This window comes from Pangasianodon hypophthalmus, chromosome 30 (assembly GCF_027358585.1).
Source record: "Pangasianodon hypophthalmus isolate fPanHyp1 chromosome 30, fPanHyp1.pri, whole genome shotgun sequence".
NCBI lineage: Eukaryota > Metazoa > Chordata > Actinopteri > Siluriformes > Pangasiidae > Pangasianodon > Pangasianodon hypophthalmus.
Window position 1 is genome coordinate 11235088 of NC_069739.1, and position 101313 is coordinate 11336400.

The 101313-nt window shown below is 40.8% G+C and overlaps 4 protein-coding genes across 7 annotated transcripts; 2 read left to right on the forward strand and 2 right to left on the reverse strand.

The window, feature by feature from the left end:
- Window positions 1-7862: 7862 nt before the first annotated feature.
- Window positions 7863-24482, forward strand: armc2 (armadillo repeat containing 2). 2 transcript variants are annotated; one of them, XM_026918219.3, is made up of 17 exons: window positions 7863-8218; window positions 8342-8414; window positions 8494-8662; window positions 10665-10815; window positions 13391-13446; window positions 13839-13949; window positions 15335-15525; window positions 15656-15758; window positions 15856-16112; window positions 17078-17223; window positions 17806-17905; window positions 18558-18846; window positions 21500-21622; window positions 21703-21816; window positions 21927-22059; window positions 22172-22311; window positions 23040-24482. In XM_026918219.3, the coding sequence occupies exons 1-17, from the start codon at window positions 7866-7868 to the stop codon at window positions 23189-23191; spliced, it is 2661 nt and encodes an 886-aa protein (XP_026774020.3). In that variant the 5' UTR covers window positions 7863-7865; the 3' UTR covers window positions 23192-24482. The 2 variants fall into 2 exon arrangements, with proteins under 2 accessions (XP_026774020.3, XP_053087613.1); XM_053231638.1 differs by having other exon boundaries at window positions 8494-8661; window positions 10661-10815.
- sesn1 (sestrin 1) lies at window positions 23430-71461 on the reverse strand. Of its 3 annotated transcripts, none has more exons than XM_026917636.3 (11): window positions 71360-71461; window positions 70450-70778; window positions 28692-28757; window positions 28367-28564; window positions 28060-28242; window positions 27436-27666; window positions 27156-27303; window positions 26691-26800; window positions 26389-26579; window positions 26162-26306; window positions 23430-26063 (listed from the first exon to the last, which is right to left on the reverse strand). In XM_026917636.3, exons 2-11 carry the CDS (start codon window positions 70738-70740, stop codon window positions 25977-25979), a joined length of 1650 nt encoding a protein of 549 aa, XP_026773437.3. In that variant the 5' UTR covers window positions 70741-70778; window positions 71360-71461; the 3' UTR covers window positions 23430-25976. The 3 variants fall into 3 exon arrangements, with proteins under 3 accessions (XP_026773437.3, XP_026773436.3, XP_034157803.1); XM_026917635.3 differs by having other exon boundaries at window positions 26691-26803; window positions 71360-71460; XM_034301912.2 differs by lacking the exons at window positions 70450-70778; window positions 71360-71461 and adding an exon at window positions 29412-29616 and having other exon boundaries at window positions 26691-26803.
- Window positions 71462-74044: 2583 nt separating this feature from the next.
- cep57l1 (centrosomal protein 57, like 1) lies at window positions 74045-80923 on the forward strand. Its single transcript, XM_053231815.1, has 11 exons — window positions 74045-74360; window positions 74909-75077; window positions 76024-76200; window positions 76323-76444; window positions 76728-76841; window positions 77835-77912; window positions 78551-78643; window positions 78787-78855; window positions 78943-79172; window positions 79391-79535; window positions 80388-80923. Exons 1-11 carry the CDS (start codon window positions 74340-74342, stop codon window positions 80619-80621), a joined length of 1452 nt encoding a protein of 483 aa, XP_053087790.1. The 5' UTR covers window positions 74045-74339; the 3' UTR covers window positions 80622-80923.
- A 5607-nt stretch (window positions 80924-86530) lies between these two features.
- Window positions 86531-99834, reverse strand: cd164 (CD164 molecule, sialomucin). The gene is made up of 6 exons (XM_026917908.3): window positions 99629-99834; window positions 97160-97240; window positions 91975-92037; window positions 91662-91757; window positions 90132-90176; window positions 86531-90024 (listed from the first exon to the last, which is right to left on the reverse strand). The coding sequence occupies exons 1-6, from the start codon at window positions 99684-99686 to the stop codon at window positions 89864-89866; spliced, it is 504 nt and encodes a 167-aa protein (XP_026773709.3). The 5' UTR covers window positions 99687-99834; the 3' UTR covers window positions 86531-89863.
- Between the last annotated feature and the right edge of the window lie 1479 nt (window positions 99835-101313).

Consider the following 101313-nt stretch of genomic DNA (forward strand, 5'->3'; position numbering starts at 1 on the left):
ATCAAGTGTTTTTTTAAACACATGAAGCCAGCCAACTACATCTTTTTTTCGACCAGTGTAACAGCACGGCATAACACACTCAGAGGAAAGTGCTATTCACCCTCTTCTGCATACATGAGCTCACTAGTGGCTAGTGTCACTGTGATTCAGAGGAGAGAGAGTATGCCGTCCTTCCCATCCTGAAAGCATGGCCAATTTTGCTCTGTCCTGGACTGACAGAGTGGTTATTTGAGTTGCTGTAGACTTCCTGTCTCTTGAACCAGCTCGAGTCAGTCTTCTCCTCTGACTTGCATGAAAATCCCAGGAGATCAGTAGTTTCTGAAATACTCAGTGATATCTCAAAACCTAAAAATGCACAAGCTATATTCTACGCCAAATTCCTGCTCGAAAAAATCATTCGTAGTCCTTATGTAAGATTATGTGAGCAACAGGCCTTACACTGCCTGGAGCTGTCTATATTTCCTATAATAATCTTGATAAGCATTAATTAATGTAGTAAATATAGATGATGTACAAATATACATGATGAGTCATTTAAAACAATTCAGCTAACCTGTGAGATCATCATGACTACTATTGCTGAAACAGATGCTATGAGGAAAAAAGAAGTCTTTGTCACTGTGCTGGGCTCTGTGATCAGCAAGAAAACATTTTAACACAGTTCAGATGTATTAGACAATCAGGAAAATTATTCAGATGAAAGCCCCTAAAGACCCTATGAAAGCCCCTAAAAGCCCTGGTCCCACTGTAGCCAGTCTGTTGCCCCAAGCCTCACCAGGAAAAGCAAAAGTAAAAATGAATAAATAAAAACAAAACTAAATATGGTTGTACTGTTGATCTGCATGATCTGCCATGGAGCATCTGATACCTTTTGTATCATTTTTCTGGCTTCAGGATCTTCATGGTTGCTAATCAAATACACATTTTCACTTATAGACGCTTTCATGTGCCGGAAAACAACTTAGAATGCCATGACACAATGACCCTTTAGTAGAACATGATATAATCAACTGAAAAATATTAAGAGAATCCTGTCTTTAAAAGTTATTAGAGTCGCTTGTGTTCAGTAAACAGGATAAGATCACATGTTTACACAATGGGATATGGTTTAACAAAAAAAAAAAAAAAAAAAGAAAAGAAAAGAAAAAAAAGGTCTGTGGTTGGTTTGGGTATAAATTTGGACCTAAAAAAGATGAAATTCCAACAACTAATTTAAAGGCTTACATTCATTATAAAGCTACATCACTCCAGGCATGTGATGCCAAAGACACACTTTTGGCATCCTGCCAAGTTCAAATGTACTTTCTACCTTATGAAAAGGCAAAGTTATCTAAAGGGAAAATTCTTTGACCAATAGTAAAGTGTTGTTGATTCATTAAACATATATTACATCAGCATCAGAGTTTATGCAAATGAGAACAATTGGCCCTTTTTCTGCTTTTCCAATTTCTGACTCTTCCCTTTCCTCACATGAATAACTGAATACAAGGGGTTAATTACTATCTACAGACATACGCATGAGAAATTAGCACTCTATATTTTCAATTCTTTAATAAAATTAATCAGTTTAACTTTTCCAAATTGATTAAAAGTGTTTAACGCTCATTTCAGTTACCCATCATATACAGATATACAGAGACATAGAGTATGCACTGGTTAGATTACTAGAACAGCAGGCTGATATTATTTGTACTGTAGATTAAAATGCCAGGCCACAACCAATGCAAAGGACTTTTTTTCCCTCCATAAAAATGGCAACAAAGCAGCTTGTGTGCACGTCTTTTTTTGGACAGCATTGTACAAATGAGTCAATCAGTCTGTTGTCATTGCGACATTATCAAATGACGAAGATAAGTGCAGCAGCCCAAACTGTCAGCTGCTTGTTTCTGGTTTTCTCTCTGAACACATTAAGAATAATAAATCTTAATTAAATGCAACATTTATTTATAACCTTATTATCATTTTAAGAAATCATAAATCCTCCTACTTATTCAGATCAGAATACGAACATGATTAATGTCATGGATTCATCCCTTACATATTTTCATTTCCTCTTGATGCAGATTAAAGCAAGGGCTTGAATTCATCTTCAGAAGAATGTAAAGCGCTGAAAGAATGAACAACAAGTGGTACATTATTTAACACAGCCCTAACACTCCCTAAGGTGGTCTTAGTACGTTTCTGAGCAAATCTGTCATTGGTGTTTTTGTCAACTCTGTTTTTTTTAACATGCAGTGAGGGAGTATGTGTCCAGAGACAGCAGAATGAGGAACTGGTTACCTAGGAGACACACCACCAAGAAGGACCACGGTCCTTGCAAAGCAAACCAATTTACCTCGGTGACGTCAAAGGGCTCCCAAAGTGTGTGTGTGTGTGTGTGTAATATCAAGATGACCTATACATTCACCCTAGTAGTGTAGATATATATCAAATGCCTCTGACAAATGAGTTCATTTCCCAGTCTCCCGTCCAATTACGTGTTCTCTTATAAACTGAACATTTATATATATATTTTATGGAGCTTGCCTTATTGGCATGGTGGTTGTCAGATTACCAGCCTGGCTAGCCTGGCACACTACGCTCCCCCTCCCCAGTGACAATGAAATAGCTCTGAGCAGCTATTGGCTGATCAGCACCATGGTAATGACTCCTGATTGGTCAAGCCCTCCAGTTACTCTCAACCAATGAAACATCCTGTATCCATGAGAATGAAGCTTGCAGAGCTATTTAAAAACCAACCAGATAGATGTAAGATTGCTCGTATGGACATCTTACTTTGTGAGGAAAGAGAGGAGATGAGAGGAGAAACAGAAATAAAAAAAAAAAAAACCCAGAGGTTTGTGTACGGTCTACTAAACAAATCCAGCAAGTTTTACGGGCTATAAAGCAGTTCCAGGGTGATCAAGCGATCTGGTGCAAAGACAGATAGTGAATTGACTTGTGCATGCTTTACGTTGATCCCTATGTGAATTTGTTTAAGAAAACTGATAAATCTGTTGTGTGCAGTAAGACACGTCCAGTTTAGCTCGTTCCACCTTTTATAGTGGGCAATTAAAAGAATTGGGCACGAGGGCACAGGGCAAAGATCTGTGAGAAAATTTTCCAGGAAATTCTTTTAATAGGACATGGGACTACACAATATGAGGAACACAGACGTCATTTTGTGATAAGCTGTCCCGTTTTAAAACTACATCACTTTTTTTTTTTTTTTTTTGGTGAAGGTGAAAAGATTTCCCTAGTGTACGTATAAATATGTACATAGTATAAATGTGTTGATTAAATATAAAGGGTAAATACTACGCAACATTAAACTGCCTTATTCCTGTGTTGTGACTTAACACATTTTGGTTAGAGGTCAAACCACAATGAATCTGCATGCAAGAGAGATGTTGTTCATAAAATATTCAAACAGCAAGTGAGTAAATGAACTACGCTCACTTTGGCACACAAGTTTCAACACAGTGGTATGGAAGATTATACATTATAGCTTAGATTGTGAATGTGACTGCATCTTTAAGTACTAGTTGAACATTTGCATATCAGGAATATGCACAGTAACTTCATTTAAATACATTAACGTCATATTCCCACATTGCTTTTCCAGAGAAAGCTGTTTGTACTACCTTGAGTCTTAATGTCTATGAATAATGAATTGAGTTTTTGCAGAGGTTAAGAATTAAGTTTAAAGTTTAAAATTAAGTTTAAGCTTGAAGAAGTAGAATTATACATGTTTATACACACGTGTAATTTTAATGTGCAGTTTCATTCTGCAAGAGTGATCGCAAAGGCTCCGATATTTGGAAGCATGGTTGATTTTCTCAGTGAGGAATGATGTAGTGTGAACCCCTCTGCAACGAGCAGCAAGTACAGCACTGAGAAACAGCCAATGACATCCAGGAGGAAATCAAATTCATTTGTTCTCATGCGCAGCAGATCCCTGAATACAGTTTATCTTCCATTATTTTGTTTGGGCAAAACGTAAACACAAAAAATTCTTCTATAAGACATTATTTCTTGTTATTCTCAAATAGTTGTTAGGAACAGCAAAAATAAAAACAAACATGACTTGATTCCTGGAGGCGCACAGTGTAAAATAGCTATGTTCTATGCACGATGCCTCCAGTTCTCTTTGCAGAACAGACCATTCTCAGTTCCCGCATCTCCCTAAGCAATATTTCCTCCATATTTTCTCTTATTTCTTGTTTTTTTTTCTGTACAGAATTGTGCCACAAAGTCACATGATAGACAGCTCACATGTGTGCACCTCATCTGTGAACACTCCTGTGGTCAGCATCAAACAGGAAGTTGGCCATAATAATCTTGAAGCATGAAAATTTCATATATAAGGTTATAATATATGACTAATATCTGATACATATTATGCACATATGCATAGGCTATACCACTGTAACATAAACATAATAAGTAGAAGGTTAGTTCAAATCATGTACACAGAAGCTTAGAATTTAATAATTTTGAAAATATTTATTTATTTATTATCTTCAATATATTATATTATTATTAATCAGTACAGTCTTAAAATACAATAAGTGAAAGGGTATAACAGAAGCATGAGTGGTTGAGTAAAATATCCCAAAACTATGATCAAATAAAATATTGTTGGATTGTTTATGTACATTAAATTGTTTTTATGTTTTTATGCATCTTAAGAAGCACCTGAAGAGGCAGGGGGTATAAGATAGACTTAAGCCTACTACTTAGTATGGAAAGATTTTTACTTAGTGTACTGTTTTTCGAGATGGATGTTTACGCTGCTACGGCAAGAAATAGATTTTAAAGTGTTACGTACCTTTTAGTGATGCTTTAACTGTGAATATTACTTTTAACTTTTCATATGGCATTTTACTTTTATCTGTTTATACTGCATTTTATTGTTATTGTTGTTATCACTTTGAGAAATGAATCACAGACTTTTTAAATATGCAGTCATTTTTACTTAGACTACTGAAAACTTTACTGAAACTATGTGATTTATTGATACCTTGAAGAAAATGAATAATTTAATTAAATTCTGTTTTATTTATATAGCGCTTTTAACAGTGGACATTGTCACAGAACATCTTTGCAGTAAAACAGATACGGATTTAGATTTGGATCTGTAATGAGCAAGCCAGAGGAGACGATGGCAAGGAAAAACTCCCTGAGAGCTCATGAGGAAGAAGCCTTGAGAGGAACCAGACTCAAAGGGGAACTCATCCTCTTCTCAGTAACACCCGATTGTGTGATTATGAGTTTTTACTCTTCCACAGCTCTATACTATACAGTCAAGCAGTGCTAAGCGTTTTAAAAGCAGGGACATTTTTGATTTTATTAGAGTTTTAAACCTACCCCTGAGGATGAAGGCCTAAACCAATGAAATGACCAAACATGCCACTCCAAATGAACAAATACATCATTAAAGAATATGATATAAACATTTTTCCTTCACACAGTCAACTCTTGAGGATTTCAGAAATGTATCATGTGTTTGGGTGTTTGTTTTATTAACGCCAAGAAAGTCTAGACAAGGTCGAAATTCAATAATATCCCCAAGTCACCTTAATTAGCTCCTTGCTAGCTAGCACGACCAAAAATTAGCCTCCTGCCCTCCGCGTGCACGCGCGGCACTACGTCATCACCAGCGCCTACTGGCGCGTGCACAGTTGCTAGGTAGTTTCTGAAGACAGAGTAAAGACAACAAAACGAGGACAGGAACCGCTTACTGATTAAAAAAGAAGGTAAACTTGTTTCTTTAAAACACTTCTGAATATTATTAGACAGAAAGAAAGCGTTGTTTTGGTGCAGTTAAAATCATTTCCTGTGGAAACAGTGTTAGTAGTTAAGCGGTAGAGTAACAGGGTTTGTTTGTAGCTCAGTAAACGACATGTTTATCTCAAAGAAAGCGTTTCAGAGAATGTCGTGAAAGAGCTTCTTCTTCTTCTTCGTTTTTTTTTTTTTTTTTTTAACGATGCTCCCTCACTGTTTTTGTTGTCGAGCTTGAATTGCTGCAACCGCTGCACGCGTTGCCATAGCGACGCCGCGTGCACGCGCAGGGCTGCTCACGCGCCGAGCAGTCTTCTTTTCAAATGGATAGCAGTTATTTATTTATTTATTTATTTATTTATTAAAGTTCACTTCAAAATAATGCCATTTAAAGCGAATCATGGAAACCTGGTTCATTGTAATGCTTCACTGCTGATCATTTAAGACTAATAACCAACAACTTAAAAAAAAAATCCTTCACCAATGTGTGTCAGAACTGAACTGATCTGAACTGTATTGGTGCTGCTTTTCACTTCTACAAAAGTTTCACTTCTACAAAAACATATCCATTTCTATAGATGACCTGCATGAGTACCAGATGTTTAATTTGCTGCCTGAAAGAAAAAACAGCCATATACACTATGTGGACGAAACTATGTGCACCCCTGACCATCACACCCATAAGTGGTTCTTCACCACACTGTTGCCACAAAGTTTAAACCACACAATTGTATAGAATGTCTTTGTACGTTCCAGCATGACAATGCCCCTGTGCACAAGCGTTTGGCCATATAGTGTATTACTGATTTATCTTACATAAAAATTCAAAGCAATCCATATGATTTTTAAGCAAACCGTATGATGAGAGTGGTGTATATAAACCATGACATGTTCAGACCAACAGGTTGTTTTCCTTCAGAATTAGTGGAGTTTTCCTGTTTGCTTACTCTTTTGCTAATAAAAGGTTCTTGCTACATCATTGTCGTCAAACCGATCATCCTGCAAGCATGGCCTGTTCATAAAAGTCTCAACCTCCCTCTTTGGCAATGAAGTACCTTAGAGAAAGCACAGGTACTGGAGTTCCCAGGTAACAGATGAACACTGAAATGATCTGAGGTGCAGCATTCCCAGTTTTACCACTTGGCTTGCTGCCGTCAGCATCCCTGCAGGAAGTAGGAAGTGTATGGGCGATGCGTGACTGCTCGTAATAGTGAAGTTCTCAGGCAACAAACGTTAAGGCTGAATTTGTTCATTTAAGTTAACTTTAATTCATTTAATAACATTAGGCACCTTTTATAGAATGAGTTTACTCAAGAGGAAGAGGCTTGAGTGTTTACTCAAGGCTCTGTGTATAATTTGTTCAATTCCTATTGTTTGTTAAGAAAACATGATTCTAAACAAAGATAGATAACAACACAAGCGTGACAAAAGCATAATGCATACTTGCATAACACATATTACACATATTGCGTTGGCTCACTGTAGATTAGGGTTAGAAAAAAAAAACTCCATTTTACACCATGCCCACCTCATCTTTAAATTTGAACAGATGTAAATAGATACAGACACAGATAGCGTTATTGCATTACACTAAAACATCTTCGTTGTTAAAATCCCAAACAGTTTGGCCATCATCCAGTTTCACTGGGGCTTGGCAAAACAAACTGTTCTCCGTCCTGCCCTGAAACTCAGAGAGGTTGGGACTGGGTTTAAGTAAACAGACTGATTTTATAATAGAAAGATAAAGGGCTTAGAGGTACTTGCTTTTGCACAGGACTTCAAAAGTGTTCATTAGATATTCCATAAATAAATCCATTTTTCTGACCACTTTACCAAACTGGTGTCCCTATTATCTTATTATGTCTTCATAATCCTATCAGAGTGCTTTTACTCTAAATAGATGGCAACGTTTTCTCATTGAATATTCAACTTACCACCAGTTTGAGGCACTCTCTTTAATTCATGCTATATTTCTAAAAATTAAAGTACAATATTTTACTAAACGAAAAGTGAAACTATTTTACGGAAGATTGCAATCCGTCTGAGTCGCAGAAATCAAGGTCACTATCCAGTTCGTAATACAGTAGGTCCCGTTACTCACAATGCCCTACAGTAGGTATAACAAAACCAAGTGTTCTTCCAAACATAAGCAAGTTAGTCTATTTTTGTTTGTCTTTATGTTCTCAGGTTCATGTGGTCTAGCGTTATCGTCACATCGTCAGATTGTTCTGTACAGTCCTCACATGGCCTCGGTGGAGCGTAAGCAGGAAAAGCAGGGACCCTTCTACCTTGGCTATGGCAGTAGGAGACAGACGAGTGCAGAGATAGTGACAGAAGCCCGGCATTCTCTCAGGACTCTTCGGACGCAGCGGCCCTTCACCCCACGAGAGGAGCACCGGCAGCTTTTTGGAGGATCAGCCCGCACACGTGACGGAAGACCGCCATCTTCATTCAGGTTTTGAAAAAAAAAAAAAAAAAAAACTTGAAATTTGCTTTGGATCTGTTATTAAACATAATACAGCAATGCAGATTTTGTATATTCCAAGATCAAAAAATTTTTTTTAATATTCTCCTACAGCCTCCATGCTAAGAATTTCGAGGCTCCTGATTCCAGGCCGAGTTCAGGGACCCGCCTCTCGCCTTTGGATCACGTAAGGCAGTTTTTCAAAACTCTTCTGAAACTTTGTCTGATTAGGGGAAGCGAATGTTAACGAACTTATTATAAAACAGAAGCCCAGGTTGCCACTTTCACTGGATGAAGACTACAGTGAAGTTGAAAAAGCTGTGCCCAAACCTCCAGGTGAACGTTTGGATAAAGCAGGTTCAGGAGGCACTCGGACAAGACTCGTCAGGGCAAGATCGCTTACGCTGGTTCCCTCGATGACTCAACACTCAAACGGTATGTGGACGCATGAATAAATATACTCTCTGTCGTGAACCGGATGACCTACTGGCCAATATTAGCTCACAGTCTGGATTGAGGTGCAATTATTTGAGATGAACAAAGTCCGTTTTTAGGACTAACACAGCAAAAAAATGACCATGTGGAGACATTGTAAAGAATGAAGAAGTATGAAAAATAAATAAGGAAACAGAAAGGGAAAAGAGCACACTCGTGCCTACATTTTACCTGCATCAAGAAAAGCAGATTCTATAAATATGTAAATTAGAAACTCTAGTAAACGAATGCTGCACGTCATGCATACATTTGCATATTGCGACCTGATTGGCTGTTATGTTTTATGACACAATAACACTTTGTCATATGTTCAATGCTAATTTGGACCTTTCAGTAGGGTTTTCAGTGCTCTACTTTTTATGGACAAGAGTTGTTAATACCTCTGCTGGGACTCAAAGGGGTTGCTTTTATTTCTATTATAAAAAGAAAGTTTTATTTAATAAAAAAAAAAAAGACTTTAAGGTTAATGAGTGTGCTAGAGAAGGACCGTCACTGAACTGTGCACTCTGGTTCTCCAGCACTGGAACTGATGACCCTTGCTTTAATCCTTGTTATTTGTAACAACACAGATCGATAGCTAGATGACATACAGTACAGTAAGCATTAGAAATAAGGCAGGATAGAGTTTTACCAATAAGAGAGGGAAGGTGATAGTAACTAAAAGCTTCTAGAAGTTGTGAGTAACAACATACAGAGTTAACAAAGAAAGGACTGAGTGAGATGGGCGGAAAAGGTTAGCGTCCTGCTGAATAAGAGAAAAGATTGCTGGCACAATACTTCTGTCCTCCATTCGTTTCTCGCTATTCATGTGTCAGTCCATTGTAAAGGAAGACTGAAGCGCCTTTTTAGCGTGACCTTGATCCTGTCCCCATCCACCCTCTTTAAAAGACACTCTGATGACTGCACTCCGAAGTGCGTCACTCACGCAGTGGAATGACAGAAAGAATAGACTCTTTTATAATCTCTGTTATAAGCAAATTTATATCCACAGAATGGGACAGTAACACTCAGGCTACATGTGGAGGAGTTTGTGTCTACAGTTTATGATGCTTATAAATCGCTCGTCGTTTACACAGTCTTACCTGCACAGCTAAATCCCCAGTGTTGAGTTAACACCGCGAGTGTTGATTTAACTCGTTCAGAGTTCATTTGTGTCCAGTGGGACTTCATCAGGGACGTTATGATCTACATAATCTAAAAAAATAAACAGATTTTTAAAGACCTTTCCCAGTTGGCGACTAATTTTGGGGCTCAGCGACAAACACGACATGATTCCTGTCGGCACAGTATAAAAATAACTGTTTTTCTTTTCACTATACCTCCAGTTCTCTTTGCAGAACAGACAATCCTCGCTGCCTGCGTCTCCCCAACCAATATTTCCTTCATGTTTTCTTGTTTCTATATGAAATAGCCACAAAGTCACATGATAGACAGCTCTCGTGTTTATTTTTGTGAGAAAGCAGGATTTGGGAATCAGGATCTCTCCAGGTGAAGGTTTGTGTAGTGTGTGTGTGCCTTGTACACCCCCTACGTCCACCAAACAACAGATTGCAAGTGATTAAAGTTGCGTAACGTGAAAGAGACTAGTGACGGAAAAACTGTTTACAGTTGCTTTAACGTACATAAGTGATAACAGGAACTAAATTGTCTCACGGACATTCCATGACATTAAATGTAACTATAAATGGTTAAAAATCATGTTGTCTATTAATAAATTATAAATTGTAGTCGTTGGAAGATCATTGTGGTATAAGAGGAGTAAAAACCTTGTCTTGTTTTATTCTTTACTTTCGTTATCATTGACATTCTTTGTTTTTTCTTTCATTTGTTATAGAAATAATGATTTCTTTTACAATCAGGTTTAATCTAGTGTTTTTTTTTTTCTAGTAATTTTATAACAGAGTGGATATTTGCATGTGATTTTGTACCTATATTTCTGTAGTTCCTCACGCCGAGGGTGTTGACGAGCCTACCTTGAGTGTGAAGCCATCAAAGCAAGTGCACAGAGAGTCTTTTTCCTTGCATTCCGGTTACAAACCAGAAAGGACAGAGAAATCCTCAGAAATTCTCACACGCATACCAATCAAACATAGGTACGCATTTTATTATCATATCTTTATTTAGTTTTCATCCCCTGCTCATGTTTGTCTTGTTATTTATCAGCTGTCAGTATTTCCTCTTGCCCATAACAGCAACCTTGAGAGCTGTTGAAAACCTTTAGTGGCTCACACTCATCCAGAACAGCAATAAAATATTTTATAGTCAGTTGATCCATCTGTAACAGCTACTTATTACAAACCATAGTCAGCAGGAATTTAACAGGAATCTGTTAACATATCAGGCTTTTACAATAGCTGTAAGGATTACAGTAATAAATTCAGTCTCAATGAAATGCTTTATTGCAGCAAGTGGATGAAAGGGAATCAGCGATCGCTGGAAATTACTGACCTGACTCAGGAAGTATTTAAAGTGCCACTTTCATGGCATTATAACGCTGTGAAAAGTCCTAGGTGGATATATCGTCGTCTGTTTTTCCCAAATGTAATGTGGAAAGTACCAGAGAGTCGAAAATACACACAGAGCAAACCAGATGAAAAGTGAAGAAGTGAAATACCATCACTGCCCACATTTAGTACTGCAGAATAGCATAAAATAGAGAAAATGATCTCAAAGCGCAGACTTTCGGCTTTAATGTGAGGGTATTTATGTATAAATCGAGTGAACGGTGTAGGAATTACAGCCTTTTTTTTGTATGTGATCCCTCCTTTGTAATTGGAGAATTCAAGCTGTTCCATATCCAGGTGAAGGTTCTTCCCTCATTATTTCACTTACAAGTAAGGACATAAAAGGTCTAGAGGTGATTTCAAGTTCAGCATTTGGAATCTGTTGACTGTTAACTCTCAGCATAGACTCCAAAAGCGCTGTTACTGCCGGCGAAGCAAGCCATCATCAGGCTAAAAAAAATCAAAACAAACCCGTCAGAGAGACGGAACAGTAAAAATTAGGCTGAAAGCAAAACTGAAGGCAAAACGCCCCAAGAACAAGCAGGAAGTGAAGACAGCTGCAGTAAACGCCTGGCAGAGCATCACCAGGCAAGAAACCCAACGTCTGGTGATGTCTAAGTGTCTTAGTGTCTCAGACTTCAGGCTGACATTGACGGCAAAGGATTAGCAACCACATATTAGAAATGACAATTTTAATCTATGATTATTTTAGTCTGTCCAATTACTTTTGGTCCCTTAAAAAGAATGGGGGACCAGATATAAAAAGCGCCGTAATTCCTACACCGTTCACCTGATTTGGATGTAAATACTCTCCAGTGAAAGCTGAAACGTGCACTTTGAGCTCTTATCCGTCATTTCATTTAAACTCCGATATATTTCTGGAAACAGTTAAAATGACCTGCTGAAAGTCTCTTAGCGCCAAAGCATTGGTTTTACGTTCGTACGGAGCTTTTCCACAATAATCTGAGAAGGCAGTTGGCTTTCTGCTGACTGTCGGGAAGTATCAAGTCGTGTCTCTGCTTGAACGTGTAGCCGTTCCTGAAGTTGCTTTGCGATCGTGGGCAGTGCGAAAACCCTACAAAGACGTGTAGCTGAAAAAAAACAAGTTCAGAGACACTGGAGAAATGTACGTGTATGCTTTCAGACCATTTGTAGCCAGATTTGTAAATGAGTTGCTTTAATATATGAACTTTAAGTAACATTTCCACATATATAAATTTTCAGTTAAGTATCCAGTGCACACACCCCCAACACACACATCTCTCTCTCTCTCTCTCTCTCTCTCTCTCTCTCTCTCTCTGATATCATTGATAATGGAGCAGTATTAGATTATGAGGGCAGGCTGCTCTGTTGGCCACCAGTGTAGTTTCGCTCAAGACTCTGACGATGAGATCACGTCTCAGACTAAAGGAGTCCATCAACAAAGAGACATTATCAAGTCATTAACAGGGCCAAACTAAATCGATGCCCAAAATATGCCCGGCTGTATCGTAAAGAACGTTTGTTCTCCCCACCAGCAGCATGTCATTCTGTACCTCCTGTACGTTTTGAATTTAACGACACTTCTGTGACATTTATTTATAAGACCGCACGAAAGGAGTAAGTTGTTCGTCACCATGTATCAGCCATATTGTAGGATAACACTGTTTTTAAGATAAAGACTCACGATGACATTGCATGAACGACTTGGACGCAGGCACACAATCTTGTGGTTTCCTGTCTGTTGCATGCACATTTTCACTCTGACCAGTTTGCATGCATTCGCATTATGCAAACCTCCAGATGTATCAGAGATTGTTAGTACTGCTGGGAGTAAAGCACATGGGCCGGATCAGACATGAACAGACCTGCTCGGTGCGCCCCGTGCATGCGGGTACGAGAACATTACAACAGGGACACCTTGTGGCAAGCTTTTAAATATGTGGGAAATGTATTTGGAGATTAGATTTAAATACAGATCTACAAAGCACACAGTCGTACAGTATTGTGTTGTAATTGTTTGCTTTAAAATGTGCATGATGGACAGCTGGCAGCTGGCAGTTAAATGTGTAAGAACACCACTTACCTCTCAATGTGCAGATAAGATCTAAGAAAGCAGCGATTCATTAACACAACTTCACCTTTTTTCCATCTTGTGTGTGTGTGTGTGTGTGTGTGTGATTAGTGGAACTCCACGGCCCAGCAGTGCTGACTTATCTCAAGCAAAAAGAACAAAAACAGGTTTGTTTTATCCCCATACGGCTCTGCTCATATGATTTGTTTATCCATTTGAACTACTGACTAACCTCAAAGCCTGATTCGTAGATTGGACACCAGATACACCTTTCATCGCATTGATCCTAAACTCAGTGGCTTGTAGAATATTTCCTACTCGCAGAGACAGCTTCCTGCATGACGCTCTGAATGCAAATGTTCAGTCACCGAGGTGTCTGCACAGAACTCAGGCTAATCAAAGGATGTGTAGGCGCATAGTGTTGACCTTTTCATGCTATGCTGAACATCCTGTATTTATATACAAACGGGTGAAACAGTGAGAACCGCTGATGTGAAGCGAGTAGGTGTGAAGCATCGATGTTTTAACTGGTGTTTTTGGTCCATCTGTTTACTAACAGGTGCTGAGCCTGGCTGCAGAGACACGGCAGGAAGTGATGCCACCGATGAATCTGTCTTCTGGACCTCTGAGGTGCTTCCTATTCTGCAGACGTTTGAGTCTGTTGCTCCAGGTGATTATAAACTACACCATAAGATTTAATGTGTATATAACTAAAGTTTGAACTGAACTGGACCTCACTATTCAAAAACATTGTTACATATGGCAATAAATATGACACTAACCAATCGTGTGTGTGTCTGTGAGCTCATGTATGCAGAAGAGGGTAGATAGCACTATGTGATGCTGCATGAGTAGCAGTTTGAAGAGAGGTGTTTGCTTGGTTTCTAGTTTCACATGTCTCAGAGGAAGCACGTGTTAGACTTCATCCTCCCCGCCTGGTAGCCGTCATGTGATAGGAAAGAAAAAATCGACTAAAATTTTTTAGAAATATGTTAATTAATTAATTCTGTTCTGTCACTGAAAAAAAAATTAATCAATCATTTCTGTGTACTCTATGTACGTATGTATGCATATGTGTCTTCATACGTTCATATTTGGAAGAATATTTAAAATTTCCAATATAAATCTCTGTTAAAAAAAACAGTTAGTCCTCCTCTTTATAAGGAAAGTAATGTAGTTCTCGGTGTGTGTTAAATGTCCTGGTTTTGGGAGTGTGTTCCAGAGTAGACAGGGAGAAATAAAACATGAAATTTGAATCCTAGGGAATAAAAAAAAAAAACAGATGTGTATTGGGTTTGGCAAGGCCTTGAACGTTCTGAAGAGAAGTGCAGGAATGAGAGAAACAACCATGAAATGAAATGTAATTGCAGTACATATTTAAGCACTTTTAATATTGAATGGAAATTCATTTGAAAGATAAATATCAAATATTTATCATGCCCAAGTGCCTCTTGGCTCACGCATAACAAACTACTGAGGGGCACGACGTCACCAGACAGGACAAGACGAAGCAGCCAAGACCAGAATAGTGGAACAACATTTATTTTACCCAAAATAGCTTTCGAAAACCTCATCACAAAACCTACTTTCCACAGTCCTGGTGCTAAACTTGCAAAGTGTGTGCCATGCTTTTTATATTTTTGTACTCAGACAGTCAGCTTAAAGACTCCAATTTGTTAAAAAAAGAATTTGCTTCATTGTCAGGACATACTGCATTAGATCACAGTTGTTTTAAACAAAATGGATATGCATATATGAAAGCTGCAGAAGACTGAGGACACAAGATGAACTCTGTCAGTGGGTGTTAGATAAATGTCAGTGAAATGTCAACAGATCTGTTTTGGCATTCAGTCCAAGTTGAAAAGTGAAATATAGATTGAAAAGTGATATGCAGATCATAAATGGTTTACTGAACCTGTTGACCCATGTAAGAATTGTGTGCTCATGCTGAAATATCAGAAATCCTTTTACCACGGCCAATGCACAGAAAAATTTTAAGCATATCATTCTCTAATCTCTGGACCATCTCTATATCTCTAACTCGTGTATATTTAGGAGGAATTGTGTCAAAGGAGACTATCGAGCGTCTTTGTGATGCCTGTGCCAGTCTCCATAGTGTCCTGGCAGAGAAAGGCATGCTGGGAAGGCGGTTTAAGAAAAGGTCCTCCATTCTCCAGGCACTGTTTCGACTGATCGATTTGGGATCAGACCAGCTAAACCTAACTCTAGCTAAAATCATACTCGCAGTAAGTAGACAACTGACAGCTGCTAAACGTGCTTTAAAAAATAACGACAAAAAATGTACTGGGTTTAAATGAAGAACATTAATGTTTACTGATAATAACATAGATCTTATCTACCACTGTGTAATTTCAGCTTAATGTCAGCGGAAACAACTTGCTAAACATTTGCAAGCTGGTCTTTAAAATAAGCCGGAGTCCCAGAAACGACTTCCTGTTCCAGGACAACCCCATTATAGGTGCGTCTCTGTTCCCATGTAACTCATTCACTCTGATCAGTCATTAACTGTCTTTCACAGTCCGCTTATTCTGTGTGTGTGTGTGTGTGTGTGTCAGATTCCCTCCTCTTACTGATACAGTGTGAGGATTTTAAAAGCAGTGGAGAGACTGTGCTGTACTGCATGGGGTCCCTGAAGCTCCTCTCAGGAAACAGCACCCTCGCCAGGCTGCTCCTAGCTAAAGACTTCATCGCAGTCTCGCTCCAGCTCTCTCAGCAGCTCATTCAGCTGTCAGACCCTAAAGCTTTCCCTAATGATCGTCACATGTTAGCAGGACATGGCCAGCCTGCTATCACAGGACATATACTGGTACAGGTGGGTAGCTTCCGGACACCTACGACGACGGAACATAATCGTTATATTCCGCGATAAACACACAGCGTTTTAAACCTCATGTCATTAGCTCCATCCAGAATCACTGCAACTTTTAAACTCTTCTAGTAGACAGAACAAATATGGATGCTCACACTGAAAGAGAGTTGAACCAAAGTCGTTGTTTATGACCAGAAACGCTTGGATGGTTTGTGTTGTCAACATGCTCTGTTTCTCTCAGAGGTTTTGGCAGTGGAGGAACAGGCTGTCAGTGAACCCCGCCTAGACATTTCTCCGAATCATGTGCTGCAAACTAAACTGGACAAAATGGCAGGGTGGGGTCACTCAGGGTCCTAACACAGGGTGGATTGTTTTATGCTCATTTCCTTGGCTTGTTTTTTTTTTTTTTTTCTTTTTTTCTTTTCTGGCAAAGTTTCCTTTTTTTTAATTTTTTTTTTTTATCTTTTATATCCATATTGAGCTTGTTTGTTCTGGCTGGCTGGTTTAGTCCAAAGGATGCCTTTTTCTATAGGAGTAAGGAACGTAAATGTTTAAATCTTCCTAAACAAATTTCCTGAGCATGGCGCGCTTATTTTGCCAGGCAGCCTGTTTCAGTAACTTGTGATCAGGTGGAAATGAGGGTAGTTTGAGAGTGGACAGCAGCAGGCCAGATAATTATTACTGGGTGACTTTTAATCAGTGGTCCAAACCTTGAACAAAGAGATTAATCAGGGGACTATATATTTTAAAAAACTCTTCTGTTCAATCATCTTGATTGTAGCAAGGGTTTATATACACACTGAGGTATGGCTAATGTCTAAACCAGACTTTAATTAAACACACACACACACACACACACACACACACACACACACACACACTGGGCACTCAGACTTTCATTTGTTTTTATGCTAAAATCTGAGCATCCTTATTTCTCTGATGACTCTGACCTCTTGACCCCCTTGCAGGTGACAGCAGCTCTGCGAAACATGGCCGACTTGTCCGAGTCCCGTTCTTCCTTTTTGTCCAACGATGTCTTCTCCACATTATGTGCAGTTATGGATCATCACCAAGAAGACCAAGACATCTGCCTTAATGTAGCCAGGATATTTAGGTGAGAGACACGTGTTGTAGCCTCATATTCCAAATTACAAACTCTGTCATGACCCTCAGAAAAGAGAACGCTTTTGTAATAACCTTTTGTGCAAACACATTGCTCTGAATACAGCTGAATAACCGAAGAACATAGACTTTTGCATGATTATTGTAACCACACATGAATTCACCACTCGAAACTCCTTTCACTGATAGTCTTCCTGTCTGTGAAGTTTCATACCTACACCACTGAGCTGTTATCTTACCTTTATACCTTTTTAGACATTCTAAAAAGTTCAGAGAGATTAAGGCAAATGATATACTAGTTGCATAGTAGCAGTAGTAATGTTCAGCCTTGTTTCCGTCCATGTACCATCCATTTCGTTTTGATTCTGAAGATGTTACACTACAGTACGAACGTGAAGACAGCAAATCCTCTCACGCCACTTAAAAAGCCTTAGATCTCTCTGTATCTTTCTTCAGTCACCCACTTTTTCCTGATGAGTGTTAACAACATTATCATGTTGTCACAGAACCGTTTTCTCAGCTGAATCACAATCTAACGCGTCGGTTTGCGTGTGTGTTTTTTTTGTGTCTCCAGCAAACTGTCCTCCTATGCTGAGTGCTGCTATGCGCTAGCCGAGACATCGAGCTGCTACAGGCTATTTTTAGCCCTGTTGTGCAAACACAGCAGGAAACAGGTGAGTCCAGCCAAAACATATGTATGCTAAAGCCACATACACACACACATACACACATACACCCATGTATGCACACATTTGCTCTCTTGAATAGAGCAGTGTTAAATGAAGATGCATGAGTACGTGAGTGTGTTTCTATCCCCGAAACATTTAACTGCTCTCCCTCCTCTGAGTGAGTGTAACGAAATCTCTTTTGTTCAAACTTCGCAAAATGATTAGACGTGCATCCAGCGTTGTGAAGACATAAACACACACCCACAGCCCTTCTGTAGGAACACGCTGTCCTTTCTGACTTCCTTATTGCAGAGAACATATTGAGCTCTGTCTCCTTCTAGGTAAACACAAAATGATTTATAGGTTGAAGTCAACACAGGCAACTCTGATCTGAAGTTTTTCATGATCTTAAAGATTTTTTTTTTTCCATTTGTAGAGTAAATACAGACACTGATCCCTGAATTAGTCTCTCTGTTTCTAGTATGTCCAAACCTTTGACTGGTACAGTAAATAATTTATAGCTCAGTACTAATTTATAGTGTATAGTTATTTATTTAGGATCATGACACCTTGTAAAGTCATGTATCCTTCCACCCAGACACACACACACACACACACACACACACACATAAACTATGTTTCTCTGCATCGTTTGTAGGCATTGGTGGTGCGTCTCCTGTTCACATTAGGAAACCTGGCAGCTAGGAGCAATGATGCCAGAGAGAGAGTTTATGAGGTGGAAAGGTCCATAGACGTTCTCTTAGAGCTTTTCCAGAGCTACCTGCGAGTCCCCAAGAATCCTCCGGACTCGGAGAATCATATGCACGAGGAAGAGGACGTCCTGATAAAGCTGATTCGAGTGTTGGCTAACCTGTCCATTCACCCCACTGTAGGCATGGCACTGGCAGCCAATACACTGTGTGTGCAGCTACTACTGAAAGTGATGGGTAAGCAAGAATAATCTCACACGCCCACCCACACACACACACACACACGCACGCACGCATGCACGCACACACACATACACGCACGCATGCACGCACACACACATACACGCACGCATGCACGCATGCACCCTCACATACTGTATATAACTATGCTAGCCCAATTATTTTTATGTTTGTTCCACTGCACAGTGCCCTAATATCTGGTCTTATCTTCATCAGTACACACACTCTCCTGCTCTCTACATATTTTCTGAGATATGAAGATGAAATTTGTCTGTGGTTATTAGGTACAAACCAAATTTCACTTTTGGTCCTACGTGGGAGGTTTTAAGCTGGCACGGAAGGATGAAGAGGCGGTTAACATTTCCTGCACAAAAAGCAAGGAGGACAATTGTCTAATCAGCAGTTTAAAGTTCTCTCTCTCTCTCTCTCTCTCTCGCTCTCTCTCGCTCTCTCTCTTTTTAATGCACACGCACGCACTTATGCAACAACTGTAAACATTTCGTAGCAGATGAATGGCTGTTTGTGCTGCCGCACAATGCACTGATTCCTAGCAACAATTCCCAGCACACAAGCTGCATACAGTGCTGCAGATAACAAGAAGTGGCCAACTGTACTGGTGTCATTTCCCAGAGTCTGTTTTGATAAACACACCTTCCTATTCGTCGTATATTTCCGAGACACAGAAAAGAAGCGTGATGTGGTTTTTAGGTGCAAACCGAAAGCCACTTTCAGTCCTGCATGGGAGTTTTTGCGCAGGCTGGGGAGAGGTGATGGTTATCGTTTCCTGTTAAGAAAAAGAAAGATATAGTTTATCAGCAGTTCCATTTTTTTATCTATTTTCTCTAGTGATTTAAAATCTCAGTCATAAACTGGGGAGAATGCACCGAATTTAGCTTGTGCGTGTGCATGCGTATGTGTGTGTGTGTATGTGTATGTGTGCGTGTGTATGTGTGCATGCGTGTGTATGTGCGTACGAGTGTGTGTGTGCGTGTGTATGTGTGCGTGTGTATGTGTGCGTGTGTATGTGTGCGTGTGTATGTGTGCGTGTGTATGTGTGCATGCGTGTGCGTGCGTGTGTGTGTATGTGCGTACGAGTGTGTGTGCATGTGTATGTGTGCGTGTGTATGTGTGCGTGCGTGTGTGTGTGTGTGCATGTGTATGTGTGCGTGTGTGTGTATGTGCGTGCGTGTGTGCATGCGTGTTTGTGTGTGCATGTGTGCGTGTGTGCATATGTGTGTGTGCGCATGTGTGCGTGTGTAAGTGTGTGTGTATGTGTGCGTGAGCGTACGCGCGTGTGTGTGTATGTGCGTGCGTGTGTGTGTGCGTGCATGTGTAAGTGTGTGTACATATGTGTGTGTGCGTGTGTGCATATGTGTGTGTGCGCATGTGTGTGTGTGTAAGTGTGCATGTGTGTGTATGTGTGCGTGTGCGTACGCGCGTGTGTGTGTATGTGCGTGCGTGTGTGCATGCGTGTGTGTGTGCGCATGTGTGCGTGTGTAAGTGTGTGTGTATGTGTGCGTGAGCGTACGCGCGTGTGTGTGTATGTGCGTGCGTGTGTGTGTGCGTGCATGTGTATGTGTGCGTGAGCGTACGCGTGTGTGTGTGTATGTGCGTGCGTGTGTGTGTGCGTGCATGTGTAAGTGTGTGTACATATGTGTGTGCGTGTGTGCATGCACGTGTGTGTGTGTGTGTGTGTGTGTGTGTGTATGCGTACGTGTGTATGTGTGTGTGCATGTGTATGTGTGCGTGTGTATGTGTGCGTGTGTGTATGTGTGTGCGTGTGTATTTGTGTGTGTGTATGTGTGCGTGCGCACGTGTGTGTGTGCGTGTATGTGTATGTGCGTGCGTGTGTGCGTGCGTGCATGTGTAAGTGTGTGTGCATATGTGTGTGTGTGTGTGTGTGTGTGTGTGTGTGTTAGGGGGGTTGTTGGGGGGATCGCATCAGGAAACATTTCAAGAAACAGGTAAATAACAGCTGATGCATTTGTTGCCACATGCGATTATGTATTATGAGCAACAATATTGTTGTATCAAGTGAAACGTCACAACAATTTAAAGGGCAGAAATAGTTAGAAAGAAAGGTCTAGATTAAGTCACAGTCACAAAATGTACGCACTCGCTAGGAGATAGAGATAGTTCTCACACATCTGGCCTTTGTCTGGTAAATTAAAATAACTTCCTGTTTTTATGATGATAAAAAAAGACCTAAAACCAGATGGAAAAAGAAACCGAGACAAACAGATAGTGAGACATGTTCTCGGCAGCAGACATGCCTCCTGAATGGCTCGCATACTTGCAGGGTGACACCAAAATTGACAATGCAAACCACAAGTCTATTTGAACAGGATGCTGCAGAGCTCTGGCTCGTGTGCTGTAATATTCATTTTCGTTCAATATCAGGATTATGAGTCACAGAAAAACACTTATGAACTGTTTCTAAACCACCTGAGGAAGTTTGGGTTTGAAGCTGTGCATGCAATGGAACAAAACCAACACATGTGATCAGATAAATCTCATATCTATGCAGTGTTTTAGCATACAAGCTGGAATATTCAGCAGTATCATTAAAAATGTGAAACCAGACAGAGACGCTGAGGTTCTTGGTTTGAATGAGCAACATTTCTGACTTTTGCCCCTGTGTGTGTTTCAGAGGTCAGGTCTGTGGAGGAGAGTACCGAGTTAGTAGTAAACGCTTCAACCACTATCAACAACTTGTCATACTACCAAGGAGAGAGCTCCGTCGTCCGCGTCCAGCACGCTCACGTCTCTGAGTGTAAGAAAAGAAAATCTCCATCGTACATTTTATCTGTTAAATCTGATCATCATTCTCTGTGTCACGGTGTTTGTGCGCAGTGCTGCTGAGGCTGTTATTAAGCTCAAATATGGCTGCAGTGTTAGAGGCTACACGTGTGTTCGGTAACCTCTCTCAGATCGAAGAAGTACAGCATTTTATCATCAGAAACCAAGGTGTGTGTTTTTCTTATTTAAGTCATTATGAGTAACAGGATGTGACCCTGAGTGGTGAAAGTTATACGTGTGTGTGTGTGTGTGTGTGTGTGTGTGGGTTTGTGTCTCAGTGCACCAGTTTGTAGTGGCTCTGCTGGACTCCAAGAATCCCGACGTGTGCTTCTCGGCATGTGGAGTCCTCACAAACCTGACCGTGGATCCCAAGAACAGAACCATAATAAATGAGGAAGGAGCCATACACAAGTATCTCATGATAAAATTTTTTTTGTGATTTTGTTGTGTAAATTCCCCGCATCTCCGTCGCTTTCTGTTTTTGTTTGTTTCCTTTCATTCCTCCTTCCCCTTTGCTGTGCAGGTTGATTGATTGCCTGCGGGACTTTGGGCCTCAGGACTGGCTTTTGGCTACACAGGTGTGCCAGACGCTGTGGAACTGCACTGAAGACACACAGCAGGAGTATGCACAAGAGCTGCTGGAGATACTTTCTCTCTATTCAGGTGCACACACACACACACACACACACACACACACACTTACTATCGTTTCAAGAATCTGCCACTAAGATAATGTGAACTAAACCTAACCCTGACCTTAACCTCAGCACTCAGAATGAAACCTTTTGGCTCTTCTAAGTGAAAATGTCAGTTCGTGTAAATAAATATACGAAAGATACACAGAGATAATAAAAATTTCATTACGCACAATGGAGACCCATAAAAAAATTTCAGAAGCTTCTTGAGGCTAAGTGTCAAATCTACTGACTGATGGCAATTTTTTTTTTTTTTTTTTAAGTACCAGGATATTTTCCGCTGGTTGCCTCTGCCAGGAGGTTAAGAATTGGTTGTAGATAGATCTGTCAACAACTCTGTATCAACATCCAGATTAACACAGAAATAGCTTTGCAGCGACCATCTCAGTTATGTTCTGCATGGAGACGTGGTCTCTCCACATGCGTTCTCTAAACTTGTTACAGGAAAAGAAGGTTTCCTCCAAATATTAATTGAGGAAGTGGCGATAATTTGGAAATGACAGTTTTGGGACTGAGCCATTGGCTGGGAACGGCATTTAGCTGTATTTCCAATATGTCAACTACATCTGGCACTAATTTCTCACTACCTGTGTGCAATCTATAATTTGATGAAGCATAAGATGAAGCGTGGTGTTGGTTGCATCCTCGTGCCAGTTAACGGGCTGCGACTTATCGCCTCCACTCTTCCGTTTACAGACCAGAAGGCTTTGCAGTGGCCCTCTAGTGACGATATAAAGGCTTACCAGGAGGCATGCTGGGAGCTGGAGTTTTTACCTGTTGCCGAGAGGCTGAAGAAGCGCATGCAAAGATATGTAAACGTACTGGAACGCATCAGTGAGCCGTCCTGATCAAGCATTCCTGACGTGTGAAGAAGATGATGAAATAATCCAGGGTATATACTGACTGCACTTTCACTTCTATAATGTACTGAACTTGCCTACATACACTGTTTTTAATGATCAGTACAGAGAAACACTGTGAATACAGAGAATGTGAAAAGAATCAATTTAATGTTTTGCATCGACCCTCCATGGCCACAGAAACAATGCAAGAATGTTTCATAAGGAACAACCAGGACCACAGCAATGATCTCAAACTCTTTATTAACGCGACCAGAAGGGACACAGGACAGAGTTAGAATCTCATGTTAAACAGTTACAGCAAAATGATACAAAATGGCACTGGTTCTCCGTCTCTAACATTCCTTTCAGCCTAACAATAACACTTTACTGGTACCATCTGTACAATTACCTAGAACAACACTCATCCTCAGAACTGTCCCACGAAGAGAAGCCAAATTCAGTAATAATTCAATACACATCCAAAGCATAATAGGCATTTATTATGATATCCCAATTAAAACATTAGTAATGTGCTAAATCAAAGAATGATGCAACAGCACGGTGAGAAACGCTACAAACCCAACAAGCTGAGTTACTCTGATCTTCTCCAGAGGACAGATCAATTCCTGTGTTTGTGTGTGTGTGTGTGTGTGCGCGTTATTACTGCATAGCAGAATTACATCCTCTACTAGGCCGAGGTGTGCTTCGACTATTAACATTTCCAGGAACTTGTTAGCTGTAATGGTGTTTCCTACTTGTGATCATTCACAAGCTTTGCAATAGGACAGACACAAACGTGGGCCAGAGAGTACAAAGTTATATAAACATACATTCCATAACGGGTTTTTGTCTCCAATTCACAGGCTAAGAGGTATTTTATCAATATGAATACAGTTGAATACAATTGTTCACACACTTGTCACAACTGGAGGTATTTATCTCTGATATCTCCATGCTCATGTTATATGGGATTGTTTACCAGAGAGAAAAAAAAATACTTATGGAAATTCAGGTAATACAAAGAGATTATATGTTTTATTTTCTTTATTATTTTTTTTTTGTTTGTTAAACATTTTCTTATAAAAGTGTCAGTAACTGACATCAGTCTCTGAAGATTGTTTTTTTTTTGTTTTTTAAAAAAAGAAAGCTCATTGCTTCTTAGCATACATCTCCAAAAAAAAAAAAGTACCATCCCTCTTTCTTTCTCAACACACGTCTACATCCAGCTGTTCCAGCCACCATCAGAATGCAGTACTTGATTGATTTTTTTGATTTTTTTTTTTTTTTTTTAAGTAAACACAGAATCTATACTCCTTAAAACACACACACACGCACACACACGCACACACTCAACAATTAAAAAAAAAGGCTGCTTAGTTATACTTCTTGAAATTCTTGAAAAACAAGCCGTGTGTATGTCATGATCATTTGGGGAGCTGGGCTCTAAGCGTGAAAGCCTGTGCAGGGAAACTACAAACGATAAGATCCTGCTCACCAACGAGATATATAAACAGGAGGTATTTTATTATACTGACAACCCTAAAAACATCAAAACAACAGCTTTTCGAGAGTTAAGATGACCATGTGGTAAAGGGAAGACAGGTGAAGGGTTGGGGAAGGGTTCAGACCAACAGGAAGCACATCACGTCAACAGGAAGACTGGTTTCATCCTTGAAAATCAATCCATCACTCGGCTTGTCACTCAGACAACACAAAGTGAATGTAGGAAATGGTCACTAACCCAAAAACGGCTACATTACAGCTGAAGCATGTTTTGATATTTCAGAAACAAAGTGCTTTGATATTTTTTATGCCTGAAATACCAAAAAAAGGCTATAAGATTTATATATATATATATATATATATATATATATATATATATATATATATATATATATATAAACACACATTGGTAAGTAGAGACAGAGTGGTAACTTACAGTAAACCAAAAACAAGGGCTCAGACTGCGGTTTCTTTTGAATCTCTCTCTACCGCACACACATACACACCCACACACACACCCCTCTCTCTTTTTCTCTCTCACACACACACACACATTTCATTCCTCACTCCCGCTCACATCCTACACGTTAGCTTATGAAATCGGCAATGGTTTGGGTGTTTTGAGGCTCACGCCTCTCAGTTGAGAAAAGCAGCATTAACGAACAGCACCTCTGCTTTCGGCTCCAGTGCTGCACGTGACTAGGCACACATTTACGCAGCTTCACTAATGCTCTTCACCTGCACTACAACAGAACAATATGAAAAACAAACCCAAAAAAAAAAAAAAAAAAAAAAACAGTAAGAGTAGAAAGGCATGATAGTGCACACTGCTTGCACCGATACTGGAGTTGTGGTAATTGGTTCTCCTTTCATCTCAAAAAAAAAAAAAAAAAAAAAAGATTTGAGGAGCATCTTCATCCAGATGCATTCGAAACACTATGCGGAGGGCTCGCCTCCAGAAGCTCGCAGTCTCAGGCTATCCCATTACACGGGTTTGCAAAATGTTGCCCTCTGCTGGTGGGCTTCGGCACTGCAGGCCAAGCGACCACGCGTTTCAGTCAGCAAGTGGGTTCAGACGACTTCTCTCCTGCCTTTTTTTTTTTTTCCTTTCATCTCTTTTTTCCAGCGTCCGCCACAAAGATGATCGGTGTCATCCTCCACTTCTGGCTTTCCTTTAATTTTTTTTGTGTTTTTCCTCTTTTTTTTTGTTGTTTTTACTTTTATTGATGTGTCCCACGAAAGCAACAACAACGACAGTGAAGTTACAAAGAGAAACGGTAATAGCACTTCATGTCATATAGCGAGTGATAGCTCTTAGAGCATAGAGCAGTTCCGCCTGCATGCGCGCTTCCATAAGAAGCAAATTTACATGGACCTAGGAAGAGACAGAGACAAGGACGGCTGTTAAAAATCAAATCTTTCAGCGAAGCAAGAAGATAAAGTGTGTATGAGATATAAATATGTTACGCTTACCTTCTCAGAGTGCTGAAACTGCCTCCAGAAACTCTCATACATCCTCTTGGTGGTCTTCTCTGGGCTACACACCATAGTCTTGATGTAGACTTTAAAGCTGCGGTCCAGCAACTCATTGATCTCGCCGTAATCATAATCATCATACCTGGGGACAAAAATCAAAAATGTTAGCATGCCCTGAAAGTGAAGCAGTCCTAATAAGCACACCGTGACTACTGGAGACTGACCTGATCCCAAACATGCAGTGGATGTAGTTCCAGATGGCTCGGCGGAGCATGGAGGTGTCTACACCCTGGTGTGTGGCCATCGTGTTATAGGTGAGATTGTACGCAATCTGGAATTTCTCGTCGAGCAGCTGGCCGACGTCTGGGTACAGCCGGTTCACCAGGGAGAAGCCGTGGTCCTCCCAGCTGTAGTCCTGACAACCGCATGGAGCGTCACGATCAGTCCACCTTCCATCTCATTAAACTAACACAATCTGACTGAAAGAAGTGTTTGCAGGGTGACATTTTGTCCCTCCTTGATTTACCTGCACTCTGAAGGTGGGCACGTGCTCTCCTCGCCTGGAGAAGTCTTGGTAGCCGTAACTGGGGTCCTCAAAGTGCCTTGAGACGTCCCTGGACGGCACACACTCCTCGTCTTCTGTGGGCAAATCACAAGCACAAACGTAGAGTCATCAAGCCCAGGTCATTTTCACTGAATTTTCCACAGAACCCTTAAGATTGCGTAAGGGGTTGCATCATCGCATTATCGAGTTCATTCATTAGAGCCCAGTGTCCTACTCTCAGCACTTCTCTAGTCGCAGTTCCAGTCGAAATGTCATTATTTTTTATGTTTTTACACTAGTAGCTATAATAAGTAAATAATTACTACGGCATCTGTAATAACCCTGTGATAACCAGTAATTAAATCCACCTGGATGCCCAATTTGAAGAGAGAGAAATAATCCTCCTTCCCACTCGTATGAGCACATATAATAAATGTCAGCACGTACCTGCTGTTACCACGAGCATGCTCTCCGTCTTCTCCCGCTCGAAACGCGTGGCCATCTCCTCCTGACTGGCTTCCTCTTCATCGCGACACTCCTGCAGCTGCTTCATCCTCTCCATCAGCACTTCGACCTCGCCTGACTCCTCCATCTCCTTTCGACACACACACACACAGGGATATTGATCCGTGTTTACACTGACACACGGGCTAAGGACAGAGTTACTGTTACAGCCGCTAAAAAAAAGAGACTTGTGCCAGATTAGGCGTGATCTTCTGGCTCTTACCTGCTGGTTTCCCACCATGTCGTCCAAAGCACCGTTGCCGTTGGCGATGTCGCACATGCAGTATCCGCTGAGCGATGGGGGTCTGAAAGTGTGTCCTCCTTCAGCGTGAATGTCTGGCGTGATCCCACAGCCGAAGGTGAACGAGGCCAAAGAGTGGTAGTGTGTGAGCAGCACGACGGCATGGATCAGCTCGGCTAGAGACCAACTGTGCTCCTCGGCCTTCAGTAGATTCTGTTAAATCAGCAGCAGTGATTAAGGATTAATTCAACAAGTGTTATCTTGTTTATGAAGCATGTTTATGAATGATTTTTTTACTTGTTCGGTGACCTTAACCGAGTAATACCAGGCATATCAGCTTATGATAAAATACTAAACCACTAAAAAGGCTATAGTTTTATGTTTATGATTACAAATGATAACGAAATCAACTGATTTAGTGTTTCTCTCTTTAAACACAGGACTAAATGAATCATTTGAAATCCTATAAAAGTTATCTAAATGAATGTTTTATGCAATCGCTTTATGCAATACGGGATTGTGACATAATATGATGTAACTGCTGATACAATGACCTTCAGTGCACCGAACCGCAGTGACCGAAATCTCACCGCTGTTGCGTCATACCTCGATGTGCGTTTTGGTGAGCAACCACGGCCGGTGAGCCAGGATCTTGTTGAGTTCTCCCAGGGCGCGCAGCTTCTGCGGGGCTCCATCTAGTCCGTTCAGCCACTTGGGGTCCCCCCCAACCTGCAGGAAGTCATTCACATGCAGATTGACCAAGTACGAGCACTGGTGCCTGGCAGCGGCCTGAAAGAGATCAAGACAACAAGCACAAGAAGACTTTTAGAAGATGTTTAACAGCTGCTCTTTTTTTTTTCTCACATCCATCACGCTTCAGGATTAAGAATGCCATGTCTGATGTCCACCTTACCATGATGCCAATGTAGTGCCTGTAGTGGCGAGACAAGGGTCCGTCCATCTGAAGCAGGTAATGCTGCGTCCTCAGGAAGCAGTCCAGATAGTGAGGATGGAAGCCCATCACCAGGCAGATGTTATCAAGCCGGCCGAGCGAAAAGGCGTCCTCGAATATCGACTGCGTTCTGGTGTCCACTTTGCTGACTTGAAGGATCTGGGATGGGGGGAAAAAAATCTGAGATGTCGCACTGTTGCTGGTATGAGAACGGTCTTGAGAATATGATCATTTCGTTAATGAAATCGAATGAAAAGCAAGGTGGTGGCAGCGGAACACGTCTAACCTCTTTCTCTGGGATGAATCTGCTTGGTCCGTTTCCCAGTGGCCTGGGGATTCGCACTCCCATGTCCTGCGCGAAGGAAAAAAAAAAAAAAGAAAAGAGGCAATGAGACATTTTGAAAATGATGAAGTTGTGAAGCTCTAAAGGAAAAGCACGCTCTGTCTGATCTGCCGTAACCTTGAACAGTCCTGAATAACAGCTATTATGAGGAAATAGAAGAGCTGGGAAATAGATGGGCATGATTAAAAAAAAAAAAAAAAAGGGAAAGAAAAGAAAAAAAACATACAGGATATTAAAGAGATCTTTGTGACTCTGTGGTAATGAACAGTGGGTTAAGTAATATCACGTATCACCAAGCAATGTGAATGATGTCCTGAGGCTAGTGAGTTTAAAAAAAAAAAAAAAAAAAAAAAAAAAAAAAAAAAACAATGTCGCTTTTTTTCCTTTTAGTGTTACAGCACTATTCTGGCTGATGTTCTGGCGCGCGGCTGCCTGAATGAATGAATGAATGACCCTTCATTATCATTTATCACATCATAAAGCAGGACGAAGTCCTTTTTCAGTGATTTGCAATAAGGAAGAGAAGAAACAAGGCGAGACAGAGAGAGACAGAGAGAGAGAAGAGCTGCAGTGCAGAGCCCTGTTCGCGAAAAACAACCGGAGCCGCGTAACACAAACAGGACAAAAACTACGCTCACGAGCGAGCTGGCTTCTTTCGCTTACCTTCTTGCTGAGCCTCTCGCAGTGTGTGCAGATTTTAAACAAGGCTGTCACTGTCACACAAGTGTTTTTCACCGCCTCATTATCAGCCGACGCGTGTCTCATCTTCTTTCTGTTCGTGCTTGAGTTTTTAGCTCCGTCTTTTTGTTCCTTGAGGCATTGAATCTTTTTTTTTTTTTTTTTTTTTTTTTTGCCTTGCCTAGCCAGCTGTTGGAGCTCCAGAGCAGAATTAGCCGCTCTCCCCTGGCCCTGTCGAGCTAAATAAGAAGGCGGTGTTTGACTGACGCAGCGCTCAGCCAATCAGCGCACGAAAACAACATCCCCTCATCCAATCACTGGCCGCTGGGCGGGGCTTATAGGGAAGGGAGAGGAGGAGGAGGGAGGGGAGGAAAAAAACACACACACACACACACACGAGCTGACCAAAGAGCCTGACATGATCAAAACGCCATCAATCTTTTGTGCATGCCAGAAAGATTAAGATCTCTTTCTATTTCAGATTAGATTCAGTGTATTATTCTTGGGCAAAGTTCTAGCACGAACCATTGCATTTATTTGTTATCAAGAAGTTATCTGAAACACAGCACATTTAAAAAAAAAAAAAAAAAAAGGAATCTTCTTGTTGTTTTTTTTTTAAATCATCAGTGTGATAGTGATAGTGCAGAGACTAAGTGCAGAAAAAGAATGCACTGTAAATGCTGTAAATGCACTCATTCTTTTTTTTTTTTTTTGGAGCGTTTGTTCAGGCAGCCGGAGGAGAAGAGTAAATAACAGTAAAGGTAGTGCAATGCTGAGCGACGTGATGTCATACCTACAGCACAACAGAACAACAAGCCCAGATCAATTCTTGCCTTCCGCTTTGTAGCACCCCGAGATAAGGTGGATCGATGTTATTGGATTCTTTTCTGGAAAGAATTCACCCCAGGAGGTCAGTTTCTTTGAATGCACCTATTGATACCGATCCATCAACCTTTCCTGAGGGAAAAAAATATGGACTTTATCCTTTACGTCTTCCTCTCCCAAGCTGACAATTTCAATCTTATCTGGAGCACACAAACATCTTTTCCAAGTAGCCAGCTTTGTGAATTGAGGTACTCAGAAGACTTTGTTATAGTCTATACCACCAAATCTCCAATCTGGTGCTGGCGATGCGTCTCGAAAAAACGACAATGTCCTTCGTTAGACAGGAAGATCACGAACTACGACTCAAGGCACGATCTCAAACTGACATGCTGCCATGCATCGCATGAGTTTTCCCCGTTTTTCAATACTTGGGGTAATACGTGGGATTAAGCGGGTGGAGGTGTGGTAGGGGCGGCATGAAAAACAACAACAACAACCAGGTTAAATGCATGAAGCGTGATTGAGATGATAGGCAACACACACTGTCACACTGTCACAGTGCAAGCTCGAGTGATGGAGAGTCTATTCAGCATGTTCATTGTGTCAATCCCCCCCACTCCGCTTCGAGGGTAAGAGAGGGGTGTAAACACACCCGAGCCAGAGTCAGCACTCTTTGACGAGGGGGTGGAGGAGGGAAACAAACCTCGCTGAGCCCTATGGCTCAGCAAACTCACACAAGATACTGGTCAGCGTTTGCCTGAACCGGTCGCAATATCCCAGCCAAAACGATTATGTGTGTGTGTGTGTGTGGATAAACTTTAAACTTTTATTAGGTGAAATCTTTGTTTGGCCTGTGGGGGGAAAGCTTCAATAGACAGCTTCATGGAATTTAAAGGCACTTTCTTCCCCTCTAAATGCAAATGAAGAGATAAATAGCTCGTAGAAAGCTAGAATATAAAGGTCACTGTTTCGGTGATTACATTTTAACCGTATGACGTACTTATCAGACATGCTTAAGTAAATCAAAGCTAGGTGTGAGATCTACTTCGAATAAAAGAAAAGAAAAAACAGAATGATCTCGTCATTCCCCACACGCCTCGTGTCACTACAAGAATGACGCGGTTAGGTTTTATGCATCCTTGATTCACAGCTTAATACAAAATGCTTTCAAGTGTATAGATTATTATTTTTAGTGTATGCACTTCCAATGTGAATCACAGCCTAAGTAAGTGTGTCTTTTTTTTTTTTTTTTTAAACAAGTCTCATACGCGTGTTTGCAGATACGGCGCACTTTTGCAACTCTCGTCTCTGTTTTCTTTCTCATGCTGAACAAGCAGACATGCTTTAAAAACCACAGGCTGTCGGATGTTCAACAAGTGGCTGAAAAAGTTGCCTGGCGCAGCCCTGCTCAGAACCAGTTCCAACCTGACCTATCACAGCGCTGGGTGAAGACGGAGGGAGAGGTTCAAAAAAATAGAAACGCCACAATGACATAAGCCTAGCAACAGGAGTCAGCCAATCACAAGCCAGAACAACAGTTTCAGGGTCCAATCTCTTTTTTTTTGCCTCTCACTCCCCCACTCTAAGTTCCTCTAACAGGAAAAAAAGTCAAACTCCAATCTGCAGCTGTGTGCACAGTCTCCATGAAGGAGTGCTAGGCTTTTAAGAGCAAACGTTCCTGCTGCTTATTCTACAGCTTATTGTGCTTTGAGGGACTGTTGAGATGTCAACACAAGTGCTGATGAACTTTAGACTATATGGTGTGATAATGCTGAATATGAAAAAAGAAATAAAAAGAGGAAGAGGGAAATGACCTTCTAGTCAAATATGTAAAGTCTTCGGTACATTGAATATTGCTCGCTCCTGTGGCTCGAATGTGTGGCTGGAAATTTTTAAAGTAAACCTAAGAAATGTCAATGTATTGTCACATTGAGTGGATCTCTCTCTCTCTCTCTCTCTCTCTCTCTCTCTCTCACACACACACTCTCTTTTATTCTTTTAAGTCCAAAGTGCAAGAATGGCCAATTCAGTGCTTTTTTCCCCTCCGCTCTCTCTCTCTCTCTCATACACACACACACACACACACTTTCGTCTGTAGCCATAATCACTGATAATCACAGTTAGTATTACACAATTTCACTGTCCCAACTGTGGACCTACTTCTATGTGTGTCAGCTAAAACAAAAACAAAGTTTATGAGTTTAACAAAGTATAATTTTAAGCGTTGTTAAACTAAACACATCTCCACAATGAATGTGTTCCACAAAGTGTTAGGTCTGTAGCAATAAACTAATATTTCACTGACCATCACTATTACGCATATCCAGTGATGAAAGGTTTGGTTGTGCTTTGGTTCGCTTCAGAGACCCACACACACACACACACACACACACACACACACACACACTCAGCGCTCATATCCTCAGCAACTCTTTCTAGCACTTTTTGCTTGTCCTCACTCTCCTCCCTTCCTCACTTTCCTCTCCATCCCCGCTTTTTAATCCCTCCGCCCACCCTTTCCAGTGTTACTTGGCTACAGCACTCGAGTTCTGACAACTGGGCTGATTGAAGCAAGCCGTCCTTGCATCTGTCTTCCTGAGAGGTGCGGTCTCACACACACACACACACACACACACACACACACACACACACACACACACACACACACACACAAAGGAAACAACATTCCCAAGACTGTAGAGCATGCTAGCTCACATCATTACAACTGCACAAAAGTTTACAGGTTGAAACTAACGCAGTAAATCTACTAGCTTAATGTAATTACGGGGGATTTATTGTTGTTCTGGTTTGTGCGACCAAGACAAAAATCTAGTTTCACGCAGTTACAGTTCAGATTTCAAAAAAAAAAAAAAAAAAAGGAGAAAGAAATGATGAGAATCTCATGCTGATGAACTCTAATTCAAGAACTGTATACACTGTAAGCCTACGGTGAGATTAACCTGAAGATGGTTTTGGGTTTGTTGTTCTTGGAATGAAGAAAGAGGTTTTTTTTTATCCTGTTACATTTCCAAGTTATATCATTGTTCATTCATTCATTCATTCATTCTCTTTCTCTTCATGCTTTTCGCTTGGCTGCATGGTTGTGTGCGGTTGGAGGAAAACCTGAGAACCCGGAGAAACACACACACACACACACACACACACACACACACACACACGAACACGGGAAGATATGAAACATGAAATTCCACCCAGACTGTAGCCCTGCGGTGGCCTACAGAATGGTTTTTCATTGAAAATGTAAAATATTAAATACATGAAGAGGAAGAAAGTTTTGAAATCTGAAATCTAGTCGTCAAAAAGCAGATGAAACTGGGTTGGCTTTACACGTGTTGCAGTTTAAGATCAGAAACACTTTAGTGCTGGAATGCTTGCTTTTAAAACGCTTCATAGTTTCACCAGAAATGTGTGAAATTTACCATCTTGTCAAAATGAAATGATTTTACGTTTTGGTTTTTTTTTCATCCCTGGTAGAAAGTTGGACGAATCCCGCGAGCCGCATGAATGCCAGTGGAATAGGTGGAGGCGTGCGGAGCGCTCTGCATTTGAGGAAGCCAGAGTTCCCGTGGATGTTATTTTAAAAGGCAGAACTCACAGCTGTCGCAATACATGCCGAGCACAGCACATACACACACACACACACACACACACACAATACAGCATCCAGTAATATGGGAGAAAGCAAAGCAAACGCCTTCCTCTGCTATCTTTAGTATTCAAAACATTAGACAACTAATCACCATCCCAGTGCTAAAATCCTGACAGCATGGGATTATTCAACACACTGTGTAAAGATCTGTCTTATGAGAATAACCTCTCTAACATGCATGTGCAATATGGAATACTAGAACTGTAGAGAATGTGATCAGTACTAGGTGTCGATCATGATCACGATTATCTCAATAGACACTCTGAAACAAAAGGCACAAAGGGCCAAGTGAGCAGGAAAGAAGTCTGAGAAGACGTAAGCACGTGGCTCATTTGGATTGGTACTTTGGTAGCAATAATGTCAGCTTTATAACGTATAGCTCCTGCCAACTCGAAATGGCCAGAAACGACAGGAAAAAAAAAAAAATCAGAGAATTCTTAACTGGGAAAAAAAAACAATACAACGTTTTGCAGTCGGTGGTAAAGACGCTGTAGCTAACATTACGAAGCTATTTATGAAAATGAGTCGATGGAGCCTTTATATATATATTTCACTGAATGAGTAGCTGGGACGAGGCTACACCGTACTCAGAAAAATGAGTTGGTTGGTGTAGTGAAGCTGTTTACACTGAAACAGTGTTCATAAAGGACAAGTTGGAGAAGAGTTCAGCTTCAACAAAGTTCAGAAGCCTCCATTCATACATTCAAATAAATTGTTAGACAGACAGCTAAGATCCTGCTAGTGTTCCAAAAAAACGGTGAAAACTTTAAAAAGTTTGAATCATTCCGCTCCAGGAGCAGTTCTGACAAACTCTTAAGCGGTTCTTTCTCCCTTATCAGTCTGGCTTACTCTTGTCTTTACAATGCTACAGATACGACAACCTGTAACCTGCTGAGCTCTGCAAATCTGCAGCGTGGCACCGGCTCAGCAGACTGAGCAACACTAATTGCTCTTCGTTACTCTGCCCTTTGTGATAAGAATCCAGGAGGATAACAGCCTTTTGCTCCCTTCATGCCTCTAGCAGTCAACAACAAGGCCATAATTACGTACATCTCATGACCAGCCCTAAGTGACTTACTTCTCTAAGAGATTATCCACTTTATTCCCAAAATATTCAAAGCCAAAATATTAATTTATTTCAAAAATATTTGATACTCCTTTTTTTTTTTTTTATTCATGTTGCAGGGGTTTTTGTTTCTGCTTTTGTATGCAGTCTTTATCTAATCATAAAATGTAGGCTAATCATATTACTGTTAACGTAGGTAGCTATGAGGGGAACTATACAGTGTATCGTATCCTTTTATTCGATACGAGACCCTCGATTCGATACGTGTGTGTGTATTTATTAACACATTCAACACACTGCATAATCATGTAGGCTCTTTGTTATAAAATTAACATTAATATTTAATCGTAAGCAAGCCCACACTCCCTCTTCTGGAAAACTACTTCCATTTTACTTCCTCTTCAGAGGTCACAGGGGATGTGTTGTATCTAGACACCACTGTATCGTATCGAAATTGGAATTTGGTGTATCGTAGTAGCTAAATTGTAGCTGCTGGAATCGAGCTGCTGCTGAACACTCAAATCAAATCATTCTGCCATGTTGGACAAAATAGCACAGCTGTTTTCTGGAGAAAAAGACGTTTAAGGTGTACTTTTAAACCCACCTGTCTGTGGAACATGTGTCAAAAGGTGTAAGATTTCCAGAGAAAATCCAAAAGTTGCTCACTAATGCGACTGCTTTTACATTTTGGTATTTATGTTAGCAACAGATCTGGTTTAATACTTGTGGCACAAAATGACCTCCGTACTCATCAGTCTGTGTCAACCCTTGTCAGATTCCGCAAGCTTGTCCAATTATCATGACAAGTCAAAGAGCGCAGGCACGGTGATGTCACTGACCTGCTTTTATAGGAGTTGGAGAGACGCCATCAGTTCGGGTGAATCATCTGGATTCAGAGACGACTGATAGGCTTAACTAGCAGACGTGTGAGAAATAAACAAACATGTCAATTACCTGGCTAAAATAAAGTGTTATCACTAACCTGACATAAAAATTACACTCAAAAATAATCCTCCTTTTAGACTACTAATGTAAGCTGTCGTTCTGGAAAAACTTTACAAAACACACTGTCATGTCCATACACACGTTAAAACACACACTCCAAGGTTTATTATGAGACACACAATGACTCCGTGTGTCTGTGGTGCCTAAGAGAGGACAACATTTCCACGAAAACTGCACCTCTAAGAACCTGCATATCTATATTTACATATGCTAATATTTATGTTACTTGGCTGAACTGTGGTATTACTGTTTACGGCATGTGTTTAAACAAAAAAAAAGTACTTTTAAGCGTGTGCGTTTGACTAAGTGAGTCCCTCAGGACAGCAAAAAGGCGCAGACAAATTTTACGGCACTTGTGTGTCGCAGAGAAACTGTTCCATGCTAGTTACGCTTTAGGAGCCAGACTAGCAGCCCTCCAGATATACTCACCACTGTAAGCGTGTTTGTCTAGCAGTTAATTAATAACAGACCCGTAAAGTGGAAGAGCGGGAAAGTGAGCGAGACAGAAGAAAAGACATACACTATACTTTCCACGTTTCACGTTTCCACGTATCATTTATTTGTTTATATTTCCTTTTTATTTCTCTAGCAGTACCTCTAAAAGTAGATCTGTGAGTAGATTTTACTTTACAGTCCCGCTCTGTACCACATGTCAAGTGTCACCTTTAGCAAAAGATTTATCGCAACTGGATTGAAAATGCAGGGTGGCAGAGTTCATCTGTCTGACGCTGCCGACACGCCGAGTGGGTCAGTCCATCTATGTGGTTATGTGGCGATTTGCGTTTTCCTTCAGAGCCACTCGTGCCAGAGAGACAGCAGCAGTTTAAGCAGAAGAGATACCGAAACTAGGAAAAAAAAAATGAGCTCATGTGATTGAGTTGAGAACATTTTTCTTGACTATTATTATTTTCATTCGTACTATCATTATAATTAATATTAATAATAATAATAAAGTGACATCTTATACTACTTGAAAGTAGGTTAGTAGTGAATTTTACTGTTTTGGTCCATAAACAAGAAAAGCACAGACTCAAATCATTTTCCAGAAAAGTGTAATCGTATCACAATATATATATATTATATTATATATAACAATATTTAATTATATCGTATCATTACTATATTGCAGTACTTTTTTTTTTGCATATTTATACTTGAGTATCGTTGAAATTGAATACTCTTAAATAATTAAAAACGTTTTACTCCTGACATTTTTATTTAGACCTTCAAAATACTCGTTTACAAATCTCAAACATCTCCTGTTCTCTCATCCAGCCAATGACTGTACTCTAAATCGAATTAGCATCCAATCGTTTTAGTTTAGCATCCATCAGCGTCAACCGTTCTGATCTTCTCATACCTGATATTTTACTTAGAGTAGTGTTAGTCGAAGATGTAACCAGCAGTCTTACAGAGATTGAACAAGATAGTGGAAATATTCATTCAAATAATAATGTGATTCCTGGTGTGTGTTAAAATTCTAGAGGCGGCATTCTGAACATCACTTCAAAACTTACCAACGTGATAGTAAGCTGTTAAAGCTGTGTGTCATCAGTGTATAGATGGAAGCATATGGTCTATCTGACCATTATTCTGGCAACTTGGAGCAAATGAAGCCTGAACAACAGCAGGCCCAGAACCGAGCCTTGAGGAACACCAAGTAGAAATAAATAACATGTTAAGGTGTTAGTCTCTAATATAACATAGCATTCTTGGCCAGTTAGATAAGATTTAACCAACCAGCTGTGGTCTGTTTCAGTGCTAATGATGTTGCTGGATACTATATTTTGTTTGTTAACAAAAGCTAATCAACAGGATTTTAACTGAAAGTGCTAACTGGTTTATAGACTTGGTTTGGATATTGGCTCTGCATGTCTGATTGATGAGCCGTGCTTTTCAGACAAAACCACTGAATTTTATCAGACATGAAGGAAGCAAGGTGTGTGCTGGGGTTAATTATAGCAAACAGAGCGACTCATCACACCTATTACATCACACTGATGAAAGTAGTAGCAATTTCTCTGGAGGTCACTGGATGATGTTTTGATAGGCACAAGTCGTGAAATAGCACTTGAAAATTAGGTGTCTCTCATTTGTCTCTAGGTGTTCTGCATTTCTCTCTCGTGTGAACTACAAGGGCGATACACAGAGAGATTGTTTTAATGGAAGCGTGTGCATCAAACTTTCATTTAATGGCTGCCTGTGTACCCAGACACAGCCGAGGGTGCCAATACTTTAAGCTTTGTAATAGAGAGATATTTGGAATTGTGCGATTCTCACCAGACGATGTTAAATAACACCATGTGCATCTGTGACTGAATATTAAATGTCTTTCTCCTAACTATTTGTTGCGTTTACTTAGAATACGGGATAGAAATTCATAATCTAGTTAAACAGAGATAAGAAAATAGCACTGTGGGTAAAAATGTAACACTGAATCTGAAACATTACGCTGTGACCTTGCCTCCTAAACTAGCTATAAAACGACTTTTATAAAGAGGATGAAACTTCAGCAGACAGTCACTGCTAGCTTCCTATGAGAGGATCTATTTTTTTTCCCTGGTAGAGACCTGAGTCGACCCAGAGACGTTAATCAGGACGTCTGTTTGACCGCTTCTTTGACGAGTTAGTTTTGAGTATCTTCAAATTCTTTCACGGCAGTCTCTTTTCAATTGTACAGCAGCAGGAACTGGAATTTCAGTGTAAAGCTCGAGTGCTCGCTAAACGAATCGCAGGCTTTAACAGATCGCAGTGGTTAAGACGTTGGAATACTGATTGGGAGGTCGTGAGTTCAAATCCCAGCACTGCTCAGATACAAGTGTTGGGCCCTTGAGCAACTGCTCAGTTGTGTGAACGAGATAAACGTAAGATGCTCTGGATACGCCAAAACGTAGGGGTGTGCACAATACATGATGATGAGAGAGCTTAATCTAGCTGTGCTATTAACTGTCAATCATTTCGGATTTATATGTCGATTGGCTCATCTGCCGTCGCTCTTTTGACGGATTTTGTATTCTGTTGTTGAAATGCAGAGCTCCTATGTGTAAAGATCTGAAACAGTCATTTAAATATTTATTTTTTTGAATACCTTTGCCCTAGACAGATCCCTGCCAAATTGTGCCTGATCCATTAAATCCGGCTTTCTCATGAAAATATAATACTGTATGACTTTGTAACTTTGCCTGTGGTGATTCTTCTTTTTGCATGATGTTGTATGAAAAAAAAAAAGAAAGATATGAGAGAAAAAAATGAAAGAAGCATTGGTGGGTCGTCTGTTCTGCAAAGAGACCTGGAGGCATAGTGGAAAGAAACATAGCATCATGTTGTGTTTTAATTTTTCCACAAATAGACAGATGATAAACTGGGTTCAGGGATGTGCTGCGCAGGACAGTGGAATAATTTGATTTCTTCACGGACTCTCATTAGCTGTTTCTCAGAGCTGTTCTTCCTACTTGGCGTAGAGGTGTTCACATTAAAAGAGAATATCAAACATGTCTGAAAATATAGGAACATCTGTGACAACTCAGACTGAGAAAATTCAGATTACTAAAAAAGTTACTGAAATCCATCATACTGTATGTTACCAGATTTTATTGTTGCTAGCTTGCATGCTATCAAACGAAATCAAATGCACTCTCAAGGCGTTTGCGTAGAATATGTTTTGGGTCTTTTAATTCACGTATACACAATTTGTTTAAACATATGTGCATGCATCATGCATCGTGCTGGCCTCGGTCCATACCGAGAACCGTGAATTATTTCAACGAGAATTTATTATATGTAACACTGCTTTGTGTTTTTTTTTTAACTTAACTTAATTCTAGTCTCAGCACAGCTCTTGAGGAAAAAAAAAAACAAACAAAAAAAAAAACAAAGCAATATCTATGTTTATAATGATATAAAAGGCACACACTGATTGTGAAACCCCACTTTTAGCATAAATGCGACCGCAGCGAAAAAAAATAACAAACCTGAGCAAGAACACGTGTCATGTTCTCAACTCATGTTTGTGTAATTTATCGCTATAACCAGAACCCTCTTTCATTGTCAAAGGTTTAAAAAACTAACCCCCGGATATCAGTTTGTACTACTGCTAACTCAGCGCAATATCGCACTGCTAAGGTGCTAATGTGTGCGAGTAAAGTAAAAAAAATTTTTTAAAAAACAGAAAAGAATGATAGTTACTAATCAGAGGAGGTAACTAAAGGTTAAGGTTATTTATGAAAACAAAATAAGGAAGCACACCGAATATCCCTCCCTCTCTTTCTCTCCTATCCATCTATCCTTGTCAGTGTAAAAAAGACAAGAAGAGAAACAGGTTCTGCAGGCTTCCCGCTTCCGAACTGAATAACATGTTACAAAACAGGCAGGAGAAAAAAAAATAATGCCTTTAACAGAAAGGCAAACTGTGTTTAGTCATAACGGCATGAGAAGGATGGACAGAATAATATCAGATAGAGATCTCTCTGATGGTTTAAAGTGACACCACACTCTCGTTTGGCATTATTAGAAACGATTAAAACAAAGATGTTTAGAGTTATTTATTACCCTGTGATTATAGACCAACACACACACACACACACACACACACACACGTATTAATATCTGTTGACTTGTGTATTGCTGTAGCTAAACAAGGCAACATCTACACCTTAACACACGTTTTTCAATAGATAGATAGATAGATAGATTATATACTGTATAATAATAACATGTTAAAGATGTTCTTGTAATATTCTTAATATTTTCTCATTTTGTTGGATCATGTGAAAGCCTTTCAGTTTTAAAACATACAGAAACTGTCGAGACGTATACAGCAAACGATAAAACACTGAGCGATTTGTTAGACAGCGACAGTTCAACGGTCCAGATTTGAGGTTAAAGGTAAAATACAGTCTATTGTGCAGTCCTCCTTCTCACTGGATAGCTGTACCTGAACTCACAGTGTGTTTTATAACCTTTGTTTCATGGGTCAAGGTCTTGTACTGTCTAAAGTTGAGACTGTCCTCTGGGACTGGGAGAGGAAACACTCAGACAATGAAGCCCCTGAACTCTCTCTCTCTCTCACACACACACACACACACACACACACACACACACAGAGACACACACAGACACACACACATCCATTTAGCCACAACCTGTCCAGTCACAATGAAGCCCCTGAACTCTCTCTCTCTCATTCTCACACACACAGTCACACACACTCACACACACACAGACACACACACAGACACACACACAGACACACACACACAGACACACACACAGACACACACACAGACACACACACACAGACACACACACAGACACACACACAGACACACACACATCCATTTAGCCACAACCTGTCCAGTCACAATGAAGCCCCTGAAATCTCTCTCTCATTCTCACACACACACACAGACACACACAGACACAGTCTCACACACATACACAGTCTCACACACACACACACACACACACACAGTCTCACACACAGTCTCACACACAGTCTCACACACAGTCTCACACACACACATCCATTTAGCCACAACCTGTCCAGTCACAATGAAACCCCTGAACTCTCTCTCTCTCATTCTCACACACACACACACAGTCACACACACTCACACACACACACAGTCACACACACACACCCATTTAGCCACAACCTGTCCAGTCACAATGAAGCCATGCTCACACATTCACACACCCACAACCCACACAATAAACACACACACTGACCACGAGCTGAAAACACAGTAGAGGGCGGCCATCCAGGCTGGACAACTGGAGCAACAGATGGTCATCTACCCTTCAGCCTAGTCAGACTGTCTCGGGAGGTTTTTGTTGAATAAAGCCTAGTGCACGCTACATGATTTTAGCCCCGAATTCCCAGTCAGCAACAAATTTTGGAGCTCAGTGACTACCCGTGTAGTGTGAAAGGTTCAGAGACCGATTTTATTCCACAGCCTGTGAGATATTTTCAAGCATGTTTCATTTTCTCGGCGAAGAATCTTGAAGAATGAGTACTTCTACGACAAGTACGAAGATCAGCTCTGAGAAACAGCCAATGAGAATCCAAGGGAAATCAATTTCATCTGCTCTTATCGGATCTCTGATCTGCGCAGCAGATCCCTGAATCCAGTTAATAGTGTGGGAGCACGAGGGCAGAATATAAGCACGATAACAATGCTTCAATAAAAAACTGTCAAGTCATACCCAAATGTTTAATAATAAATACAAACACGACATGATTCCTGGTAACGAAGCTACATTTCTTTTCACCACACCTCCAGTTCTCTTTGCAGAACAGACAATCCTCTTTACCTGTGTCTCCCAAATCAATATTTCCTCTTTTTCTATTTTTTTTCTCTATTTTCTTGTTTACAGACAAAATAGTGACAAATTAATTTATTTAGTGACACATTTATTTTCATGAGAAAGCAGGATTTGGGGATCAGGTGCCCTTCAACACGGATCTGTCCAGATAAAACTCCATTACGTCCACCGAACAAGTCGTGCAGTGAGAAAGGGTGAGCAATTCTGAGCCGTTGTATAGTTCGCACTCGTCTTAACTCAGCACGGGTAGGACTTTTTAAAATCACTAACCTAGGATATACTGCAGGCAGGAGAAAATTAACAAGCCTCCTCAAAAACACTCCGTTTGAACTTAATCTAATAAAGTTGCTCATAAAGACATACAACACATCAAAACTGCACTGCTCTAAGCCTTAAGCAAGTGTATTATTAAACTATTTCTGTGAGAACAATAAAGCACAGAGTGCAATGACCCACTGAAGAGAAGGCAGTAAAAGTGAAAAACTAGAAAAGTTTCATTTCCTGTTGACAAGCTGAAGGCTTAAGAGTGTTAAAGTAAGGCTTTGGAGTATGTGTTCTCAACTAAAGTCAGACAAATAGGGTTTATACCTCATACCTCTGTCACACACACACACACACACTCACAAACACACACACACACACCCAAACACACACCCCGTATATGCGACCTCATTTCAGTTAAAGGATTTCTCTAAATGATTACTAGTCTGAGAAGCAGAAATATAACATCACTAAAAACACACGCTTGCATTCACACCCAGAATGAATGGAGGCGTGTGTATCCTTTAATTATGAGCTTCCTCGTGAAAAACATGTTTTTTTTTTGTTTTTTACAGGAAGGTTTCGAAAGGTTTGTGGTGCTTTTTTTTTTTTTTTTTTCCTCCCAAGACAGAATGTAAAAGTTACACACTGTTCCTCCATGTTACTGTAGCAGCCCGGTTTTTTCCCTCTCTACTCTTTTCTCCCTCTTTCTAAGAAAATGGGATAGTGCGCATTTTTTCTCTCTGTCCTTGCTTGCTCTTTCCAGACATGTCTATCCACGGCACATTTTTTCTATTTGTGTGCAGGCAAGAATATTTAGCAGCTTTGAGGTAAACTGTATACATGTTTATATATATATATATATATATAACATGCTAGTATAGCAAACATGTATGGATGTCTGTTATGGAAGTATGTGCATGTGTGTGTGTGTGTGTGTGTGTGTGTGTGTCTGTGGTGTTGTCTAGTTACCACACAATACAATCGCAGAAGGACAAGCACATAAACCCAGCGACTGGTGCATGTCAGTGTCAACCGTCATGTCAGTTTTTTTAAAAAAACAAACTCTCTCACTCAGACTCTCCGTCACACACTGTGTGTGAATAACGCACCAGAAGCTAGGCGCTGGAGGAGGGGAAACTTATAGATACTGCATAGCTTCTTCTTCCCTTTCTCTCTGTTCCTCAAGCACGCGTAAAATCTGATATATTGCAGTACAGCTGAAAGCAGTAGACACAACAGTCCTGCAAATCTATCAGCCTAAAATCTTTCTGAGTGCCAGAGAAGGACAGCACTCTTCTTTCCCTGACTTTCTGTACACCAAATATCATCCACTTTCCTCATATGACACCAGATGATAAAAATATACTGTACTATTTTCCATAAATCATATTTTCCAAGCTTTAAATACAACCACCTTATATACACACACGCATATATGTAGTACTAATACGTATACTGAGAAGTAAACAAGAAGTACATCAAATATTTGGTGCTCATTGCCTTTAAACTTGCACCAGGTTCACCATCGTGTGCTTTAATACAGAAATTAGTTTTAATATTTCACGCTGTCAGAGAACTTACCAAACTTCTTTTGCAGACTTTTGCTTCTCTTTTGCTTCTGTAAAGTTTTTATCTAAAGTTGGTCTACTTAATGTTACCTTCTTTAACAACATACAAAAACTCTGCTCTGTTATTTATACATTATTGAACATCAATTTCATACGACAGCTACCAACCAGGAAGGGTGAAGGCTAACACGTGCTTCCTCCGAGACACGTGAAGCATGGAGCGTTACACACTCAGAGAAAAGCGCTATCCGCCCTCTTCCGCATACATGAACTCGTAGACATCCATGATTATCTAGTTGGCTAGTGTCACTGCGATTGACCGAGGAGAGAGAGCACATGCCATCCCTACCACCCGGGCCAAATTTGCTCTCATGGCTCTCGGCCGTGGATGACTGTGGCATCGCTGGGGTTTGAACTCGTGATGTCCTGGTGATAGGGCGCCACTCAGGAGCCTTAAGATAAAATTTCAGTAATGTAAAGGATAACATGCAAGCGGACAACATTCACCAATCTCAGTCCTGTGAGAGGTTCCGTCTCTGGAAGACACCTGACTCAGCACATTAGTTAATTTCCACTTTTAGTAGGTGTGTTTGAGCAAGGAAACGATCAGACTGTGCTGGACTCTGCCCGTCTGGGACTGGAGTTAATGAGCCCTGTTGTACTCTGCAAGAAACTCATCTAATGCCAGTCTGCCATGAACACACCGCACTGCAAGAAAAATATATTTTTTTAAATATATGCTTATTAAGCCTATTTCTAGATATTTTTACTCATTTTAAGCTTGAAATGGTCTTATTCTATTGGCAATAATAATGATAAAAATGATTTAGTTTATTTCAAAATGTTTATTTCTAAGAAAGAAGTAAAATAGAATAAGACACTTTTAAGCTTGGAGCTTAATGGTCTTATATTTGTTATAATAAGATATCATTTTTTGCAGTGTGCCTGAGATCTGAGTGTGACTCAAACTACTTTCCGAAGTAGTCTTTGTGATCTAATCACATTCCGATATGTGTGTTTACACAATTTTTTTTATTTTTTTAAGTATTCAACCTAACGATCATGTCGCATTCACATGCATACAAGGTCTCAATGATGTCATCTGCAAGCTTTCCTCGATAACCTCATCGCTGACAGGAGGGAAAAAAAGCAAGTGGCGCTGGCTACATCTGGTGCAGGATTTACTTTTCACACAAAGCGAAACCTGCAAACAAACACACACTTGTGCGCGCCAAGTCAGATGGTGAGCTGAATGACATAATCGTGTGTGTGTGTGTGGACAAAGCACTTAACAGGGGGTCCTATTAAGAAGCAAAATCAAGTCTGCAAAATCCTTCAGACACACTGAAGGAAGGAAGAGGTGGATGGCCCTGCAGCATCAGAACAGGAAGTCCAAAGGGAAAGGCAACACACAGCAGCAGCTGGCATCATGACATCATCATGCCAGCTGCCAGGTTTTGGGCTCGGGTGACACCCACAGCACGTCCTGTCCCGTCTCTGCTTTCTTATTTTCCAAGAATCCACATGTGGACTTGACATTTCTCATTCTCACACCCTCTGCGACACAAACACACACTTTGGGAAGCTATATAAACATCCCCGTAGGGCATCAGATCAGCCAGGTACCAGTGAGGCTCTACAGAGCAGAATAGACGAGGAGACGTTTTACATTAGCGTAGTTTCAGAACGCGCATCAGGCATGTAAGTAAAAATCCTCACACACTTGAGTAGAGTGTATACAACAGGCGTAAAGCTGACAGATTCTTCTTGAATAGGAGCGACAAAGACACTTTTTTTTCCCAGTAGCACCTCGTTTAAACAAAAGAACCTCAATCAAGGATAGAAAATTTGGATTGAACAGGAAATAGCATTTGTTTGTTTTTTGTTTTTTTTTGGTTTTTCAAATGTAGTACAATGTAACATACAAGCAACAGACAAATTAAAAAAGAAAATTTGACAAACAGCGTTGATGTGGATGCCTCCGCCACCAACAAGTCTAGTCCTTCTTGTTAGCAGTTTGTATGCCAGAAATACCCTTAAAATATACTTCAGACAGGAAGGAAGCTATTGAAGAAAAATTATTTCAGACATTTGACCTTGCTGTGACATTGACCCTGCTTGGATCAATGCCAAAATCGAATCCGTTCAACTGCTGGTTATGATGATAATTCCATATAAATCTTACAAACATTCAGCCACATGTTGAGATATTTCTCTGTCAAGAATCTCGGATGGAGGGATACAACACCCGAAACGACTGATATGATGATGTATGAAGGGGAAGATGGCGTGCCCATGGTTTGAAGGATAAGCTTACTGAGCGTCTCCTAAGCTTATAGCTCATTGTAAAGTTTATTCATAATTTCATCCCTAGAAAAAAAAAATCAGTCCTTGAGATAAGCAAAGTCTCTGATTAAGATCCTTAAAAAGAGTAGGACATCTTATCAGAATTCATATATCACATCATCAAAGTGTCACACAATGACACTGGACTTAACGCAGCTCCTCAAAAACTGGGCTCGAGTCCAGGGTCAGGTTAGTTTGAGGTCATTAAAATTCAAACGCGATGTTAAGGAAATTTAGCAGCCTTTTAGCAGCACGCATATTTCTCATAGCTGAGAGAAACTGGAGCTGAGAGGAGATTAATAGACTGGCTAAAGCTGGCAGGCCATTTTATTGCAGAGAGTCGAGAACATTCATGCTTGGGAAGACAGGAAGGGATTCCTGCTATTTTGATAAGAGCCTCTATATCGAGACCCACCAAGCGCATTACGCAACGAGAACGTGTGTGTGTGAGGAGGCAGAGGACACTGTGTATCTTTGGAGCTGGTCACAAATGCATCTGTCATCTTAGCAACCAGACCAAACCGTTTCCAAACACACTCTGTCGTCTACACGGCTCAATCAGCTCAACTCAATGTTCAACTCACTCCATGGCAGCCAAAGGTGTACATATGTGTGATTACAATTGTGTGTGTGTGTGTGTGTGTGGGTGGGGGTGTGTGTATGTTTATATCTTGGAGCAAATGTATCAGCAAAGATAGGAATATCTGACTAGTAATAATGCCAACAAGAGGTCCTCAAAAGGATTGTGTGTGTGTGTGTGTGTGTGTGTGTGTGTGTGTGTGTGGTGAACAGGTTGTTTTTTAAGTTGCGAAAGAATGCAAGCAAGCACGTTACATCAAATGTCCGTCATTCCTCAGAACGCTAGCGTTATAGAAGAACAGTCTTTATTTCAATTTTCCTTGAAAAACATCTCCACCCTTTCTTCAGGCAAGGCCTCCAGTTGCAAACTTTCCTCATGTGTGTGTGTGTGTGTGTGTGTGTGTGTGTGTGTGTGTGTGTTCTGTGCTGGTGTGTTTCTTCGAATGCAGCGCCCTTTTCTTCGAAAGCATTGTAATAAAACTAGCACAGCCTCTGAGGGAACCCTTAACAAAATATTAAATCAGGAGCAGGTCAGCCAAACACACATACACACAAACACACACAATGATTATCTATATCAGAAGGGGGAGGGAGAGAGAGAGAGAGAGAGGTTATTGTGGTTGTCTTTTCTGGACTCCACAGCTGTGTCATAGTCCAGACAACAATTTATAGTCTACATCACGCAGAATGTCTCACCTTGGTGTCAGAGGACAAAAAATAGCCCCGGAGAGAGACTGCCAATCACAAACACACCCACATGGTGGCGGTTATAAAAGGCAACGTGGGGGACAAGAAGGGGCATGTAAGATGTGTATGGGGTCACATGACAAAAAGAAATTATCAGCTGTGTGCCATAAGGAGAGGCTGTGTGTAAGGACATGGGTTATGTAACTAACACACACACACACACACACACTCACACACACACAGAGCAACCAGTGGCGCTATTGCTCTGCTATGGACTCAAGGTTTCTTAATCATTTTGTAGCCAAACAATTCTAAAACAGTTCACAAACATAATCCAGTATTTTAACACCATCATATTTATTTCCTGAAGCCATTAGAAATTTTTCTCACGATGCGACTGATTCTGTATCATATGAACAGCAGGTTTTCTAATTTCATTAAAATGTCGGCTCTGACTGACGTCACATACTTGAATTGAAGCCGTAGATCAGGAAGTGAACTGTCTCTATGAAACAAATCAGGCTTGTAACCGTTCAATAGTGTTCCCCACCATCGTAAACTTCAGAGCGAAACTGCAGACCCTCGAGCTATACATCACGGAGAACCCTGCTTCTGCGTCTCGGCGTGTGTTCACTGTATTCAGCACGCTGCGACACTGTGTAAGAATACGAATCGTCATATTCTGAAAGTCTGTATATATAACTCATTTGTGGTGAACTGTGTCTATACTGATCATAACACTGCTGCACAACAAACACCATCTGCAAGGAGCTGAGCGCCAAGTGGGTGTTTATACCGTTCACTGCATTTATCTCAAATGAGCAGTAACTGGGGAGTGTGAGAAAATAAAGAGATAGATAGAGAGAGAGAGAGAGAGAGAGTGTGTGTGTGTGTGTATGTGTGTGTCCATTCTGTGATCAGGAAGTTCTGCTGATGGGGGGCACTGGGTGTCTCTTCCTTTTGTTCTCACACCACCCCCCCCACCCCCCCTCTCTCTCTCTCTCACACACACACACACACACTCTCTCTCTCTCTCTGTCTCACACACACACACACACATCTCTCACGAAAGTCCAGCCCGGCCCGTATCTGTGCCACCTCAGCATTTGTGTGTTTTGACAGGAAAGACCAGAGCAAGCTGCTCTCAGTAACACTGAACTCTGTCTATCTGTGTGTGTGTGTGTGTGTGTGGGTGTGTGATTGTTGTGGTGCAGTGCATTAACCCGTACGAGGATATTTTAGGTCTAATGACTAATGGAGTGCTACCTGGGCTAGCCTGCTACAGCTCATCATGTTTCAAACACACATAATTTCTGCATCCAACCAAAAATTCGGAAATAATTCTGCCAGCCTGTAATATTCTATAGTACTATAGAGGTGTGATATTTTTGACCAAATGGTGTCAAGAGGTCATATTCAGAGTCAGTCAGTCATTCATTCATCTTCAGTAGCTGCTTTTTCCTGATCAGGGTCGCGGTAAACCCGGAGCCTATCCCGGGAACACTGGGTACAAGGCAGAAATTGAGGACTTACTAGGATTTGGACAAAAAAAAAAAAAGATTCTGTCCTTAGACTTAAGACTATTCTTTCTAATACTTTTTCTTTTACTTCTAGTGCCACTAGTTCATTATGCGAAAATTAGGATGCGCTGGATCAAGTGCTATTTTATAAGCTATTTTATAATAATGAGGGTGGAAGCCGGATTGTTATATTTGCAGTAGTGGTCTAGATGCTACCGAACAAAATAAAAAAAAAAACATCCCAGACACTTAAGAATAGAATCTGGCAATGAACTACATGAGGTCATTTTATCAACCTAAAGGATTCGCCCTTGGTAAGCAAATCAACTTAAGTAAAGTAAAGAGAAGTACATGTGCAAGTAAATATCGAAATCATTCAATTTCAGTTCATTTGATCTTAGAGCTGCATCTCTGAATACAGCCTTTAATGCATACGCTGTCATGGAGAAACACTGCATATGTGTTTTGTGTGTGTGTGTGTTTGTGTTTGTTTGTGAGAGTCACCCTGCATGCATTGCATGTGTTTTGGAAAATAATGCATCGAGAAAGTTCTCTGAAACATACACTACATGCATTGTGACCTCTTCACATCCTCCAAAAGAAAGAAAGGAAAAAAAAAATAAAACATTTGTGGGCATGTATGTGTGCATGTGTGTGGTAAGGGACTTTCCCTCCAAGCTCAGACAACTTCTTATGCGCAGCATGACTTCCTGCGAAGGGCAAGACACTGTGCTTTACTTCCTGTTCTGGGTTACACACTTCTCTCATGTTTCAGGCATCAGAGACGTTTTTCGGAGGTGTCAAACACGTACCTTATACGCGCTTTGTCAATGCTTGCGTGTTATATACAATGACATACAAACAAGTGCATTTCATTTGTAGGGCCGAGGATCCATATTGAATGAAAATGTGGAAGAGCAAACACACAAGATGAGTGTCTTAGCAAGTAAAACGGCAGAATACGTCCTACATTTGCAAACGGAGCATATGCTATTAACTCTAGCCTGGTGTTAGGGGCAAAATGGAATATCAGAATTCTCCTATAATAACTACAGCCTACAAGTGAGGTTTTAAAGAAGCGGTATGTAATTTTTCAAGCCCTCTGCTGCTTGCGTGATTAACTGCAATTGCAAAAGAAGCAACAATAAACCGCCTCCTTCCCCCTCATTGACTCCATCCATTCTGTTGAAAAGTTGAGTTGTCTTTTAAAGAAGAGGTGCTAAAGGTGGAGGTAATTTCCGGGCCAGAAAAAAAGTAAACACAAGCCTGAAATGAAAGAGCTGCAGAGATGCACTGCATGGCAATGTTGTCAATCTCAGGGCTTTTATTTGTCTAAGCTATCTTTAAAATGCAACTATTACAGGTGGAGGAAGACTTTTAAAAGATTATGAAGTGCACCTTTAATATTGCGAGTGTGGCTTTCTTGTGAGTCAGTGCTATAAGAAGATGTAGCAGTGGTGTTGTTAAAAACAGAGAAGTGTTTTGCTGTGTTTGCAGAAGCTCAATGAGGAATGCAGAAATCGGTCATCATGTGGGAAATAAAACAGAAAAAGAGAAATTGGGAGAAAACAAGCCAAAGCACTGAGCGAGCGTGACCCTAACATGCCTGCGCTTGCACTATCATCGGTAAACAATCCGATACAGATCGGAAGACTGCTGGGGGAGGGAACACACACATTTATATACATATATATATATATATATATATATATATATATATATATATATATATATATAGACACACACACACACACACACACACACTTGTTCAGCCTTATTCCGCAGCTCAAGCCTCTTAAGAGTAATTAGAGCTAATCAGTGTGTTTACAGCATATAAACGCACACATTTCATCCTCTCTTTCTCTCTCTCTCTCTCTCTGATAAACAGCCTTGCTCTCCAGCTGGCTAACTTCTAGTCCTGTTTGTGTTCCCAGCTACTTAATAGTAGTGAGGCACAGCTATGTCACGGACAAGCATCTGTTGACACAAACTCGTCAGGGGCGGGGTTGGGGGGAGCGAGCGAGCTGAAAGAACACGAGGAACAAACAGAGTGACAAAACGCCATGACGAGTGTGTTTGGTACATGTGGTGGGATAAATCTGGTTACAAGTCCCGTGACCTTTCGTGACACAACAAATATTCGATGCATCCGCACACAGACACACACACAAAATGAGCTAATGACCCCTGTCCGATGACCCTCCCCCCACACCCATCTCCCTGAGCTGGTAAACATGCTGGGAGAGTTCGAGGGACAAGTGCCGCCCGTTTATTTTACAACTCACAAAAAAAAAAAAAAAAAAAAAAAAAAAAAAAAGAAAAACACAAAAGATCTCAGTTATTGCCTTATCAGTTAAGAGAAACGATTCCACAATGAGGACTACAAGGCAGTCCTTAGGTATAATGACAGTGTCAGTTTTGTGGCCCTACATCCATTTATAAGCCTATGTACACTGGCTGCACAATGGACATTTATCCATCTTTCATCCGTCTTTCATCCATCTTTCCATCTAGCTGGGTGTCCTTGCATTTTTACTTCATGCACAAGACAATTCCTGATGAGCACACTGCATCAAGAATACTGTAAAAGGAACAAGGAAATGTCAAATAATAACTCAAACACGACCAGGCACGCCGTTACAGGAAAATAATCAAGGCCCGGGTGGTGTAATGCATCCTGGCACAAAGCAGAGTTACTGTTACCACCCTAAAGTGTTTTATTCCACAGCAATTAAGCAATGATTTCAATTTTAAATTCATTAATGAATGACACATTGTGCTTTTTTAATGTTGTCGAATGTCTGCGGGAGAAGTTAGTTCCTGTCATTGCTTATGTTAGCAAGCTATAAATAGACTTTCCCTCAACAGCCTCTTTTTTCCTCTCTCTTGAGGAAAGAAATGCACCTTGTCATGCTGTAGAGAAACCGTAAAAAGCACAAAGGCCTCTATCCTGACTGTTACAAAGCGCTGACACTGGAGACTCCTTCCATAAATGCTAAATATCTCTTTATAGAAAGCTTTATTACATTTTTGTTTGCACATATTTAACCAAATGCCTCGAAAAACAATGGATGGCATAAGTGAGGAATCTTCAGACAGCACGGTTTTACAAAAATAATGCGCATCGGGGTGGTGTGATGCAGCACAACGCAACGCAGAGTGCCGCTACCTAACCCGACTCACCATAAAGTGGATTATTTTCATATAACCGCGTGATCTGACGTGTGTAACTCTGCTTATACCACAGCAATTTGCCAACGATTACAACATCGCAGATTTTTAACGGTTTACCGTTAGATTTAATGCTGTGATATGACCAAGAGATATGTTAGTTCCTGTTCTCATGTATAAGTTATAGCCACAATAAACAGTCGTTCTCTCACCAGCGCCTCTCTCTCTCTCTCTCTCTCTCTCTCTCTCTCTCTCTCTCTCTCTCAGAAAGTGTAAACTCCTCTGTCCTTATGACTGGGAAAGCACCGTGATTGTTACAAAGCATGTAAAATTGAGACTCCTTCCATGAATGATAAATAAACGTCTCCTAACGAAACAAACCATCACCACATCGACGATTATACTGTGCATTTTACTTTGTTAAACAACAACACATTTTTTATGATTATGAGGAGCGTCGCTGTACAAGTCCCTGTGTATGAGCTGTTATTATACAAACAATAAAGTATTAATCGTATTACACCCGGAACTAATGTCCGAGCTGCGCTGCTATACAAAAACCTCCTGACCAATCAGATACGAGAATTCAACCGTCGTGTAAGGCTCCTGGCTTATTATTCAGTTATTCATAATAAACCATATCATGCAGTAAACTACTACGAATGGTTCAATAATTCAATAACTATAATAAGTTTTATAAACAAAATCACTTGTACTTGTTCACTTTTTACTCAAATTCTTTCTACTGTAATACAACGTATTCAAATCAACGCTCCGAGCTTAAACGTTGCCTACAATTTACAATTCATATAACAATACATCACTTTTTTTTATCCATTTATAGTTACCTTTAACATCTGTGAAACAAGTTAGTTATGCCTCGTGTTATAACAGCTATGAACAGTCGTTCCCTCACCAGCCTCTCTCTCTCTCTCTCTCTCTCGAAGTTAATTAGACAAAAACAACGTAGCATTGCAGAAAAGTTTTAAGGAATAGCTTTACCTCTATTACGTCTCCTTCTGTAAATGTTAATAAACAAACGTCTCCTTATAGAGAGCTTCAACCTCAACGATTAAACACTGTGTACAATTTGAATCTTCAGTTATGTGTCGCATCCACATACGAGTCTGTACCACATTAGAGCTAGCGTGTTCAAATAAATCTGGGATTTGCCTTATAGCTAACGCTACTGCCCGAGCTGCTGTTATACGAAATTAATCAACAACTTCTGAGCCCTCAGATTAGACAGTTCAACACAGCTGTGGTATAAATATTGTGAACATCTGGACATGGCTGCAAGGAGCTGGCGAGGAGCTAAAAGCTGCGACCAGGCATACTTATGTTCGAGCTTTGTTTGTGTTAGCGACCGCATATTGACTAAGATAGTCCTATCTGTTAGATAACCCACATCTCACACACACTTAAGGGCCTGCCTGAAAGAAACTGGTGACACTTATCCGTCGTGGAGAATGATTAAAGACCAAGTGAAATGACCAGCAGGGAAAATACCATCACAATGATCACAATAATGGGGTTGCAAAAGATCTAAAATACCCCAGAACACCTGCATTCTCCTATAACTACAAATTACAGTGTTTTATTACAGTCCTGCCTAGATATAGTGTATGACTAGACTAACTGTCCTGGATCATTCTTCAGTACATCCATTTTTCTTCTCTCTCTCTCTCTCTCTCTCTCCCTCTCTCTCTCTCTCTTCAACCACAAATATAGAAGGCATGCAGAAAATACAGTGGCACAATACCAGTGGCTGCAATTTTTTTCTGAAAAGAGCTCATGCATGCATGACTAGCAGCACTTAAATGCTGTGACAGAGACAGCAGTGACAAGCAAAGGCAGGGCGTCGGGACGCAGCCAACGTATGTAGGCCACCAGCGTAAAGCTGCACTCTTTTCACCCAGCATGTAAACCAGGACCTGGCAGAGAGCCAAGAGGTTTTCATAAACACATCAATCATCTGAACCGAGTGCTTTAGAAGACATTTTACATTCCTGTTCAGAAATTCAGAGAACAGCAACTGGCAAAGCAAAAAAAAAAAAAAAAAACTACCTTCGACTGAAGAGCCTGAAACCCTGCGTGTGTTTCTAAAGGCTGGATGATGCACATGCGTCCTGGAGGTTGTTTGTGTTTGAATGTAAAGTGAAAAAGCACAGGTCTGTTTGGCAGGCTCGGTACATTTGGACCCTGGTTCCAGGAATTTCTGGAGGAAGCACTAAAGACCTGAATGAAAGCTGAAGGAGCAATAAAAGAAATGCAGTATAAATGCCCCCCCACTCACCCCCCACACTTCCCTCCTCCCACATTTGGGGCAAAACCACAAACAAACATCTCTGCGTTTTTCCTAGAAGTTTTTGAATCGACTCCAACATTTGAGGCGTTTTGAATTCTCTAGCCCTCTCTCTCTCTCTCTCTCTTTTTTTTTCTCCTCTCAACTGCTTGAAATTTTTTTTCTTTTCCCCCCTCGCACAAACACATTCTAGAGGTCTGGAGGTGTGTCTGCTCCAAGCCAATCGCAGCACAGTAAAGCTGTGTGCATTAGCCAATGGGAGGTCAGAAGGGGTTGGAGTGATGATGGGCATGAAGAACAAGAACTTGTTTTGCGCTCTACTTTTCTCTCCTGTCTATCCCCTTCCCTCGCTCTCTCTGTCTCTTTCTAATGATGCATTGCGTTAATGAAGGAGCATAAATTCACCCTGGACGCTTGCCTGTATTAAAGGGAGCAAATAAGACACACACACACACACACACACACGTATGCAGTTATTGAGTAAGCCAGTAAGAGGGTGGGGTTAGCCCATAACTCTAGCTGAAAGAACTATTTGTACTGAACAGAAGCAAAAACACCTGGTCATGATGTCCATTAGAGTCAGTACAAGCACGCGCACACACACACACACACACATACACACGTGCGCGCACACACACACAAACAAACCAGTGGGACAGGCGAAAATATATTTCAAAAGGACTCAATTAATTTATAGACAAGCTATAACACAAATACTGCAACACAAAATGAAGTGCTCCATTAATTCTGTTTAATTATTAATATTACTGTTTATGGAGCTGACAAAGCAGAAATCCTTCAGTGGTAAATGCCAATGAATTATTAACCAGTGCGTACAGGTGGAACAAATTAACTCCAGTTTTCACTTCTCACCATTGCATCAATGGAGAAAAAAAAAATCAAAGCTTTTTTTTTTTTTTTTTTTTTTTTTTTTACCTGAACTATAGGTGTTGTTTTGGCTAGAACCAGGTTGTTGAGTGTAAAATGCCTGGACTGAGACAGAACATCACTGAATACTAAGTCGCAAAGTAGGAGTGGACGACGTTACCGAAAATTACAACAATTTGGATAATTTCACACATGGAGAATTTTTTTTTTTTTAATTTTATTATATATAAACTGCGATGAAACAAAATGGTTCCGTATCATCATACGGTCCTGATGAGTGACCAGTTAAAAGGTGCTGTGGCACAAACCAGTGAAAACACAGCCAATGAAAATTTGCATGTATTTGCATTTACTGTAAATAGTAGCGGGTGCTGCGACGGTTGATCCAGCGTACCAGCTTAATTCTTCACGAGGTATAGATTTGGTGTTTACCGTTATAACGATTCAGACAAGGTTCATCCGAGAAACTATATACAGTGAACCTCGCAGAATGCGATCTGACGCAATGAAATGCTGAAGTAAACAATATAAAGTGAGGCACCTTATTGCCTTCCCGAGAGGGTACGGAGAGGTAAGTTTCACTAATCTGCTAACATTAACTGACATTATTTAACTAAGCTGGCATGATTTCTTTGTGAATGCCAGCTTAGACTAGCTAGCATCAATTGGCTATTTAATTATTTAGCAAATTACGCAGCGTTAGTCATGCACACCACCAGCAAAATGGAAGATTTGCTTTAAAAGATATGCAATAAAAGTAATTTTTTATGTTTTTTTTTTTTAAACTTTCACTTGAGTACTTTTCTTCAGTGGATTCCTTCACTTTCTCAGTAAGCTTTCTCTCTTTCACAACTCAGTAAGATTTTGACACATTATCTATACTTTCATTTATGTGTAATTTCTGAGTAATTTTTTTCCTCCCCTGCAAAAGATCGATCACCGGGATGAATGTCTAAATTCTCAAAATAACAGATGGCGTGAGGGGCGTGCAGTCAAAGCGGCATAGCCGAGTCATGACTGGTGTGACGGAGTGGCTGTTTATCACCATCTTATGTGTAGGAAAATGTCTTGAATGACTTTTTGATACTTTGGATTGCAATCTTTCTAAGATTATTCATAAGACATGCAATGGCGAATGCATAACTCAGCGTTAACACCATCACCCATTCCGGGCAAACGCACAGCCATATGTGCAGCGGTTTCGCAAGAAGTTTAATTTTACGGTAAATATATGAGCTGTTTTTCAGGTTTTGCTCAACTGTGGTAGAAATGGGATTTAATACCCTCCAATGTTCAGCAAATTACAATATAACGGTTTCATTTCTACTTCACACTTCAGTATTAAACCAAAACCTAATGCCCTATACACCCTGGACATCACACAATCACATACACACCCAATTCACACACTACAGACAATTTTGGAAATACCGATCAGCCTACAACGCACGCCTTTGGACTGGGGGAAGAAACCGGAGAACCCGGAGGAAACCCCTGAAGCATGGGGAGAACATGCGAGCTCCATGCACGCAGGGTGGAGGTGGGATTCGAACCCCCAACCCCGGAGGTGCGAGGCAACAGTGCTATCCGCTAAGCCGCCATGCCCCCACATAGTAAATCAAATGTGAATTACGTAAGTTTGTAAAATTGCACTTCTTTAAGATGACTTCTTCTGGTGGAACTCATCTTCACACACACTTGCACAGAGAAACCAAGAATTTCACACTGACACTTCAGATCTGAAACTGTCTCTTTTTAGGCCACTGACCTACTTTAAATGAAACTAACCCACAGCTGTGAGCTGTCACCACAGCTTCACATTTCAAGCAACCTGATATCCATGAATGAACCTGAACAGCTGTGAAATAATCTAGTATTTATATTTGTGTAATATGTTTTTTTTTTTTTTTTTAATTGACAAAGATACTACAGAAAGATCATCTTTACATGACCTGATGTGTGAGTGTGTTTGGAAACTCCTTCCTGTCCTCCTGATGCGCCTAATAGTGAACTGGCCAGCTCACTTCTAGTAAACAAGCTCGCATTTGGCACGGGAAGACAGGAATGAGATCTCACTCGTCTCCGATTTAAATGGAAAGAATGACTTTCGCACACAAAGATGACAAATCAGAATCCAGCCAATAGGAGTTAACTGTTTAAAAACCACACCCTTATGTACAGTGGTGATATAAGAAAAAAAAGGAGTTTTATTGTGTAAGCGTGTGCGCAATATATATGGATGGATGGACAGTGCAATTTCTAATCCATCCTGTTGCTCATAATCATTCCTACCTACTTCACCACTGCACTCTGTTCATTACTCAGATCAAAATCTGCTGAAGGAAGGGCAAAAAAAAAAATCACTGAGGGCCAGCTGACAGCTGACCACATCGCTGACTCGGCTCGAGACGATTTCTGCCAAAACGATCACTAAAAATACAGGCTGGACGCAGACGCTCCCATATTCCCGTCTGTCATTTAGACACACCACTGAACTTCAGAATAACACTGTCTGGCACATGTACACAAATTAATAATAACAGGTACAGAAAAAAAATCCCCCGGAGAGCCATTTACGGAATAAAGCCACCAGATTCCCGAAAAAGTGCACACAGTGACTCAGCCTCTCCTTCAGGTGACGCGTGTTGCTAAATGTAGGCTCCGGCCAGGTTAAGGGTTCAAACAAGAGTTTCAGCTTTTCATGCTCTTGCTGAGTTTCCTCAAAGCTTTATCATTTATAAACATAATGCTGGATCATTCCTGCACAGCATTCATGATAATGATAGGCCTTTTGTCTGTTTGTACTGGTGCGTATCCAAAATCGAATACAAAAGCCCTCATACGTGATAAGTTTTTTTTTTTTTTCTGTTTACAGTGGCACATAGCCAAGGAGAAAAGTTGTGCAGTATCATATGTCAGTTCGCTTCTGAAGGGCAAACTGGAGCAAAGCATTAACGCTGGGTGAGGAGTTGGCCGCTCACAGCCATTTTTACAGTCTGTGCAATAAACAGGCATTTAATCAACTGTCTTTCTCAGACAACTTGGTTGGCTGGATTGGATTGGTGTGTGTTCTGTATTAGGGTACTCCATGACCAAGCTATGTTTATGGACTATATATATATACTTATGTACTGCATGAAACACACACTGATTTTATTACCCCGTGAATGAGCATGTAACTGTATCAAATGGCGTTCTCATGGATTTCAAAGAAACCCTCGGTTCGTAACATTTGGCCGACTTGGCTTGTGGCCTAAGTGGTGTGTGTGTGTGTGTGTGTGTGTGTGTGTGTGTGTGTGTGTGCATGTGTGTGCAAGTATGTGCATCACTCAGTAAGAAACAATATGTCAGTTTAGAGGAGAGTGATTAAGTTTGTTTAAACATGAGGTTTTGAAATGACGTCCTGCGGCATCTTTCTGTGTCTCACTGTACTCTCAACAGGTTTTATTCTCCAACTCTCTCTCTCTCTCTCTCTCTCTCTCTCTTTTTCCCTCCAAGCCCAACTTTTTCCTTCCATAATATACTGCACTTCCACAGCCCCCTGCTGTTGTCTTCCTCTCAGGCCACGGCTGTAGCCCACCCCTTTGGCGTTACACAATGTTCTATATTGTTTCAAGAAAAATGCAGATGTTTAGATTAAACACTGATGTTCACTTTGTCCCTCCTGACAGTGAGCAGCAGCAGATGGAATCTTCAACCTTGGTTGCTCACACACACACACACACACACACACACACACATATCCAGACAAAGAAGAAGATAAACATACGCACACACAATTTCTCTCCCTTAGTTGATGTGTTGTTCTTTTCTCCAGCCTGACTCTGACTTCGCCAAGGCATGACATCATCAGCAGGTTTCTATTTGCCATAATCTCGCTCTCAGATAATACTTCTACACTCAGCCTGCCTGAATCAAACACACTGTTGCTTTCCTAATAGGAGTCCATGTAAACTTGCATAGCGAGTGATAGCAGATTGTGTAATAGGCCGGCCCGTACAACACCTGTCATGTGGTAAATCGCTCTGCATGAAACCGCACACCAATAAACTGACACTAATAACCTCTGAGCTAATCACTATATTCCTTTCATCATGTGGTGAGAGTCTGAATTCCCAGAATCAGCTTCCTATCAGCAGGCTTTTCTCAGCAGAGAAGGTTAAAAACATTTCGGCTCTCAAGTGGCGAAACAGAAATGTTTTCATGCGATTGTTGAATCCCGACCATGCCACAGCCACAGGAGTCGGAGAGATAGACAGAAATCGACCCTGCTCTCTGAGCGGATAGGATGGCATTACTCCGTCGCCTGTCAATCAACGAGAGAACGTCCAATCGTAGCCGTTCTTTGCGCTTTACACGGAAAAGGGTTCGGCTAATGTTCATCTATCCTCGAAAAGATGCACTGCCTTTGGCTTCAGGAAGAATGTCCTAGCCTTGGAAATTGGTAAATAATCAAAACAATATTAAAGGTGTAAACCACACTCATTATTCAGGGCGTATATCACATACTCCACTGTAGCATTAAATAAAATATAACGCATTCTGGCAATATTTCTCTTCAAGTGTGTGTGTAACCATAAGGATTAGGTACTTGCAGGTACATCACAGAGCAGGTGATCTCTTTGGCCTTTATCAGCCACTTTACTGTCGCTTAGAAACTACGGCAAAGCAAACGCCGCAGGTCAGCGAGTTCAGGAGACTCTTACAAAAGCGGCCACCTTGCTCACATCTCATGACCGGCTGAGAGAGAGAGAGAGAAAGAGAGAGAGAGAAAGAGAGAGAGAGAAAGAGAGTGTGTGGCTCAGAAAGAGGAGACAGTAAGGGAATCATGGAGAGTTGAGAATGCAATGCTTGAATTTCTAAGAATGCAAGTTCATGGTGAAAACGGAGAAAACATCCCCCAGAGAGGCTAGGCTAATTTAAGCTTTCTGGAATGCAGTTGCTGCCACTTTCTTGCCTGAAGCCAATTAAACAGGCATATGGACAGTAATACGCATTTTTTTCACACACCATTTTAGATATTTCCCTCCTCTGTGGTTTTGGCAGCTTCGCCAAAATGGTGATGCTCAAGATATCATTTTATAAATAGTTCATTTTCACGCCTTGGCTTATTTTTAAAACATTCAGTTTGACATCTTGTTTGTTTCCATTTCACACCCCTCTGTGGCCATTTCCTTTTTAGCTTTCACTTCACCTTTTTTTTTTTTTGTCTTGCATTTTATTGCACACAAAGTATATGATCATGTCTACTTGAGGAACGTTATGGCTTCCTCTTCATTTCTGGGTGCACGTGTGATCTGCGGCACATGTGGCCGTGACTCACACGGCACCTCGTTACAGTTTTTACCCATGTGGCCTGAGACTTCATGGCACCACAATAGCCAAACTCACCACAAATGAGGCACCTGAACCTGAGGGGAGAAAAAAAAAAAAACGGCAGAAAACAAGAAGACTGATTCCACTCTTCCTGAACGACCCAGCTCTCAGAAGATTTGCTACATCAGGTCCTCAGTCATCTGACTCGACTGGTGAACTCCAGCATGACTTAGTGTTCCTCTAGCATGACTTACTGCTTCAGTGGAGCAGGAAAATCAGCGAAATCCAATTTAAAATTCAGACTAAAACTAGTGAGCGGCATTAAAATGCACTGCAGATCAAGATTTTATATATAAATATATATAAATAGCAAATCATCTCGCAAATTGATTTGTACTGTATGTAACTCCAGTGAGGTTGTGTTTATAAGACACGTGATTGGATCTTGGTGTAAATTGTGTAGCCGTAATAGCACTGAGTGTTATTATTATTATTATTATTATTATTCCCCCCATTTTCTTCCCCCACATTTCAGTCTCAGCCAATTTCCACCCACATATCATAGTCGTATTAACACAGATTGTTTTCATACAGCCAACATGATTCTGATCATGTACTTTCAAAGCCCTGGAATAAAACTGAACTCCACGCAGTCACCCGAGCTCAGGATCGAACCCAGGACCCTGCCGCTGTGAGGTGGTGATGTCACTCACTACATCATTGTGCCAACACGAGTTAATACTATAGTCATTTCTTCCTGTCAGTACCAACATCCTCGTAATGTAGCTGGATTACGTTAATACTGCGTGAATTGATCACCCTCAATCTACAGAATTCAATCTAGTACATTAGATACTTGTTTAAATTACACTTAGTACAAGCGATGAGGAAATCTGTATCTAAACTATACATAATATTTTCTTTTAAATCTGACCGATGAGTTTCGAACTGCTGCTCAAGCGCTATCCGCCCTCTTCTGCATTCATGAGCCGAGAGACGCCTACGATTGGCTAGGGTCGCTGTGATTGACAGGCGAGAGAGGGCGTTGCAAACTCCTGGCCACTGATGGCTGCATGATGAGTGTTATTTTAAAGGGAAAAGCTTAATATAATTATTTGTACATTAATACAAGTAAATATTTATTTGATAAATTGACATAAGTAATAAGTTATGCTATAGTGAAAACAATGCAGGACTCCAGAACTAAGAAAAATAAATCATTCATTCTGAACTGTTGTTTAAATTATGATTCCAAGTCATGAACTTGATTTTTTATTTTTTTTTATTTTGAGGTCTGACTTTCCAAATAATCCATTCTTATTATATTAGTTTTGTCTTAAGGCTTACTGCAGCTATATCAAAAATGACAAAGACACAGACACTCAATTCCCTAGAATTCAGCCTAGACTTACAGCAAGACTGGGTTTCAGATGTAGTTACTTGCCCTGGTGTTACACTGATAAGACTAGTGCACATGTTTTTCCATCCCATCCTGAAGCCTTGATCTGACAGCATGTGTAAAATGACCTGAGTGTCAAGAAATAAACCGCTCACCAACACACACATACACAGAACTGTGCAAGCATTCGGGTCAGTCTGTGGAAATTTCCGCTGTAGCCACTGTGGACTGATGCGGCTGGCGTCTCGTTCTACCGCGGAGCAACATCGCCCCCTGCTGTTCACCTCTCCCCACTGTGACGGACAGAAAGTGGACATGGACATGCAGTCTGGACCTGACAACAACAGAATTATCACAAACATCATTTATAAATCTTATTCCAAAATACCAGGCTCTGCTTTATGCCCATTTTAAAAATGTCGGAAAATACATTTTCCTAAAAACAAAACAAAAAAATAATAACTTGTACCAAACAGCACAGATCCTCATAACAATCGTTTCCCAAAATCCTCTCCGGTATGAATTCTGGAAATGATGAGCTCTACACCCATTCAATCAAATGAATCAATAACAGATGGGCTATAATCTGATCCTCACACGCAGCATGGCACTGCACACGGCTCTCAGCGCTCCCCATCTCCCTCTCCTTCTGTCTCCATTTGTTTTCCCACTCTCGTTTCTCTGTCTTCTCTCAATATTTCTTTCACATCATTCTTTTGTCTGCTATAGTCCATTATAGATGTACTGCCTGCACTCCTTTATGCTCTCTCTATTCATTTCATCCGTCTGCCTTTTTCCCCCTGTCTTTCCTTTTCAGGCGGCACGTTTGATCAGACCGACAGGAGTGCGGCTCTTACAAAGGGCTGGACTGGAGCAGCACCAGTACAGTATACAGTGAAAGAAATGACAGCTTAGCAAGAGAAAATATCTTAAGTGTATCTAATATCACCTATTATAAGATATCAGTAAACCAAATATAAGATTATTAACCTTATATCTGCACATTTTTACTTATTTCAAGCCTCTCAGCATAGTCTTACTCTATTGATCAATTTTGCTAATATTAAGCAATTTTTTAAAGAAGAAGAAGCATAACAGAATATAATAAAAATTCAAATGAAAGCTGGAAATTAGTCCAAACGACAAGAAACAGGTTATGTAATCTTCTATTTGGTGTGTTGTAATCTCGTATTTGGTGCGCTGTAATCATATAATTGGAAATATTAAATAAATTTGGCTATATTCGAGATATTTTCACTTGCTGTCATTTTTCGCAGTGATGGCACCCAAATGCTTGGTATCTTTTATCAATAAAATGTTGCTGCATTCATTTCATTTTGTGAGACGAGGAAATACTGTCTATACATCTTTCTAGGAACAGGCAATATGGCGACCATATCAAATCACGATACCTGAAGACCTTTATTACAATGCGACATACGTACAGTATGTATAACAATAACAATTTAATGATATAATTAGTTTTAACAACGTGTCCGAAAAGACATGATGTTTTTCTCTAAGTTTACAATTGAACTATATTAACAGCAAAAAGAAGGAAAAACAAAGTCAGTAAAAGTACTGTGGTGCAATTCATCATGATATCCTTCAGAACTCGCCCCTATTTTGGCCCAAGAGCATTGGCATACAATTCAGAGAGCTTCCTAAGGATGTCTATCTCTATCCCACTTCCCCCCTCCAACGAGCCATCAACATCAAAACAAACACACCGCCTTTAGTGTGTTGCTGCGTTGGATTTCTCTTTCCATGAAGGCTTTCTGTGTGACTCTGGTGAACATGACAAAGCACTTTCCAACTCTTTCTTTCCCTTCTATAGTCAATCTCTATCTTCTTTATTCTAATATCTGTCTCTACTGTCATACTGTCTCTAAAGTGTGTGTGTGTGTGTGTGTGTGTGCCAAGAATGGTGCTTAATGCTTTTTTGGTGGGGCAGCAATGCCAGGCACCCAACACACACACACACACACACACACACTAAAGTGACCCCTACAAGCCCTACAGCTATTTCAAGAACAGAGAAATGGAAACGTCTTCAGCAGCAGTATCAAATGCAGGTCAGAAGTTCAGACTAAGGGACACTTTCACGCCCCGTGTTCAAATACCATCTGACATGATCATCAGGGTGCGGTGGAGAGGTCACCCACAGTAACACACTCCATGTTGTTTACTTGCGGATAGAAGCTACTGTATATAGAGATCTGTATTTCGCTCCTCGACAGACAAAATGGGCGCGTCCATCGATTCCTGGGAGCTGATCCTCGGCTTCATGAGGCCTGCTGTGTTTGCGCCCTGACAAAGCTTAAACTTGTCTCTCTGTCGGTCTTCATTTTCTGTCTGCAGGTGTTTACATGTGAGTCAGTCAAGCACGGAAAAGAAGGTAAAAACTCCCTGAAGAAAATTATGCCACAATATGCTTTTCAGGCAGAACTGCACGAGGCTAAAGATGTCGAAACATTTCCTATGCATCTACGCAAACGCAAATAAAAATATCCATCCAAAATGTCGCTAAAGCACATGTTGTACATAATCAGTGTGTGCTCTTACGTTACTGTGACGGCTATAAAGCAGATTGTTCATGAGAACAACAGAGAGTGTCTTTAAAACTTGAACATTATCAGTTGGACTATGTATTACGAGGTAGTACTGCTCCCAATGTACATTATATGTCCAAAAGTATGTGCACCCCATGACCATGTTCTATACAATTTTATAGAATGGCTATATGCTGTAGCATTACAATTTCCCTTCACTGGAACTAAGAGATCCAAACCTGTGTGTGAAGGTTGGAGTGGAAGAACTCGAGTGTCCTGCACAGAGCCCTGACCTCAACCCCACTCAACACCTTTGGGATGAACTGGAACTGGAGACTCCTTACCCAACATCAGCTCCTGTCCTCACTAATGCTCTTGTAGCTGAATGAACACAAATCCCCACAGCCACGCTCCAACATCTAGTGGAAAGCTTTCCAGAAGAGTGGAGCTTATTATAACAGCAAAAAAGAATAAAGCTAGAATGAGATGTTCAACAAGAATGAATGGGTGTAATTGGTCAGATGTCCACATATTTCTGGCCGTTTATTGGAAATAAAGCGCATGACTGTTTATCAGTTCAGTGTGAATTCTGAGCTGTTGATTTATCTTGTTTGCTATACCGAGTATGACTCTGTCTATTCCTGTCTCTTTGTATTGCCCTCTGGATTTGTTTGCATATCTGATCACCTGTGTTTTGACCCTGCCTGTGTATCTGACTGAATCTGGGATCATTCCTTGGTATTTTTGGTGTTGTTATTCGGAATTGTGTCATTAAACCTCTTGCGTCTGCATCCTAACTGCATGCCTGACACATCGTTTATACATGTATATGAATGAACCAGCTCAGCAAGAAACTGCTCGAACTGCTGGTCTGCCATGACAAGTGATGGGAAGAGACGAGCTTCTGCCCTTAGCTGACTATAGCGCCCCTTGCATTATGAATTTTCCTATGACACCTTCCTGAATGCAATGACGCACAGCGCAAAACATACTGTACGCATTCACGTAGGTGTGTAGGGTATGATTTGACTACATTGTTATTCACAGCAACATGTTAAAGTGTACTTGCTTTACCAGCTGTTTCATGTATCCTTATTTTTAAAGGCTGACTTTTATTTCTCTCTTAGTGTGTCTCTGTATCAGTAGCACAAAAATATCATCAAATATTGTAATATGATATTTTTGCCATATTGCCCACCCCTACCTGAACTAAAGCTCCTTAAAACACCTCACACACACACACCCACACACACACACAAGGGCATGGAGCATGCTGGTGAACACATCATCATTGTTATGAATAGCATTCTTCCAATGTGTATGTTTATTGAAGTGCCCTTCATTCACAGAACATTAAAACCTGCCTTTCTTTAAATCCGAAAACCCAAACCCCTATCTCCTGTCATGAATCAACATGAAATGTGTTTTCTCCTTTCACTTAAAAACACTGGGGTCTGACCTAGATCTGTGTTTACATCCACTGACTGACACACACACACACACACACACACACACACACACACACACACACACACACACTACAGTACAGTGCCTTGCAAAAGTATTCTACCCCCTTAAAAGTAATCAGATTCATGTGGATTACAAATAATTGTTTTTTTGTTGTTTCTGCAAACCATTATGCTCATAGAGTAAATTTTCAAAGTCAAAATGTATTATTTGTTAGCAGATCTTCAAAAAAACCCTCAAAAATGCTGCCTGTATAAGTATTCCACCCCATCAGACTAGTACATGTTAGAACCACCTTTTGCTGCAATAAAAGCTTTAAGTCTTTAGGGGTAAGTACTTAGCTTATCTGCACACTGTTTGAGATTTTTCACCCATTCTTCCTGACAGATTTGCTCCATGTTCATCAAGTTGGATGGGTGTTGTTTGTTGACTGCAATTGTCAAACAGTGCCACAGATTCTTAACGGGGTTCAGATCTGGACTTTGACTTGGCCACTGTAGAACATTCACCTTTTTGTTTTTAAACACTCCTGTGTTGCTTTGGCCTTGTGTTAGGGATGACTGTCCTGCCGAAAGTCCTGCTGAAGTGTAATATCCCCCTGTATTTTGTATTTTGCTCCATTCATTCTCCGTTCAATTTTGACAAAACCCCCAGGTTCTCAGGATGAAAAACAGCTCCAGAGCATGATGCCGCCACCACCATGTTTCACTATAGGGATGGTGGAAAGTTTGTACCAGACAGTGCTTTGAAACTTGCCCAAATACAGGACCTCAATCTTGGCCTCATCACAAAAAAAGAAAAGAAAAAAAAAAACATCTTCACTAGATCACTCTCATGCTTTCCTATGCCTCTTCTTGTGCAACAGTTTCTATCCACTCTCTCATATAGTCCTCAATTATGCAGAGCTTTTGAAATGGTTGTCTGGTGCACCTTCACTCCGCTCTCAGCCACTGTACTCTGTAACTCCTTCAGAGTGACTGTTGGCCTCACTGTGGCTTCCCTCACCTGTCACTGTCTTGCTTTTGAGGGACTTGTTTTTGATGTCCTCACTATGGATCCAACAGTGCTTACTGGGATGTCCAACCTCTTAGATATAACTTTCCACTGTATTCCAAAGTTATGAAATTCTACTACCTTCTTATCTTCAACTTCCTTAGAATGCTCCTTACTCTCTTTATTTTTCACTCCCTTCCTTCAGACTGACTTTCTTCAACAACAGTTCAACTGAGGTGGGTTTTGTTCAGAAAATGGAAGCTGTTCTAATATTTCACAGATGAAGGCCAATTCTAAGTCAAACGTGTAGATATTCATCGCGTTCATCTGGAGCTTCCAGATCCCGGGGGGTTGAATACTTCTGCACGCAGCATTTCTGAGTTTTGGATTTACTGACAGGAAGAATATGTGTATTTAGCATTTATTATTAAGACAAATCTGATCAATTCCTGGGGGGGTAAATACTTTTAGCTGATTGCATACCATATAAAATAACAAACTACCAGCACAGGAATGGAAAACTACTATTTCTTTTTTTTTTTCATTTCACTGGCCATAATCCTACTGTGTCTCTCTGTGCATGTGTGACAACCGTGTGTGTGTGTGTGTGTGTGTGTGTGTGTAAGCTGCAACTGTGGTGCTTAGTAGGCCAAAGTTCATATTCAAATGTTTTTTTTTTTTTTCCAGTAATACTGTGTAAGGCAGTCTGGGTTTGTGTGATCTCATAATCCCTCATATCCCAGGCTTCTCAATGCTTCTACAGTAAGCAGCGCAGGTCAAAGGGTCACAGCAAACAAAAGATCTGGAGCGAACATCCTGTCATCCCGAAAACAACCCGAAATAAAATAGGGAAACAGAAAACACAGACAAGAAAAACAATTAACAGAACAATGCACTTAAGACGACGTTTCTCAAAGCGAAGCAAGCTTTTGAGAGACGTACGCAAGATTAAAAAAAAAAAAAAAAAAAGAAACCTCAGCTAGCACATTTCCGCTGGGCTGATTTGAGAGAACAGAGGCTTGTGTGTTTCTGCGTGTGTGTGTGTGTGTGTGTGTGGATTCTGGATGCAGTGAAGTGAGTGTCAGGGTTAATGAAATTACACGCTGGTGTTAATTACCACAGGAGCTTAGGCGAGGCTAATATAGCGCGACAGGTTAACGTAAATACGCCCACACCAAAACACATGAGGGCCTAGGCAACTCGTTTCCCCCACAACATTACCAAAGACCAGAAAAAAGGAAACTTCTGGAGAAACCCAAGGTCACATCCACAGAATTGCTAAGAACGACGGCACAGGAATTTTCAATGTCACTTTTAAATACACAGCATCAATCATTCTAAAAGAGTGCACAGTTTCTCTGCATTTAGGAATTTTGGACCACGTCGTTGGATCATCTCCGTTGTCGTAAGTAATGGAGCATCCCAAATGATAATGCTGTTTACAATACAAACTTACCTGCAGAATTATTTCATTCTACATCACTTGGAAAGAAGAACTCAGGGGCGTGGCTTACATATTCCTGCTGTTATGACATCACAAGGCTACATTACATTTACATAACATTTCACTTCAACATCAGCTCCTGAAAATGCAAAAAAGTGCTGTAGTGTGTGACAAGGGGGGTTATGCAAGCGGGTACATCCACGCCATAACATTATACTTTTGCGTTCTAACCAACACACACACACACACACACACACACACACACACACACACACACACACGTTGGTTTAATACCAGTGGATATATTAGTATTAGTTGGTGTGTTACTGTAGCTAAATAATAGTATGTTTGAACCTTTTATTTTCAGATAAAAGCTGCATTTTGTTAAGAAAAAAGCCTTTCTTCATGAGGACTAGCCATCTCATGTATTCCTGCCATCATGGGAACATTCTGATGCCTAAAAACTTCCCTCACACCTCGTGGTGCAGAGTTTTACACACACTTCCTGGTTATCCGATGCTGCATCTGTGTACATCTGGTAAAGTAGAGGAGTGCTACTGATCCTCTCTTTCAAGTTGAACCCTGTGACCCTAAGCAAAATGCACTCTGGGAAACAACCCCCCTGCAACCCTGACAGCTCTATTCTGAGCGCTGCCTCACACACACACACACACTCAGCAAAACAAAATCACGACACCAACAAACAATGCATTGCTCCCTGGATTTCGATGTCAGCAGTCAGGTGTTGTGTCAGCTGGACTATTTTAAATACGTAGAGTCTGTAATGCCAATTAAAGTCACAGTCAACTGGATGACTGCTCACCTTCCTGCATGATATAACACGAATCTGAGCTCGAGATTCTACAAGATGCAGAATGAGAGAATCTGTTCTGACGGGTTAACTCGAGCACTTTGTGTAACAACGTGTGACGTTTGCGCTTAAATCCGTGCCGAAGGGATCATACTTATCGGCTACAGCGAATGAGCTCTGACATCACAGACAGAAGCAGAGTTTAATCAACACCAGAAAGCTGTCATGATGTAGAAAAATCTCATCTCTCCATCACACAGACAGGGGTTTTTACCATTTCATTAACACGCCACAATTCACTGCTTTTCGTCAGAATTTTAAAATCTAATTGTCATTGAAAGCATCATAGTTTTCTTTGTATCGTGCATTCATCTTCAGCGAGCACTTTATCCCGGTCAGGGTCGTGGAGATCATAGGCGGAGCCTGTCATTCACCCCTGTGCGAATTTTGCATCACTACGCCGAAATCAGAAGTGGGAGGAAACTGGAAACACGGGGCGAACATGTGAATCTGTGTACAGACAGTAACCCAGGCTCAGGACGGAACCGGGACCCTGGAGCTGTGAGGCGGCAACGTGCACCACCATGCCACGCCTTTTCCTTTTTTTTTTCCCTTATTCTCTTTTTATTCTTATTATTCCGTTTCTTTTTCCTCTTCTCTATACTTACTCTTTCTCCAGTCTTGCTAACTCCTTCGTGACTCTTTCGCTCTCTGTCAATCTCTGACCTTATATCCTCTTACTCTTCTTTCCTCATGCATTTTCGTCTCTTATGCCCATCACTCTTTTTCCTCTTTCCCATCTCCCTCTCTTTTCCACACTCACCTGAACGCTGCGGAGCAGCCAGACGCATCTTTGCCTCACGTCTTCGTAAGGACACCGCTTGGAGAGCATGAGGACGCGTGCCAGGACGCAGTTAAGGTCTTCAGCCGTCCCACGAGACAGTGATGATGATGATGATGATGAGGATGAGGATGATGAGGTCTTCAGGATTGGCCCTATACTCTCCACCTTCCTCTTCACCTCCTGCTCGATGTGCTCCATGGCTGCATCTCGGGAACACGAGTCCCGGCTCGCCAGCGCTTCCCACGCCGCCGCTCCATCTCTCACATCCATCACTGGGGGATTTTCTCAAGCTTCAATTCTGATGGGAGCTGTGCACAAATATAGGAGGAAAAAAAAGGGTGTGTGTGTGTGTGTGTGTGTGTGTGTGTGTGTGTTATGGGAGTTTGAATAGCAAAGCAATGTTAGATCTGCATAATTTTAAAGAAATACCACTCCATAATAGGCTTGTGTGCATATTATTTGCCCAAATGCCCCAACACTCAACATGACACTGATTTGTGTGTTATTTTGTGTTTTTTTTTTTTTTTTGCAAGATCACTGCCACAAATAAAATCTTCACCTTCCATGCAATCGATTGCTGACCAGAGCTCAAGACCAAGCTCAGTCAGATGAACTTTGATATAAGAATAATTTTTGGATAGTGTAAGTTATAAGCTTGAGAAAACATGCATGCATTATGTTTTAGAACTATTAAGTTGTGTGTTAGTCGAGGCTGCTCCATTTACTCACCACACACTGTAGCACAACGATTAAAAAACACACAATCAGACATGAAGGCTTAGTTCATTACAATCCGTCAAATGTCTCTCACACACACACACACACACACACACACACACACACACACAGAGAGAGAGAGAGAGAGAGAGAGAGACATATCCACACTTACAGCATTTACATTGTCTCTTGTCCCGTTCTCCGATTTGCACTCAGGAGGAGTGTGTCTATGTAGGACGAGTTGAGTAAACACATGATTGACAAGCGCCTCCGCCAATCGCGTGTCAGATAAACACGCATAGGCGGAGACGATCCCAGTGTGGACCAATCAGCGACCGTGTAAGGCGTGGCTCGAGGACGGGAAGCAGGACGTGTGGGAATTGTAGTGCACACACTCTTCGGTCCACATCCCAGTGAATGCAGCTTGGGGAAGCATGAAACCGCATGTACCAGCATCCAGGGTGGTGTGTGCAGGCTTCAGGAGCCCCGCCAGCACTTGTTTATCAGAAACCCAATCGCCTCATTTATGTAAAGAGTGCACTACATCCTCACATTACATCCTGATGAACTTCCTCATAGACGTATCTTTCTATTATTATGTATCACTAGGAATATAATAGGAGCACCTCCTAAACAAATCAGACATCATCTATTTATTATCCTATTTGTAAGACTAACAAAATACAGATGAATGATTAATCAAGGTCTGTGCACAACCGCAAGTTAACATATAACCGAACATTCATCAGGTCAGTGCAGCAGCGACGGCTGATAAAGCTGACCCGGGTGGCTACGACGCCTTCCACTGTGCACACCTTCACTAACAACCTCGCAGCTGTAAACCTCAAAGCGTCTTCCTGATTCACAGGAAAAAACACTATATGGTCAAAAGTATCTGGACACCTGACCATCACACCCGTATGTAAGCTTTCCCCAAAACCTAGAAGCACACAACTGTATGCAAGGGTGTCTCAGAAGTCTCCATACACAGGGGAAGATGTACACCAGCAGCACGTCAGCTGCGTCTTCGTCAGTGGATGTTCGTGGACGTCCGCTTCTCCGTTGGTCCTCAACTCTTCCAGTGTTTTTGAATTTGTTAATAAGTTTGGCAGCAGTGTTGTGTGTGTGATGTGCTCACCATGTTTCTTGTTAAAGTCTATCGCAATCTTGCGACAGCTTCCCGATCCAGCCATGAGAATGATTTCAATACGTTCTTCTTTCGTCAAAGGCATTCTTAAAGGTTATCTGAAAAAAATATATATATAAAATATAAACTAAGTATGAAACATTTTGATAAAAAGTGTTAATTTCCCCTATGTATGAAAACATTTAGGACACACTGTAGAATGTCTTTGTGTGCTGTAGCATTACAGTTTCCCTTCACTGGAACTAAGAGGCTTAAACCTGTTCCAGCATGACAATGCCCCTGTGCACAAAGCGAGCTCCATGAAGACATGGTGTGTGAAGGTTGGAGTGGAAGAACTCGAGTGTCCTGCACAGAGCCCTGACCTCAACCCCACTCAACACCTTTGGGATGAACTGGAACTGGAGACTCCTTACCCAACATCAGCGCCTGACCTCACTAATGCTCTTGTAGCGGAATGAACACAAATCCCCACAGCCACGCTCCAACATCTAGTGGAAAGCTTCCCAGAAGAGTGGAGCTTATTATAACAGGAAAGAGGAATAACTCTGGAATGGGATTTTCAACAAGGACATATTGGTGTCCTTGTTGAAACGCACACACACAAACAACAGTGATGTGTCGTTTGTAAATGTGTTGACCCTTTGAGTCGACTCTTTTCTCTTCTAGATAAGCACTGAAAGCCGATTTGTATACATAAGCCGATTTTTCCCTTTTGTAGATGTAGGTAATGTCGTTACTCTTGCACTTTTGTTTAGTTACAGTGCGAGTGTGGAAACCTCTCCATGAGCAAGGAGGAAAGATGTATTGCTGCATTATACTGGAGTTGTAACTCGTAATACCCCAGGAAAATAAAAATTAAAAATCAGAAAACACCCACCCAACTCAGAATTCCTTCTCAGGAGGGTCTCCTCAGCACCGATCTCAGCAAGTGACGTCAAATCAACATGGCTGCTCACAGCACCAGCAGTGGCACTTCTTACCTTTAAATGGGTTATACTGTATACACAGGTATTTGTTTTAGACGAATCGACACATGAACTTGTTAAATCTATAACACTGACTATACAGTTCACTGTTTTGGTGAGAAAATATACATCACTCTTCACAGTTAGCCGGCTAGCTTGTCGCTAACAAAACAGGCGGCCATGTTTTTTCCCCAAGAATGCATGGAGGTAGAAAATGATGTCATTTCGAGCGCTGATTTCTACTTCTGAGGTAAGAAAAAAGTAGCGTGTAGTAGTGTATTAAGGGGTGTTTTAATTTCGGTTACAATTATTTAAATATATTTTGTTAAATAGATTGCCAAGTGATTTTTTTTTAAAGGTAACCTCATTACATGAAACAATTTCAGCCATAACAACAACAATCACTGGTCAAAAAAAAAAAAAAAAATCTTGCCAATTTTATGTGATTTAGTAAAAGTAGGAAAGAGCTCTTATTAATCAAATGAGTCAAATGATCCGACTCACAAAAAGATTCCCATTCCCATTACACACATTGTTCTCAGTGATACATTTTTTGGGAGCTGAAGGAGTCGGCTCTTTTTGTTGAGCTGAGTCAAATCATCCGACTCACAAAAAGATTCGGAATTCCCATTACACACATTGTTCACAATAATACATTTTGGGAGCTGAAGGAGTCGGCTCTTATTGTGGAACTGAGTCAAATGATCCGACTCACAGAAAAGACTCGGAACTCCCATGACATTGTGCGCAAGCGGAACTGCCTTAGAGCGGCAGAGGAAGAGGGAAATTTAAAAGTGTAGGCACTTATTCAGTGTCAACACCAGCTGTTAGGGGAACGATCCTAAATAGGCCACTGCTTCCTGTGCACGTACACTACACAGCCCAAAGAAGCCGTTATGTCCTTCCCTATCTAGTGCACTTACATCAGAAGCAGGACGCCATTTGTAATTCCGCCAGTGTAGTCGCTATGGCAGGAAGCCGTCTCACCCTGGAGTTTACTGCAGTGTAATATAGCTAATACACGGCGTAAATAATCTATAATGGACCATTTCCGAGTTTCGGTAAATAGCCACGATATTTAAAAAAATACAAACTTCAAAATACTTTCTTTTAAACTGCAATGCTTGTGATAGCAACGAAGGAAAGACGGTTAGACTTAGCATAGTGAGTTAGCTAGCGCAGCATTATGCTAGCTTACACAGAACGTAAATAATATATATTTTTTTAATGCTAAATGAAATATTCTGTCTATGATACCTGGATATTAGCATAATTAGCTTTTTGCACTGCCTTGCCATAAGTTCTTCTTGACATATTCACTGTTTAGCTACATAACTAAATTGCTAATTATTAGCCGCTGTTTATAAAAGTCCCCTTGTGATCTGTTTCTTACCCACGTTAGTGCTTCTTTCATAAAAATACTTTCTTAACATGAGTAAATTATTGATCATAACATGACGAGGTAAGGTTACTTAACGTTACATGATGCTGGATTTTATATTAATTTAAACACTTTAGATGAATTACTTGGTAGGACTTTTAAGTTTACTAGAAATGCTGCAACTCTGTCACAAGTGAACACTGTCTTTCTTTCCTCCTCCATTTTCAGTCCTTGTGTCTGGACTCTCCTTCCAAACACAGCTATATTGGGAGCTTTTACGCGCCTCCGGACAGGATTCCCGCGCAGCTGATGGGTCAGCACCAGCACAGGTCCAGCAACAGCCTGATGAAAGCCAGCAGACAGACCCATGACCCAGAGCCTGGCACCGGCAGCAGAGGTGAAGCAGCTGAAGTGACGCTTACAGATTAATAACTGCTGCATCTTCCAGCTGTGTGACTAGAAACACTGCAGTACCTGCTGAAGACCAGGAGAAAGAATCATCTGACCTAACCTCCTTCATATTCCTATCTGTATTACTACATTTACATCTATCTTCCATCCTTTCTTCCTTCCACCCATCCATTCATCCATGTTCTCCACCCATCCATCCTTGCATGCATGCTCTTCATTCATACATCCATCCACCCATCTATTCATCCATCCATCCATCCATGCTCTCCATCCATCCATCCTTCCATCAATCTATGCTCTCCATCCATCCGTCCATCCATCCATCCATCCATCCATCCATCCTTCCTTGCATGCTATCCATCCATCCATTCATCCATCTATGCTCTCCATCCATTCATGTTCTCCATCCATCCATCCTTCCTTGCATGCTCTCCATCCATCCATCCATCCTTCCATGCATGCTCTCCATCCATCCATCCATCCATCCATCCATCAATCTATGCTCTCCATCTATCCATGCTCTCCATCCATCCACCCATGCTCTCCATCCTCTCATTTTTAAGTTCTTCAATCAGTCACAATCAGTCCTTATTAAAGAATTAAAGTGATATAATATCGATATCATTATAAATCATATCGCAGTACACTTTTCTGGGATATCATAGATATCTTCCTACCTTAAAACTTTGTTTAAGCTTTAAGATTTTTAGATTTTGTTTTCTTTTTCCTCCTTTTCAGTGATTTTTATGAATAAAAACTGTTCAAATATATACAGATTTCTGTAGGTGCAATAAAATTCACCAAACAAGTTGGTTTTAAATGCAACACTACGGTTTGATTACTTAATGAGGACACGTCATTTATAGTTCTTATATCTGTGGTAATGACTGGTCGGCGCGTGTGTGTGTGTGTGTGTGTGTGTGTGAGAATAGCAGTGATAGCAGCACTGAAAACCCTGCAGGAGAAGATGAGGAGGCTGGAGCTGGAGCGTATGCAGGCAGAGAAGAACGTGGAGAGGTTTGCTCAGGCTGCACGCCAGGTTGCCAGCTCTGGAAACCAAAGCAGTCAGCAGATGCAGAGCAGAGAGGGAGAATCCTCAAAGAGAAAAGGTGTTGCTCTTTTAATTTTATATATATATATATATACACAACGTGTGACAGTATATTAGCCAGCCCCTTCTCCCAGTGATACACACTCCTTTCCCACTCTCTTTCTTTCTCTGGTGGTAAAGAGCTGGTATCTCAGTTACACTCGGCAGAAGCTCGGTGCTCTCTGTTGGAAAAACAGCTGGAATACATGAGGAAGCTGGTGGAGAGCACACAGAGAGAGAAAACCGCTCCAGTGGACAGAAAGGTGATATGATGAAATGAAAATAATTTTTTTTAAAAAAATAACAATGACATGAACACGTCCAGGAATGAAATGACAAGTAACCGCTGACTAAAACTTTATGCCATCAGTCTGATTTATTAAAATGAACCATTATATGATTTAGAGACTAAAACTATGACTAAAGCCTGGACTTGCTGGACATTTTGGCTAAAATTCATAATAAGTGAATCAGATCTATGCATTACTGTGTGTTTCTCTTAGGCACTGCTTGTTTAATTCAGTGTGTTAATCTTTTTCTCTGTAGGAGTGTGTGCAGCAGCAGCAGCAGAACAAACCCACTGAGCCACAGATCCAGGCTCAGCTGCAGAAACTGGAGGAAGAGTGTATTAAGCTTACCAACACACAGTCTGAGGCAGAGGTATGGACATTCTCCCATACACAAATACACACATTTAAAGGCTGATTTATACGTGCTTGGAACTATCTGGACGCAAGATGGCCGCCACACATCTCACACATTGCTTGAACACGTCCTCGGAAAAGAACGCAATGCACTGTATGGTACTAACTACCATCATGTCTCAAATAGCATATCTACCGTTACTGAGTACTAACACTGACCGGGTTTCCTCTTATTGTTAGTGTTTGAATTTTAAAAACCTCTCATGTAGACTTTAAACCCACCAAAAGGTCTATTTTGAGTACCAGTCTTTCTAGATTATTAAATACTTTTGAATGTACGGTGAGAGTTTTCGTTTGAGACGCAATTCATGACAACGATCACGACGACAGCAGAAAGTTTTAAAGAGAAACGGAGCTCGTCGGTCCGTTTAACGTTGCTGTGCATGAAATCGTTAAACTTGGAAGCCATAAGGAAAAGATGTTTTGGCTAGTGAACATCGCTTTTATTCCTTCAGATGTAATGAGAAAGGCAAGCGAGTATGAGAACAATGCTAGCAAAAAGTGAAGTAGATTTGCACCTTAAGGGTCCAGGTAGAATTTCCTGGCATGTGTTCTTCAAAAGTGTGGCAGAAAGATGAATGCCTAAACACCCACCGGTGATCTAGGCTGAGGTAGAAGTGTATGAAAAGTGAAAATATTAAGATAAGTTGATGACATGCTGAATAGTGCGTGCGAATTCTAAGCAGTTGGTACGACACGCACCCAATCTGGTGATGAGTGTGGACACAAGAAGGCTAAGAAACTGTTCATTGCTTGTCCGAGTAAGAAAGAGGATCTGAGTAGTTTGCTCAGTTTGTTGTTTATCTGAAACGTCCTTGAGACTGAAATGTTCTGCTGGGAGAGGAACTGTGTGCACAATAAAAAGAAAGGAATTGTGGTTTGTAATCCTGATTTATGGATATTTTCTATCACATCACTTATAAGTATTCTGCTAATGTGTTTTCTCAAGAGGAAGATTAAAGTCTTGGAACAGAAGTTACTCGAAGAGGAACACGAGCGCAAACTCGTGCAGGAGAAAGCTGAGGAGGTATGGAACCACTACTGAAATACAGAAATCAAAACTCTCCTTTCTTCAGCAGTCCATCCCACAAACTCCCTTAAAAAAAGCCAAGGAGTGTGTAAAGGAGTAAAAAAAAGTGAATCATGCTTATATTCCAGTGTTATGGTCAAAAAAAAAAAAAGACAGTGTGATGGCTAATGTTTCTAACATGATGGATGATGGATTTTGTGGATTTCACCCAAAATCTTTTCCATAAACATGCATTAAACAATATTAAGTGCCAGTGTAGTTTAAATAAATTCTGCATTTTCAAATTCAAGTTTAAAGTTATATTATCCAAATAACTTCCAGTTTTTTTTTAAGGGAACTGGGGCTAAGTGGATACATATGAACATTTATTTTATTCCCCAAATCATCCTGCTTAATGTGGTAACTGGATCTGTATAACGGTGCATGATATTTTGCGTCACCTCTCAAGGAACACTTTTATTGAACACCTAGAAAACTGTAAGGAGAGCAAGAGAAGAAGGCGTTGTTCTCTAGGTGCCAGACTGTGCTTATTTATCCGTCCTTATTTCCTTTCTTTTTATGAGTTTGGCTCTGAATGGACTGGGTGGAGCTGCTGCTGCTGTTGTAGTTGTTGTAAAGATGCTTTCTGAATTCAGTTACAGAGAGAGCTGGAGGCTAACCTGCTATTTTCAGCTGCTGAGGTGAAACCCAAGAAGAAGAAGAAGACCAAGGAGAAGACCTTGAGTAAGGTAACGTGTTCTGTACTTATAGAAGTACTGTGATGCACTCACCACAAGATGGCGCTGTGTTCCAAGGCATTGGTGGATGCTCTGTGATTTACGGTAACACTTCGAGATTTGTTATAACCTTTAGATGACGATCATGATTTCAGAAATCCGCTAATACGGAGGTTCCTCGATGTGTCCCTAAGACCAAGCGAATGCCGTTCGTCGCTGGAACAGTGAGTAGCGATCCTTACACACGTCACAAGAGGATTCGCTTCCATTGTCGTAATGCTGAACTTCTACTTTTCTTCTCGTTGTGTCAGTCAACAAGCCCTAGTCACTCAGTTAACGCCAACGTTCAGACTGTGCTGCATCTGCTGAAGACCAGGCAGCCTCGGACGTGTGAGAGGATGCAGTCTCTGCGTGACTGCGAGCCTAAAAAACGCAGCGGCTCTCACCGAGCCCCGCAATCCCCCAGCGACGGAGCTGCAGCTATGGGCAGCCTTTCTGAGCTGCTGCTAGCCCTGCAGGACGAACTGGGCCACATGAGCTTGTGGGTAACGAGACTGATGCATGCAAACTGACATCTATAAAAACAGAGACCTGAAAGATAGCGACATGTAGAAAAGAATCATGAGTACATTCTCTTATTTTAAAGTCATGAGTACATTCTCTTATTTTGATGATCTAACTTTGTGTGTGTGTGGGTGTTTATGAAGCATACTTTGAACAAGCGTTTGTTTAGTACCGTTGTGTGTGTGTGTGTCACAGTGAACATCAGGAGCTGGTCAGGCAGATAGATGAGACTGATAAACGCGAGCTGAGGGAGGATCTGGAGAGAGAGCTGGACTGCTTAGTCAGGAGGATGGAAGAGAAGGCGGCCCAAATCACCAAGCTACGCAAGCACCAGCAAACCGTAAGTGTGTTTCTGTCCATAGCTGTTTGATCTTCGACCTAGATTGTATGATTAAGTTTCCTGAATTTCTAGACCTGGAAATTTATAGACTAGTCCCACAGTTAGGAAAACACACCTGAAACATTGAGACGGATTTAAAAAAAAAAAAAAATGTCCTGGAAAGGTGTGAAAAACTAGTTTGTGTATTTTATTTTTTTACGCCAAGAAAGTTGCAGAATGAAGACATCTAATTCATTTTGCATTGCGGACTTAGTCAAGAGGCTAGCATCGTTGACATTTAAACCAGATTTGTGTGTGTTTGTGTGAAAAAAAAAAAAGGTCCTGGAAACTCATTTCCTGAAACGACTGTGATCATCTTGTAGTCTGAGGAAACACACCAGTGAACGCTTTGTCTCTGTGTGACTGGGTCAACAAAAGAACTGCTTAATTGCTAAAATGATGTGTGTTTGGTTAGACCATCCGGAAATGGGAGAAGGTCATCAGGAAACACCTGAGCTCTTGTTTACGTACTACAACGTTTGGTGATTCTGCATAACGTGCACACAGTAATCACACTACGTATGTTGATAGTCAACACTGATATTATCATCCCATCCATCTGGAGTGAGGTTGCCTGGTTACAGTTTTTATATAGCAGCATTTCTGCTCTTAACATCACTCCAGGTGCAGTTACTATACGGAAAGAGAAACCTAATACCCTATTGTTACATTATACACCATGATGTTGATGAAGATCGGGTTCACGTTTGAATCCAGCATCGCATTAACTTTACATTAAGCACCCCAGCTCTTTGTTAGTGTTTAGTGTCTGCATTTAAACAATGATTTGTACATGTACTTCTGTGTGTCCAGGTCCAAAAGCTGTCCCAGGGCAGTCCGAAGCAGAAGCCGAAGCCAAGGCGCGCAGCGAGCGCTGACAGCCGGTGTTTAAACAGAGTCCAGGTAGTGCCTTCGTCTGTAGGTAAAGCCTCGCCCTCCAGACCACAGAGGCATCAGTCGGCCGGTCACGAGCGTCTACAGCTGCTCCGAGACGCCCAGAAAATGCAGTCGAGTCTCCGCCAACAAGACATCAGCTGGGAAACATAAATCCTCAATATCCTGCTCAACTCTGAGCAAGGAGCAGAGGAAAGAAAGTGAGGACAAACACTGAAATGTAAATGTGTTATTACTGTGATCGCTCTAAGGATGTGTATTTTGTGATGTAAAGCTCATAACTGTTGACAGAATGACCGATGTGTGCGTTTGTATATTTTTTTTTATGATGTGTCCATGTTTTCTTGTCAGTCTTGGAGTTTAAGTAGGGTTTTTTTTTTTTTCATGGTTTTTATTATATACATCTTTGCACTGTATAAATATTTAAATATTTTAATAAAATATCATCATGGATATTTTCATTTTATCAGTTGTGTGCTATGACTTTCTCTCTATCTTCATCAGTATTGGCTGAAAATGGGGACATTTGTAGATAAGCAGTCACTTAGATCTTTAAACTGGACAAGGGACAGTCCTTTAAGGACAACAGAGCGCACCGGATCAGCCCTCCACTGCACAATTTACCTACTTATAATGATGTATTCACATTTTTAGCCCAGGGGTTTAGTTTGATCTTGGCCTGGATTTCTTGTCTTACAATCATAGTTAGCGTTCACCCGGTTATATCGCCATGGTAACTGCCCAGATAACCTGCTCCGGGCCAGGTTCAGGATCGCAAACTGTAAACAGCACTCAGACTAATGACGCTTTCTGACGCAGTGAAATAGATCTAGCATTCCTTGGATTTAGGTGCATCAGCAACGTCCCTCAAATTTCCCTGATTATTTTTACAGAGAGAATTTTGACTGTGTGAATATCACAGCTGTTTCTGGTTTTTAGAGCTTCAATAAGCTACATTTATAGAGTAATTATCAATGCAATGAATCAATAGTTGCTTATCATATCCACTGCGACCCTGACCAAGCGGTACATATGTAGGGATAGCTCAGTTCTGCAATAATCTTTCATGTTATCTCTGCAATCATTACACTTCACAATTGAATTGCTTGAAGCTAATCCTTGTACACTTATGAGGTGAAGCCCAACATCCTTGACAACTCAGCTGGGAGAATATCATAATATTAATCATTAATGGAAAAAAAGGTAGACAGTAAAAGAAATTTGTAACGCCAATGTTTAGCAAAAAAAAATCTATATATATTTCAAAAGGTTAAATATGTCAATTTGGAGTAATTTGGAAAGAAGACAACTTGAAACTTGAACTTGTCTTCTTTCCAAATTACTCCAACTTAAAGTTTGTGTCATGGTTCATGGAGGTGTAGAAGATGCGACTCTTCTTAGAAAAGACGTAAAAACACATCCTTGGCAATTCTATTTCCTGTTACAACTCTCTCGGATTATATGATAATGTCTCTGCATTCTTATCTTCCCCCAACAACTGAATATGGTAGAATACGGATAACATTAAAACTGGTATTTCTTGTACACTGTTCACTTTCGATTCCTTCTTCTGCTTGGGCTCCATAACTTTTTTTTTTCTTCTGGTTTTAACAAGCTCTGTCAGCTGTAATTGAGAAATACGACACGACTTAACCACAGTTGCATTTGTTAGGTTTTGTTAAGCGAGAACTGGTTGTGTTCAACCTGTTTCATGAGACAGGCCCCCGTTGATTCATTCATGTGACCTTAATGAGTTTCATGATGTAGGTGTGATTCACACACACTGTTTAAATGCCTCGGTGTTTTCTCACCACTCGGCAATACTGATGCCCCTCAAATGAGTGGTATGAGTCTTATACTAATCTGAGTCAGAAATCATGCTTTATTATAAACTGGACACTTATCCAGGACCATGAGAAGGCAGTTAATTTAGTTCGTGGTCAGCTTATTAAACAGCACAGAGTGGGGTAAAAAAAATTAGGAGTAAATATCATAACCAGGCCATGGATCACTTTTCTGAATACGACAAGTGTGTGTGAGCCAGACAGAAGAAACAGCTGCTCTGTCGACTGCTGGACTGCATATTCCTACCTTTGGAAAATCCCACAGAGTCCAGGAACTTAATAGCAGGACATGGAAACACGATGAGCACTGACTAGCATCATCTTAAGCTCTAAATAACTACATTTAAAAAAAAAAGTTACATGCAGATGCTGCACTGGTTGTCTCTAAGTTGTACTTATCTAACCAATAGGACATGGCTGCGGTGAGAGGGGGAAGGGAAGAATCAAAGCGAATGCTGATGTATAAAGTGCTGCACATTTGGATGGAATACAAACCATTAGACATTTTCTAGTCTTTTTTTTTCCCGTTAAAAAAAAAAAGAGCAAAGAGCGAAAATAAACACACACAAAAAATGAGGACACGAACAAACCACTACATATTTGCACTCAAATGCAAGGACACAAGAGAAAGTGGACTCTGTGTAAGTCAGTGTTATTGGATTAAGTTGTGTCTCTGGATAAACTGAATTATCGTTGCAGGACTACACGGTGGGAGGCAAGACTACAGAGATTCTCAGTGCTTTTTCTACAACCTTCGAAGTTTACATCTTGAATAACGTAGGACTGAAATGGGATTTGAATTCTGTTCTGTGCAAGCTCAGTGATATAATATAATACTTAATATATACTTCAAACATAAAAAAACCCCCACTATTTAAGACATTTGACCTTGCTGTGACCTTGACCCTGTTTGGATCAATTCCCAAATCTTATCAGTTCATCTGCTTTGACATTTTAGCAATAGCAAAGTCGTCACCTTGTGACTGCAACCCCACACGTGTAGCCTATGAAAGCTCTCCGTTACACAACACACGTCCTCTTTTCCATTCTCGCCTCGTCTCGATGAAGAGTTGACAAAATGCATTCAAAGACACGGAGTATGATTTTTGCTAAACCTGATTAAAATCATCTCCTTCAGGCAGTGTGTTGAAGCACACTGTAGGTGAAAGTAATGCTAATATTTGAATGATAACTATTCTGCCTTGATTGACTCTGTTGTTAAACAGGACACACAGCTTGTTTGACTTGGCATGTAGCAGTGTGAGTGCAGCAGAGGCGAAGTAATTAATCTTATAATCTAAACTTGGCTTTTCAGTGTCTTCCTCTGGTGCTGCTCTGTTGGGAAAATTGCCAAATTAAAGTCAGATCCTCCATCCAATATGGCTGGACACAGTGGAGGCCCATCCACAGGGGCGTATACAGTATACCAACCATTCAACCAATGTTTATTTTCATAAAGTCTTCAGATATAAGTCAATGTTCTAGAGTCAAGTGAAGCCTGTGCAAATCGTAGACATGAAGCTCGAGTCTCGATCATCAAGGCAATCAGAAAAACCTTAACCCAGTCGTGCTCTTTGTCCAGTGAGGGATCTCGAGCGCTAAGGGACCAGCTGTTTGTAGACTTTGTACTTTTATTAAATGTCATTTGACCCACGCTATGCCTACCTCCTGGGTGAAGTGTCACTTGTGGACATTTGCGCAGCAGCGACATGGAGTCTACTTTTGCCAGATTTTACAGAACAAATGTTGCTTTATAACAAACCCTATCCTCTTTGAGGAGTTCGAGTCATCCTCACTCTCGAAAGAATATGATATATATCAAGACGCTGAGCAATTCTTATTATCAAAAGAGTATTAACATTTGAAGCGGTTCTCATTCTCAATATAGCATAGTACAGTATTTGCACTATTTATGAGTGCTGTCTTTTACTGTCTGGTGACACTGGTGACGTGACACGTCTTTGCTAGTAACCAACGCTGAAGGTTCAGAAATGAAAGGAAGTAGAACAAAATGTTACGCTACATGTCCAAAAGTGTGTGGACACCTGCCCATCTCTTTCTAAAACCATGGAGAGTAACATGGAGTTGGTCCTCCCTTTGCAGCTATAACACCCTCCACTCTTCTGGGAAGGTTTTCCACTAGATGTTGGAGCGTGGCTGTGGGGATTTGTGTTCATTCAGCTACAAGAGCGTTAGTGAGGTCAGGCACTCATGTTGGGTAAGGAGTCTCCAGTTCCAGTTCATCCCAAAGGTGTTCAGTGGGGTTGAGGTCAGGGCTCTGTGCAGGACACTCGAGTTCTTCCACTCCAACCTTCACACACCATGTCTTCATGGAGCTCGCTTTGTGTACAGGGGCATTGTCATGCTGGAACAGGTTTGTGCCTCTTAGTTGCAGTGAAGGGAAACTGTAAAGCTACAGCACACAGAGACGTTCTATACAACTGTGTTCTTCAAGCTTTGTGGCAACAGTTTGGTGAAGAACCACATATTGGGTGTGATGGTCAGGTGTCCACATACTTTTGGCCATATAGAGTATGTCTGCATGGTTCTACAGCTGACTGGTCGAACGCCAGACCACGTGGCTCACTTGAATTAACACAAAAAATGGCCAGAGGACAAGGCTTTTTGTACCAGGAACCTTTGCGGGCTACCTACGTGTGGTCATGGTCACAAGGTGACAACTTTGACTTGGCTGTCGAACCACAGTTACATACCACCTTCTGAAAAGTTTCCAATGAGACCAACTACTTTGTATTACAAGGTTAAAGAAAGTGCAAATCATGAAGATAAGAAGATAAAACGAATACAAATCTACACACATTTGTGTGTCCACACCACAACAGTAATATTGCATGTTGAATATTGGGATGTATATTGCGTAACTGACTCCTTCACACATCCTGTACAGGCAGTGATTATTTTCTGCTGGTTCATCAAGAATTAGAGTCACATCCTGTTACCAATCAAAAAGGAGTGAACAGGGCAGAATGCTGGCTTTACAGCTCAGGAACATGATAACAAGGATGTTTAATGGCGTGAGTCACAACATATCACTGACGAAAGGTGAGAAAATGCATACGAGAATCGCAAGGGAGGAAAAGTGTTAGGGAAGACAAGACAGGAGTTTACTTCAGTATTGAGCGAAACCAGCGCTAGGCAAAGGAGAACACAAGGCAGATTATTCGATTGTTGTTTCCCTACAGCACCTTGTAGGTACCGCCTAAAAACAACACAAAGTGAAATATAATCATCAAAACACACCCATTAGTCAATGATTAATTCTGCACAGAGCTTAGGAATAATAAAGCCTGTACAAGCTTTCACGCCCTATGTGGGCAAGTGTGAGTGAGAGATAAATATAGAACAAAATGTCATACGGTAAACTGAGATTGCAGGCCTTTAAGTGATATCTGTTTTGTAGAAATGTGCTTCCTTTCTGACTGAGTGTGTATGTGTGGCCCTAGAGGAATGGTTCCCAAACCTGTGACATGGAGTTATTATATCTATCTATCTATCTATCTATCTATAGTTATTATATCTATCTTGAATCTAATGACAATTTTAATAAATGTGTTCTGCTGGTGGAAAATTCAGGAATCAGGAGCTGCAATAAATATCAGCAAAATATTGTACATAATTAAATAATGAGCCGAAGAAATCAATTAAACATGCTGTTAATTCTGTGGAAATGTGTGGGGTTTTTTTTTTTTGTATGTGGGATCATAGCGATGCATCAAAAATGAAATACCAACTCATTCCAAGAACTTTTTTTTTTTTTTTTTTTACTCAACAGCCTACACAATGAACGTCAGACACAAAAACCGCTCATTTACTCGCTCACATTTTCCACCCATCAGAAACCTTTTCACTTTTCAGGTAAAGCAATGGAAAGTGGGGCGTCAGTGTAAGGGTTGGTTTGGTGTGGGCGCTCGGATGTACTGATCGGTTAGGAAAGTGAGGATGAGGGGGTTGTTGTGGGTTTTCCTCTGTATTATTGCGGGTTTTCCTCTGTATTGCCGTGTCGATTGATACAAACTTACAAGTTTTATGATGCTCTATTGCATATTACATTCTTTTAACTTAAGCGTGTCTTACCAAAAAGGGGCTATTTTACCGAATTTAAAACGTTAATTTCAAATATTTTTGTGAAGCCTGGATTTAAACCTGCATATGTAAGTATTGGAGAAAAAAAAAAAAAAAAACACCACAAACCTTGGATGTTGTTTTACATTACTCAGTTTTTAATTAATTATTGAATTTTAACATCTTCAAACCTAATCGCCACTGCAAAACTAAAGCAAATAATGCAAAAACAAAAAATAAACAAAAAAAAGATTACAGAGCTGAAAACATTTTAAGGCAGACCTTGTGGAAACATAAAGCAATTGCAAGTCCTAGAGTGTGTATTGTTCTCTCACTCAGGCAAACTTTAATACATCGAGATCAAAGGTTGTCTACGGTTCGGATACACACTCGTACTAAACAGCAGGGCTAAACCTAAACCGAAAAACTGAGAGAAGGAAATAAGTGCTGGGATTTTTATACAAACCAACAGAGAGAGGACAATGGAGTAAGCATTCCACTCAACTCTCAGGTTTCTACATCATATTGGCATTCAGACATCGTTTTTCACCCAGGCAAGAACATGCAACGTTTCCGTAAGGATCAATGTGTTTTAAAGACGAAACATCTTCATTTTTAAACCTTCTACATCATTAAGGCACTTCGTTTTCAAGAGGTCCAACAAGAAATAAGTAATTACAGCTTAGGAAGAAACAACAAAAATAAAGTGGGTTAATTTATCATGGCTGTTTCTATGGAAATCAACAGTGCTCCTGATTCGGCATGGGTCTAATCCGAACACTACCGAGCCACACAGACGAGCTCTGGGTCTCTGTGAAACAGACATGGAGGATACCACAGGAGCATGTGAATCGAGAGAGAGAGAGAGAGAGAGAGAGAGAGAGAGAGAAAGAGAGAGAGAGAGACGCACAGATGAGATCAGGTAGCTCTCTGTGGGCAACAATCTGAAAATCGACCCTAGCATCACTCCATGTTATATTTTACATTTAAAAAAAAAAAAGGGATCCTTGAATATAACCTTGACACAATAATGTGACTCTGGTTATTCTTCCTAGCTATGGTAGTCACTAACAAAAATCGCATGCTACACAAATCGATGTCTAGACAAAAATTAAAGTAGGATCCGCTTCAAGCAAACAGGCGTGCAGTAAATTTTGTATTAACGTTTAACGTGACCGACAATCCCAGTGCAAGGCAAAAAGTTAACGGAGCCGTTTATCACGCTCAGATGGACACCTTTGGCGTAAAAGCAATCGGTTCAAATAACACAAACTTGGCTTTTAAGTGGTTTTGGTGAAACATGCGAGGTTTTGACAGCAGACGTTTAATGGATCGAAATCAAAATGACAGCAATAATTAAGGCTCCAAGCAAAGTCAGAAGAACAAAAATAAAATAAAAAAAAATCATGGCACACACACAAAAAAAAAAAAAAAAAAACAGCTTTAATAAGAACTTCACCCAACCTGACAGAATGACAAGGTATTTATCAAAACAGACGGCATCGCATTATTAGCAGCAAGCTAATCAAGACTGCTCAAATCTCTAACCCTTCATTTCTTTTCAGGCACTATTCTCCTCCAGCAATTTAATGAACAGTGTATCAAACTAAGTACACAACAACATGCGGCGTGGCTTACGTGTATTTTGGCAGGTGAAGAAAACAAACACACCATAATAATCACATATATTGTCACTAGGTAACCGAAAATGGCTTCCTGAATTACTATATATGGGAAAATTCGGAGAAATCAGTTTTTAAGAAATGATACTTTCTTATGTAGACAAAGCAGCTCAGATTGAGTTTTCAATACAGCCTTTTTTTCACTCCAACACTTTTGATGCACTTCTCTGAGAATGAACAAAAGGGGAATACTTAAAAAAAACAGGATGTGAATGACCTCTGACCTGTGGCCTGAAATCACAGATGACAAGAGTCTTCCTTCGTTCTATTAAAAAACAAATACATTTTGGCAAAAACATACAGCTGCAGTGGAAAAAGAGCGTGTTTAGTGATTTTTTTTTTTTTAGTACCGTAAGATTTTCACACCAGTAAATAAACGTACTTCCTTTTGATTATTCAGGAGAACTCTCACAAAAAGTTTGTTCCCTTCAAGACGAAGGGACCGTAAAAGCCGACACGTAGCAGGAAAGCGTAAGGCAGGCTAGAGCGCCGAGGCTTCGGAATGATTTCACGAACCTCGGCGCAGAATTGAACTACTGCTAACTAATCATTAATTAATATATTCTTTATAATATAGCAAACAGTCCAGCTGGCAGCCTTTATCAACCTCGCTGATAATATAGAGCACGCACACACACAGCCTGCTCCAGCAGGAAGTGGCAGACCAGAGTCTATACTTATGCATTCACAACTTTAAGGCTCAAAGAAGAGGGAGGGGAGACAAAAACATGTCAAGTTAAACCAACCATCATCTCCAACCCTCTTTGGGGGGGAAAAAAAAAAAAAAACTTCTTGGAAAAGGTTTCGTTATTATCATTTTTAGCAACGGATTCGGCTAGTGGCTTTATATTCACTAATCCTGGCAATGCAGTCGTTAGACCGCAAAGGACTGAGCTAGTTATTAGAATTTATTGCAAACAGGTCATGCTCTGTTGTTTGGTTGAAAATTAAAGGTGCGAAAAAAGAAGAATGATATTAACAACATAAGAGCCAAAAAAAAAAAAAAAAAAAGGAGCAATCGCCAAATATACTAACAGCCTGTGATTTTTTTTTAAAGCAAAGCTTCGAGCAAGAAATAAATTACAACCAAAGACATTCTAAAAAAAAAATCTTTTCGACATGCATCTATGGCTTCAGGGAGACTGAAATTATGTGGGTGGAGGAACGTATCTGCCCTCCGTTCTCATGATGCTAAGTCTGCGTGAACAAGGTATGCAGAAAAACAAACAAACCAGTGTGACTTCACTAAAACTCTTGCATGTCAAAACATAACCCAGCTCAGATTATGCTAAATGTAAGGAAGCGGGTACTGGTGATGTTTAACCTCCACCTCATAAAGCAGTGACATTGAAAACCTGGCAACAAAATGGCGGCATGGACATAATAATAATAATATGCAGCCTAGAGTAGTGGAGGGATTATTTTTAATTGAACTGTTGGGAGAGAAGACTGATAATGGAGAAGTGTTAAAAATGGACAGAAGTTGTGAATAAGGAAGCTATAAGACAGACATGGGAATGGGATAAGTGACAATGCCACTGCTTCAGGGCGGGGTGTGTGTGTGTGTGTGTGTGTGTGTGTGTGTGTGTGTGTGTATACTCACATCCTCACTTCATTTAAATGTAAAGCTCAAACCACAGGCATCAAATAATCATGTGGCACAAGAGGATGGAGGAAGATCGAAGAGTTTGTGTGTGTGTGTTGTGTTGTGTGTGTGTGTGTGTGTGTGTGTGTGTGTACACATGAAGTTGACGTGCAACGCGGTGCCTCTAAACAGTGCCGTATTTTACAGAGTGTGGTAGTTGCGGTCCTTGGACTTGCAAAACTTGTAGAGGAAGAAGATGACAGCTTGAAGGCCGAGCACAAGGACGATCCCGCCGATGAAACTGGCGGCGTCGAACGTAGATTTCTTCTGAGGACTGGGTGGCAGTGATGTTGTGGTGGCATCTGCAGAAAGAGTCATATTTTATTAATGTCTCGTACCTGCTGTTCTTCGACAAGGAAATAAGAAATCCAACTTCCTAGCAACTTGTAAGGTAGGCATGAGCACTTACTTGACGTGGTGGTACTTGCAGTGGAAGTGGACGTGGCTGGTGCAGCTAAAATACAAAAATATGAATTGCAGTTGAGGCCAAAAGTTTATACAAACCTAGGCTACAGATATTCATTCTCACTTTTCACAACTCCACACAGTTCATGTCACCATACATTTCTTTCAGCGAGTCACTTAGACTCTCTACTTGTTTCACATCAGAGGTCATTTTAAAACAATCGATTAGGGATAGATTCATTTCAGCTTTAATTCACTATATCAGAAATCCAGTGGGTCAAAAATTTACTTGTTGGGAAAATCCCAGAACTTGATTGGCCAGTTGTCATAATCAGGAGTTGTGCCTTTTTTCCCCTTGATACCACGGGAAAATCCAAGCAAGTCAGCCCAGACCTCAGAAAAAAAAAAAATCTGCAAGTCGGGTTCCTCCTTAGGAACAATTTCCAAACAACTAAAGGTCCCACGAGCATCTGTACAAACAATTGTATGCAAATATAAAAATCTTGGGACCACACAGACACTGCAGCGTTCAGGAAAGATGCACAACTTAAAGATGTTCACCTTAACCCTAAGACAACACCAAGGGCACTTGTGAAGGAGCTGGAGATCAAAGTATGTACATCCATCATTAAGATAGTTCTTCAGTGCCATGGCCTGAAATTACTAGAAGACCAGCACAGAAAAGCCAAAATGAAGTTTGCAGGTGATCACCAGCCTTTTGGAGGAATGTTCTCTTGTCAGTTTGGCCATAATGATCAGCGCTTTGTAGGGAGGATAAAGGACGAAGCTTTCGAACCAAAGAACACCATCACAAATGTGAAGCATGGGGGTGGCAGCATCATGTTGTGGAGGTGTCTTGCTGGAAAAGAGACTGGTGCACTTCAAGTCATCATGAGGAAGGAGGATTATCTAGAAATACTGAAGCAAAACCTCAAGACAACAGCTACAACGTTATAAATTGGTCGCAGTTGGATCTTCCAGCACGAAGATGACCCTAAGTAAACCTCCAAAGTTGTAACAAAAGCGATTAAAGACAACAGAGAGAAAGTATTAGAGTGGCCTTCACAAAACCTTGACCTGAATCCCACAGAGAATTTGTGTACTGAACTGAAAAGGCACGCCTGAGCAAGGAGGCCCTCAAACCTGACTGAGTCAGACCAGGTCTATCATTCTGTCCAAATTCTGGGAAAGGCTAATCCAAGAGTTACATTCAAGTTAAGCAATAAAAAGTAAAATAAAAGGTAAATGCCACTGTATGTGAACTTTTGACCCATGATTTAAGTACAGATGTCTGACAGCAATGAAAAACAACATAAAAAACTTTATATGTAGGGTCTAAGTGATTTTGTCATTGTTCTAGGTGTTAGCATGTAGGAGTGCAGGCTACAAAAAACTGTTTTATGAAGTCAGTGGAAACTTTGTGGAACTCTAATCAACAAAGTGTGTGCGTATGAGCTTTTACCCAAACTGTAGTGTGTGTGTACTTAGAAGCCACTATTTGTGTATTGATGCATGTAAGGGTGAAGAACATTACATGTAGTATTAGAGGCAGTGGTGGTGCTGGCGGTTGCTGTAGTGGCGTTGGCGGTCGTTGCAGTGGTCAGATTTGAAGGAGCTGTAGTTGGCTCAACTGAAAGAAGGAAACAGGGAGTAAGAGTGTTAGTTCTGTCCAGAGCTAATATCTGGGCCTAAAATATCTGGGCCATAAAATTGTAACCAGAAGCCTAAAATGAATTCAACTGCATGACAACATAAGGTACTGCAGTTAGTATATGATGGTTACAGGTCTACATACACTGAAAACGTATTGCTTAGTAATAATTCTGGGTAAGAGGAAAAGTACTCACGTGTGCAGTTGGTGCTGTTGCAGTTTTGTCCCGATTCGACGTCATAACAGGAGATACTATTATCTTTAAAAAAAAAAAAAGAGCAAGAGGGGAGAGAAGAGTGAGAAGATACATAGCTGTTTCTCATTTAGAAAAAAATTACAGATTTAGAAGATTACAATACTGTACAACACAACACCGAGGTTGAGAGTTGGCCTACTTCTCAACAATATCTATACATTCTCATGCCAGCGTGTCCCAAAGTGTTTTATTCCTCTTGTACCAATACAATATTACCAACAATATTCTTAAATTAAAATCCCGCCTCATTACCTCAATATAAATAATCCTGTTCCTAGAAGTTAGAGTTAAAGTGGAACTTTGTTATAGAACACATCTAATTAAACAGCATCATGAAGATATCAAAACAAGTCCAAGACAAAGTTCTGGAAAAGCATTAATCTCACACTACACTATTAAATCCATTATTTCAAAAAATGGATAAAATATGGCACAATCAAGACTTTGCCTAGTGGTGGCATCCACCGAAAGCCAGCAACTGGGTAAAGAGGAGATTAGTCAGAGAAGAAACCAACAGGCCAAGTGGTGGAACTGGGGAGGTCTACAGCTCAGATGGAAGAAGCTCTACACAGGACAGCCATTTCCCAAGATTTCACCAAGATTGGTGAAAAAAATGTCATTACTTTAAGGGGATTCCATGTTGGAGACATTCTAGCCTTGGCAGAATACACCATGTTTGGCAGAAACCCAATACCAAACACCATCCGCACAGTGAAGCATGGTGATGATAGCATCATGCTGTGGGAATGATTTTCATCAGCAGTGACGAGAAAACTGGTCAGCTATGAAAGCAAGACGGACGGCGCCGAATACAGGACAATCCTGGAAGAAAACCTGGGTTCTGGGTGGAAGTTCACTTTCTAACCCTAAGCACAATGCCACAGCTACACCGGAGTGGTTCGAAACCAAGAACATGTACGTGTTCAAATGGCCTGGTCAAAGCCCAGATCTCAATCTGATTGAGTGTCTGTGGTAAGAAAAGCAGGAAAGGCAGGAAAACTGCTGCTAACTAAAAATGTCCAATCTGAAAATACTTGAGCAATTTTTGCCAAAAACCATGGGCAAAAATATTAGTGTCCTAAAGCGCAAAGCTGATTGAGACATGCAATATATGCCCAAAGGTTTGTGGGCCCCTGACCATCACACCCATATGTGGTTCTTCACCGCACTGTTGCCACAAAGTTGGAAAGACAATTGTATAGAATGACTTTGTATGCTGTAGCGTTACAATTTCTCTTCACTGGAACTAAGAGGCCCAACCCTGTTCCAGCATGACAATGGCCCTGTGCATAAAGCGAGCTCCATGAAGACAGGGTGTGTGAAGGTTGGAGTGGAAGAACTCGAGTGTCCTGCACAGAGCCCTGACCTCAACCCCACTCAACACCTTTGGGATGAACTGGAACTGGAGACTCCTTCCCCAACATCAGCGCCTGACACTCCAAAATCCAGTGGAAAGCCTTCCCAGAAGAATGGAGCTTATTATAACAGCAAAGAGGGGATCAACTCTGTGGTAATGCCAAGGTTTTGGAATACTTATGCAGCCAGGAAATGTCTGCTTTTTCACTTAATTAACCTTAATGTCACCATTAAAATAAATTACCTTCACCTTCAAATGTTAAGCCATACTGTGTAAATCAAATAGTTAAAAATCCCACTTAAGTTCATTTCAATTCTAGGCTTTAACACTACAAAATGCCGAAACGTCTGGGGTGGGATGAATACTTATGCAGGCCCTGGACAATAGCTGTAACTGTAAACCTAAGGTATGTTGTGTGGTCTGTGAGTGCTGTTGTCGTAAATCCTTATGAGTGCTGGCACAAATACATTATTTTAAAGAATGCACGGTGAAGAATGTGTGTGTTGTGGAATACTTAAAACTCTTAGGAGTCAGTCCTGTTGGAGCAATGAGACTGTGTGTGTGTGTGAGACTTTCTGAACATGATGGACAGATACCGGGAGCTGTATAGGAGGAGCGTGCACGGCAATATTAAACTCACATGCCTTTGTTAAAGGTAGCGCGCGCTCAGGCATTCCATATTACGATGATGTCACTCAACACACGAGCCAGTACATAGCATCAACTAGCTACCATTTTTAACATATTACAGTGAAATAACTTCTAAGCTAAATTCCACTTTTTTTTTTTATCTGCTTCCATGTTTGTCACCAACCAGGAGCGAAGGTTTTGTCCGTGCACGCCTATAAAAGTGTTTCCGTATGCACCTGTGTGCTCTGTGACATGAAGACAAAAAGAATTCAATAGTCTAGAGACGGAGTCAGGTTTCAACAGCTCTTAAGCCTATGCTCACTGGTTATATCACTTACTGGACGTGACGGCACACGCTGTAACTTACTGATCAATGTGTTCTAAGGCTTGGTCCTATCTAATTGGTTTAAACACATTTGAAATGGGTCAGCAAGAATTTCTGGCCTCGATGCGCTTTTTCCCTTCTGACTCATTCGTGTTTAGGTTGCGCCTGTGCCAGTAGTGTCTTTTTACCACACGTTCTGGCTCAATGACCACAAAGTCGCTTCTTCCGACCTCTCCACTGTACTTCCAGACCTACACGCGGCCACGTAGATCATGTAGTCACTATGAGTTTAGGGAATAAAGGAAATTTATAAAGCGTATGTGCTTTGGATTAATAATTAATACTGTTGCAGTTAACCTTTCCAGATTTAGGCTTAGGCCACACTGCCAGCTCTGTTCAATATAAGACGTATTTTTGGTAAAGAAAAATAAACAAAAACATGACAAACATCTATAAATATGCAGAACTGCCCTGTACTTTGTCGTAAGTCAGGACTCGGCTGCAGACCTACCCGGTCCTGTCAGACTGCTTCCACTCCACCCCATACCGCTTCTAAAAGCCTCTTTCAAACACAATGAAACACACTGTGGGTGTGCAAATGGCTTCCTGCTGTTCTGACTTGGAGGACAAAGTCTGTTTGCACTGCTTTGTATCAGACATACAGTCAAAAATAGACGTTAAAAAAAAAAAAGGTGGCAAGCTCATACTGAAGAACACCTTGCTCTGGCAGATGAAGAGGTCTTACACACAAAGATTCATTTCTATCTCCAGAGGAGGAAATGGCCTCAGTTTTTTTCTTAGTGTTGCAAAACTGCAACTGGACATTTAAAAACAAACAAAAACACCACCCATTTGCCTCGTACACCAACATAAAAATTAGACATTATCCTGAAGATACACATCATAATCAAGCAAAGAAACTATAAGCAATAAGCTACCTTTGTGTCACGTTAACCAGACTAAAATTAAATACGTGATGATCAAAAGTAGCTAAATGCTTTGATTCACACTATTTAGTCTGATTAATATAAAACTCATTGACAGCCAGATCCTTGGCTGATGGTTGTAACGCATCACACGGCATCACGCTGCACCAATAGTGCAGCCTACTGAGTCAGTCACTTGTTGACTGAAAGCACTGATGACCCAGAGACCTGCACTATATGGCCAAAGGTTTGTGGACACCTCATCATCACACCCATATGTGGTTCTTCCCCAAACTGTGGCCAAACACAATTTCTCTTCACTGGAACTAAGAGGCACAAACCTGTTCCAGCATGACAATGCCCCTGTGCACAAAGCGAGCTCCATGAAGACATGGTGTGTGAAGTTTGGAGTGGAAGAACTCGAGTGTCCTGCACAGAGCCCTGACCTCAACCCCACTGAACACCTTTGGGATGAACTGGAACTGGAGACTCCTTCCCCAACATCAGTGTCTGACCTCACTAATGCTCTTGAACACAAATCCTCACAGCCACGCTCTAAAATCTAGTGGAAAGCTTCCCAGAAGAGTTGTAACAGTAAAAAGGGGGAATAAATCTGGAAGGAGATGTTCAAAAAGCACATATGGGTGTGATGGTTAGGTGTTCAAAAACTTTTGGCCATATAGTGTAATTTGCTAGTCCAAGGCACCTGAACTACTGATTTGTCCTTCAGTGTCTCATTTTGCAGTCCAATTAGAGCTGCACCAAAAAAAAAAAAAAAAAACATATTAAAAGCTTTATCTCAATTCATTTCTTGATGCAAGGACAGTGTTGACTGTGCAGAATTGGCACTCAGCAACCACAGAATGAAACATAGTTCCACTATTGCCTCTTATTTCCTATTTACGACCACACACTTTGTACCACATGACTTCTAAAGAACGAAAAAGGGGATGAAGCTGTGAATGAGTTGTAAAATACCCAGACACCCCAGACTGTAATGAGAAGAAACGAATATATCACGAATAAATGTTTCATATTACGTCCTGACACTGGGCTACTATAATAAATATAATTACACATTGATCCTTTGCAAATCTGGAGTCAGAGAATCATGAGCGAGAACCGTGATCTCAATTCTAAGCCGAAAACACTTTATTTCTAGTAACTGCTCAGGAACAGTAAGGTTTATTGGTAGTACAGTTAGCTGAATAACACTGTGGGGTGTGGAAAAGGATGGAAGGAGTTAAGGCTTGGTCTAAACTCCAAACCTTAACAGCCTAGCTATAAAATCAACACGTAGCCAGAGGAGAACCTTTGGATCCAGATTCCTAATAAAAGTTTGACAAGCAGGGAATTAGTTGGCACTGACTAGAGAAAAATAGAAAATAGAAAATAGAAACTGCTGTTAAAAGTGCTCTTCTATGGAAAATGTAGATATTATACATTTCTTAGTCACTGTTCTAGACTTCCTACTTGCAACAATGAGCCCATTTTTTCTCCATTGTTTTTTTCTGTCCAACTACATGACAGAGTAGAATCTCCAGTTTATAGTCACTTGTTTGTGCTGGTTTTTTTTTTTTTTTTTGTTCTGTTGTCCTGTCTAGTTAGTGTGCACTGTCTGGTGTAATCATTGTATATCTGCACTCATCTCATACGGTCATGTATTCGCACTTGATGTAGTCCTGTGTACTGTTCTGCGTCACACCATGGTCCTATACTCACGAAGAAACATTTCACTTCAATGTTTACAAGTTATGTTGAGGAAAGAGAATAAAAATCCACTTCGCTTTACACGTATTAACGCTTATAGACAGGTTTGGCAGACCTCACAAACAGAAAGAATTTAAATAAAAAAAAAACCAAAACACACAAGTAGAAGGCACTCACTTGGGCATGTCCCCCACGCGCATCCAGTTGTATTTGTGCATTCTTCACAGGAAGTCAGTGTTTCACACTTGTCATCTGCGCCTGAAAAGAAAGAGTTAAATAATAATCAGAAGTAGTTTTAAACAACTCGATTCGACCCTGAATTGACAACGGCAAGAAGAGAACCAAATGTGTTGTATATTTCAGTTATGGCTGACACAGTTGTGTACATACACACTTGTGTACGTGTGAGCTGCTTCATTGTGTGGCAAACAGATCCAAAGGACAGAGCTGTAGCGCAGCAAAAATACCCTGCGTTCTTGATATTTGGACCGCAAACAAAAAAAGAGAAAATAAATGCTAGACATGATACACACAAAATGTATTAGAGTCATTATTTATTTAATGATTATTCAACGTTGGCTCTGTGTTTTCCACACTCGGTAGACTTGTGTGATTTCTAAGCACAAGGCCGTATTTCTGTCCAGTAACATATCTGTGTAACAGAGGTGACTAAAAACCAAAGGAATATTCCTTGCACTGATTTAACAGTCACCTGCCACGTATCTCACGTACACCCGAAAGATTTAAAAATGACATTCACTAGATGGCACATCAGACCCAAAACATCCCTGTCCGTCTGTTTTCCAGTGTGAACTGCAAAACGTTTTTACGCACAGCAACGTTAAACACACTCACGAGCTCTGTTCCTCTTCAAACTTTCCGCCGTCGTTGTGATTGTTGTCATGAGCTGCTTCTCAAAATCGAAACTCTGACCTTATACTCAAAACTATTTACTTATCTAGAAGGCTGAATGTCTTGTTGAACTACGCTAGTGTGGCGTGTCAGGATAGTGACACCCAGTAACATTTCAAAATATTAGCAACGTAAGAGCCGATATTTCTAATATTAATTTGTAAAATAAAAGAATGAAACACAGGAGAGTGTGAATGTCTCTCACGACCGCATATGTATCGAGCCTTAACCCTAGTTTGGGAACCCCTGGATTACGCAAAGTTGTTCTCCTTTTTTTTTTTTTCACTTCAGTTAATGTGTATGGTGAAACCAAACAACAAACAAAGCAAAGTCATTCTGATTTGGACAAACAATAAAACAATAGGTTTGAAAGTGCATTTACACACATTTATATTCAGCTAATGGATAAAACTCTTGAGAAGGAGCTGCTCCATATAAACATCAACGTTTCTGCTGACATCTGGTTACAGGTTAATGACTCATGCCATCCACCCGAGCTAGAATTTTCCTCCAGGCCACAGGAGACATCCTGTAAATGATCCCTGACAGGTCCAAATGTTTCGTCAGAGAGTAACAAGCCAGACCGGATCACAGGTTAGGGGTTAAACATGTCCACATAATGGCGTTAATTCACTACAATGTAATGTAGTCAAACTACCCTGCTGAGGGGAAGGAAAAAGCAATAGAACTCCACATAGAATCTGCAATGAGTTTAATGGGAATTGTAATGGTTTTAATGGTTATAATGGGAGTTGTATTGGTTTTAATTGAAACTCTAATGGTTCCTGTGGGTCTCCACAGGTAATTTGTTACCTTCTCTTAGTGGCATGTTATGTCTAGTGGATACCATTAAGGACCTGTAATGGTTTTAATGGTTAGCTGGTGGTTTCTGATGGTATTTTTAGTGGAAACCATTAGAAGTTTTGTGATTGTTTCTATTGTATTTTCATTAGGATAGGGTTCAACTCTCCTACAAGATAATTAGACGCTGGAAACAGAACTATCTTTTGTTTAAAATTCTATTTTATCTGTATTTAAGCTTTTTTTTGTTGTTGTTGTTGTACTGTGTTTTTTTTTTTTTATTTTATAATCCATCGTGTTTTCTGCCTGAGCCAGAAAACAGTCGGCCATTAACGCAGCACAGCTTGCTACATGTAACTAAACACCACAAATATTACACACCAGCGGTTTAAAACAACTCCAAAATGTAATGAATGTGTCACAAAGACACTGACAAACGAATAAATAATCCAAATGTTTGCTGTCTAATAAAATCTCCATCTCTAAGGAGCAACTTGGAAGTAGCTAACAGGCTAGCAGTTAGCAAACACAAACTAAACAGCGGGCCAGAAGTTAGCCTTTAGCTAACTAGCAAATTATTTAGCCAGGGCTGTTTGGTGATTTATAACAAGAATATAATTCAAATTGAATGTTTGTCTGCAAAAGTGTCACTCTAACTAAAGAGTTTAAAAAACAACACCAACAACAAAAACTAACGTAATTAGATATCTAATGCTAACGCTAGGCTGAACAACAAATAGCTTCAATTTGCACTACGCAGGTTACAGTGCTGCAGTTCACTCCCTCCCTATGAAGTGCACTTATAAAGGGAGTGAGGATGCATTTGGGATTGGGCCCGTTATTATGATTAAATCTGGTCCTAGTAGAAAAAAAAAAAAAGCTTCAAGGCTGTTCTGCCTGCTGATTTCCTGCTAGCTCAGTTATTTTACTCACCCACAGAAGACCCAAAAACAGACAGCACAAGGGTCGCAAAGAGGATTCTCCAAAACATCTTGCTGTTACTGATCGCTTATTTTTTCCCCAGACAGAACACTGGACAGGACACTCTTCCCTGCTGGATGTACAGTATGGTTTATGAGACTGAAGCTGATGCACTTCCTGCTTTGCGAGTCATGTGGCAGGTTTTTCTTGATGCCACGTGTTCCCTCCCCCTCCATCTGAGCGACCAGGAAATCTCCTCGCAAATGAATAGTCACTTCATAAAACCTTCATAAAGATCATTAGTGTGTGTAGGTGACAATATGGACGATATGGACGATATGCACAGAAAATCTCAGGTTTACACAGGATCAGTAAACATCTAACACACACTAAACCTCTAATCATTCTTCATCCCTAGGAAAACACGTTATCCTGCATCCCCACCTGCTGGAGAAGATCACAAAGCAGGTTTAGCCTGGATTAATGCATTCACACTAGGAGCTACAGCTCAGAAAAATGATCTTTTACCAAGCACTAGAGTCTTGTCTGGATTTGTGCATGTATAACACATCTGAACTTCTGACTTCTCTGTGATTTCTGATAGCAATCTCAAGAATGCATTTCAGATGTCACCCTGAATAATCATGCGTGTATAGTATGCAGGTATCTGACCCTCACACCCAAATGTGGGCCTTTGGAAGCCGAGAATTGTGCTGTAGCATTACAATTTCCCTTCACTGGAACCTGTTCCAGCATGACAATGCGCCTGTGCACAAAGCGAGCTCCATGGTGTGTGAAGGTTGGAGTGGAAGAACTCGAGTGTCCTGCACAGAGCCCTGAATTTACTCAACCCCACTGAACACCTTTGGGATGAACTGGAACACCGACTGCAACCCCAGACCTCCTCGACATCCCAACACCAGAGCAAAAAAGAAATTACATTGTAAATATTATAAAGTATAAAGTATCTGGATAAAGTACCAGGATCTGGTATACGATATATTTTCTCCATATTATCCAATCCATCATTTTTTTTTTTGTTGGATTTGTCCCAATAACGACACCCAGTATCCGATCGATGCCATCTCTATTATGTTCATTATCCTTTTGCACATAATAATCAGTATGTTTTTTCATACTGCGATTTCTTTTTTTCATATTTATACACTATACGGCCAAAAGTATGTGGACGCCTGACCATCACACCTACATGTGCCCGTTCCAAAGCCATGGGAATTAACACAAAGCTGATCCCCCTTTGCTGTTATAATAAGCTCCACTCTTCTGGGAAGGCTTTCCACTAGATGTTGGAGCGTGGCTGTGGGGATTTGTGTTCATTCAGCTACAAGAGCATTAGTGAGGTCAGGCACTGATGTTGGGTAAGGAGTCTCCAGTTCCGGATCATCCCAAAGGTGTTCAGTGGGGTTGAGGTCAGCGCTTGGGTCACATGAGTTCTTCCACACCAACCTTGGCATACCGTGTCTTCATGGATCTCGCTTTGCCGCAATCCACGGCAATCTTCCTCACTAAGGAAACTTAAAAATGGATTTTTTTAAATTTATTTGCTGTTTGAGCAGAAAGGTAAGCTCACAGCAGCAGTCACTATATTTTTTTAAAGATTAGCTATACACCCTATTCCCCAGGTTCATATGTATATGACGAAGAATGTATTCACAGCCCTCTTGCCTGTGTGTTTA

What these genes read in the sequence shown, in the direction of transcription:
- cd164 (XM_026917908.3), bottom strand. Translation starts at nt 99,686, where the DNA reads ATGTTTTGGAGAATCCTCTTTGCGACCCTTGTGCTGTCTGTTTTTGGG. An exon ending in CACTGCCTCTAATACTACAT is followed by an intron (nt 90,177 to 91,661) that starts GTAATGTTCTTC and finishes TTTGTATTTTAG; the next exon opens with CTGCACCAGCCACGTCCACT. An exon ending in TGCAAGTACCACCACGTCAA is followed by an intron (nt 90,025 to 90,131) that starts GTAAGTGCTCAT and finishes CTCTTTCTGCAG; the next exon opens with ATGCCACCACAACATCACTG.
- armc2 (XM_053231638.1), top strand. Translation starts at nt 7,866, where the DNA reads ATGCCCTACAGTAGGTATAACAAAACCAAGTGTTCTTCCAAACATAAG. An exon ending in AGCAAAAAGAACAAAAACAG is followed by an intron (nt 13,447 to 13,838) that starts GTTTGTTTTATC and finishes GTTTACTAACAG; the next exon opens with GTGCTGAGCCTGGCTGCAGA. An exon ending in GCAAACACAGCAGGAAACAG is followed by an intron (nt 17,906 to 18,557) that starts GTGAGTCCAGCC and finishes CATCGTTTGTAG; the next exon opens with GCATTGGTGGTGCGTCTCCT.
- cep57l1 (XM_053231815.1), top strand. Translation starts at nt 74,340, where the DNA reads ATGGACCATTTCCGAGTTTCG. An exon ending in CCGCTCCAGTGGACAGAAAG is followed by an intron (nt 76,445 to 76,727) that starts GTGATATGATGA and finishes TTTTCTCTGTAG; the next exon opens with GAGTGTGTGCAGCAGCAGCA. An exon ending in ACACACAGTCTGAGGCAGAG is followed by an intron (nt 76,842 to 77,834) that starts GTATGGACATTC and finishes TGTTTTCTCAAG; the next exon opens with AGGAAGATTAAAGTCTTGGA.
- sesn1 (XM_026917635.3), bottom strand. Translation starts at nt 70,740, where the DNA reads ATGGATGTGAGAGATGGAGCGGCGGCGTGGGAAGCGCTGGCGAGCCGG. An exon ending in ACATGGTGGGAAACCAGCAG is followed by an intron (nt 27,304 to 27,435) that starts GTAAGAGCCAGA and finishes GTGTGTCGAAAG; the next exon opens with GAGATGGAGGAGTCAGGCGA. An exon ending in CATGCTCGTGGTAACAGCAG is followed by an intron (nt 26,804 to 27,155) that starts GTACGTGCTGAC and finishes ATTTGCCCACAG; the next exon opens with AAGACGAGGAGTGTGTGCCG.